The sequence below is a fragment of the Aedes albopictus genome, chromosome 3, assembly GCF_035046485.1.
Source record: "Aedes albopictus strain Foshan chromosome 3, AalbF5, whole genome shotgun sequence".
Classification (NCBI taxonomy): Eukaryota; Metazoa; Arthropoda; class Insecta; order Diptera; family Culicidae; genus Aedes; species Aedes albopictus.
Window position 1 is genome coordinate 93,610,097 of NC_085138.1, and position 144,179 is coordinate 93,754,275.

The 144,179-nt window shown below is 39.9% G+C and overlaps 2 protein-coding genes across 2 annotated transcripts; one reads left to right on the forward strand and one right to left on the reverse strand.

Moving 5' to 3' along the window:
• Positions 1–1,350: 1,350 nt before the first annotated feature.
• Positions 1,351–6,964, reverse strand: LOC134290282 (uncharacterized). Its single transcript, XM_062857382.1, has 3 exons — positions 1,628–6,964; positions 1,491–1,583; positions 1,351–1,431 (listed from the first exon to the last, which is right to left on the reverse strand). The coding sequence occupies exons 1-3, from the start codon at positions 6,962–6,964 to the stop codon at positions 1,351–1,353; spliced, it is 5,511 nt and encodes a 1,836-aa protein (XP_062713366.1).
• Positions 6,965–17,004: 10,040 nt separating this feature from the next.
• Positions 17,005–91,350, forward strand: LOC115266726 (neuroligin-2). Its single transcript, XM_029873266.2, has 7 exons — positions 17,005–17,342; positions 17,410–17,559; positions 17,625–18,687; positions 18,748–18,866; positions 18,936–19,196; positions 62,177–62,956; positions 81,674–91,350. Exons 1-7 carry the CDS (start codon positions 17,243–17,245, stop codon positions 82,015–82,017), a joined length of 2,817 nt encoding a protein of 938 aa, XP_029729126.2. The 5' UTR covers positions 17,005–17,242; the 3' UTR covers positions 82,018–91,350.
• The last annotated feature ends 52,829 nt before the right edge of the window (positions 91,351–144,179 follow it).

The window sequence follows — 144,179 nt, forward strand, 5'->3', positions numbered from 1 at the left end:
ATACTTCAAGAAATTATTGTAAAATTTCCAGAAAAAAATTGGAAACGGAATTTTGGAATATGACGTAAAGATTCCCTGAAGATTTTTGTAAGGAATTCCGATAATTCCAGATTTTGTTTTATTTCACGTATCCATTCAGCAGTTTTGGAAGCAATCCATTGAAAATTTCCTATAGAAGTTTTTGAAGATATTTGTGGTGAAATCACTTGAGGAATGTCTGAGAGAATCATTGAAGAAATTTCTAAATGTATCTGTAGAATATTGCATGAAAGATTCTGTTGACGCACATAGAACGTTCGGATGATGTACGCGGTGATATTGGTCACTAAAAAACACTACGTTTCGCGGTCGAAACTAAAACACTTTATTTTGCGGGCAAAGTACAAAACTCGTACCGATCGCGGCGGAGGGATATTTATTACTAAAATCTCTATTTACATTCTGCTGTCTCTGTCCCGCAGAGATGAACAGGGAGCAAGCCGATCGTGAAGCGATCGGTACCTACAAGCCTATTGTATGTCGTGCAAACGCACAGCAGTGTGCGGCGGTCAGCTGTTGCTGTACTGCTAGTTGACGGAGAGTGAGTGACCACGCGCTAGGGTGGCACTCGCAACATAATTTCAATATAAACTATTGGCGCAGACATAGCCGGCCGCCTTGAAAACTACGGATTTCAAAATTTGTTCCTAATTCGTTATTCTAATTCACTTTACGGTTCCGGGGGTTTCACAGGTGTCGCCGGACCGCTTCGTCGGTCGCCGTGCGCTACACGGCATCTGGGTGTCCTCCTGACTTCGGTCTCCTGCTTCGGACGCTACGTACGGAGGACTACAAGGGATCCTGTTGACTTGACGACAGGGGCTGGATGGTACGGTGCGGGACGGGTTGATTTTCCTGGTACATCGATTGACGACGCACTTCTTCAGGGATGTCCTGCGGTTGTCCTCGACCGCGAGGGAGGGGATTTTCACGCGTTGTTGCCTGGAACGGAGGCCCTTGTGGCCTCCGCAGCCGCTACCAGCGGCGGTGACGATGAAACGGATGCTTAACGACCAAATCGACTGCCGAGGGTCTCCTGACGGTTGCGGGGAACTCCTACCGCTTCGAGGGTGCTACGATCCGGTGATCACAGTGCCGTTCGTGGAGTTGGCCAAACTCCACCTGACGCTAGGGATTGCTGGATCCTAGGGGGTTGTCAGGTTGTACCTCGACGAGACGAAATGGAAAACTTCGGTTGAGTCGTTGGACCCAGAAACAAACGGAATGCTCCACTGCTTGGGGAGCCTTTATGGAACGGACGGACTTCACAGGACTTCAACACAGCTACCATCACCAACGCATGCGGATACCTCAAACTTGGAGAAAGATCTTGGACTGGTCGACTTCGATGGGTGGAATGTCCCGGGGACCCGGGACCGGGTAGAACAGCGGCTATGGGGTATGAGAACTTCGGTTACTTTTTTGAATTAATTTTACATACAAAAACTTACTGGAGTGCGGAGGCCACAGAGACCTCCGCGGGTGCCGAAGCACCACCGGTGGAGGCGAGTTATGCCTCTTCGTTGGAAGACTCCACGTTGTCCCTGATTGGGAGCACGCAAATCTTCAAGATTGCTCTCCGAAATACCCCAGTGCTGGTACGCACGTCTACCACTCGGATGTTTCCTTCCGAGCCTCGGAACACCTCAGCAACACGGCCGAGGTTCCACTTCAACGGCGGAAGCCGTTCGTCCATCAACAATACCATTGTCCCAACAGCGATGTTGTCACGTTGTCTAGTCCACTTCGTCCGGTTGTGCAAGTCGGAGAGGTACAGTGTTGTCCACTTTTTCCACAATTGCTGGATGTAACCTTGCACTTTCTGCCAGACGGAGAGACGATTGGCTGGGATGGCTTCCAAATCGGGTTCGGCGATGGCCGTCAGTGGTCGTTGAACTAGAAAGTGCCCAGGTGTGAGCGCTTCAAAGTCTACGGGGTCGTTACTGACCGGAGTGAGGGGTCTAGAGTTCAACACCGCTTCGACCTGCGTGAGGACCGTCTGCATTTCGTCGTACAGCAGTGTTCGTGTTCCGATGACCTTCTTGAACGTTGTCTTGAAGCTCTTCACGGCTGCTTCCCACAGACCACCGAAGTTGGGTGATCTAGCCGGGATGAATTTGAACTCAATGTTCTCGGCTGCGGCGTTGCAGGCTACTGCGTTCTGGAACTGCTGCTGCTCAAACAGGTTCAACAGTTGTCGAAGTTCCCGCTTGGCTCCGACGAAATTCTTGGCGTTATCGCACATGATCAGTGCCGGACGTCCTCGCCGGGCGGTGAAACGCTTCAGTGCGGCTAGAAACGCCTCCGTGGTGAGATCAGCGACAAGCTCCACATGAACCGCCTTAACCACGAGGCAGACAAAGATCGCTACAAAGCATTTTACGGGAGGACTACGGCGCTGCGGATAGGAAACCAGGAACGGACCGCAGTAATCCACTCCAACCTTGAGGAATGGCGGTGCCGGATTCACTCTCTCCGGCGGCAACTCCGCCATCAATTGTTCCTGGCATCGTGGTCTCATTCGGAAGCATGTGACACACTCGTGGAGGACCTTCCGTGCGAGCTTCCGAATGTTCAGTATCCAGAACCTCTCTCTGGTGCTGGCGATGACTACCTGCTGCCCGGAATGGAGCATCTTCTGATGGTAGTGCTGGATAATCACCGAGGCGAGCGGATGGCGGTGGTCGATAATCATCGGGTGCTTCCGGTCTTCCGAAACTGGTGCGTTCCGTAGCCGGCCGCCAACACGGAGTACTCCTTCTCGCAATTTGAGATTCAGAGCCGATATTTTTGAAGAATCTTTCACCTGATCCTCCCGGGACAAACTTGCTATCTCCTGCGGGAAGCATTCCGCTTGAGACAGCCGCACCAACTGGAGCAGCGCATCCTCGTACTCCTGCGAGCTGATGTACCCGGTCTTCTTTGAATTGCGGTTCACTCTCTGCGAGTTGTGCCTAAACCGACGTATCCAAGCTATCAGGCGAACTAGGGACGACAGCGACGAGCGCAGTGAAAAGATTTCGCTGGGAGGGACGGTTTGCACTGGTAACGCAACGACCTTTCGTTCTTCCAATGATGCAGGATCTAGTTGATCGACAGTGACTCCAGAATCCTCTGGCCAGAAATTCCGACTTTGGTGCAGCCAAACTGGCCCGTTGAACCAGAGGGACTGGTATTCGAGCTGAGCAGCTGATATACCTCGCGAAAGCACGTCGGTAGGATTCTCGACACCCGCTACATGGTTCCAGATGCCACCCTTTGTCAGGTGCTGGATCTCGGATACTCTGTTCGCGACGAAAGTCTGCCATCGTGACGGTGTTGACGCAATCCAATACTTAACGATGTTGGAATTGGTCCAGAAAAATGACGGGATGGCCAGCTGAGTGGCCTGACAGACCTTCTCATACAGGTGACTGAGTAGTAGAGCGGAAGATAGTTCGAGACGGGGTGTAGACTGCTTGCGTTTCCTTTTCTTCAGGTCCTCCAGTGGCGCAACTCTGGATTTTGACATCATCAACTGGATACGGACGACGCCGTCCGGGAAGGTACTTCGGAGATACAAGCATGCTCCATACGCGTTATCTGATGCGTCACAAAAACCGTGCCATTCGGTGGATACCGAGGCCTTGGAGAAACCGACCCATCGCGGGATGCTGATGGACTCGAGCGAACTCAAATTTCTGCGGTACTCCAACCAGAACGTTTGAAGATTTGGCGGGAGTGGATCGTCCCAATTCGATTCCAGTTTCCACAAGGTCTGGATGAATATCTTGGCTTCGACGACGACAGGACCTACTAGTCCCAAAGGATCGAACAGCTTTGACGCATCGGAGATGACAACACGCTTCGTGATTACCGCCGTGGTACTCCACCTGGGAACGGTGAACTGGAAATTGTCGGTCGACGGACACCAGACGAGACCCAAAGTCTTCACAGTGGCAGTTGGCGGCGGAGAATCCATCTCGTGTACCGCCCGTTTGTCTCGCAGATACGGTTGTAGACCACTGAACACCTCCTCACAGTTCGAATTCCACTTGCGCAACGTGAGTCCAGCTGAATCGGTCAGATCGACTATCTCTTCAACGAGTTGCTTGCCTTCCTCGGGAGTGTCGACACCAGACGTCATGTCGTCGACGTAGAAGTCTTTCTGTAGGACCTTCGCTGCAGTCGGATGGCTGGATTCTCCGTCCTGCGCTAGCTGTACCAAGCAGCGCGTTGCAAGAAACGGAGCCGATGCGGTACCGTACGTAACGGTCGTTAACTGGTAGATTTCGATCGGTTCTTTCGGGGACTTCCTCCACAGAATCAGCTGCAGCTTCTGGTCTCGAGGGCACATGCTGATCATTCGGTACATCTTCGCTACATCGGCTACAATGCCGATACGGTGCAGACGGAATCGAGCGTGAATCGATATGAGGTCATCTTGGACTACAGGACCGACCATCATCCCATCGTTGAGGGAAAAGCCAGACGTGGTTTTGCACGAAGCGTCGAAAACTACGCGCAGCTTCGTTGTTGTGCTGTCCGGTTTTAACACGGCGTGATGCGGCAGAAAATAGTACACCACTCCAAACAAATCCTCCTCGCGTACCTTCCTCATGTGACCCATCGATTCGTATTCCTCCATGAACTCGACGTACTGCTCCTTCAGCTGCGGATTTGCAGCAAATCTTCTCTCCAAGCTCATGAATCTCCTTTCTGCGCTCTTCCTGGAATCTCCTAACTGCTCAATGATGCCCTGCTTCCGCGGCAACGTCACCACGAAGCGGCCGTCCTGATCGCGAACGGTGGTTTGCCTGAAGATTTCTTCGCACGCGGATTCCTCCACAGAGTACGTGCTGATATGGCGACAGCTCTCAAGCTCCCAGAAACGTGTGAGTTGGTCTTGGAGCTCCACCGTAGAACACAGCGTGGTGGCAGTTATTGGCACGGACACAGTAGCTTCGGAGATACGGCCAGACACGATCCAACCAAATACCGTGTTTTGGAACGTTGGTCCATCTTCACTCGGTCGGAATCTTCCCTCTTGCAACAGATCGAGGTAATACTCGGCACCGATGATCATGTCGATGTCCGACGTTTGGTAGAACTCGGGATCTGCTAACACGATGCGATCTGGTAGATTCCACCTGCTGACGTCGAACCCTTCACATGGTAGCGGAATCGTCAGCTTCGGCAACACGTTGAAACGCATTGCTTCCTCGAAATTGGAGATGCTTGTGAAGCGTGGACTGACCGTGCCACTCACAGCCTTTTGGGAGACGCTAGTTGAACCTCCGATCCCCTTCACCGTCAGATAGTTCGGGAATTCTTTAAGGTTCATTCGCCGACAGAACTCGGATGTGACGAAACAATACTGCGAGCACGAATCCAGCAATGCTCTGGCCAGCATCGTGCTTCCGTCGTCATCACGAATCCGAACAATGGCCGTGGATAGCAGGACTTGCCTTGAGGATGGTCTTATTTGGAACGGAAGGGAGACAGTGTTTTGCAATGTGGGTTGATGGTCTGTGGCGAGTTGTGGGTTTTGCGAATGTGTGTGGATGATGGACAATGAAGTGGATGGTTCATTTTGGTGGTGTGTGGTGGATGCTGTCTGGTGTGTTGGTGTTCCCGGCTGTGCTTGCGCTTGAGGTTGACTTGGGGGTTTTGTTGACGTCTGCGGAACGGAGGATTTCTTAGCACTGTTTGCTTCGGAGTGAAGCAGAGTATGGTGTTTCCTTCCGCATTGTCGGCACAATCCCTTGCTGCAGCTCCTGGCCAAATGTCCCGATGACAAGCAGTTCATGCACAGGCCGTTCTTCCTGACAGCATCGTATCGCTCCGGGACCTTCATCTTCTGGAACCTCCCACACAGAAACGCTGGATGGAATGACTCCGAACAGAAGCAGCATCGCCCGGTGCTGCTGGTCGAAGGATGGCTCACGCTTATCTTCGGCTTCTTCATCTCGACGACGGGGGTTTTACTCGGACCGACGGATTGGAGAACAGCGCAGTGATTCTTCAGGAAGGTTATAAGGTTTCGGTATGTAGGTACTTCCTTGGAATTGTGCGCCGCTTCCCAGAATCGCAAGGTAGTGCTGTCGAGTCTCGAGCAGACCATGTGCACCAGAATCGTGCTCCAGCTGTTGGTGTCCTGGTTCATCTTTTTCAACATCTGCAGGTTTTTCTCGAAGTCGCTGATGAGCTGGCTCAGCGCTTCGTAGCTCTCTCGTCGCATCGACTCGATTCCGAAGATGGCATCGAGGTACGCCTTCACGATCAGCTTTCGGTTATGATAGCGATCCTCCAACGCATCCCACGCTACCGAGTAGTTGGCAGCGGAAAGTTCGATGGAGCTGACTTCCAGGAGTACATCACCGGACAAAGATGATCGGAGGTAGGTAAACTTGTCCATGTCCGTGAGCTCCCGGTTCCGATGGATAAGGCTTTGAAATGCATCACGGTACGAAACCCACTCTCGCAGTATGCCGCTGAATGATGGGAGCTTTATCTCCGGAAGCTTCACCCTCGAGAGAACCGGCTGTGCAGCTGGGGCCGCAGAACTAGGAATGGCCGGTCTCATCTGATTCCGCCACTTCAGCAACGCAGCCTTGGCCTTGCAGTAACATTTCTCCACGTTCCTCGAAACAACTGTACTGTCGGCTTCCCGCTTCTTCGCCGTATACTTCAGCCTCGCTTGACGCTCCTGTTCCGACTCCTCTTGATCTACCACTTCATCTTCGTCGGCTTCATCCAGAATCACGTCAATCTTCTCACGCACTTCGTGAAAGTCATGGAATGCACTTTCTAACAGCTGCAAACGAACTTCCACCTCATCTTTGTCTTCTTCTTCTTTGAAGTCACGCACAAACGAAGCCACGGAGTCCAAACTATCTCGTATGCGCTTCTCGCGCTTCAGCAAACCACGCAAATCGTCCGTCATGATTCACTACTGTCCACTGAAGTCACTAGTCAAAAAATGTTCACCACTGAGGAGTTCATTTGCACTGTGCACTAACACCGCACTATACGCTGCCGCACTATTCACTGCCGCACTGTAACACTGCACTTGCTGCTACTGTTGACTGCGAATCGACTAGTTATCGCTCAGCTTCTGAGACGCGCGGACGTGTTTCTATCGATAGCGCTCATCACAAGTCAAGCGTCTAGTTTCGGTGTTTCTCTTTTTTTTATTTCGCCGTGCCGCGTCGCGTGCTGGAGTGTTTCGCGATGAGGCGAGAAAACACCTTTCGAATAGACTATTCGAGTTTCCCTGTGAAACCTTCATTCGAAAAGGTGCACGGTTTTTGCCGTACAGTGCTTGGGCTGAAGAAAGAAGATGTTGCAAGACTACAGTGCCACAAGGGTGAACAATGTGCGTTCGTCAAGGTCAATGATCTGACGCTCGCACAAAAAGTTGTGGACGAACATGACAATCGTCACGAAGTGGAACTGAACGGGAAGAAGCACAGGCTTCGTATAACCATGGAAGATGGTAGTGTGGAAGTGAAGATTCACGACCTGCCCGAAAACGTGTCCGAGGAGAAAATAATCGAGTTTCTGTGTCGTTTCGGCGAAGTGATTTCGATTCGCGAATTAACGTGGGGAGAGGGCTACGAGTTCGCCGGTATACCACTCGGCATATGGTCGGCCCGTATGCTGGTGCAGCGGAACATCGACTCGTGGGTCAACATCGACGGGCAGCAGGCTTTCATCTTCTACAAGGGGCAGCTGCAGTCCTGCAAACACTGCAAAGAGCAGGCACACACTGGCATATCTTGTGTGCAAAACAAAAAGTTGCTGGTGCAGAAGAGCTACGCTAACGTAGCGAAGCAAGCTGGACCACGACCCCCACCGAAAAAATCAGCTGGTGCGAAGCCACCGATCTCCAAACCGATCGGCTCGAAACCCTCCGCTCCGCCACCACCATCATCGGACGCGTTTCCTGCGCTACCGAATCCCTCGGGTCTGCCCGAACCGTCTGCCTCGGCAGCACGATCCGAAAGTCAACCAGCAAGTGTTGATCTAACGACATCTTCCCGCCCGTCACCTCAGCGTGCGCATTCCTCTTCATCATTGCGATCAACACGATCCGAAGAGTCCCCAAAAGCCATTGTGTCGCTGGTTGACTGCTTCAAAAAGCCGACTCATGCGATGCGATCGCAGAGCAAGAGCGACAATGGCAACGGTAATGAAACAGATGATTCCTCCACATCAACGAGCAGCAGACGAAGCACACGAGGTCGTCCTCCCGGCAAAAAGCCCCGCCGAGAAGATGCTGACGACGAACAGGGTGAGGATAAACTGTTATAAATGGATCTCTCGTCGTACAACATCGCATCTATCAACATCGGCACGATCACGAACCCCACGAAACTAAACGCCCTACGAAGTTTCATTAGCAGCCAAAGCCTCGATATTGTGTGTCTACAAGAAGTGGAAAACGACCAGCTCTCCTTGCCTGGCTTCGTCGTATACACTAATGTAGACCACACGAGAAGAGGAACAGCAGTTGCGGTGAAAGAATACATCCAAGTATCTCACATCGAAAAGAGCCTCGATAGCCGACTGCTTGCGCTCAGAGTGCAAGACACGACCATCTGTAACGTCTACGCTCCCTCCGGCTCAGCGCAGCGAGCAGCACGAGAGGATTTCTTCAACGGAACTCTCGCGTACTACCTACGTCATCGCACCGCACACGTCATCCTCGCTGGCGATTTCAATTGCGTACTGCGCGCATGCGACTCGTCCAGCCCAAACACAAGCCCTGCTCTCAAAACAGCTGTTCAACAGCTACAGTTGCATGATGTGTGGGAGAAGTTGTGTCCGCGGGACGCTGGTTATACGTATATCTGCCGCAACGCACAGTCACGCCTTGATCGAATCTACGTCAGCGGTGGCTTGCGACAAAACCTCCGAACCGCCCACACGCACGTCTGCTGTTTCACAGACCATAAAGCGTTGACAGTACGACTCTGTCTCCCCCAGCTCGGCCATGAGCCTGGGCGCGGTTTCTGGTCATTGAGGCCACACCTGTTGACTGAAGAAAATGTGGCGGAGTTCCAATACAAATGGCAATATTGGACCCGCCAGCGCAGAAATTTCACATCGTGGATGGAGTGGTGGCTCGTGTACGTCAAGCCAAAAATAAAAAGTTTCTTCAAGTGGAAATCTCGAGCCGTCTTCGAGGAATTCCACGACCAGCATCAGCGCCTTTATGCTGAGCTCCGGCTAGCGTACGATCAATACTATCTGCATCCCGAAATGCTGCCCACGATCAACCGACTGAAAGGCGAAATGTTGGCTTTGCAAAGGGACTTTTCTCACATGTTCATGCGCATTAATGAAACCTATGTGGCGGGAGAACCAATTTCGATTTTCCAGTTGGGGGAAAGGCGAAGGAAGAGGACCAACATCACGCAGATACAAACGGCAGAAAACCAAATCGTCGACCAGCCACAAGCAATCGAGGCAAATCTGTTGGATTTTTTCTCGAGGCTCTACATGGAGGAAGCAGTAGACAACAACAACGACGATTTTGCGTGCGAGCGAGTAATCCCCCCCGACGACCCAGCTAATGCAGCCTGTACGAACGAGATCACCACGGAAGAGATATTGGCTGCAATCAGAGCGAGTGCCCCTAGAAAATCCCCGGGCAGCGATGGTATCCCACGAGAGTTTTACCTCCGAATGTTCGATGTCATCCATCGCGAGTTAAATCTCCTTCTAAATGAGGCACTTGGCGGCAATCTTCCCCCCGCTTTTATGGAGGGCATCATCGTGCTGGTGAAGAAGAAGGGAGGCGACAATACGGCCCGGTCGTATCGACCCATATCGCTGCTCAACAGCGACTACAAGCTGCTCTCGCGCATTCTTAAAACTCGTTTGGAGAGTGTGATGAGAGCCCACCACGTGCTTAGCGACGGGCAGAAATGCTCCAACTCAGAACGAAATATTTTTCAGGCGACTCTTGCGCTGAAGGATCGATTAGCAAGCCTCCGTCACCAACGTCGCGCCGGGAAGCTCATTAGCTTCGACTTGGAGAACGCTTTCGATCGGGTTCGGCACTCATTTCTCTTCCGAACCATGCGATCGCTCGGGTTCAATCCAGAACTCGTCTCTCTGCTTTCTCGTATCGCAAGCCGGTCCACATCGCGGCTGCTGGTCAACGGACGGCTCTCACGCTCGTTCGAGATTCAACGCTCGGTCCGGCAAGGGGACCCGTTGTCCATGCACCTTTTCGTGCTGTACCTCCACCCTCTGGTTCAACGATTAGAGCAAGCATGCGGTAATGATTTGCTGGTAGCGTATGCGGACGACATCAGCGTGATCGTCACATCAGCTAGGCAGATCGAAGCGATGAATGAAATATTCACTCGCTTTGGCAGAGCTGCCGGTGCGCGATTGAATGTACGAAAAACAATTGCCGTCAACGTTGGATTCTGCGAAGGTAATGGGATCGTTACCCAGTGGTTGCAGACAGCCAACACTGTTAAAATTTTGGGTATTACGTTCGCAAATTCGATACGGTTGATGACAACCCTCAACTGGGACGCAATGGTGAGGAAATTTGCACAGCAAATGTGGCTGCAATCTCTGCGCACGCTGACATTAGAGCAGAAGGTCGTCATGCTGAACGTGTACGGAACATCCAAGCTGTGGTATTTGTCGTCGGTATTACCTCCGTTTGCAGTCCACACCGCGAAAATCACGTCAACCATGGGCACATTCCTGTGGAGAGGAATAGTCGCTCGTGTCCCGATAACTCAACTAGCTCGTGCCAAGGAGCAAGGTGGTTTGAACCTGCATATCCCCGCTTTCAAATGCAGAGCGCTAGTCATCAATAGGTTTCTGAAAGAGATCGATTCCCTTCCCCACTATAAATCCCTTATCTTCCACGATCTTCCCCGTCCAGCAATCTCTATAGACAATCCTGATATCAAACTAATCCTCTCAAATTTATCCCACATTCCACTCCAAATCCAACAAAACCCCTCCGCCGATCAAATCTACCGACACTTTGTACAACAAACTGAACAGCCAAAAGTGGAGCGCAACAGCCCGGCAGTCAACTGGCCAGCCGCCTGGCGAAACATTGCAGACAAACGGCTATCTCCTGCGCAGCGCACTCAACTTTTCCTACTGGTTAACGGCAAAACCGAACACCGCAAGCTACTGTTCGTGATGCAGAGAGTGGAGGATGAAACCTGCACACATTGTGGGATCCAAGCGACAGAAACTCTCCAACACAAATTTTGTACCTGCGCTCGTGTCGGCCCGGCTTGGACGGTCCTACAGCAGAGAATAGCGGGCATCATGAATGGATGGAGACGATTCACTTTTGAAGAGCTGGTTAGACCTGTCCTAGTTGGGATAAGGAGAACTCAACGAGTGAAAATTTTGAAGTTGTTTATTAACTACATCTGCTTCGTTAATCAATGTAACGGTAGAATTGATGTGAATGCACTAAATTTTCACCTAGATATAGATTTTTAAATTGAAATAATTGTATAATAGTTAACAAATGAACTGACAAATAAAACTAAACTTTTAATTAAAAAAAAAAAAAAAAAAAAAATCGACTCAACGTTCCGCGCCGCGAGACGAATCACCCAAATTGACAGCACAGCGGAGGGGAAACCGACCAACGAACAACCAAAGCCAACTAGAACCAGCGAAATCCAAGATCGATTGATTACGAACACCACAGGGACCAGATCCACTAAATCCAAAACACAATTTCGCATGCAAAAATAGCTTTATTGCCTATCAATCGCCACCGTAATGGCTAACCCACAGTGGCTTTCCTCATGCAATTTAATTTGCCACAGACCCAACATGCAATACTGTACTTCCCTGCGTTTTCTAAATCCGTCCAAAATCGTCCAGCTCGTTTCGTCGCCCAGATTCTGGTTTTGTCCACCGGTGGTTGTTCCGTCTCAGCTGCAGTCGTCGATCACAGCTGATAAACACAGCAATGGCACCGGCACGCACAATCCACCATCAAAATGTTTCGCCACCGCGCCGCAGTGCAATGGTGATCAATTATTCGCACTCCACAAAGCACTTTTGTTCGCCAGACTTGGCACCTTTCCACCCGCGAAACGGAGCAACTTAATCAAACCGCGTATGATCCGGTTCGAAGGACCATTTATGTTGACGCACATAGAACGTTCGGATGATGTACGCGGTGATATTGGTCACTAAAAAACACTACGTTTCGCGGTCGAAACTAAAACACTTTATTTTGCGGGCAAAGTACAAAACTCGTACCGATCGCGGCGGAGGGATATTTATTACTAAAATCTCTATTTACATTCTGCTGTCTCTGTCCCGCAGAGATGAACAGGGAGCAAGCCGATCGTGAAGCGATCGGTACCTACAAGCCTATTGTATGTCGTGCAAACGCACAGCAGTGTGCGGCGGTCAGCTGTTGCTGTACTGCTAGTTGACGGAGAGTGAGTGACCACGCGCTAGGGTGGCACTCGCAACATAATTTCAATATAAACTATTGGTGCAGACAGATTCCTTGGAAGAATTTTCGAAGAAACATCTAGAGGATTTTTCAAACTATTATTTCATAAAGAATTGAAATCTGGAAATCTTTTTAAAGATCTGGAGTGATTTTTGAGTGAATCTTAGAGGAATTACTGGGGGAAATGTAAGCAAGAACTTATCAAGGAATCCTTGCAGAAACTTTTGAAGAATTATATACAGGAATTACTGAAGAAAAATCTGAGCAAGCTTCTGAATAAAATTGAAAATAAATTCTTAATAGAATTTTTGATGCGATCCATGGAAAATTTTCCACAGGCATTTCTCGAGAAATTTCAAAAGTAATTAATTAATCTCCGGTTTTTCTTTTTGTTTTTAAGTATACCTGAAGGAATCCCTAAAGCAAGCTCTGAAAGGTTTTGTACAAGTATCCCTCAAGAAACTCTTAGAGAATCCATGCAAATTATTGTGATTATCCGTAGAATTTTTTAAAGAATTCTCTAAACAACTCCATAAAAGCCTTTATGAATGAATTATCAAAAAAATCTTCTTTGGAATTTCCAAAAAAAAATCAAAGGAGTACTTTCTAAAAAAATCTATAGACGATTTTCTACAGGCATCCTTCTATACAGTATGCGGCAGGAAAAAATGCGAAAGTGTTTTTCAACTTCAAACCTCATTTTCGTCCATTTAACATTAACCAATTTATGTTTCAACGTTCCATGATCTATAAGAGGCTAGTTTTCTGAAAAGTTAATTATAAAATTTCCCATGGTCACTAACCTTTACAGGGCGGCGCCTGAAGATGAAGACAACCAGAATTTTCAAACCGCAAAAAAATCGCACAGGTCGCTAAATTTCGCATCTGATAAAACAAGATTTTTGATTTTCTCTACAATATCATCAAATATATGTACTTATTTCATCTGGTATGTGAAACTACATGGCTCTGGATCAGTGTGGTCTGGTTGTTCATCAAATTTGAGCTAATTTTGTTACTGTTATAGTCATTTTGTTTAATGACCATTGGGCGCGCAGTTTATTGATATCCGCTTATTAGGCCTACATTATCACATGTTAAACATCAAATATGTTCATTTTTATTTTTCAGTGCTAGAATATAGACATTGACTGATACACTGTCATGAAAAAATACACATATATATCCTATATTTAGCGTGTAATAGTGCCTTGAACTTTTCGCATTTTTTCCTGCCGCACCCTGTAAATCTCTGCATTCTATGCGGAATTTTTAAGATATGTCAGGAAGTATACCTAGTAAAATTTTTGAAAGAATTTCTTAAAAAAGAATTTAACGAACCCTGATAAAATTTTCAAATGTTTTCTGGGAGAATTATTTGGAAAAATTCGTGAAGAGATTCTGTGACAAACAAAATTCCTATGTTTTTTTTTGAAAAATTCTTAAGATGAAACTTTTGAGAAATTTCTGGAGGAATTGCTGAAAGAATTTTCGTTGAAAAAAACCAGAAGAGTTTTGAACGAAAACTTCGAAATATTCTCTTGAGTAATCCCAGTAAAAATATTTGAATAAATAGATTACCCACTCTGAAGAAATCCTTGCACAAATTTCTGAAAAATTAATTAATAAGAGATTTCATTGAAGATTTTTTCTGGAAAATTCCAGGATGAATACCTATAGAAATTTTTGAATGAATCACTAGAGAATTGTTTTGAATGTATCCTAGATTGTTCGAAAGAACCAATGAAAGAATTCTAAGGGATTTTCTGAAGCAATTCTCATATAAATATACTAAGGATTTTCTGTTTGTCTGAGTATTTGGAAGATTTTCTGAGAAAGAAAAAATTGGAAAATAAATACTTTAAGAAATTTCTGCATGAGTATTTGGAAAATTTTCTGAAAAAGCCCTGGAAAATTTTCTAAAAGAATCTCTGATAAGTTGTCTTAACCTAAAGGCTTTTCGGGAGATATTTCAAAATAAAAATCTAGAGGAATGTTTCAAATTATTGCTGAACGATTTTTTGAAAAATATCTGAAGTAAATTCCGATTTTTTTAGGGATTTTTTTTTTAAATAATCTATAAACACATAAAAAAAACTTTGTGAAATTTTTAGATGTGACTTATATACCTGGTGGAATTTTTGATTCAATCCCTGTAGGAATCGTCTCTAAAACGATCCCTAATACAATTATGTCCGAATGAGTCCCTGGAAGTTATTTTTTTTTTGTAACAATTTCTGTGGCATTTTCTGAAGGAACTATCTAGAAATTCTCCAAAAATGCTCCTCAGAAATTCATGAAAGAACCACTGGTGGAATTCTTGAAGAAACCCCGCTCAAACAGATTTGTTGTGCGTTTGCGCTAGAAATGGAAACAGTCCAAAACACAATAAAATTGTCATTTTTGACTTGGTATTTTTCTATTTGAATGAGATTCTGATCATGCGCTGGTTTAACCAATTTTCCTCGCCTAACATTTGAATGGGGCGTATGAAATTTTCCAAATTTTCTTCATCAATAAATTATAATTCGAAAACAGTTTATAGGATTGAAGTGATGATTTTGTTTGAGGATGTTGGAAGGACTTTAGAAAAAGCTATGAGAGTAATATTAATCGCAGATTTATTATAGATGTCATACAATTTCAATGTAAAAAAACCATGCCCATTGATTTTTTTTTCGTTATTTTTCTGTAAAAAGCTGACTTGCAGTGTCACAATTTGCAAAGTAGCCCAGGATGGTCAGATGCTTCTAACTATTTTATCTCGAATTTTTATTATTCATTATTTTCGAAACAAGCAAAATCAAACCATTTTAGGGATTTTTTTATATCAAAATTAAATTCTACGTTTATTTTTCAATGAAAAAACTATGTATGATTTATTTCTTACATCCATACTTCAGTTACAACGGATTAAAAAGATCAAAAACATAAGGTAAAATATATTGGTCCTTGTGGAATGTTATTCGAGATTCTATATTATTGGTTTACAGTTTTTATCAAAAAGAGGAATAATTTTTTTTCTCAGATATTTGAGTTTTTAGACCGTCTCATATAACATTTATTGAAGTCCATTTTTTGTCATATTTATTTATTTATTTTTTATTTTACTTTCTTTTTTGAATTTTCTAAGTCACAGTATTTGCTGTAGCTCAATTAGCATTGGTTTTTTATTGGAAGTAGAATTATTCTTCTTATTTTTCTTAATGGCTCTACGTCCCCACTGGGACTTGCCCTGCCTTGCTTCAACTTAGTGTTCTTTGAGCACTTCCACAGTTATTAATTGAAGGGCTTCCTTTGCCTGTCATTGTATGAATTTGTACAAATGATCCCGACCGGAACGGGAATCGAACCCACCGTCTCCGGATTGGCGACCCATAGCATTAACCACTAGGCTCACTGGAGACCCACAATCGACCTGGTGGCTTGGAAGGTAAACGTTACCCAAATGACATTTCATAGTCAAATAAACTAGAAGGGTTTCTTAAAACCAACATACAACCAAAATAAAAAGGATAAGGTTTTATGACAATTGTTAAAAACTCCACAAGACCAATTGGCCATGAAAATGATACTTGGGTGTACTCATGCGTTAAAATCTCATAGGTCACTATCTCGTTTGCCTGCTTTCGATCACCTAACGAAACCCGAAGCATACCTGTACCAACATAACAGATGAAAATCGCTTGACCAGATATTTGTAGATCTGAAGGTTGTACAAACGTTTGCTGTTGGGTTCAGAAGAAAACAACATACAAGACTTGAAACGCGGAGAAGTCGATTTACTTTTGGTGTCCATTGGAGAAGCACCAGGATAAAAGGTGTCAAAGGCATTATCTGCCACCACAGAGCACTTAAAAACCTTAAACTAATACTTATCACGGGGACGAGAAATAGTCAAAAACAAGGGACAAACACGATAGGAAAAGTGAAAAAAAAAAGAAAAAAAAACTTCAACTTTCAGGAAAGATCGGCAAGAAATGAATATGAATAATTTCAGCTTGGTTTGTTTGAAAGTTAGGGAAATTCTCATTGAAATTTTAATTGATTTGCGGTAGTATGACAGTTCTGAGAAAAGCGTGTATCTGCATCAGCAGTGACTGCTGAGAATTATTTGACAATTCAAGTAGGTAGAAAGTTTAAACACATAAAGTTTAAAAGAATCGAGTATGATGTATATGACGCATGATGCAGCATGATAAATAGTATTTCATTTTTCATAACAAAAAAAGCAAATTATCATTAAACCAATTCTCTAATTTGATTCAGCCGTATGACCCAAAGCGCCAATCTAATTATGACAAAAAGCGAACTCTTAATTCATCATTTCCAATGATAGATTTTTGAAATAATCTGATCAATTTTCAGTGCATTTAACTGACAGAGCTACTGGGCAAAAAAAATCCCAGAGTCAAACGGGCGCATAATTATTACCATTTAGTAACGCGATTATGCGATTACGCCAGCCGAGTGCATTCTGAATGAAAATATCAATCATATTCCCGTGACCAATTAAACAAATAAATCATTACGCGTGGCGTGAAGCCTTCGCCGTCATCATCGTTTGCGTGATATGCATAATTAATTTTTGCTTCCGGTTTTTTTTGCTGCTTCCATCTCATTTACAGATTTAGTCCAACTCGGACGCCCTCGCCGTGGGACGGCGTCCGGATAGCCGATAAGTTTAGCCCGGTCTGCCCGCAGCGGCTGCCCAATGTAAATAACGAAACCGCAGCTTTAGATAAGATGCCAAAAGGACGACTAGAGTACTTGAAACGTTTGCTACCTTTTTTACTCGACCAGTCGGAGGATTGTTTATACTTGAACGTGTTCTCACCGGCACACGGTAAGTTCAGGGTTTCGTTCGAACTCCGTTGGTGGGAATAGTAATGATCTGATTTTTACCCCAACAGCCGCTCAAAGCGACAAGAAATTACCTGTTATAGTATTTTTACACGGAGAATCATTTGAGTGGAACAGTGGGAACCCCTACGATGGGACCGTGCTGGCCAGTTACGGAGAATTAGTTGTAGTTACGCTGAATTATCGGTTAGGAATCTTAGGTAAGTTACGGGAGATTCAGAAGTTTGATCAAGAAACCTTCATTGACTTCAAATTTGTTCGTTAGGTTTTTTAAATGCCAATCCAAGTCCGGAGATCCGGGCACGGGTAGCAAACTACGGTCTGATGGACCAGATGGCGGCCCTTCACTGGGTCCAGCAGAACATTGCCAAATTCGGCGGTGATCCGTCGATCGTGACGCTGGCCGGCCACGGTAGCGGCGCAGCGTGTATCAACTTCCTGATGACTTCGCCGACCATGGTGCCCGGGTTGTTCCACCGGGCCATCCTTCTGTCCGGGTCGGCCTACTCGTCCTGGGCTCTGGTGGAGGATCCCGTGATATACGCGCTTCGCCTAGCGAAGGAAGTCAATTGCTCAATACCGGAAGATCTCATCAAGAACCACGAGCAGATCGTGGACTGCTTGCGGGATGTCCCACTGGAGGAACTTTTCGCGGCGGACATTCAGCCACCGAGCTTCCTGAGTGCGTTTGGGCCATCGGTAGACGGCGTTGTGATCCGGCCTGGTCGGACGAACCAAGACATCGACGAAACGCCCATTAGGGGCACATCGAAACGGTCACAAGGGGCAGCAGGTCGGTATGATCTACTGTTCGGAGTGGTCACGGGAGAGGCCCTATGGCGGTTTAGCGCTGCAGATATTCAGAGCGGATTCGAAGGGGAACGAAGAGACCGAATCCTGCGAACGTACGTTCGTAATGCTTACACGTACCATCTAAGCGAAATCTTCTACACCGTAGTCAACGAATACACCGACTGGGAACGCACAAGTACGCATCCAATCAACACCAGGGACGCAGCGGTAGCCGCCCTGTCCGATGCGCAATTCGTAGCCCCACTGGTGCACACTGGGGATATGTTGGCACCACCTCCACCCCTGCCGGGACAGGAACCGTCCGGCCCGAAGTGCTTCTTCTACGTGTTCGACTATCAAACCAAAGACGGTGACTACCCGCAACGGATGGGAACCGTCCACGGGGAAGATCTGCCGTACGTTTTCGGGGCCCCACTGGTCGACGGGTTCAACCACTTTCCGAAAAACTACACCAAATCGGAGGTGGCATTGTCGGAGGCTATTATGATCTACTGGGCGAACTTTGCCCGGACGGGGTGAGTATTCTGGTTGTTTTGGTGTGACTTAGCCTTCACAATCGAACTTCTTTTCTACAGGAACCCCAACGAGCACCATCGGCAGGACTCGATTCTGATGGCCTCCAAAGAGCGGAACCGCTTCCGCAGCATCAACTGGGACGAGTACGACCCAGTTCATCAAAAGTACCTTGAAATCGGTAAGTTTCTCTGGCTAATTCAAACGATGTTACTAATCCTTACGGCTTCATTTCCTCATTCCCGCACAGGCATGAAACCCCGGGTCAAGAACCACTTCCGGGCGCACCAGCTCTCGATCTGGCTCCGGCTGATACCGGAGCTGCACAAGGCCGGCATGGAGGACGTGGTGGCGAGGCACAATCTCTTTAAGAATCACGACGATCTGGACATCTACGAGGGCATCGTCAAGCCTAATCCGTTGACGCGGTTGTCCTTCCTGGAGCAGGATCTCAAGCGGAGGGGCATGCCATCGGGGGGACCCCAGTATGGGCATTCGCTGCACAGTAACGGTAAGTACTTTGTATTTAGGTAAATTATATTTGGGTATCTCCTTTAAGGTATCATTACCTAAATGGAACTGTATTGTATTCAGAGCAGTGGGAGGACTTAAGGTATGGTTTACGGTGGGTTTACGGTAAAGACGCAGAGGAGGTAGTTGCATGGCGTTTGGGGCAAGTTTACGTTGGAGGCTATCAGAGAACTCCCTTGAGTACAGGTCAATGGATACTAGCTCAACTATTGATCATTTGAAGGTTCATACTTACACTGCCTTATGCAGCTCTATTTGGTTCAATTACTGAATGGGGTCTTCAAGCACTCCCTTGAGTATGGGTCATTAGGTCATTCAATCTACAAGCGTCATTAGTGACCTCTCGCTGTATTACAAGTGAAGTTTGTACTCGCATAGGATCATGCATATATGTTTTAGCAATTTCTCACTAAAACTTGTAAAAAATCTCCTAAAGCAGGCTTAAATCTCATGAAACATATCTCAAATCGCCTTCAGTTTCCAAAAACGTTTCTTAAAACCCTATAAAACCTCCAGAAACATTCTGAAACGCCTTGAAACACCTGTGAAACTCATCTGCTCCCTGAAGTCCCGAAAAATCTCCAGTATTTCTCTGAAACCTGGACACCTAAAACCTCCTTGAAACTCCTAGAAAACCCCCCTGAATTACTTGTAGTCTTCCTCTAAGTTACAACCCAAAAACCCCTGAAATCCACTGAAACGCCTTTTAAAACCACTTTGCCTCTCTGAAGCTCTCATAAGAGCCTCTGAAGCCCTCGAAAAGTTCTCTGAAAGCCTTGAAATTCATCTGGAACATTTCTCTAGCTCCCCTGAAGGCTCTGGGATCCACAGAAATCTCCTAAAACGCATGGAATTCTCTGTGAAAACTTCTGGAGCTGTGATACCCTTGGAAATCCCTCTAAAGAACCCGGAAACGCATTGAAATGCCCCTGTAACCCTCTGGAACATCCTTCAAGGCCTGCAAAATTACTCTAGAACCCCACATAATATCACTTTGAACATTCGCAGCAAGGATGCCATATATACAGATTTAACTGTATTATACAGATTTTTGAGCATCTGTACAGATTGCGTTTATATGAAATACAGATTTTTCATTTGTATGGAATACAGATTTTTTACCCAAATTTTGTATGGGATACAGATTTTTGAACGAGTGATACAGAAAACCATCTGGCATCGCTGATTCGCAGCAACTTTCTCTCTCTTTCTCGTCTTTAGTTAGCCTTGTGGATAAGGCTTTAGATCGCCAATCCGGTGGGCTCGATTCCCGTTCCGGTCGGGAACTTTTCTCGACTTCCCTGGGCATATTGTGTTATTGAACTTGCCTCACAATATACAAATGCTTGCAATGGCAGGCAAAAAAAGCCCTTCAATTAATAACTGTAGAAGTGCTCAAAGAACACTAAATTGAAATGAGACAGGCCAAGTTCCAGTGAGAGCGTAGAGCCCGAAAATTTTATTTTTATTTTTTAAATATTAAAAGCTAGAAGGGAGACGAAGAAGAAGAAAAATCAATTTTCTTAAACTGCCCTACAACAACCTTGAAATCCCTTTAGATAATAAACTGATTCTTTTTAGGTAGTAAATCCATTCAGGTGAAAACTCCATTTATGAACCCTGAACCATTACTTAAATTGAGGTTCTGGTGCAGGGAAAACAACTGTGGTGGCTTTCTCACTCTGTAAGAATTGAAACTAAAGAACTAAAAAAAAGAACTAAAAAAAAAGCTCAACCGTCTCTCGTTTGTGAGAATACAAAAATTTCTCGATGAACTTTTATTCAAAAAATCTATTACAGACTTATTCGAAAAATTTCTCCAGAGGTTTCTTTAACAGAAATTAATTAAGAAATTCTACTAGCCTTTCTTCAAAAATTTCTCAAAAGTTTATTTTGGAAAACCTTTCATGGATCGCTATAAAATTCCTTCATGATTTTTTTTAGAAATCCTTCAGTGATTCCTTCAGAAGCTCATTGAGAGATTCGTCCAAGAATTTACCAAAAGATTTATTTAGAAAATCATTCATTTCTCCAGAAATTTCTCCAAGGATTTCTGAAAAAATAAATCTTCAAAGTGTTTCAGGAAAAAGCCATGAAATTTTAAAGATATTCTACCAGAAACGCCTTCGAAGATTTCTTCAAGAATTGAGAGTTCAGAATTCCTTCCGAAAATTGTTCAGAGATTTCTTAAGAGAATGATCCACAGGCATGTTAACGAGTTACTTCAAAGTTTTCTTCATTTTTTTGGATTATTATTATTATTATTATTATTATTATTATTATTATTATTATTATTATTATTATTATTATTATTATTATTATTATTATTATTATTATTATTATTATTATTATTATTATTATTATTATTATTATTATTATTATTATTATTATTATTATTATTATTATTATTATTATTATAGAGTTTTGGCACTTCTCAGCAAAAATTGCTGGAAACTTTCACCTACCCCGGGCAATCGGAATGCCAAAGGGGATTAGGCTCTGTGGATCTCATTAGTTGGTTTTTTAGCTTATCCTAATGAGTCTGCTTTTGGATGTACTTTCAGTTGTGATGATTCAGGAACCGCCTAACTATACTACAGGTTCCAAGAATCACCGCTTTCAGGATGCTGTTCAGGTCCTTCTTCAATTCCAGCTCGTCTAGGGACCTCAGGAGAGATTTAGGGACAACTCCGGTTGCCGAGAGGACAACCGGAACTATACGGACGTCCTCCAGGTGCCACATCTGCTTCAACTCCTCCGCTAGGTTGTGGTACTTGGTTATCTTGCCGGAGAACGTTGATTGGACATTATGGTCTAACGGTACAGCGATGTCGATGAGAGTTACTCGCTTCATCCTTTTGTCGAAAACCACAATGTCAGGCCGGTTGGCACGAATGAGGACGTCCGTAATGATCTCGCGATCCCAGTACAGCTTTATGCAACTATTTTCCAGAACCGGGTCCGGCTGGTACTTGTAGTAGGGTACAAATCTGTCGACCAAGTTGTGCTTTAAAGCAAGCTGTTGGTGCACAATCTTGGCAACTTCGTTGTGACGATCGAGGTAAGCTGATCCAGCTAACACTGAACAGCCTGCAATGACATGCTCGATCGTTTCTCCTACTGATTTACACTTCCTACAACGGTCCTCCACGTCCTCGTGCAATATGTACCGCCGATAGTTCTTCGTCGCAATGACCCGGTCCTGGATGGCTACCATGAAACCTTCTGTTTCTGAGAACAGGTCACCCCGCACCAGCCACGCGTTTGACGCCGCCTTATCGATGTGCTCGAGTTCCAGTTGATGGGGGTGCGTCCCATGCAACTCCTTTTGCTTCCACGTTACGATCATCTCGTCGACGGTCTTGATGTCGCAGTTCAGCTGATAATCCTCCTGCGCCAGATGCAGGGCGCTGTAACCGTGGTCAGCTTCACATACAGTGCGGTACATTTCGTGACGGTTCTGGCTTTCTACGAAATATGCCCGCAGCTGCTGGATCTGGGAGACACATAGTGCCTGGATATCGGTGACGCCTCTTCCTCCTACTGCGCGTGGCAGGGTGACTCTCTCAATGGACGACTTTGGATGGCGCATGCGGTGCTTGGTGAACGCCACTCGTACTGCTCGTTCTAACGCCTCGAGGTCAGTCTTGGTCCACATTACCACCCCAAAGCTGTAGGTCAACAGGGGCACAGCAAACGTGTTGATCGCCCTCACCTTGTTGCCGGCTGACAGAAAGCTCCTCAGAACACAGTTGACACGATGCAAGAACTTGTCCTGCAGTTCCTTCTTGATCGCTGTGTGGCGAATACCTCTAAGTTGCAGGAAGCCGAGGTACTTGTACACTTCGCCATCAACCATATTCCGAATCTCCTCCTGTTCGTTGACGCGGAAACAGCTGGCGTCCACTACTTGACTCCGGCGAAGATGGACTGACCGACATTTGTCAATTCCAAACTCCATCCGGATGTCGTTGCTGAACACCGTCACAAGCTGCAACAGTTGATGCAGCCTCTGTACTGATTCCGCAAACAGCTTCAGGTCGTCCATAAAGAAGGTGTGGGTTGTTCTTGTACTCCTTCCCCCACTTTTCAGTTGGTAGCCATAGTTGCATTGGTTGAGTGCTCTGCTGAGGGGGTTCATTGCAAGGTAGAACCATAGCGGACTGAAGGTATCGCCTTGAAATATACCCCTCCTGATGCTGAGAGTTCTGGACCGCAACACAGCTGTTCCGTCGGTGATTTGTAGGGACGTGCTCCACATCCCCATCGCGTGTTGCATCAGCCTGATGACGTTCCCGTCTACCTTGTACAACTGCAGCACCTTAAGAAGGTACGAGTGCGGCACTGAGTCGTACGCCTTCTTGTAGTCGATGTACGCCATGCTCAGGTTCCTCTGCTTATCGGTGGCTTGACCCACAATGACTGCATCTATAATGACCTGATCTTTGCAGCCTTGCGTGTTTTTGCGACACCCTTTTTGTTCTTCGGTCATCACGTTGTTGGCATTGCAGTGGATTTGTATCCTCCTCGCTATCACCGACGACAGCACTTTGTACAGACTCGAAAGACACGTTATTGGTCTGTACTTTGCTGGGTCAGCTGTGTTTTGGTCCTTCGGCAGAAGATAAGTGATACCTCTGGTAATGAACTCTGGTAGCTGCGTGGGGTCTTCTAGCACCATGTTGAAGCATTCCGCCATCCGCCCGTGGATCGTCGTGAGCTTTTTATACCAAAAATTGTGCACGAAATCGGGTCCTGGTGCAGCCCACTTTCTGGTATACCGGGTAGCCTCGCGTACATCCTGAGCGGTTACTACGACCGCGGTCATGTCTCCAACTCCATTACACTGTCGCTCTTCTTCTGCCAACCACATCCCATCGTCGCTGTGCTGGACAGGGTTCTCCCATAGATTGGCCCAGAACTGTGTGACTTCGCCAATCTCCGGAAGGCCTTCTCCATAGTCAGGCTTGTCGTTTCGGATGCAGTTGTAGAACTCTCTTTCGTTGATGTTGAACATCCGGTTTTGTTCCTTCCGCTTCGAACATTCTCCATAACGCCGCAATCGTTTCGCAAGAGCACTCAACCGCTGTACATGGGTGTCGAGGATCTCCGTAATGTTGACTTCTGTGAGATCTCGGAGTTCTGCGGGCTTGACAATTTCAGCAACATAACGAACTAGCCTCGTTGATCGGTTCCCCTGCTTGTACTGTGTTAATCGACCAATCTTGGTCCGCAATGTGGCGATCCGGTTCTCCAAACGTCGCATCCACGCGGGTTTCTGTGTGCTGGGGCGTGTGCGACCTTCACCGTCGCCTTGCGGGCGCGTCCGCAGTCCCAGCGTCTTGACAACAGCCACCGCAGCTGAATACACCGTAAACTGCAGATCCTCAAGGTGCTGTACGGCCTCCAAGTACTGTGGCAAAATATCCTGGTTTAGGATGCTTACTGCACTTGTTAACCGATAGGAATTCCGCAGCTTTGGTATTCGGTGCCGGGACATGGGGTCTGTCCCACGGAACTGCGTGACTGCTGTGGCCATGTGGAGCGCTAGTTCGTCTCGTAGTTGCTGTCGTTGCATATCCGCTGTTGGTCCTGGAGCAGTGGGTGCAGTCGTATCACGACTCTCACTCGCGTTCGATGCATCCAGCCCATCAGAACTTCTTCTCGACGTATCGCTCGATCTTGTCCTCTCCTCTCCCAATTCCCTCTGCGCTTCCAGCTTGATGCACTCCACTTCTGCAGCTGTGAGCATATTATGAGACATAATTGCTCGCTGTCGTGTGTACAGCTTGTTCAAGTCAAGCTGGTTCGCAAAGCGAGGGAATCTCTCGTTGAACATTTCCAGCATCCCTGATCTGCCGGACATGTCCGTCTCCATCCTCGTGCAGACGAAATAGCAGCGAATCACGTACATATTCATCTCCCTCGTCCACATGATCCGCTGCCGTCGGCCGCCTGCTAACGTGAGTGACTGACGTCGATCAGCCACAGCAACATTGACAGGTGCAGCATGGCCTTGGTGATTGCTATTGCTGCCGTTTCTGCTCTGCGTTCGTGGTACGGGCTGTGCCCGTTGACTGGAAGGCCGCTCTTGCACCACTTCCTCTTCCAGCCGCTGGCCGCTCGCTCTGTCCCCCGTTCCAGGACCAGCTCCAGTAGAGGCTCCCTCCTCGGGCGATCGCATTCTTCTATTTCGTCTAGCTCGTGTCTCCATATGGGTGTGCTTTCATTCCCGGAAGCTACGGGTTCTGCATTGGCATTTACTCCAAGTACAGTGCTAAATAGCTTGGCTCAAGCGCCGCTGCTCGCCGAGGGTGGTTTTTCATGGTCGCCCAGGAGATATTTTACCTTGAGCTCCCACTCCTCAAATGGTGGTTTTTCATGGACGCCCAGGAGTTATTTTACCTGAGCTCCCACCTATTTATTATTATTATTATTATTATTATTATTATTATTATTATTATTATTATTATTATTATTATTATTATTATTATTATTATTATTATTATTATTATTATTATTATTATTATTATTATTATTATTATTATTATTATTATTATTATTATTATTATTATTATTATTATTATTATTATTATTATTATTATTATTATTATTATTATTATTATTATTATTATTATTATTATTATTATTATTATTATTATTATTATTATTATTATTATTATTATTATTATTATTATTATTATTATTATTATTATTATTATTATTATTATTATTATTATTATTATTATTATTATTATTATTATTATTATTATTATTATTATTATTATTATTATTATTATTATTATTATTATTATTATTATTATTATTATTATTATTATTATTATTATTATTATTATTATTATTATTATTATTATTATTATTATTATTATTATTATTATTATTATTATTATTATTATTATTATTATTATTATTATTATTATTATTATTATTATTATTATTATTATTATTATTATTATTATTATTATTATTATTATTATTATTATTATTATTATTATTATTATTATTATTATTATTATTATTATTATTATTATTATTATTATTATTATTATTATTATTATTATTATTATTATTATTATTATTATTATTATTATTATTATTATTATTATTATTATTATTATTATTATTATTATTATTATTATTATTATTATTATTATTATTATTATTATTATTATTATTATTATTATTATTATTATTATTATTATTATTATTATTATTATTATTATTATTATTATTATTATTATTATTATTATTATTATTATTATTATTATTATTATTATTATTATTATTATTATTATTATTATTATTATTATTATTATTATTATTATTATTATTATTATTATTATTATTATTATTATTATTATTATTATTATTATTATTATTATTATTATTATTATTATTATTATTATTATTATTATTATTATTATTATTATTATTATTATTATTATTATTATTATTATTATTATTATTATTATTATTATTATTATTATTATTATTATTATTATTATTATTATTATTATTATTATTATTATTATTATTATTATTATTATTATTATTATTATTATTATTATTATTATTATTATTATTATTATTATTATTATTATTATTATTATTATTATTATTATTATTATTATTATTATTATTATTATTATTATTATTATTATTATTATTATTATTATTATTATTATTATTATTATTATTATTATTATTATTATTATTATTATTATTATTATTATTATTATTATTATTATTATTATTATTATTATTATTATTATTATTATTATTATTATTATTATTATTATTATTATTATTATTATTATTATTATTATTATTATTATTATTATTATTATTATTATTATTATTATTATTATTATTATTATTATTATTATTATTATTATTATTATTATTATTATTATTATTATTATTATTATTATTATTATTATTATTATTATTATTATTATTATTATTATTATTATTATTATTATTATTATTATTATTATTATTATTATTATTATTATTATTATTATTATTATTATTATTATTATTATTATTATTATTATTATTATTATTATTATTATTATTATTATTATTATTATTATTATTATTATTATTATTATTATTATTATTATTATTATTATTATTATTATTATGGGTTCCTTCCGAAATTGCTCCATTGATTCCATCAGAAATTACTCCTGAAATTATGTTTTAAAATCGAGGAATATTTCTGCCAGAAACTTTTCTAGAGGATTATCTGGATTTTTACCAGGGAATCTTCAAAAAAAATCCCCAAGGCTTTCTTCAGATATGGCTTCAAGAATTTTTGGAGACATTTGACAAGGGTAGATTTCCTTTGGAGTCCCTTCTGAAACTCCACAATAGATTATATTAGATATTCTTCAAGGGATTCGTTTAGAGAATACTTCGGAAATATCTCAGAAGAGATCCTTTCCGAATTTTCAGCAGAAATTACTTTATATATTCTTTCAAATGCTCTTTCATGAACTGTTCCAATGGTTTCTTCAGAAAATCTTCCAGAGTTCTGAAGAAATCTGCAAAATACTAAAAAAAATCCGAAAAAGGGAACTCTGTAGGAATTTGTACAGGTGTTTTTTAATAAAGTTCACAGAGATATGTTAAAGAATTGCTCCAAGGGTTCCATTAAAAATTCCCACATAATTTTATCAGGGATTATTTAAGAAGCCTGTACAGGATTCCCATTAGAGACTCCTGCATTCTTACATTCATTGATTCAGACAGGCATTCCTCCAGAGATTCCTGCAGGAGTTCAAACAAAGATTCCTTTATTGGAGGAAACCCTCCATGTTTTTCGCCAAACATTTCTGAGGCATTTCTTCTAAGGTTAACTCGGAGAATTTTTCCACGGATTCCTTAAAGAATTTATTCCATGATTTATTCAAAAGTTTACAGGAATTCTTTTGGAAATATCTCAAGAGTTTTTCTTTGGGATTTTTAAAGATACTTATCTGGGTGTTTCTCCATGTATTTATTTGAACAGAAAATAATTCAGTCCTTAGATTACTCCTCTAATACTTCCAGAAAATTTATCAAGTATTTTATCGTAGGCTTTCCCCTGTTGTTTTCCTTAAAATTCTTCAATGAACTTTTCTAGAAATTCCACCTAGGGTTTCCCGAGGGGTTTCTTCAAGTATTTGTCCAGGAAACTCTTAAAAATCGCTGCCATGATTCCTTCATGAATGTTGTCCCACAATTCCACTGAAATTCTCTTGAAATAACATAATGAGATTTAAACAAGAATTTTATTGCGGATTGCTTCAGAAATTTCATCAAAGATTCCTTGTGAAATTTCTTTCAAATTCCTTCTTAATTATTTTAGGGATTCCTTGAAAAATATATACATAGACGAATTTCGCGCCAACTCGACCAGTGGTTGGCAACACCCTCTCAGAATCGAATGAAACTTGGTGGGCATAAAGACTAGGTTTTTATAAGCAACTTTGCATACTTAAATTTTCGAAAATTTTCAAGAGTAACATTTGAAGAGGGCCTAACTTTTTTTCAAAGATTTTTTTAAAATCGATGTAACTCAAAAATGACAAGACCTATAGAAAAGTGTTGTATGGGAGACTTTTAGAGAATTGTCCAAGCTTTCATGAACAAATATTTTAAAAATTCTAAATACATTTTTACACGCTAAAAAATATATTTTTAAAATTAAAAGTCAATTTACAGAAAATGCCCACTTTTTTATGTTTTGAAATTTTTTTCCAAGAAAGTCAATATTGTTGCCTAACTTTCCTCCATACATCACAAGATGGGCACTTTTAAGGAAAAAAAGTTTTTCTAACAAAAACTTTTTCATGTTAGTTTTTTTAGCGTGTTGCGCATTAGCCGTTTTTTTCACAAAAAATATAACTCGAATATGATAAGTTGTACAAAAAAGTGATGTATGGGGGACTTTTATGGAATTGTCCAAGCTTTCAAGAAAACATATTTAAAAAATAATAAAAAATGTTTTACACGCTAAAAAATATCTTTTCAAAATTAAAAGGCAATTTACAGAAAAAGCCCACTTTTTTATGTTTTGATTTTTTTTTTCCCAAGAAAGACAATATAGTTGCCTAACTTTCCTCCATACATCACAAGATGGGCACTTTTAAGGATAAAAAATTTTTCTAAAAAAAACTTTTTCATTTTATTTTTTTTTGCGTGTTGTGCATTAACTCGTACAGTAATGTATCCAGAATCCTAATGACAATCCATTAAAACTTAATGGGCTCAACTACTTTTTTAATATCTTAACGTGCTTGATATTGGAAAAGGCTCAAGACAAATTTGCTTTTAGGGTTTTATATCAATGAAAACGCTTGTGTATCAATACACAAGCGTTTTCATTGATATAAAACCCTAAAAGCAAATTTGTCTTGAGCCCTTTCCAATATCAAGCACGTTTTCAATGTCAAGCACGTTAAGATATTAAAAAAGTAGTTGAGCCGATTAAGTTTTAATGGATTGTCATTAGGATTCTGGATACATTACTGTACGAGTTAATGCACAACACGCAAAAAAAAATAAAATGAAAAAAGTTTTTTTTAGAAATTTTTTTTTTCCTTAAAAATGCCCATCTTGTGATGTATGGAGGAAAGTTAGGCAACTATATTGTCTTTCTTGGGAAAAAAAAATTCAAAACATAAATAAGTGGGCTTTTTCTGTAAATTGACTTTTAATTGTGAAAAGATATTTTTTAGCGTGTAAAACATTTTTTTATATTTTTTAAATATGTTTTCTTGAAAGCTTGAACAATTCCCTAAAAGTCCCCCATACATCACTTTTTTGTACAACTTGTCATATTTGAGTTATATTTTTTGTGAAAAAACGACTAATGCGCAACACGCTAAAAAAACTAACATGAAAAAGTTTTTGTTAGAAAAACTTTTTTTCCTTAAAAGTGCCCATCTTGTGATGTATAGAGGAAAGTTAGGCAACAATATTGACTTTCTTGGAAAAAAATTTCAAAACATAAAAAAGTGGGCATTTTCTGTAAATTGACTTTTAATTTTAAAAATATATTTTTTAGCGTGTAAAAATGTATTTAGAATTTTTTAAATATTTTTTCATGAAAGCTTGGACAATTCTCTAAATGTCACCCATACATCACTTTTTTGTACATCTCATCATATTCGAGTTAGTTTTTGTGAAAAAAAAACGGTTAAAGAACTTTGACTCTTTTTAAATGTTAGTCTAGGTTAATTTTGAAAAAACAAAATACGCAAAGTTGCTTGAAAAGGTAAAGTCTTGAAACCTACAAAATTTCATAACATTCTGAGGGGGTGCTGCCAACCCCGAAGACGAGTTGGTGCGAAATTCGTCATAGACTTTTCAGAAATTCTGCATTTTTTTTGGGAATTTCGGACAGGGACTTCTTTTATAAAGCTTTTCGGAAACTTCATAGAGAAACTTGTAGAAGAATTTCTTGAGGAATCTTTTGAAAATCGTAAGCGACTAGTAGACAAAATTCCCCGAAGAACTACCAGAAAAATTGTTTAAAGGAAATCCTGCACAATCAGGATTATCATCGTGGAGAAATTGTTTGATAGGCCTCAGAAATATCTAAATAAATAGTTTTCAATAGAATGCCTGGCAGAATCGGAGTATCCTTCGCAGGTATTCATAGAAGAATGTCTTCAAAAACTCCTAGGGAATGCCAAAGAATTGTGTTTAATGCAGAATTTTTAGAGAGAATCTTTCGAGAAATTCCTTAAGCATCACCTGAGAAGTATCTCCAGCAATACCTGGAGAAATATCCGAAGGAGCTGTTTGAGAAATTGCTGAAAAAGCTGCTGAAAAAATTTCGTAATGGAAATTCAAAATAAATATTTGAGAGAATCACTGAATATGTATAAAAAAACAGGATTCCTCAAAGGTACTAGGAGAATTCCCGAATCTCTGTGAAAAGTTTTCTACTTCAATTGCATTACATAAGTGACCCGATTTTGTCAGCCCCTTTCAGGAACACATTTTTTGCTCTCCACAAAAATCTAAACGGATATTCACACTTTTTATCCCTCTATGTTCTGCCTTTCAGCAGTAGTTTGATAATGATCTTAAATGAATTGGTTAAAGTTTGACAGTTGGATAATGACAGCAAAAAGTTTGTCGCGAAAAGGGGCTGACAAAATCGGGTCCGTACTGTATTTGAAGCAATCTTTGCTGGAATTCCTTATGATACCCCTGTGGAAATTCCTAGATTTTTTTTTTCAGAAGAATTCCTGTAGAAACCTCAAGTGAAGAAATACATGTATGAACTTCTGCAGCATTCCCGTGGACTGGTTTGGAAGAATCCCTGTTCAAACATAATCATGAACAGGAAAACACAGTGAAGAAACACCTTGAGGAATTTTTATTGAGGAATTCTGGCTGAAAACCATTCTAGTAAACCCTTCAAGAACTTTCTTTCCATATAAATTCCGGAAAAATTCTGATCAAAAGAACGAATCTCTAAAGAATTTCAGTTGTGGAGAAAATTCCACATGGGTAGAAAGGTATTTTAAAATAGTTTTTAGAGTAATCTTTAGAAAATTCATGCTCAACTCATACTTCCTTCAAGAATACCATGGCATAAGGCGCAATATTAAAGTCATTGAAGCGGGTGCTGTAATTGGGAAACCTTGAGTAACCAGCTCTTATTTTACCATGACAGCACTGATCTCCTTCAATCAACAGTAGATCTATCGGGTAAAACACAGAATCGGCTAGTATCACTTTTTGGACGACGGAATCTTGTCTGTTACCTACAGCGTTATCTGGATGGGAAGCTGGAAAGTTGTAACTTGATTTTCAGAATTACCTTGTCGCGGGCTGGGTGTTCATGAAAGTTTCCCAGAGCAGGATTTTTTGTGAAATTCGCTGGATGGACGGCTGACTCGCAGTTGTTATCAAGGATTTTACATCTCCACTACAGGAAGTCGATGAGCTCTAATTACTTTCTATTCTTCAGTGTGTGTTCCCAGGCCTTTGGAGTCGATTCGTCCAGTTTGGAGACAATAAAATACTCCAGTCGGACAGAAGACTATGTGTTCCGATACTCCACACCACCTGTAGTTTCTAGTGCTTTTTCACATGTTAACTACGCTTCCTGAAGCCCCTCTGATACCATCCGGAAATTATTAAGAACACCAGGAAGCTTTGAACTTCCACGTAGACCCCTGACACTCCCCTGGAACACCCTGAAGCGCTCATGCAACAGCCTCTCCCGAGTCTTCACCAGTAACTTCACTTAAACTCTCCTGAAGCCCTCTAAAGTTCATCGAAACCCACTGAGACCCGCGGAAATGCCTGGAATCTTCTAAAACCCTCTGAAACACTCGGGTACTTAGGCTCTCGTGAGGCCCCTTGAATTTCCATGAAATCCCAAAAATCCTGCAAAATCGCCTTGAAACGCGTTGGGAACCTCTAAAACCCCGCTGAAAATTCCAGGAGCTTTCCTGCAACCCCCGGGAGCCCCCATAAAGACTACGAAACCCCTTTAAACTCACCTGAAACTCTTAGATACTCTCGCCCGGGATCCTTTCTGAAACAATCTAGATCCCCCTGAAGCTCAACGAATCTTTCTGAAACCTACTGATACGCCTTACAATGCTTGTCATGAAGCTCTCTTGAAGGTCCTGAAGTCCTGAAACCACCGGCAACCGCCAGCAACCTCCTGAAGCCCTCCGAAACTACCTGTAAACTACTCTAACGCCTGGAAACGCCTTGTAATCCCTCCAAAACACCCCAAAAGCTCTCATGAAACCTCCTCAGCAGTGCTTGAATCTGAGTGAATTTAACAAATGCGATCAGTTATCAGCACCAATCACCACAACGAACTTGTACAGGGAACAAAGAAAACCCACACCAGGTGCGACCTCATCGATTGGTGGTTCGGTGAACACAATGCCGTTGAATTATCCATAATTTCAAATGATTCGAATTTCACAGTTCGATGCGCCCACTTTCGCTTATATATGATGCCACGATGCTCTGAACCAGGGGTTTTCAGCCCTTTTGTCTCGCGGTGCTCTTTTGGAAAATGAATTGCTTCGCGGTGCACTTGTTCATTATAGTCAAAGAATCCGGTTTAAGGGTTTCTTATTTCCAAAGTGTCTTCCCGGTGCAACGATATATGATGAAATACTTTTTCCATTAATATAATCGTCAACCCTCGTTGTGTGAACGACTATTCATGCAAACCAACCAGTTTTTAATTTGAACTTCTAGTAACCTTAAGGGCGTTTTGCTGTTTTGTTTTAATCCTGCGTTCTGTTTCACTCCATTTCATATTCTGCTCATGACGTTTGAATCATTTTCAGTTTGAACGATGTGCAGTTTAGCGGGGGTCAAATTAAAAAGTGTTCAGATTAGATGCGGTTAAACTAACGGGGGTACACGGTATAACATTCGTTAGCGTTTTTGTAACTTGTCGGAGCTTACTACGAGTTAAACTGTTGATAAACCTAAGACATTTTTTTTTCTGTTGTTGACAGTATTCTTGAAAATTTTCGGGCAACAATAATCTCCGATGGATTCTTAACAAGTTAACAAGAACCTCGACGAATTCTTGCGTTTACCCTTGAATCATTTTAAGGATTTTTCAACTATAACTAGATTCTCGGAGGATTCCTGTCAAATTTGCCATAATTGACAAGATTTTCGGTAAATTTCATTCTTGTTTTCTGGCCGATTCATAAGGAAATCGAAGGGTAGTACAAAAAAAGTCTAAATTCAAAAATATCAAATACGAAAAGCAATGGAAAATTGAGAGAAATTCTTGAAAGCTGCTTGCGAGACTTTTTTCCAGGTTACATTAGAATTCGTAGCAATACAGGTTGAATTTCATATGAGATTTTGAGCGAAGTTATTGAAGATGCACTACAGATTCCTTGTAAAATAATTGATGGCCGGATTTTTTTTTTTCAAATCATTCTTACATTTCTCACGAGATTTTTGGTAAATCAAGGGTAATCAAAACTCTCCCTCAGCAAGAACCTTGGAAATGTATATAGCGATCATTCGGAGCTTCGTTTTGCAGTGGACCACAAGGTACTTTCGAAAATTGTTCGTTAAAGTGATGGCAGGACTTTTAATATGTCTTGCGGTGCACTTGTCGAGACTTTGCGGTGCACCAAGTGCACCGCGGTGCAGGATCTGAAAACCGCTGCTCTGAACAAACTTTCAGATGAATTCATTAACATTTGGGTGGCCGGGGTCCGTGACGAAAGTGTCGGATTTCAATCCTTCCTTTCGTAGAGAACATCTCTGCTGATATGCGATCGAACCCGGAAGCCTTGTTGGACTTCATGCCTCGGATGGCTGTTCAAACTCCCTCAGTGATGATGACGGCTGATGCGCCGTAACCTAGGCGGTTCTTGCCGAGATGTTGGTTATTGGTCGGACATCGAAAGTTGTTCAAAGTATTCAAACCACCGCACAGTGGGCAAAATCGAGCCAAAAAACGGAACTTATTTTTGCCGCTGGTTTGAAGCAATGAAAAGTATGTATCCCAAAGGAAAAAACCATTCTAAATCGATTGGTGGTGGTCTCGTGACCGGCAGGTTACGGGAAGTGGCCTCTTTAGCCACTTTTAGGTCCCGAACCCGGTTTTCCGGGTTCCGCACCAGGCTATTTTCAATCAAGTCAGCTAAATATAGAGTGCGGCACATCATTTCATGTCTATTTTTAGTAAGGATGTTAGTGGTGAATATTTAAGACCTCACCAAGGTCATATGGCCACTTCCGGATCCTGGTCCAGTTCCTCCGATTCCGGATTCCGGCCATTTCAAGTGAAGTCAGCTAAATATACGGTGCGACATATCAATTCATATCTATTTTCAATATGCATGTCAGTGGTGACTATTTTGGACCCCGCCGAGGTCATATGGCCACTTCCGGATCCTAGTCCAGTTCCTCCGGATACGGATTCCGGCCATTTCAAGTGAAGTCTACTAAATATACGGTGCGACATATCAATTCATATCTATTTTCAATAAGCATGTGAGTGGTGACTATTTTAGACCTTACTGAGGTCATATGGCCACTTCCGGATCCTGGTCCAGTTCCTCCGGATCCGGATTCCGGCCGTTTCAAGTGAAGTCAACTAAATATACGGTGCGACATATTAATTCATATCTATTTTGAATATGCAAGTGAGTGGTGACTATTTTGGACCCCACCGAGGTCATATGGCCACTTCCGGATCCTGGTCCAGTTCCTCCCGGATCCGGCCATTTCAAGTAAAGTCAGCATAATATACGGTGCGACACATCAATTCATATCTATTTTCAATAAGAATTCCGGTGACTATTTGAGACCTTACCGCGGTCATATGGCCACTACTGGATCTGGTCTAGTTCCTCTGGATCCGGATTCCGTCCATTTCAAATGAAGTCAGCTGAATATACAGTGAGAAGAACGAAACACATTTTCAGAGTAAATGTTACACCATATTTGCTTTCTAATGTTTTTGTAGTCAAATAAACAGTTTTAATTTCCGTGGATAGAATAACAGTTCAAGTTTAACTGTCATGAAATAGTCCAGATATCACTAATAAGACCGATTCCTGCAGAAATCGCTTCAAAAAATCTTTCGAGATTTATTACGGCATTTCCTTCAACATTTTTTTTGTAAATACTTCCTTGAGTTTTTATAGAAATCCCTTGGCTAGATGATTAAAAAATTCCCTAGCCATTTTACTAGACTTTGCTCTGTAACTCTTTTTGGCTTTTTGGAAATCCGTCGGCAATTTGTTTGAAAGTAACTTCGGTAATTTCTTTAAGGGCTTCTCCTGCAATTTTTTTCAGAAATCCATTCTTAATTTCATTGCGAATTTCTTCCGCAATACAATTGGAAATACTTTCGGCATATCTTTGGCAATTGTTTAGATAAATATTTTCGGTATCACATAGGCATTTTTTTTAAATGAATTCATGAGAAAATTCGTTCTTCATTATTTCTAAAGATTCTTATGCATATTATCATGGATTTTTTTGTCATTTCTTTTCTTCATTGTCTTCGAAAATTCCATATTTACTTCTTATGAATAGTTTTTGATATGTCCTGCGGAAGTTTATTCGGAGAATCCCTTAGAAATTTCACGCGAAATTTCTTAGACGCTGCTTTTAGCAATTCAGTTGTCAATTCCTTGTTATTTTTTGGAGAATTTTCTCACGAATTATCTATAATTTTTTATGTAACTTTTTTACTCATAATCTAGGAAAAAATCTTCCGGGATTTCTTTCAAATTTGTTTTTAATATTTTTTTTTTGGAATTTAGTGGTTGTTGAATTTTATGGCTATTTTAAGCCATAAAATTCAACAACCACTTTCTATGAAACTTGTTCTATTAGTTTCTGGAGAACTTTTGCTTGGTAATCGTGAATTTTATCTGAATAATGACTGAAGAAATCTCCAGAAAATTCAACTGAACAGTTTTCATTCATTAATTCCGTCAGGAGTTCTTCGAAGAAATTCGTCTCCAGAGGAATAATAACAAAATTATATCTGAAATATTACCTACGATTTCTTGTCGAATTCCCTTGGAGAAAAAATCCTAGCAGAATAACAGACGAATTTCTTTGGCATTTTATAAGAACTAATTGAGAAATTTCATCAACAATTTATTTTATTATTCTTTCGGCTGAAAGGAAAATTTCTTTCAGAAGTTTCTTCGGCAAATGGTGTTTTAGAAAACAAAATATTTATATTTTTCGTAGCCTAAACAAAGTAAGATATTTTTTAGAGTATAACATCATTTATTTGCTTTTCAATATTTTCGTTTAGGTAGGTAGTCAAATAAACAAAGCAGATTTAATTCACTTTGATAAATGACAATCGATAAAGTGATAGCTCGCCCTGGAGAAAAAAAAATCAAATTATTTTTTTAAATGCGTTTTAAAAGTAGTTCTGAGGTAAAAAATATGAAGCTCTGTATTTTGATCCCTTTTCCCATGGAGGTTATTTATATGAAATAGTCTGGATACCATTAAAGAGCCAGATAAGTTAGAAAGTTACCTCGAAAAATCCTTTGAAAATTATTACAGTATTTCCATTAAAATAAACCCGTGGAAATTCTTTCGGGAGTTTATATGAAAAATCCTCTGCTGGTTGATTTACTTTCTGAAATATATTTTGTTAATTCTTTCACGCATTTTTTCGGAAACTATTTGACAATACAGTGCAAATGCACTGAGAAAACCCTTCCAGCTTTTCCCCTGCAATTTCTTATGAAAACCATTTTGCTATTGGTTTGGGAATACCTTCTATAACTCTGTCGGGAATTTCCCCTTCCTTGGGAAATCCATAGTCAATTTTATAGTGAATTCCCTTTGCAATGCCTTTGAATATGTTTAGGCAATGATTTCCGGAATTTCATCCGTACTGTTTCAACTTATTCAGAAATTCTTACGGCTGTAATTCATCTAGGATTTTTTCTCTAAAGTAATTCGACAAGATATTGTAGGTAATATTATAGATAAAATTTTGTTAGTAATCCTCTGGGAACCAATTTCTAAGTAGAACTCGTGATGGAATTACTGCATGAAAACCCTACAGTAATATTTTATGGACATTCCTTCAGATAAAATACACGAAGCAATTTCCACAGAAGTTGGGTTCTTTGCCCTACTAACAAAATTAGCCACATAAGAGCTTATGATACAAATGCAATCGGAAGAAAGCTCTTTTAAGGTCTTATTCAGCAAAAATGTAAGTTGGGTAGTAAAATCGAGACTTTCATTTGCTTTACTGTAATTTTATGCACGGAAATAAAAAAAAACAGTTTTGATAATTTGACCGCAAATCAAATAGAAGATGTTATATTGTATTTTTTACGAATAATCAGACTTAAGCGACGAAATTGAACTCGCCCTAATATGGTACTAACCTAACATTTATGACACATTTTCACCTTCTTTCCCTGATTCAGGCGAAACCAGCTGATTTTGCTATGAAAACATAAACAGCTGGTAGCTGAGAACAATAAGGATGGACGTAAACATCGGCGAACCAGCTGGTTTTGTTGTGTAAACATTACCAGCTGGTGGACCGAGAACAAAAGACCTTAGTGGTAAACATTGAGACTGCTGGCGAAAACTGTCACATTATCGGGCGAGTTGCAAAAACCCTGCGACTGAGATTGACAGTGAAATCGAAAGCGAAATATGAGTACAACAAAATTTAGTGCATCAAAGTCTAAGTCGAAAAAAAACACAATATTTACACTGAATAAATATTTTGTTCTTCGCACCGCATATTCAGCTGAAATCACTGGAAGTGGCCGGAACCCGGAATTGGAGTAATTGAAGTAGGAACCCGGCGTGGCCCTGTGAGGTCTAAAACAGTCACCACTCACATTCTTACCAAAAATAGATATGAAATGATAGTTGCACTTTATGCGTAGTAAACTTAACCTGACATGGCTGGAATCCGGATCCAGAAGAACTGGACCAAGATCCGGAAGTGGCTATATGACCTCGGTGAGCTCTCAAACAGTTACTACTCACATGCCTGTTGAAAATAGATATGAATTGATATGTCCCACCGTATATTTAGTTTACTTCACTTGAAATGGCCGGAATCCAGATCCGGAGGAACTGGACTAGGATCCGGAAGTGGCCATATGACCTCAGCGGGGTCCAAAATAGTCACCACTCACATGCTTATTGAAAATAGATATGAATTAATATGTTGCACCATATATTTAGCTGATTTCACATGAAATGGCCGGAATACGGATCCGGAGGAACTGGACCTGGATCTGGAAGTGGCCATATGACCTCGATGAGGTCTCAAATAGTCACCCCTCACATGCATATTGAAAATAGATAAGAATTGATATGTCGCACCGTATATTTAGCTGACTTCACTTGAAATGGCCGGAATCCGGAACCGGAGGAACTGGACCTGGATCCGGAAGTGGCCATATGACCTTGGTGAGGTCTTAAATAGTCACCACTAACATCCTTACTAAAAATAGACATGAAATGATGTGCCGCACTCTATATTATGCTGACTTGATTGAAAATAGCCTGGTGCGGAACCCGGAAAACCGGGTTCGGGACCTAAAAGTGGCCAAAGAGGCCACTTCCCGTCACCTGCCGGTCACGAGACCATCACGAATCGATTTAGAATGGTTTTTTCCTTTGGGATACATACTTTTCATTGCTTCAAACCAGCGGCAAAAATAAGTTCCGTTTTTTGGCTCGATTTTGCCCACTGTGCCGTTTTAGCTGGTAAGTTGAGTCGGTGAATTTATCATTGTTCTACTCAGGCGTTGGTGTAGATATCGTAGAGGAGGTGATTATTGCCGGTTTTGACGGCTTCCTTCCCTCCATGAGCAACCCACGCTGGCTTGTCCCGTCTGCAGCAGCGTTTCACTTCCTATTCTAAAGTCGAATACCGCCGACGGTACTCGTCTTTAGCTACTCTGGTTCTTGTTCGCTCTATCGCGGCATTTACTCTCTACGCTCCTCAGTCTTCTTCCAGGTTGCTCTTTTTGCTGAGTGCGCAGCTCAACCAGGTTATGCTCGCTGGTTTCAATAAGGCGCCGTCCACACATTACGTAACGCTCTAGGGGAGGGGGGAGTACGCCCGAGCGTTACGGCCCATATAACAATTTTAAGGTTTTCATACAATAAATCGTTACTGAGGGGGTGAGCTAGAGCTCCAGGTAGAGTTTACCCTAGAAGTTGATTTGAGAACCCCTTTATAAAACCCTGCTTGGATTACTTCCGAAATCGCTCCATGGATTCTTTAGAAAATCGTCCAGAAATTTTACTCAGAAAGCATTCCAAGGTTTCCTTGTGAAATTCTTTCGGAACATTCTACATGGATGGTTTCAAAATTTCCTGTATCATTTCGTTCTGAAATCCTTCAGAATTAAAAAAAAATACTCTAAAACAACTCCCATGGATTACACCAGATTTTCTTCACCACAATTTCTTCATGAAATCAAAAGTTTAGAACTCCTCCAGAAATTTCTCTATCCTCCACAATTCTTCCAAGGTTTCCTTCATAAATCTTTGTGGAGATTTCTTCAGAAATGCTAAATGGAATTCCTCCAAGATTTTGCCCAAGTATTTCTTTAATAAATCGTCTATGGATTCGGTCTTAAAATCTAACAAATTTTTTTTCAGAAATTCCTCCATCGGTTTCTTTAGAAATTCTTCCCAGGATAATTTGGGAAGTTTCTCAATGTTCCGTCAAATATTCCCTCAAAAATTTCCCCAAGAATTCTTTTGAGTAAATTTCCATGGGCACCATGTGAAACCCCGCCAGGGATTATTATAAAAACTTCTTAGGGGATTCAATGAACTTATCTAGAAATTCCACTGAGGGTTTCTCGAAGAGTTTCTCAATTTTTTTCTTCAGGAAATTTTTAAGAAATTCCTCCTGGGATTTCTTCAAGAAAATCCCTCTAGAGATTTATTCAAGAAAATTTTGAGATTTTTACATGGATTCTGCTTGATTTTTTCTTAGAACTTCCTTCAGGGGTTCTTTCCAAAATTTTTGCTCGGATTTCTTCACAAATATCTCAAGAGACTATTTTTTATAATTGTAGAGATTTTTTAGGAATTTCATCAACAGTGCTTCGCATGGATTTTTCACAAATTCATCGGAAATGTCTTTGAAAATTCTAAAGAATTTTTTTTCGGAAATTCTTTCGAGAATTCCTTGCAAAATTCATTCAGGAATTTCTATAGATAGTATTATTTTTGGAAATTGCTCCTGCAGTTCTGTCAGAAATATCTCCCGAAATTCCGGCATGGATTTCTGCAGGAATTGATTCAGATATACTTCCAGGATTATTTTCAGAAGTTTTCGCAGAAATTGTAGGAAAAATATGTGAAGAATTTTTGAAAGAGTTTCTTAAAGGTTTTTAAGGAATTTCCGGGTTATATTTGAAGATTTCCAGAAGAAATTTTTGAACATTTTCTGACGGGATTCCCGGACAAAAACCCCAGATAAATATCTGACGGTATCTTTGGTGGAATCCCTGGATAAATATCTGGGAAATTCTTTGAGATACCTTCTAATTCCTGATTAAAAACATGAGAAGCTTCTGGAAAAACTCTGGAAATAATGCTAAGGAAGCATTGCATGAGAAATTTCTTAAAGGGTTGCTGGACAAATCCGTGGAGAATAGGAACCTCCACAAAAATAACTGCAGAAATCGCTGCAGAAACTACAGACAAAGGTACTAGTGAAATTCTTGAAAAAATGCCTCAATAAATTTCTGTGGGAGCTCTGGAGAATTTTAATAAGAAATCCTTGGAAAGCCTCCTGGAGATAAATTGAAAAGAATTCTTCAAAGATTTTTTTAAACACTTTCAAAAGTAATATGTACATAAACATTTATGAAGAACTGGAGAAATTTCTTAAAGAAATCCTGCAGAAATTAAAAAAAAACCTAAAGGAATCACTAACCAACTTTTGTAAGAAAACATGTTTTCTTGAAGGAATGTTTGGATAAATACCTGGTAGAACTTGAAAAATCTTTGCAGGTGTTAAAATAACAATTTCAAGAAAAAATCCAGCAAAAACTATTCCTGAATCTATGTTTTGCCATTTTTCAATAAAATCTATTACTTATTTAAGAATAGTTACTGCATGTATTGCTGAGATAATCTTTAAACCAATATCGGAATAATTTCTGGAAGAATCCCAGAAGAATGGTCTTAATGCATTCTTAGTTAACCCTGGAGGAACACCTGGAAGAACTTCTGTAGAAACCCCTGGAGAAATTTCCAGAAGAATCTCTTGAGAATTTTAGACTTTCGAAAAAATGCCTGAGAAAATCCCTGATTATGTAGAATTATGTATGAAAGAATCTCTGGAATTTCTGATAGAGTTAGTGGAAAATTCCTGAATTTCTGGCAGAATTTCTAGAGAAATCACAAAGGAATACTTCGGGAGAATACCTAATGATATCCCTGGAAGATTTTTTTTCTGTCGATTTCCCTGGAGGATTCCAAGGAGAAAATTGTAAGGAAGTGAATGGCAAAGAAGTCATTCTAAAATAATTCTCAGAGGAACCCGACTAGGTGGGAAAAACAAAATTATAATAGGTTGTGTTAATTTGTTACAATGATTTCTGTAACAACCAACGGTTGTTAAAAAACATGTACCGTTAGTAGTTAAAATAACAAAAATATAACAAGTTGAAATATAACCGTAACAAGATCATATCAAATTTTGTTAGACTAAACTTGCGAAATCATATCATATCATATCATATTTCAGAACAAATTTGTTACAAGATTTGAAATAATTTTGTTACAAATAATATAACAAAGATTGCAATACACGTATAATGAAATTATGTTAGAGGAAAATATATTATAATGCATAATATAACACGTGTTGTTATACATCTGTTTGAACAAATGAAACAAGTTTTGTTATAATTTAGTTACTAAAATTATATCAAATGTTAGTATAATTTTGCTGTGGATATTGACGTGCATAAATCCTTATCATCTATTGTTATTTCTAACAACAGTTGTCATAATTTTGTTATGATGTTATGTGCTTCTGATAGGAAAGTCCAGGCTCTTCCTCGGTAATAACAGATATTTGTTGTGAAAAAATAATTCACGTAGGGGTTTTCTTGGAAAATTTCCTAATTAGGCGCAATTTTGAAGTGGATGAAGGTATGCCAGTATAGAGGTCGCAGCAATTTGGAAACCTTGAGTAATCAGCTCTGATTTTACCATGACAATGTTGTTAATAAAATACGTTAAGGTGAATCGGTAACATGAGTTAAATAACATTTCATTGCAGTTTGTTCGTATACAGGCAACAAACAATGTGAAAGTTTTTCACACTTCACTAAACCACAATCTACTCTGCATTCCACCATGACAAGTATGTACACTTACGCGCGTGCTGAAACAACTTTACCACACCCCAAACCGTTCTTCCACCATTCAAACGGAAACTTGAAAAAGAAAATCCCTTCATCAAGCATTCTTCGAGTGGAATTCCCACTAATTCTAAAATAGTTTCTCCCTCTGTCAACAACAGCCAGAACGATGGCATCTCTCAGCCAACTACACAGCACATACATAGCTTTCGGAGGAACAACACAATTTTTCAACTTTGAGAAAAAATCAACAAAATTGCAACCTTGCACACACAGAACGAACCTCCTCCCCGCTCTGGCACTAACTGTTTCCGAGAAGCTTACTGGAACAGTAACAAGTGCAGTACAACAGCAAGTGTGTGTGTGTGATGCTTCTTCCCCGATACGCTGCACTTACTTGGCAGTACTTTGTCCCAGTTAAAAGCATCTAATTTTGTGTTGCACTTTTGCCACACAGTACATAAAGCATTTCTCCAACGTGCCGTGACATACCTAGTCGTTGTGTTCCGGCTGGAATCCCCTACCTTCCTGCAAACGCACAAAATTGTAACATCGGTCGTGTTGATTTTCTGACAACTTTTTTCCTGTTTTTTTCCCTAATCGACCTCAACCTGCTGGAATGAAAACGTTGTCCGGCTCTAGCCGGACAGTTCACTCGGACATAGATGGTTCACTAATTCTTTCTGGTACATCGAGGTCCATTGTACGGCAGGCATCACAGTTGCCGTGCCGTACAATGGACCCGGTTATAAAACAATCACAAGGGCAATCGAATCAAAGTTGGATGGAGTTCCTTCTTGTGTCCGATGAGGCGCTGTGTAAGATCTGGCTGGACGATGGAAACTCGGTGCACGAGAACAATCATGTCAGAACATACGAGTGTGTTACAACGAAACGTTGATGCTATTCGTTGTGGTCGGTGCACTGATGATACACAGTAAGTGCAGTATGTACACCTAATAGTCAATGACAACGATGTAGTTCAGTAATTTGTTCTGCTACAATGGAGTTCTATTTTTGTGCAGTGATTGGAAAAAAAACCTGACACTGCCCATTTGTATAACTGTAGGTCAGATCATTCTTCAGTGTCTTCAAAACCTTACTATCGAAAGAGAACTTCTATCTAGGTAACCTTGTGAACCCGGTCTTTGCCACTTTAGGTAACAATAAAATGGCAAAGTCAGGTGTTATGCCTCGAGCATGTATGCTTGTCAACAACGCAATTGTCGCTACATTCTTAACTTACTGCCAGAGATGTACATGTTTGATGTACCTGTTGAAAACATTTTCAGAAAGAACTATCCATGTGATACGGCCTCTAGTGGTCAAAGGGTTCATATAGTCACAGCTGTGAATGCGTGGGTATTCAGCATTGACCATGTTGAGGGTGACGGGTTTGATTCCTAATCGCTCCAGAATTTTTTTCGTAAATGAAATTTCCTTGACTTACATTGAGTATCTTCGTGCCTGCCACACAAGCAAAATGGTAATTGGCAGAAGAAGCTTTCATTTAATGTCTGTGAAAGTGCTCGCTCATAGAAAGAACCCTAATCTGAGAAGTAGGCTTTGTCCCAGTAGGTACGATACGCAGAAAAGAAGAAATAGGCTTTTAAGCTTTTATGAGGCATACAAATTTACAATCTTCCCACTCGTACTTATGTCTATTCCATATCAATAAAGTCATGAATCGGGAAAATTGCATTCACCACACGCAACTGAACTATTCCGAACGATAAGGCTCAAACGTTAACATTTTCAAACTTAAAAAAAAACTGGAAAGAAATGAACTTCTCTATTTTGAGTCACCGTACAGCGAAAATCTGCATACATTTGGTCCCTTCGGCCCAACCCGGTGCGGTTATACCATTGAGGTCCTGAAATGCTTAATGGAAAATTTCCTATCACATCCCTTTGCATCGGTCGATAGATTCGAACGATGGATTAATCTTTTAATTTGAGGTCGTCCTCCATGCGTTGCGTTAGCTGATCTGTTGGGCATTTGTGCCCTATCTTTCCTACTTCTTCTACTGAGCAAGCATATCCCACTGGGCAAAGATTGTTCGTTGCCGATAAAAATCCAATCGCCAAACGTTTTGTGCTCATACGATTCAATGCTTTCTAATAGCCTTAGTTCGCTGTTTGCTAACCTCTAAGAGTCGACATTTTCCATGGGTGTAAGTAGGAAGAGCTCTTCGAGGATTCTGTTGCACAACTATCAGAAATTGAATAAACAGTTTTAGTTACTGAAAAACGATATCCTGTTGGCCACCCAACAGCTTAGCACAATCTTGGTTGATCTTGGGCATGAAATTCGATATGGTATTTTTGCTGGACTTTTTTCTGAAGGAGCATCAGTTTTTTCAGTGATTTTTCAGGAATTTCACGTGGGATTCCTTATGGTCCTCCAGAGGTTCTTTCTAAGAATTTCAAAATAATTCCTTCATCACACAAAAAATCGTCGTTAAAAAGTTTTTAAAAATTTGGTTTGTTAAAAAAAACACAAAGCCAACACCCATTTGAAAAAAGGGGAGTCCAAAAAAGCACATTTCCCATATTTTTTATTTTCAAACCGTCATGGCTTTTGAACCAATAGACCGATTTGCAATCTTTTTTCACGAATTAATCTGATTTTCACAATGTTGGACTACAACGATCACATTTTTTTAATATTTTTCTTTTTAAGGGAAGCTCAACTATTTTTACGTAACATTTCAAAAAATAGGAATGTTCTTCAAATCGTTTTTAAGCCGCTTTTTTTTTGAAAATTTCAAATCTTGTTTGCGTATATGTATGAAATGACCATTAGGCTGCGGCTTATTTTTCAAAAGTTGTTGAAACCTCTTTTGGATTCAAATGACACAAAAAGAGAAACCTCTGAGTTTAAGCAAAAAATATTGAGATTTAGAGGTCGCGCAATCGCTTCAAAGTTGAATTTTCGAGTAATAAAAAGGTGTTTTCACTTCAAGTGTCATAACTTTCTCAATTTTCAACCGATTTTCAATCTTTTTTTTATAAATTTCTCACAAATTAAATTTCGAATAAACTCGTAGAACCTAACTTTTTTCCAAAGTCACGCAAAATATGAGTTTTTGAAAATTTAGTTTATTTTTTTCTTCTTTTTACATAAATTTTTAACTTTAGAGTCCTATAACATTTTAACCGTTTGACCAATTTTAAATTTTTTAGCTTGATTTTGTAGATTTTTTGTTGCCTAAGAATGCTGTGAATAAAATGTACCTTTAAAAAATCGTTTAAAAATAGATAAATACCAAATTGAACGGTTTTTGGTATTTATCTATTTTGAAACGATTGAAACACGTATTTTATTGGAAAAAAATATTTTTGGCAAAATTTCATCATGCTTAGTTTCGGGCTCAAAGTTAAAAATTTGTTCTCAATAATCATATGGAAGCCTTAAACTTCAGTTTTTGGAGTGTTCTGAATCAAAAAATATTTCCATGTTCGAAATACGAGGAAAAAAAATGAAAAAAAAAATCCTCCGATATGTTTCATATCCCTAAATATGATGCTAAGTATCTGGTTTGGAGTAATAAATTGCCAATAATCGTCAAAATCTCCAATTTTGCATGAAAAAATCAAGTTTTAAGGCATGTTTTGGCAGTTTTTGGTAAAAACTATCATAAAAATGACTACTTTGATGAAAAGTTTGTTTGAGACAAAGATAGGCAACAAAAATATCTACAAAAGCAAGCTAAAAAATTTAAAATTGGTCAAACGGTTAAAAAGTTATAGGACTCTGAAGTTCAATTTTTTTGTAAAATGAAGAAAAAAATAAATTAAATCTTCAAAAACTCATATTTTGCGTGACTTTGGAAAAAAATATGTTCTACGAGTTTATTCGAAATTTAATTTGCGAGAAATTCATAAAAAAAAAAGATTGAGAATCGGTAGCAAATTGAGAAAGTTAAAGCACTTGAAGTGAAAACACCTTTTTATTACTCGCAAATTCAACTTTGAAGCGATTGCGCGACCTCTAAATCTCAATATTTTTGGCCTAAACTCAGAGGTTTCTCTTTTTGTGTCATTTGAATCCAAAAGAGCTTACGAATTCCAGGTTTCAACAACTTTTGAAAAATAAGCCGCAGCCTAATGTATAGATATGTATGTAGTTCATTCAATGGTTTTCCAGGAATTTCATCCGGGATTCCTTATGTTATCACATTTGAAAGTTCTCCAGAAGTTCCGCCTCAGAACTTTTAAATAATTCCTAATTGTATGAATCGCATCGCTAATCAAAGTTAATCCTTGATCTATGCAACTATCAATCCTTCCCAATTCAAAAAACTCCTTCCCGTGACAACTGTGGAGGGACCAGTAGTACATACAATCTCTAGTAGCAAACAGTTGTCGAACTAATATTCCTTCCCTTCTCCGGTTGACCGTACAGATGTAGCCAGCGCCGTTATTGCCCCAATGAAGTTTGAGCTCTAGAAACGTCTACATTAGCGTGGGACACATTTTACTCCTGTACACCTTTTGAGTTTCATTTCGGCCCCATATCTACTGTGCAAAATGTCAGCTCGGTCGGAGAAAATATATTTCAGCGCCAGCCGTTTTAAGTTTTCATAAGATTTACTATGGGGAAAATCACTTTTTCAAAGAAAAATCACCGCAGGTTGCCCCTTAACCCCTAAAAATAAATCGATCAATGATTTCTGTTGGAAATTTCACGAGGAACCAACCCTCTAAAGACTGCAAAGCAATATAAGGCAAGAGGAAAAAGTTATTGGCTGAAAACCAAATAACATGGCAACGCCGTTTAACACGTAAGGAATAACAATAAATAATAAAATCTCGTAATTTTATCGAAGCTTAATAACTTTTTTCACGAACGTCGCATCGCTTCGCGGTTTTCAAAGGTCTGATTGCTCGTGATATTTTCTACAAAAATCATTCATTGACTTATTTTTGAGTATCGAGGGATTTTTCTTTGAAGAAAGCAATTTTCCCCATAGTAAATCGTATGAAAAACTAAGAATGGCGGGCATTAAAATATAGTTTTTCCGATCGATCAGAAGTTTTGCGCAGTTGATATGGGACCAAAGTGGAACTCAAAAAATATACAGGAGTTTTTCCATTTTAATATTTTCCCATATAAAGCATGGCCCAGGCTAGTGTACATTGGGGATGCGATTTCGCTAACTCAGATCAATCACGTAGTAGCAACTACGCAGTGTACGGTCACCAATGCTCATGTTCATGCTTATGCGGTTTTTTTTTTATGGGAACTTATTTGGCACCTCCGTTGGAATATATTTTGGCAATTTATTTAACCCGGGAACGGTCGCGTCGTGTACTGAGTACACGCACCATGAAAAATGCTCGCTTGTGGTACAAAGCGTGAGCGCGGCGTCGCTGCAGGTAGTCAAAGACGTGATTGCTCGAGGGTTAAAGATTTGAGTTGACCTTTTTTTTTTTGAAAAGCTTCCATAAGTTCTTCAAGAATTCCTTTGGCAAATCTTATAGGCATTTCAGCAACTCCTTTGGAAGCTTTTTTAAGTAATTTTGATGGAAATTCATCCGGAAATTCCTTCGGAAATTTCTCTGAAAATTTTTCTGGAATTTGTTCGGGTTTTCCTTGAGAATTTCTTTTAAGAACTCCATTATATATAGAATCGGTTATTCCATTTTACCATGCTTCGACCATTCTTTTTAAAATCGCCATTCCTTCGTATTTTTTTATTTTTTATTTTATTTTTTTTTTTTTTTAGAAAACTCAATTGAGAATTTGAAATATTCAAAGAAACCGAAAGAATTACCAAGGATATACCTACCGAAGGAGTTGTGAAATGAATTTTCTAAATAATTGTCTGGAAATTCCCCATATTAATTGACATTGCTCAGGTAGTGTTAGAAAGAAAAGGAAAGCTTTTTTGCTCATCGCTTTTGCAGCGCTGAGGAGCTCCCACATCCGCTCTGACCCTGGGTCCCCACAACCTGGGTTTTGCCTAATGAATTCTTCAAGAAATTGCTGGACACTGATGTATTTAAATTTCTCAAAAGTATGCTGATCAAATTGAAATGGAACAACCGCAAAAATTCTAAAAAAAAACATAAAAAATTGCCAAACCAATAGAAACCAAAGAAACTCCCAAAGAAAATAATGACTATCGAGAAAAAAATCTAAAGGGTGCCAATTTATTCTAGGCTTCACACAAATGGCTCAATTTTTGCTCTACAAAACTCTTAGATTTCCCAACAAAACAACAACTATTTTTCCTCATTTGAAAGATCTACTCTTTATCTTTCGAATTTCTAGCTTTGACTACCTAGATAAATCGGTAATAAAAAATATGCGACAGGCAATTTTCATGTCATTTTTTGTCCACTTTTTGTTTACCTTGTTGTGGTAAACCTCACAGGCAACGTAAACAAAAGTTTGTTTACATGCAAACAAGTATAAGTAATGACTGAATGATTGAAACAGTATACATCACATAAAACAAAATATGCAAAACTGCTAGGGTGCCTGTACCAATTATAGCAACACCTAAGGAAAACTATTTGTACAAATATAATCAGGAGACCAACGAATGTCATTACATCGTTAAAGGGTGAAAATCAACTATGGCAAATAGTTGGTACTATAGCCATAATTGGAACACTAACCCTAGTGCTCAACAGCACAATTGTGCTGGTTCGTCACGAAGGGGATATTGGTAAACAACAATTCAGGCCAAACATGTCTAAAGGTCCGATCTGCAGAAGAAAGGCTCTCTTTGGTTTCCCTCTTTTTTGTTAATATCTCAGCTGTTTATTTGTATTATGATTGTCTCCTTGCATTGAACGATGGTCAAAACAATCGTTTTTTGATTTGTACTGCAAAAATAGTTGAAAAGTGTACCATTACATTGCAATAGTTGAAAGAGAAAGTGAACAAAGAGAGCCTCTCAAATGCAGATAGGACCTATTGAAATTTTTGGCCTGAATTATTTGACACTTCTACTACCGCTACTCACGCTGCACACTGGAGTATCAGGGTCCATTTCATGGCCAAAAAGTTTTAACACGTTTTCATGGTGTATTATGTATGTACTAGCGATAAAATTGTGAACTTAGATATTGAGGAAGAATTTTGGATTATAAATAACCATATTAATCCACTTAAAGGCTAGAAATGATTTCTTATAACCTCTCCAAGGACAACGTTTATTTTCACCCCCAAAAATCGCTTGAAGCGTCGAACATTTTTATTTGACAACAGAGAACTGAAAAATAATTATATTTCCATGAAAAATATTGTTTGGAAACAAGGGCCACCTCGTTTCATAGAAATTCTCCTAGAAGTGTGAGAGAAATTCAATTCTTTTATAAGTGTAGATAACGTGTTTATGTCTTCAGCAAAGTTGTAAGGAGTGTCATAATTGGGAAACTTGCTGAACAATTGTTCTATCTTCTTAATTTTTGGGAATATGGGCCGTTATTTTTGAACGGTCCCTTAAACTCAGTTTAAATGTTGTACCGTAAAACGGGGTATCTTTGATAATGCGGGTAACTTTGATAGTGCAACAGGCATTGTACAGTTTATCTTTTAACCATGATTCCTTTAATCAGTTAAGAAAAAGGCAAACGTAGATCAATTCTATACATATGATAGTTCATCTTAGACGTATTTTCAATAAAACCTAGTTTACATACAACTTTTTGGGCAAAAAATAAAAATTGTTGATATTTTTGTCATTTGTCAACCCCTCCAAACAATCTGCTATACGACTTCATTTGACCTATTTTTTCAATGAATGGACGCTTATTCCCGATAGATCTTTTTAGATAGATAGATTCCAAATCTGGCCTTGAATCTCTTAACAAAGTGTATTTTTACGAACTGGAAGGATTTTTGTAAATTTGATCATAAATCTTCATACACCGATAAACGCCTAAAAGTATGCAATGCCCTTGTAATTTCATGTAGTTAAATCTGTGTTGTTCAAAATTTGTTAATAAAACATTCAAAAACTACTCAAAAAAGAGCACTCACCATGAATAGCATGTAATAATATGTTGATGTACCGTTAAACATATATTTTTACAAAGGCAATGATTTTTTATAGCTAAATTCATTGTGTTTTACATCCAGTATTTCATAAACTCATTTTTATATGTAGAATTTAGTAAAAAATCAATGTTTTGATATTAAAGTTCTATCTGATATATTCCACAACGCATCTCTTATCATGTTCATACTCCTAAGTTTTCAATCTGTAATTGTTTTCTAAGATTTGATATGTTTTCAGAGCACCAGGCTTGTCCGCACTGAGCGCATGAAAATTCTGCTCTTTGGATTTACACCATCAAGCACATCATACATTAGAAATCTTTTCAGCTTATCAGATAGAAGGATGTTGAAATATTGTAAATGTCATTTCGAACTGTCAAAAAACCGCACCGCAGCGCCGCACGGGCCGTTCAAAGTGAAATTCACTAGAGTGTTTTCACCCGGGTGAAAATATCTTTTTGTAATTACGTTGTGAAAAGTTGAACATTTCAGTTGGCTGAAGTATGCTGAAATGGCCTACTTTTCACCCCTAATGCAAGTGTGCCGAAAAGTACTACTTTTCGGCACTCTTAAGAGTGCTGAAAAGTAGCACTTTTCGGCACTTTTGCTCGTACGCACTTTTTACTTACCACCATGCCTTCCGTAGATTAAGTCACTGCCTCTACATCTACTGAGCAGCTCGAATCCGAATCAGGACGATTTCAATTCGGATTCGAACTACAAATCAAGTGTAGAGGCAGCTGCTGAATCTGCTTTTGCTTTTGCCCGCGCACAACTGTTTGACAACGGAAGCTTGATCATTGGTGACGCCTACTACATCAGAGCCTACCTGATCAAACGAAAAACTACGCCGATAAGCATGAGCACGCACACGTGGTTCCCCTCTGGTACATGTTTGTGTAGCTAGAAAAGATCGCACTAAATGGATGTTTTTCGTAATTACAAAAAACTTTGTATGCAACTCGTTGCAAAACTCGATTTTTTCAGCACTCGTCATATTTATCCAACTCGGCAAGCCTCGTTGGATAAATGTACGACTCGTGCTGAAAAAATCATCATTTTGCAACTTGTTGCATAAATAACTATTGCGCGCTCCGTTTGGCTCTGCGGTGCGGTTTTTTGACAGTTCGAAATGACATTTACTATATTTCAGCATCCTTCTATCTGATAAGATTAAATGATTTCTAATTCATGATGTGCTTGAAGGTGTAAATCCAAAGAGCAGAATTTTCATGCGCTCAGTGCGGACAAGCCTGCAGAGCACTATCAAAGTAACCCCAAAATGAAAATCTGATTCTCACTCATATGAAAAACTAAAACTTACCCAAACTATTTGAGATTATCGGATCTTTAAATTGCAATTGATAACTGATACCCCAGTACTTGTTTTAAAAATATAAAACTAGGGAAAATACTGTTACATGGAAAAATATTTAAAAAAAATCGCTGAAAAACTATCAAAGTTACCCCGTTTTACGGTACCTTTTTCTAGATATTTTGAGAATCACATTTTCATTTTGGGGTAACTTTTATAGTGCAATGGAAAACACATCAAAACTCAAAAATTAATCATGGATTGAAATTTTAGGAGTTTGAACATGATGATAGAAGCCGTGTGGAATATATCAGTTTGAATTTTTCTATTAAAAAATGGCATTTAAACACAACTTTATACATAAAAGTAAGTTCGTGGAGTACTGAGTGAAAAACTGAATGAGTTTAGCTATAAAAAACAATATTTATCTGAAAATATTTTCTTAACGGTGCATCAACCTATGATTACATGCTACAAATAGTGAGCTCTTTATTTGAGTTGTTTTTGATTTATTTTTTATAAGAAATTTTGAACACAACAGTTCTAGCTACATTAGATTACTATTGCATTGCATACATTTAGGCGTTTATCGGTGTATGGAGATTTCTGTCCAAATTTATTAAATTATTTCCATTTGACACATTTTGTTAAGAGATAGATGACCAGATCTGTATTCTGCTATGATTTATCTACCGAGAATAAGTGACCATTCATTGAAAAAGTAGTCGAAACGAAGTTGCTTTTCGAAATTAAACCTAAATTGTTACTAAAAACTAGTAAAAAAGGTGTAAATTTCAAAATGTTTTATTTTTTCGTCTGGTACTTTCTGGTACCCATTCTCTTGCGATTCATAAAGGATATGCCTTATCTTTTATTGTAATTTTATCCAGATCGCGGAATGCTGCAGAATCTGAAAACTTTTTGAATGCTGAAAATGGTTCAAAATTGACAAAAAAACATGATTTTGAAAACTCTTCTGTAAGAGAGCACAATAAATGAAACCAGGTGAAGTTTTTTGTTTAAATGATACACCCTTATCAGGAGAACAGTGTTACATACCGTCGTGCGGGGCTACTTTTGAAATGCGGGGCTACTTTGGACACTTTTGAATATGGATTTTTTGAATTCAAAATATGGTTCAAATCTGTTTGATGTCTTAGGAACTATTATAAAGCAATAGTTTTCCCTTCATTTGGTTGAAATTATTTTTCAAACAGACCGTTTATTGCTTGTCATGACGCGAAAAAACATCGAATAAACCAATATAATATGCATAACGTATCAGAACATTTGGTCTGTAGGCATTGTTTCTACAGTTCATAAATTTCAAAGGGTTGATCAATTCATTCAAAATGTATCAACGTAGCATATACAATCGAATATTTGTATCGTTATACGTAATAAATGACCGTTTCGCCCAAATAAAGGATTGATGGTCCTTTTTTTCAGGCTATCTATATAGCAATATCACGCTGCTCATAATACCAAAGGTAGCACAGAACCATCTTAAAACGCATATTTTTATTGAAATTATGTATGATACAGTATACTACAGTATTGGTACAATGTAGTTTTCCAAATAACCCTGTTATTTGAAATGCAGTTTTGTTATAGATAAAAATGTCCAAAGTAGCCCCCATCCGGTTCTATATGAGATGTGTCCGATTGGTGTATGAACAACTTTTTTGTTTATTGATGGATTTAGCTCAAATTTTGCATACATCCTACATACATACTCACAATTATTGTGTATAAAAATTACGGAAATTCATTCACTAGTCTGGGAGTTATAATGTCATAAAGTTGAAAAACCATGAAGAAGTGTATAAAGAAGCCCCGCACGACGGTACTCATTTATTTTTTTCAAACTGTCAATATTTCGATAATTGAAGTTCTTCCGATGAGTTATGATGGAAATGAAAAAAAAAAAAACCAGTACAGAAAATCGTCAAATTTCGGCATTTATTCTTAAAAAAATATGCATTCCAAATTATTTTATTGATTGCCACATGATGAAGCATTACTTCATTTATCTTTAAAAAAAGTTAGACTTTGGAAAACCCTGAAAAAAAATTTTCGACTTATGGCCAGGAATTTGGCCCATTTACGCCTGTGTGCGCTGTAAGGGAGTGGAAAACCAGATGATAGTCACACGAATAGTCGTGACAGTGGACTTCTGTGGCTAAGTATAGTTATTCTAATATTTAATACGTCATGCTAAATTTGGTAATTTTATCCTCCACTTCCCCTCGTTCAAGAATTTCCTATATTTAAGGCATTATTGTTTGCCATACTCTATGGATGATTTTGCCGTCCTTTATGGATGGTCCCAAGGTATTGTTCCTTCTAATATTAATGCAGAAGGTCCTTCTGAAAATCCTCAAGTAGTCGCATAAACTTTCTTCTAATATTTCTACTGGAGTTTGTTTTTTCCAAGAACTCTTTCCGGAAAAGATATTTTATTTCGATAAAAGATATTTCTTCGGAATTGTTTTGGCAGTACTTCTGGAATTCAACCAATATTTTTTCTCGTATTGCACTGAACTTTCTTCAGACTTTTTTTCAGTTTTTTTTTCTCTAGTGTTACTCCAGAATTTTTTCTTATTTTTTTCCAAATGTCCTTTCTCAGATTCTAAACGAGTTGCTTCTGTAGCCTTTGAAGATTTTTTCGAAAACTCCTTAACCATTCCTCCAGATATTTCTTCTTGAATTCTTCCTGGAGTTTTTTCTCAGATACCTCAAGAGGTTGTTATTCTAAGAGTTTTCTTGGAGATTCTCTCAAAAATACACCTATGACCTTCATGATTTTATCTAAGATTCTATCAGAAAGCCTGGTTGAAACCAGGCTCCTTCTAGAATTGCTCCAGATGTTAATTCTTGTATTCCTCCAGATTCTCCGTACGAGTTTCTCCAGTACGTCATGCCAAATTTTACAATACTTGAACCATCCAAAAATATTATGTAGTTTTCCTTTTGAGCATCTTCTGGGATTTGTTCTTGATTTTTTAGAAGGTATCTCCACAAGCTCTTTTTCAGATTCCTCAAGGAATGCTTCTGTGATCCTTCAAGCAGATCCTTTAACGATGTTATCTGATATATTACTCTGGAGTTCTTCCAGAAGTTCCTTCTGAGGTCACTAAAGGTTTTTTTCCTAAGATTTATTTTGGAAATACTACAAGAATCTTCAGAATTTATTCAAAAATTCTCCCAGAAAGCCCTCCAGAAAGTCGTTCTTTCTGGGTTTGCTCTTCTTGTTCTTTTTGTGATTTTTTTCAGCAACATCTTCTGGGATTCGTCCAGAAATTCAGTCTGGGAGTCCTCGAAGTTTTTCAACTTTTTTCTCTTGCATTTCAACTAGACTTTTAGTAGGATTTTCTTAAAAATTGCTTCTCTCATTCCTCAACGATTTAATTTTCAGATTTCCTCTGACGATCATTTTGAGATAATTTTTCAGAATTCCTTCGCGAATCCGTTTCATTTTTTTCTTCGATTCCTCCAGAAGATCCTTCTGAGGTATCAAGAGGATTTGCTTCTGGGATTTATGCTGAGTTTTTTTTTCGGATTTGTTTTTCTGTGATTCCTTCAGAGTTCCTTCTGGGATCCCCAATGGAGTTTCTTCAGTGATTACTCTTGGAGATCTATTTAATATTCTTCCAGTGGTTCCTATTTGGCGTTGACTCTAATCTTGATTGTAAGTTTTTGTTCCAAGGAAACATTTCTGTAATGCCTCCTAGTAAATCTACTGGAGTTTTTATGTTGTTTCTTCTGGATTTTTAGGCATTCCTTCTGAAATTCCCCCAGAAATTTCATGTGAAATTTCTCAAGAAAATCTCTCTGAGGTTCCCTAAGGATTTATTCCGAATTTCTAATGGATTTTTTTCTCAAGTTTTGTTTTAGGAATTGCTCCAGATTTTTCTTCTGGAAGTTTTTCAAATGGTTCTCGCATTATTTTTCCATAGAGTTCTTTAGGATTTCTCCTGAATTTTCTTGCATGAATCATCGAGTAGATGTTCTTTCTGTTGATCATTCTAATATTCCAAAAGGAAACTATTAAATAATTAAATAAATACTAGACACCAAAACTGAAAGAATTTCAGAAGATTTACCAGAAGAAATTTCAAATCAAACTTGATTGATCCCAGAAGGAGTTCCTTGAAGAATCTGAGAAGGAACTTCTTGAGGAAACCCTAAATAAATGTTTGAATTGATCTCATAATATCAGAAATATTATCCTAAAATATTCTAGAAAGAAGTCCCAAAAAAAAAGTTTTGGGAAAACCGCAGAAAGAACTCTTTGGGGAGCATCTGTAGGACCTTCGTGAACAATCCAAAAAGCAAATCTTGCAGAAATAACAGAAGCCATTCCGAAAAAAAAAATCCAAAAAGTACAATTGAAATCTTCTATGATGTGCCTCCAAAACTGCTTCTAGGATCCATCAAGAAGTTACTTCCGAGACTCCAGGAAAAAATCTCAGAAGAAGGGAGGACCCTTTGAGCAATACGAGAATAAACACTCGGAAAAATCTCCGATCGACGTTTGTTTTTGGTTAATTTGCTATTTGTTATTTAATAGCTGTCAACTATTTTTGAAGTCAAAGGACAATTGTTTAAAGATTGGTTTTGAAGTTAAGAAATGTTTATTTGAATAACTAGGGTAGTGGAGGTATTTTGGACCGGGCAGGTATTTTGGCCCACCTAGAAAGTTTTATGATATTTATCACATAATCTCTACTAAATCTTGGTAAATTTTTATTGGAACACAAAAAGTATTCAACTATGTGATGACCTATGTGAAACGCACGGAAAAGCACCAAAAACAAAGAAGATGACAAATTTGTAGTCGGCTTCGAAGAGGTATTAAATTTTACAAATAAATATTTATTTCATGTAAATGTAGTTAGGGCCTTGTAAGAACTCAAAATAAACTGTTCTTAACCTCGGTGGAGCGATAATATTTACTAAAATGGTGATTTGAGGTATGGCCAAAATATGTTCAACATAATCAGATGTGGACATATTTTGGACCACCTGTCAGATCCATCTCTCCAGTTCCCTCTAAAGGGAGAAAATATTCATGCCAATGTAATGTACTCTAAAAACAGATAAATAGAATAAGTTGGGAGTCCCCAACTTGGGACCTCCCATGATCTGGGCTGTTATATGTTTATTTTACAATGAGATTGTTGTGGGTTCGATTTGTTCTAACAACTTTTCGCCAAGTTAAAAATTTCGATTCGATTTGTGTCCTGACAGCTTTTCGACAAGATGAAATTTTCAGGTGTTTAGTCATCCAGTTGTCCTTCTCGGCAATCAGTAGATGACTGAGACAATGTGTTATCTAATGTATGTTTGACAATTTACGTATCATTCAAATTACTTTATTTTTGATGGCCTTTCCACTCATTACAATATGTGTAGAACGCCTTTATATTTAGCAAAATCACTAGACTTTATCACTTCCATGAAGCGTTACGAAATTTATGCATGGTGACTGACGTCATGTAAAAAAATACACGTTTTGCGTAACATTTTTTATGAAACATCATACAACAATGCGTAAAAACTGGCAATTGCAGCAAAATTTTATCTTTGTTTACCGTTACGTAATTTTTAAGCGTTCCCTGCCTCAAAAAATGAATAGAAAAGATGTAAACTTCACGTAGTTTTAACTATGTTGAAATTTTTGCTGAGGTAACTTTCATTTCATCAATCAATTGAAGTTTAATTTGGTGGGCCAAAATATGTGCACTTGGTGGTCCAAAATAAAATCAGGTGGTCCAAAATAGAAGCCCGCGATCCTTCAGGAGTTTTGATATTTCTTGTATTTACTACAACAATTTTGAGTTCTGTTTTGCCTTTTCCGACAGAAAACATGTTGATCTACGTAATGCCTACTAAAGTTATCCATATTTTGAAGTGAGAACTTTCTTTTTTCGCTGAATTGTTCATCCACTTCCTAAAGGGGTCCAAAATACCTCCCTTACCCTAGTACAGTACACTTCACCCATACCTCAATGTAAGTAGTGAGTCGGGACTGTAGGTTGTTTTCCTAAAATGAATTCAGTTCATTGCCTAAATGGATTTTATGGTTGCAAAGAAGTTTGACAAGGGCGAGTAGCTGTGCATTGCACAGGAGAGGGGGTCAAGGCTTTCATTTGTAAACGAGGAGGGGCCACAGGAAAACCAAGGGAGTTTAAAGGGGTGGTCGTCAGCGACGTTTCCTGTCATTTTAGGAGGTTCAGAGGGTTTTTAAAGGGGTTTTCAGTGGCGTTTCAAGAAGTTTCAAGGTATTTCAGGAGGTTACGGCGGCGCGACGTTTTGAGAGGATTTAAAAGCTCTCAGGTGAACTTTACGATACTTTCATTTAGGTTTCATCGACGTTTTGAAGCGATTCAATGCGTTTCAGGGCATTTAAGGGACTGTCCATAAACCACGTGGTCATGTGGGGGGGGGGGGAGGGATTCGGCCAATGACCATTTTGTATGGACAAATAAAAAAATTTGTATGGACTAATGACCACGCGGGGGGGGAGGGTGGTTTGAAAAGTCCCAAAAAAATGACCACGTGGTTTATGGACAGCCCCTTAAGGGGTATTTAGGGGGCTTCGAAAGTACCGTGTCAAATTGATCAGCGGGGTGAAATTGATCATTCGGGTATTACATTGTAATTCCATTCTAGGAACTCCTAAGCGTCGTAATGATCTTAAACTTTTTACGTCATTTGGTTCGTAGATGTCTAGAGATTAGTGTAGACTTTTAATATTTTAGAAAAAAGCTAGTTTTGCCTTATTTTTATTTAAATTTGCAATGTATTTCTCATTTAGCTGAAATCATTGCTGTTAAACAATCGATTGCCAATAGGACTTCCCATAAATTCTCTGTTTTAACATTTTTGTGGAGCCTTGGTTGGAAAGTTATGTAGCTAATCAGAAAATAAAATAGTAAAAAAAAGTTCATTTTATGATGAAATAGTCATTTATTGAGATAGAAATCACGTATTTCAAATGAAATTGCCTAAATTTAGGCGTTTAAAGGGAAATTTAAAAATTTAAATTTGCATTTGAAGTATTAAATTCACTAGTTGTAAGATTTTAAACGAGTTATTCGGCTTTAGAAGAGCAAAATTAAGCGGTGAAGCTAATTTTCCTTTCCAACCGATGCTTAATTGGAACTGATCAATTTCGCCCCAAAGTGGCATTTCCAATTGTTGGATCTCGCTCCAACGTCGTCGGCCGGCGTCATCACAGGCAGCTTCGAACCGACCCAAGCTGCGAAGCGTGTGAGGAACATCCCATTCATCCAGTCAACCACGCTGTCTATTGTATGATAGCGTCGTCAGCCTAATCGCACGTTGGGCTCCCTGCAGCATGCAGCGCAGCGCGAGGCTACATTCATTCTATTATTTTGTATCTGTTTTGTGTGATATTCCGTACTAGCAGTCGCCTATAAAAGGCGACTGCACAACCCTGTATGTATAGTGTGTTTCGTCATATCACCACTGAGTAGGAGCACTGCCTCTCAGTGGTGGGAATAAATCGTTATCAGTAGTCTAGTAGTACTTCTTCTCCGCCGCCCGGGGCAATTAAATCAATCACAACGTGGGGCAAGACATCCTGGCCGAAACATTGTTTTTTTTTTTTTACTTTCTCCACGTTTTATTTGCACCACAGAGAGGCAGTGCTCCTGCTCTGTGGTGTTATATTGCTTACAACTAACCTGACATGAAATCAGCTGCCGCTTTTATAGGCGGCAGTGATAGTACGGACAATATAAATACAATTGAAATGAATGTGAATAGCAGCGGTGCGCTGCTCTGCTGCGTATAGGGAGCCCGACGCACGATCAGGCTGCTGCGGAGTCAATGCGGTGGCTCTTCAATGGGCTGCTTCTGCACACGCTCTGCATGCTAGAAACAGCAAACGACGACGCCGGCGACAGTGCGAGATCAAACATACTCCCGCCCGAAAACGACTGTTTTCCAATTTGCTTCTGCGCCGAGCGGGCTGCGGCGGTCGTCGATCGATCGGGCACTGTAGGTAGAAACACACATGCTAAACTAATTTGAAAACGTGCGTTTTCGGGCGGGAGTATGTTGGTGCCACACATGAAAGGCGTCATTCAGGCACCCTCAGCCGTAGCAGCGGCGCTGTGGCACATTCAATTAAGGTAGTTTTGCGTTCCCTTTATTTCACTGCTAGCAGCAAGCAGCCCAGCGACTATTGTCACAGTCTCACTGGGCTGCGTGGTGCTAGCCCGTCAGCGCATCGCACATTGTCGCGATATGCATTCTATTGATTCCGTACTATAGCTGCCGCCTATAAAAGCGGCAGCTGAATTCATGTATCGTTAGTTGTAAGTCAAAGTACCACCACAGAGCAGGAGCACTGCCTCTCTGTGGTGCAAATAAATCGTAGTTGAAGTAGAACGTCTTCGTCTTGCCTCCGGGGGAATCAAGACACAACGTAGGGGCCTAGTCAACCACTGGACGAAACACCAATATTATAATTTTTGGAGTTATTTAACTTAAAGTTTGAATTTGTTGAACAAAATTTTGTTACATGGTTCCATGGAAATCCACTAGGTACTGGTTTTACAGAAATTCTTTTTGCAATATTTGAATTGTCACTGATGTTATCCGCAAAAGTTGTTTTAAAGTGATCAATTTGACCCCGGATTACGGTACTCATGGTTTCAGAGGCGTTCCAATGCGTTTCAATACGTGTCAAGGTATTTCAAGAAGTTTCAAGAGGTTTCAGAGGGATTTTACGGGGCTTAAGAGGCTCTCAGGTTTCACATAGATTTCGTAGGGGTTTCAGAGGTGTTTTACAAGGTTTCAAAGAGGTTGTAGGAGGCTTTAGAAGCTCTCAGGTCAGTTTCAAGAACATTTCATGAGAGATTTCAGAGGTGTTTCAAAGCTTTTCAAGAAATTTCGGTACGTTTCAGGGCGTTACGGGTTTTGAGGGACTTTTGATTCTCTCTAGTGAATTTCACGGAGGTTTCTGGGGATTTTCAGAGGCGTTTCTTAGTGTTTCAATGCGTTGCAGGGCATTTGAGAAGGTTTCAGAAACGTTTCAAAGCATTTGAAGGCGTTTCAAGGCGTTTTAAGAGTTCCAATGCGTTTCAATGGGAAGATATGAGCCTTAGTTTCTCTCCTAGTGAAAATTTCCTCAATACGTCAACGGGCAGCACTTCTATCCTACTTAAGGTGGAACTGGATGCATTTCCTATTTTTTTTTTGGGTCTCTGACGTTTAATTCAATAACGGAGAAATGTTTACAAAATCGGTTCGATATATATTCAGAGGAAGGTGGAAAATGTTTTTCATTTTTCCAGAAACTATTTTTTTTTTCTTCAAATTTTGTTTACTATTGATAAAGAGTCATGGGTTCAAAACCATCCAAATCCAACTAGTATTTTTTGAGTTTATCTCTCAATTTGTCAATTACACATACACTCCCTTCGATATCTGATTTTTTAGCCTTAGTTCCTCCCAAGTTAAAATTTCCTCAATACGCCAACGTACAGCATCTATATCGTACTTAATACGAACTTCCGTATCAAAATCACTAGCGATCAAACCGTTTCAAGCGGCAATATCGTGCAGAGAAATTGCTCGCACAACAATAAACCCAATGGAGAGTAGAAAATGAGCTCAACCTGAAACAAAAGCCTACATATATCGCACTGCTTTATGCTCGGTTTAATTTGTGTTCTGCTCTTCTCCTTCCACAGTGGCAGTCGGTATGACAACGATGGAACCAGCACTGCTAACGACTTGCATGCCAGTTGGAAATTACACCGGGTACGCGGCACCCACGTCAACGGTGCTGAACGCAACCACGGACACCTTGGCCGGTCTGGAAGCGGCCGGATATGCGGCGTACTCGACCGCGCTCAGCGTAACCATCGCCATCGGGTGCAGCTTGCTGATACTGAATGTGCTGATCTTTGCCGGGGTCTATTACCAGCGGGACAAAACCCGGCTGGAGGTGAAGAGCTTGCAGAAGCAGTACCAACAGCGCGGCGGTATGCACCAGCAGGGTCCGTTCGATCCGATTAAGCACGCCCACTATCACCTGGGTCACTCGCAGTCAGCCAACGTGATAGTGGACGTGGAAAACCACGACACCGGTGCTCTGATACTGGCCAGCGACGTCAAATCGCCCCATATCTGCTCCAACTCGATGCAGATCAACGTGATGAAGAGTGGATCGCCGGGCAACGACGGCCGAGGAGGCGGCGGGGGAGGTGGGGACGGCGGCAGTTGTAACGTTCCGACCGGCCAAACCGCCAATAATGCAAAAATCCCTCTGGCCAATAACACCTCGTACAAACCTCGGACCGAGCACATTACGATACCAATCAAAAATTCAACCTTCACCGGAGGCGCCGGGATGATGACGCTGCCCAAACCGGGCACGGTGCACATCCCGATGAGCTACAATCGAAACGAGTGCATGACACTGCCACGGAATGCCAGTGGTGGCATTAGCACGTCCAGCACCAACACAGGTGAGTTTCGAATTTGGACGCGGTCGAGGGACCTTTAAATCGAATTATCCCATGCCCCCCACCCCGATTACTTTCGATATCCTTCCTACCTGAACCAATTTAATCCTATTGTTGTAGCGGTGTCCATTGCTATTGAATGCTCCCGTTTATACCCTTGAGATAAGTCTTGTTGTCAGTGAATGATTGTTTTGTGCTTTGTATAATATGAGAGAGTATAGCCAATAATTTAAAATGTAGGAGATGATCCAAATTTCCAAAACTACCGAAACTTCAATTTACTTAATGGATCGGAAGAACTTTTTTTATGAAACACAACTCTTCGCTTGCAATCTTGGCATAACTGCTGCGTGGTTGCCACACATAATTCGGCAGCACTGATATTTGCATCTGTCAGACTGCGTTAACGCACTCCACGAATCCCTACGGAGATTCCTACGGAGATTCATCCATGAATCTCTCCCAGGGATTCCTCCAGGAATCTCTCCCAGGGATTCTCTCCCAGGAATCTCTCCCAGGGATTCCTCCTGGAATCTCTCCCAGGGATTCCTCCTGGAATCTCTCCCAGGGATTCCTCCTGGAATCTCTCCCAGGGATTCCTCCTGGAATCTCTCCCAGGGATTCCTCCTGGAATCTCTCCCAGGGATTCCTCCTGGAATCTCTCCCAGGGATTCCTCCTGGAATCTCTCCCAGGGATTCCTCCTGGAATCTCTCCCAGGGATTCCTCCTGGAATCTCTCCCAGGGATTCCTCCTGGAATCTCTCCCAGGGATTCCTCCTGGAATCTCTCCCAGGGATTCCTCCTGGAATCTCTCCCAGGGATTCCTCCTGGAATCTCTCCCAGGGATTCCTCCTGGAATCTCTCCCAGGGATTCCTCCAGGAATCTCTCCCAGGGATTCCTCCTGGAATCTCTCCCAGGGATTCCTCCAGGAATCTCTCCCAAGGATTCCTCCAGGAATCTCTCCCAGGGATTCGTCCGGGAATCTCTCCCAGGGATTCCTCCAGGAATCTCTCCCAGGTATTCCTCCAGGAATCTCTCCCAGGGATTCCTCCAGGAATCTCTCCCAGGGATTCCTCCAGGAATCTCTCCCAGGGATTCCTCCAGGAATCTCTCCCAGGGATTCCTCCAGGAATCTCTCCCAGGGATTCCTCCAGGAATCTCTCCCAGGGATTCCTCCAGGAATCTCTCCCAGGGATTCCTCCAGGAATCTCTCCCAGGGATTCCTCCAGGAATCTCTCCCAGGGATTCCTCCAGGAATCTCTCCCAGGGATTCCTCCAGGAATCTCTCCCAGGGATTCCTCCAGGAATCTCTCCCAGGGATTCCTCCAGGAATCTCTCCCAGGGATTCCTCCAGGAATCTCTCCCAGGGATTCCTCCAGGAATCTCTCCCAGGGATTCCTCCAGGAATCTCTCCCAGGGATTCCTCCAGGAATCTCTCCCAAGGATTCCTCCAGGAATCTCTCCCAGGGATTCGTCCGGGAATCTCTCCCAGGGATTCCTCCAGGAATCTCTCCCAGGTATTCCTCCAGGAATCTCTCCCAGGGATTCCTCCAGGAATCTCTCCCAGGGATTCCTCCAGGAATCTCTCCCAGGGATTCCTCCAGGAATCTCTCCCAGGGATTCCTCCAGGAATCTCTCCCAGGGATTCCTCCAGGAATCTCTCCCAGGGATTCCTCCAGGAATCTCTCCCAGGGATTCCTCCAGGAATCTCTCCCAGGGATTCCTCCAGGAATCTCTCCCAGGGATTCCTCCAGGAATCTCTCCCAGGGATTCCTCCAGGAATCTCTCCCAGGGATTCCTCCAGGAATCTCTCCCAGGGATTCCTCCAGGAATCTCTCCCAGGGATTCCTCCAGGAATCTCTCCCAGGGATTCCTCCAGGAATCTCTCCCAGGGATTCCTCCAGGAATCTCTCCCAGGGATTCCTCCAGGAATCTCTCCCAGGGATTCCTCCAGGAATCTTTCCCAGGGATTCCTCCAGGAATCTCTCCCAGGGATTCCTCCAGGAATCTCTCCCAGGGATTCCTCCAGGAATCTCTCCCAGGGATTCCTCCAGGAATCTCTCCCAGGGATTCCTCCAGGAATCTCTCCCAGGGATTCCTCCAGGAATCTCTCCCAGGGATTCCTCCAGGAATCTCTCCCAGGGATTCCTCCAGGAATCTCTCCCAGGGATTCCTCCAGGAATCTCTCCCAGGGATTCCTCCAGGAATCTCTCCCAGGGATTCCTCCAGGAATCTCTCCCAGGGATTCCTCCAGGAATCTCTCCCAGGGATTCCTCCAGGAATCTCTCCCAGGGATTCCTCCAGGAATCTCTCCCAGGGATTCCTCCAGGAATCTCTCCCAGGGATTCCTCCAGGAATCTCTCCCAAGGATTCCTCCAGGAATCTCTCCCAGGGATTCGTCCGGGAATCTCTCCCAGGGATTCCTCCAGGAATCTCTCCCAGGTATTCCTCCAGGAATCTCTCCCAGGGATTCCTCCAGGAATCTCTCCCAGGGATTCCTCCAGGAATCTCTCCCAGGGATTCCTCCAGGAATCTCTCCCAGGGATTCCTCCAGGAATCTCTCCCAGGGATTCCTCCAGGAATCTCTCCCAGGGATTCCTCCAGGAATCTCTCCCAGGGATTCCTCCAGGAATCTCTCCCAGGGATTCCTCCAGGAATCTCTCCCAGGGATTCCTCCAGGAATCTCTCCCAGGGATTCCTCCAGGAATCTCTCCCAGGGATTCCTCCAGGAATCTCTCCCAGGGATTCCTCCAGGAATCTCTCCCAGGGATTCCTCCAGGAATCTCTCCCAGGGATTCCTCCAGGAATCTCTCCCAGGGATTCCTCCAGGAATCTTTCCCAGGGATTCCTCCAGGAATCTCTCCCAGGGATTCCTCCAGGAATCTCTCCCAGGGATTCCTCCAGGAATCTCTCCCAGGGATTCCTCCAGGAATCTCTCCCAGGGATTCCTCCAGGAATCTCTCCCAGGGATTCCTCCAGGAATCTCTCCCAGGGATTCCTCCAGGAATCTCTCCCAGGGATTCCTCCAGGAATCTCTCCCAGGGATTCCTCCAGGAATCTCTCCCAGGGATTCCTCCAGGAATCTCTCCCAGGGATTCCTCCAGGAATCTCTCCCAGGGATTCCTCCAGGAATCTCTCCCAGGGATTCCTCCAGGAATCTCTCCCAGGGATTCCTCCAGGAATCTCTCCCAGGGATTCCTCCAGGAATCTCTCCCAGGGATTCCTCCAGGAATCTCTCCCAAGGATTCCTCCAGGAATCTCTCCCAGGGATTCGTCCGGGAATCTCTCCCAGGGATTCCTCCAGGAATCTCTCCCAGGTATTCCTCCAGGAATCTCTCCCAGGGATTCCTCCAGGAATCTCTCCCAGGGATTCCTCCAGGAATCTCTCCCAGGGATTCCTCCAGGAATCTCTCCCAGGGATTCCTCCAGGAATCTCTCCCAGGGATTCCTCCAGGAATCTCTCCCAGGGATTCCTCCAGGAATCTCTCCCAGGGATTCCTCCAGGAATCTCTCCCAGGGATTCCTCCAGGAATCTCTCCCAGGGATTCCTCCAGGAATCTCTCCCAGGGATTCCTCCAGGAATCTCTCCCAGGGATTCCTCCAGGAATCTCTCCCAGGGATTCCTCCAGGAATCTCTCCCAGGGATTCCTCCAGGAATCTCTCCCAGGGATTCCTCCAGGAATCTCTCCCAGGGATTCCTCCAGGAATCTCTCCCAGGGGTTCCTCCAGGAATCTCTCCCAGGGATTCCTCCAGGAATCTCTCCGAGGGATTCCTCCAGGAGTGCTTCCAGAAATTCCTCCAGGAATGATTCCGGGGGTTTCTCTAGGAAATATTCGTTGGATTCCTCCAAGGCTACCCAAATCTTTATCAATCTTCTGGCTCTTGTTTTCAAGTTGCTCTTGGAAGCCCGAAACTAGTGCTGGTTGTTACCTTCCTCGAAACAGTACCCATAAAATTGCCATAAACATTGTTGTTTGCTTTCTTTTACCAAACTCACAGCGAGGTACTTCCAGGGAAAACAGCAAACAATTAATGGAACCAAGTAGAGAACTTCCGGTAATTGATCTACTAACCATTCTCAGTTGTTGCTATTGCTAGTACACAAGCCGAACCGCTCTGCAGCCAGCCCGAAGCCGGATAACAACCGGGTAAGCAAGCGAAAGCAAACCAGCAAACAAGTCAGCAATAAAAATAAATAAATCGTTTTGACCCCATATCCTACGGTCACCGGCCGCGGTCAGCCTGGTCGGTCCCTTGGAATAAATCAAATTTATTCCAGTCAATAGGTTGGTGATGAGGTTAAGGCTGATGATGATGGCGATGGTGGTGGGTGATGAATCCTTGATGGTCCGCCTTAGTGTGTGTGTGTGTGTGTGTGTGTGTGTGTGTGTGTGTGTGTGTGTGTGTGTGTGTGTGTGTGTGTGTGTGTGTGTGTGTATGTGGGCACTTCATGACCTCGAAAATTCCACTGACTGACCAGTACTTTGAGTGCAATAAGTTGAATTGAGAATTTCTGGGATCTCGCCATTTGTCTGGGGTAGAAATGGGATGAAACGATCTACACTAATTTTTAACTGTGATTGAACATCAGAAAACTCTACCGTCAACCCCCGTTGGTTTGAACGACACCTCAAGCAACCCAACGTGGTTTATTTTTTAATTTAAACTTTTGGTTAACTTACGGGCGTTGGAAAATACACTACAGGTAACCTTATTTGCTGTTATGTTTTGGTTCTGCGTTCCATTTCAATCCGTTCCATGAACAGAATGACGTTTGAACCATTTTTAGTTTGAACGATGTGCAGATTAGCAGGGGTCAAATTAAAAAGTGTTCAGATTAGACGCGGTCAAACCAACGGGGGTAGACGGTACTACTACTTGCATCCCAGCAATTATTATTGCTGTACAAGAGATGGATAATCCGCTCTTAAGCTTGATTTTGAATTTTTTTGCTGAATAAGCTCTTATTCAGCTATCATTGTTAGCTGGAATGCTTCAGAATGCACCCTAAGCAGCTTTCATGCTGCTTAATATGCTGATAATGAGCCTAGCGGGAACTTCTGTGCAAAGTTCCAATAAAGTTCAGTGTGACCCTCTTAAGCAGCCTGGTAGTTCCGCTCGGATCTTTATAAGAACTTTGTGAGACTTTAAAGTGTATTTTGTACTGGGAAACGGATGTTTCGGTGATTGGAGTAGCCAATGTGCATTTCTCCCCGCTCTTCCTTACTAGTGCACACACACCGACAGCGGGACCTTCCATGAACCTGGCATGAGGTAAATTTGGAGTTCAGAAATTGCTGAACTGATTCGGTTTGCTATTTTTGCTCTCCACTGGCTGCTGCCTGGGTGGAAATCACCAACCGGAGTGTTTCCAACGAAGAAGCATTATGTTGGTTTCCATTGGACCATTTATTCTACCTCCCTACCTACCTACCTATCAACAGTAGCAAGTAAGAATGAAAGCAAATGTTTCCGCTTGCCCGTTGAAGCTGTAAATATGTTTTTGTTTCCAGAAACGACTCTGAGCGGAAGCACACAGCTTTCGGTTCGAGCGGGGGCGGCGGTGGCAAATGAATGGCATTATTAATGAATTGAACGAGCGTTTCTCTCGCCTGTTGCAGGTTTCTTTGCTCGGAAAATTCGGGGTTTTGTGCCATTTGTTTCGTTCGGGTGATACACCCACACCCACTTGAAGGGTTTTTTTTTTTTTTGATTTTTTTTTTTTTTATTCTTAATCGCTTAACCTAATTTACAGCTCTATTGTCCACTGGGGCACTACGTGAGCAATTTCAATTGACAGCTGCACTTACACTTTGTACAGCGCCTAGATCCTTATTCTACTTTATCGAACTGGTTGCCTTTCTGCTGCTTTCACTTTTTCTACTTTATACCTAGTAGAATGATGAGCACAAGGATGATGATGGATGGCCGTTGTTCCTTTCCAGTCCGATTGGGGGTCCATTATGAGTAGCAGTTCGCCGATGTCCAGGTATCCGGGTCCGTTTGAGCCATTTGGCTCAGAAGAGGGTCAGTGTCAATTGCTCTCGGGGGAAAAGCAACTGACGAAAAATTGCAAGTGCCGGGGCTGGGAATCAAACCCATGACCATCCGCATATGAAGCGAACGTGTGACCAACTACGCCACGGGCCCCGACACTTGAAGGGTTTGAATGCAACAAAGATTGGCGATTCGTTTGTTAAAATTGCCATTCTGGTAGATTGCTGTTAAATGGGAGTATAACTATAATTACCATTTTGTAGGAAACATGGATATTTGGTACGTACATTCTATGTTGAATTTAATCTTCAAGATAAGTAGGTAATTCTGTAAGTGACCTATAGTTGAATGGAATTCACTGCATTGGAATAAAGCATCTGTCAAACGGTATCCATAATTATAAAGCATATGAGTGTTGAATGTTTCCATGTATCGCATGGGGGTGGGCATTTTGCGAAATAAATGAAAATGATTCGAGGAAGCAACAATAATCTGAACATTTAATTAAGTGGATGTTGGATAAGAGCAACCAACATCGCCGGTATTATAGTAAGTTGGCTCAGGAAAAACAATCATATCCAAACACCACCCGAGCAGAGGAGAATATCAAATTCATAACAACAGAATCACATAGCCTGTTTTTATATCATAATTTGTTATTTTTAACTTATCGAAGTCTTACTTTTTTTATAACATGTTTTGTTGGGTAATCTTATTTTGTTATGATCAAGTTATTGAGATTTATCCACTAATTAATATTTTTATAACATACTTTGTTGAAGGCCAAGTTTTATTATTTTTATACTATTGAAAATGTAGATATATGTGATGAACTATAACACAACAATAACAAGTTTTGAAATTCATTGTTATTAAGTTGTTATTGAATCTAACAAAACATGTTATTAAATTGGTCTTCCAGGAACATTTTTTTGCTATGATTTTTGTTATTTTGCCGCTTATGACAGACAAGTTTATAACACAATAAGATATGTTAATAACATAAAAATTACTGATTCCATTATACAGTTATTGGCATAAAATAACATATTTTATTATGGCGTTGATATTTTCTTCTCCTCGGGCAGACATGCTGAAAGTTATTTGTCCTGCAATTCTAGATCGAAATATATTTTTTGCTTATGGAAATTTCCTCAACGAATTTTGTCATTTTGACAGCAAACGCAATCCTCAATCAGGTGTTGCAACCTGTTGTCTAGTAGTAGGTAGTAGTGAATCTCCAGAGAGATTCCTGCTGGAATCTCCGAACAGATTCTTTGAGAAATTCCCAGAAAAATACTATGAGGGATCTCCGTAGAGATTCCTGGAGAAATCTACGGAGAGATATATGAAGAAATCTTCGGAGAGGTTCCTGGAGGAATCTCCAGAGAGATTTCTGAAGGGAGCCCCAGCAGTATTCAGAAGAAATTTTCAGAGTGATTCCTGAAGGAATTCCCGGAGAAATTATTGGTTAAATCTTCGAAGGAATTCGTGGAGCAATGCTGGCGAGATTCCTGGAGCATTCTCCGGAAATATTTGTGTAGGAATCTCCGTAGGGATTCCTGGAGAAATCTTCAGGAAGGAATCTCCGTAGGAATTCCTGGAGGAATCTCCGGAGAGATTCCTGGAGGAATCCTCGAGGAGTCCTCGGAGAGATCCTCGGAGCAATTCTCGAGGAATAAGCGAAGAGATCCTCCGAGCAATCCTTGGAAAGATTCCTGGAGGAATCTCCGGAGGGATTCCTGGAGGAATCTCCGGAGGGATTCCTGGAGGAATCTCCGGAGGGATTCCTGGAGGAATCTCCGGAGGGATTCCTGGAGGAATCTCCGGAGGGATTCCTGGAGGAATCTCCGGAGGGATTCCTGGAGGAATCTCCGGAGGGATTCCTGGAGGAATCTCCGGAGGGATTCCTGGAGGAATCTCCGGAGGGATTCCTGGAGGAATCTCCGGAGGGATTCCTGGAGGAATCTCCGGAGGGATTCCTGGAGGAATCTTCGGAGGGATTCTTAATACAAGTGGTAGTCGAAATACGCGTATCTGTCAAAGGATAAGCAATTAGGGCGGAATTGAAAGGTACGAAACTGATTAAACTCATTCGAAGATTTTTTGATATTAAAAGGCAACCGACCTGACCTGAATTAGAACCCAATCTTCTTCAGTACGTCATGATGAAATTCTGGGAGATGATCACATGAACTTTAAAGGTTCCAGAAAATTTAGTAAAGCATGTTTTCAATACTGATTGCGTTTTGCCTTTCTCGTACACAAAGTGTACTGGAAAGGCTATATGTTCACTCCAAAAATGACTTTTTGATAGATGGCTCGGAGGGTCGAGTCACATATACCAATCGACTCAGCTCGACGAATTGAGGTGATGTCTGTGTGTGTGTATGTATGTATGTGTGTGTGTATGTGTGTGTACAAATAAACTCACATCAGTTTTTGGCAGTAAACCTCAACCGATTTTAATGACCGATGGTTCATTCGACGCGGCATCTGGTCCCATTGTTTCCTATTGAAAATGGTTCGGATCGGTCCAGCCGTTCCGGAGTTATGGCCATTTAGGTGTTCCGGATCGGTACCCCTGGAAGGGGCCAGACATGAAAATGCACCAAACCCATGCATGCGACACATCAAACCACGGCATTTACGATTGTCTGATGAACGGTATGCAGGAAAATAATCTCAGACCATATCTGAACCGATAGTGTTCCGGAACCGGTTCCGGATGTTCTGCCGGAACCAGCCAAGTATAAACGAGTACCAAACCGATGCATGTGAAACATCAAACAGTGGCATTTTCGATAATCTTATGAACGGTAAGCAGGAAAACAATATCAGATCTGAACTGGTAGTGTTGGAACCGGTTCCGGATGTCCCACCGGAAGTGGTCAAATATAAAAATGAAATAAACCAATGCATGCGACACGTCAAATCACGGTTTTTTCAATAACCTGATGGCCGGTTATTAGGGAAGTAAGCTTAGACTACATACGGGACAGCCGGTTGTATTCCGGAACCAGTTCCGGGTGTCTCGCCGGATATGGCCAAATATAAAAGAGTACCAAACCGATGCATGCGACACATCAAACAGCGGAATTTTCGATAACCTGATGAACGGTTAGCAGGAAAACAGTATCAGACCATATCTGAACCGGTAGTTGTCCGGAACCGATTCCGGGGGTCCCGACGGATGTGGCCAAATATAAAAGAGTACCAAACCCATGCATGCGATACAACAAATAACGGCTTTTCTGATTACCTGATGACTGGTTTTCAAGGAAATAGGTTAGGGCCACATTAGGGACAGCCGGTAGTACCGTAACCAGTTCCATGTGTCCCTCCAAAAGCGACCAAATATGAAATTGAACTGAACCTATGTATGCGACACAGAAAAGCTTGTATTTTTTGATAACCTTATGATCGTTAGCAAGCGGACAGGTTCAGACTGGTAAAAAAATGTTTTACGCATATGGTCAAATCTCAACCGTTACGTAGTAATTGAACTTTACATGTTTTTATTATGCGGTTTTATTGGCAATTATCGGTGATCAACCCCGGTCAGTTTACATGTTTTTGACTTTGCTTGCCTGAAACTGGCTATAACTTGAAAATGGTCAAACTTATACGAATTTGAAAGATTATTAAATTATTAAATTTAGGGTATCGCGCCACTTGGGCGGTGGCTTCTATATTCGTCTGTTTTCCACTATAACTCAGTCAAATTTGAACCAATTGACTTGAAATGTTGTACACGGGTAGATACTATACCTATCTCACCACATTCCAAAAGTTGTGTCAATTGGTTCAAATTTGACTGAGGTATAGTGGAAAACAGACGAATATAGAAGCCACCGCCCAAGTGGCGCGATTCCCTATGACATAATTGCAAACATAAATTACTGTGAATTTGTTAATAAATGATTTATAATCATAAACATATTTATGTTTACTCCCGGCGTGCACAAAGTGCCTCAATTTTGAGGAAACGCACTTTTTTGTGCAACCAATCCGCACGTTTTTCGGAGTCACAAGCTACAAGCAGCAAGGAGGAATAAAACGAGAGAAAACGCTCTAGCTTTGGATGCGGGAGCGCGGTGCAGATTTTTTGTTCTCCCGTTTTGCTCTGAGGAGGATTCCATGCCTGGTTTAGTTAGATGACTAAAGCAAAAAGCTCGAAAGTAGTGTTTTGCCTTTCTCGTACACTTAGTGTACTAAAAAACTATATGTTCACTCAAAAAACGATTTTTCGAAAAAAAGGCTCGTAGGATCAAGTCGCATATACCAATCAACTCAGTTCAACGATTTGAGATTATTTGTTGGGTTTAATCACTGTTAACAAAAAAGATATAGAATTGAGATTATGTCTGTATGTGTATGTATGTATGTATGTGCGCAAAATAAGTTCACTCACTTTTAAGACTCTTCCCATTGGCCGACTTTTCGGATTATAGCTTGAATCGAACCGGAATTGTTTGCTATCAAAAATGGTCCAGATCGGCCAAGGCGTTCCGGAGTTATGGCCATTTCAGTGATCCGGACCAGCACCGGTTGAACTAGCCTTATATAAAACTGAACTAGCCCCATAATGCGATACATCAAACTGTGGCGATTTTTGTAACCTTTAGCATGGTTGACGAGTTTGGTGCGGAAATCAACATTGGAGACCAGAAACTCCACGATGTCGACCCAAAATTCAAGATGGCAGCCAAATGTTCAAGGAGGCGGCTCAAAATTCAAGATAGCGGCTGTTTAATAGAGATTTAGGCTCTTGAAGCATGCTAAATGGAAATATTTGATATGGGGAAGATGTCTGGACTCCTAAAATGGTGACTAGAATATCCAAGATGGCGGTCTAAAATCCAAATCGGTGGCTTCAAAATCTTGAATTTGAAGCCACCGATTTGGATTTTAGACCGCCATCTTGGATATTCTGGGCGTCTGTTTAATGAAGCTTTAGGCTCTAAAACCATGCAATATGAGTATATGTATTTGGTATGAGGAAGATGTCTGGAGTCCAAAAAGGCCGACCAGAATATCCAAGATGGCGATCAAAATTTTAAGATGGCGGCTTTTTAATGAAGTTTTAGGCTTAAGAACCATGCAATATTGGTATATTTGGTATGGAGTTTTAGGACCTGAAACAATGCATTATTGGTATATTTGGTATGAGGATGATTTTTTTTTTAATCTTTATTAACGTGTTTTTTAACATTTGCTAGTTCTACACGGAACAATGAGGATGATGTCTGGATTCCAAAAATGGCGACTAGAATATCCAAGATGGTGGTCCAAAATCCAAGATGGCGGCTCCAAATTCAAGATGGCAGCTGTTTAATGAAGTACATTCTTCGTAGGGAAGATGCCTGGACGCCAAAAATGGCGACCAGAACATCCAAGATGGCAATTTTAAATCCTAAATGGCGGCTTCAAATTCAAGATAGCGTCTTTTTCTTAAGAGTTTGAGGCTCAAACATTAAAAGTCAGATAAACGATATGATTTCTGGTATCATGAAATGGATTTCTGTTAATTGTTTGAAAGTGCGATGTACATCAACATTTCGCTTGAGTTTTATTGAAATTAGGTTTGGAAGGCACGAGAAAGGCGCCATCACCGCTAGGTGGATTAATTAGGGTTTTTTTTTTCGAACAGTAACGCCAAAATAGTTAGGCTTTGAAAATAGATCCATGCTCTAGCAGATATTTTTGAAATTAATATAATTCTGCTAACGAGCGCAAAACTCACCCACCCAGAGCGATAGTGTTTCATTCCGTAGACCTGAAAAAACTTCATACCGAAACCCCCTTTCCCGTCCACAAAAAACGGAAGTGTGCTGACAACCATTTGTGAAGCACACGTGCCTACCCGGAACCGACCGACCCAAGTGCCGTCCCGCATGTCCGACGCTCGCACGGCCGCTCTGCTGGAGGAAGAGCGCAAATTGAAACTGACAAATTTCGTTGGGTCGTAAATTTCACTACAGGTTCCGACAGTGATAAAATTGTTACCATCAATGTCCGTAACTTCCCATCGGTTGCTCCCCGCCCCGTCCCTGATAAGGCTCGTTTACTACGGAACCAACAGCTGTGTGGCACTAGGATTGGGATGTATTATGTTTCATTGGATGAGATGCGGTGCGGTTGGGGACAAATAAAATATGAAACTACATATCTCTTCCACCACCACCGCCGTCCAGCCGCAGCCGATCTGGGTTCGACGGAGCTCCAGCTGAAGCAGCAGCAGCAGCAGGCTAGGTCAGGACCGTATGCTTCGGTGACCCAACTACAACACATAGACAACCCGAGCGGTCTGGTTTCGGGTTGTGAGGGACTCTACGCAATCTAATGAGATTTGAGGTTTGAGAAATGAAGTCTGACGTTGGTTTCGGTTGGCAGTGATGGGTTATATTTTTCGGTAGAAGGGCCATTTGGACCCCGCTGCTGCTGCTGCTCTACTACTGCTGCCGCCGGTGCGGTGGTCGGTTGGGCTGTCAGAGTAACTGAGTGTATGCCATCATCCAGCTATGACGACGGCCATTATTCATCGTAATGGAGATGTGGGAGTTTGGGATTTTGGCAAATTTGCTTGGCTGCGATTGTGAAATGGAATATGACTTAATTATAGCGGGAAGGCTTTCTTTATTCGTATGCGTGTATTTATTAATTTAGTTTCTGGAAGTCGGTTGGAATCAACTGATTTTACTCGAGAAACCTACTAGAGCGATATGAACAGCGTCAATTAAGGTCTATCACTTCGTTGAAATACCCAATGACATGCGTTTTCCTAGATTATTGGTCCTCCTCATGCTATAGTATTTTATTTATGCGTCTAAGCCAGTCACTTAGAGGATTCCTTCAAAAACTTTCCGAGGATCCTTCCAGGAATCTCTCTGCAGATTCCTCCAGGAGTTTCTCCGGAAGTTTCCCCAAGAATCAGTCCGGTGATTCTACCAGGAACCCTTCTGGAGATTCCTACAGAAGTATGCGAATTCTTCCTGGAATGTTTCGGGGATTTCTCAAGGAATCTTCCAGGGGCTCCACAATGAAATCCTTCAGGGATTTCACTAGAATTACTCCAAGGATTCCTCAAATATTGTTTGAGCAAATACTCCAGATTCACACATTCCTAAAAGAATCCTTACGGGGACTTCTCCGAGAACCCCTCCAGGAATTCCCTGATGAATCTTTTGGGGATTCTTCCAGAAATCTCTTCGAGAATCTCTCAGAGTTTCTGGAGATTTATCCAAAATACTTTCGGAAATTCCTCCAGGAATCTCTCCGGATCTGTTCAATTTCAAAATATCTACGGATAAACCAGTCTTTTGAATAGTTACGATTGTCTAGTTTCTGCCCCGGGAATTCTTGCTATAGAATCGATTTTTTGAGCACTTTGCTGCGCATGGGCTTGATTCCGTCTGGAGTGACTCCATGACTCCAGAAATCAACAGATTCCTGGCCTCTCTGGCATTTTGCAGCGCTGATGACGAGGCCATTTAGACCGTTCTAAAACGATGCTGAGGTCCTCTTTGTGCTGTTCTACATTGTCTGCCTAAAGCTACCTTTGGTGGCGACGACAAGACGGAAAGGCGAACAAAGAACAGAGAGCATACCAGTCGGCTTTTCCTTGCTGGTGATAATCCATTTTCGGCGCTGCGGGACGAGCGAGAATACATTCTTGGGAGAAAACCGGGTCTGAATTTATCACACGTCTTTTTTTGCCGATAATGCGTGTGAGAGAGTTTTCTATGATCGCGATCGTGATCGATAGTTTCATTCTCTGGTGGGCATAGACGAAATCAAGGTTGCCTAGTATGGCATGCAGATGTAGTGTTTACATGCATTCCACAGCCTTAAGGATTGAGCTCGAAGAGTCTGAAAGAGGTTGTAAGGGCCGTCTTCGGGACATTTTCTGGACCCACTGGTATTTGGTGGAACGGTGAGAGATAAGGAGAGCGTCCAACATAGCTCTGGTCCTCACAAGTTCCTACCTCATGGGTCAAGCGATGACAAAAACTGCCAGCTAAGAGTTTTGTGCTTAGCTGGTAGTGCAACCTGGGCACTGTTGTCTATCTGACTTCAGCTAGATGGAGGAGGTACGTCTCGATCGTCTGTTCACCAAGGAAGTGCGGCTAAAACAGCGTCTGTTCTGGTATCCAGCGGCTGAGTATGAAATGCTGCTCCACCAACTTTTTTTTCCCGATCAGCCTAGATAGCTGTGTAGTGTCGGTAGCGGTTAGTTCAACTGGCTAAGAATAGCACTACGGACCGCCTGCTCCAGTGGTAGGAGACCACTAATCAGGTGACCCCTAATTCAAGGTGTTATGCGCCTTTATGCTTACCGTGCCTAGGAATGAATGGTTAGGGGGGTCTTATAAAAACCTAATCGCAAACGGAGCCTGTGGAGTACCAGGGCACGTTTATTGTTCGGTTTATTTACCGCATGATGAACCATCCCCTACGGATGCTTTCAAGCAAGTCATTGCATACTGCACTTCAAAAGGCCTTCCGCTAATTGTTGGTAGTGATGCTAATGCTAACCATATAATCTGGGGCAGCTCAGACATTAATTTGAGAGGCTCCAGTTTGATGGAATACTTAAGTAGTACAGATCTTGGGTTTCTTAACATAGGTAACCGACCAACGTTCATGGTATCTGCTAGAGGGGAAGTGTTAGACATAACGATTTGCTCTAGTAGAATTAGTCACGAGCTGACCAATTGGCATGTGTCAGATTAAGAATCTTTATCTGACCATCGCTACATCTTGTTTGAACATGTGAATGTTACTTCGCAAACTTTGCGTTTCAGGAACCCCCGGTCAACCAACTGGGATCTCTATATCGATTTGGTTGCACCCAAATTTCATGGATACTCACCATCCCTTGACAATCCAAGTGATTTAGATGATGCCGTTGCTACTACAACGGCCTTCATCATGGAAGCTTTTGAAGAAGCTTGCCCTCTGCGGTCTGTGAAGACCACAAGAGGAACCCCTTGGTGGAACTCTGATCTGGCGAAGCTCAGGAAACAATGTAGAAAGAGTTGGAACAGACGACGTTCTGCTGGGTCGGAGGCTTTCAGGTCGGCTCGCAAGGCCTACAGGAAAGCTCTCCGATCTGCTGAACGATCCGGCTGGAAAAACCTTTGTACAAATGTTTCCAGTTTTAGTGAAGCCAGTCGGTTAAATAAAATCCTTGCGAAATCTAAGGATTTCCGAGTGAACGAACTTCGTTTGCCAAATGGCGATCTGACTTCCTCTGATGAGGTCTGGAATGCCTATTCAGCACAAACTTCCCTGGAAGTGTGGAACTACATCTTCGGATGAACCTGATGTCTTTTCTTGTAGTTACGATTCCTTGACTTCGGCTCGGAGTATTGTAACTATAGCATCGATTGTGTGGGCACTTAATAGCTTTGCTCCTTTCAAATCCCCTGGGGCAGATGGAATTTATCCTATTTGAAGGGATTTGATCATTTCAAACATGTTTTGAAAAAAATACTTGTTTGCAGTTTTGCTACAGGGTATATTCCCAAATCCTGGCGGGATATTACTGTGAAGTTCATTCCGAAAGTGGGTCGTGCGTCTTATGAAGAAGCAAAGAGTTTCAGACCTATCTGTTTGACCTCTTTTCTTCTGAAATGCTTAGAACGCATTGTGGATCATCACATCCGTAATGTTTATCTGGCCAACGTGCCTCTTCATGTGAACCAACATGCCTACCAATCTGGTAAGTCCACTGTGACTCTTTTACACAACGTTGTTTACGATATCGAGAAAGCATTTGCTCTTTCTTAGATATCGAGGGTGCCTTTGACAATGTGCCTTTCGATGCCATATTGGAAGCCGCACGGAGTCATGGTATTTCTCCAATGATTTCCAAATGGATTCATCAAATGCTCAAAAACCGATATCTCTTCTCGACATTGCATCTAGCAGGGATTAGGAAATTGAGTGTTTGTGGATGTCCCCAAGGGGGAGTCTTGTCACCGCTTTTGTGGAATCTCGTAGCAGATACGCTATTGAGGCTACTCAATAATAGCGGTTTTCCTACTTATGGTTTTGCCGACGACTACCTAGCATTGTTATTTGGTATGTGTATCACCATCCTTTTTGACCTGATGCAATGCGCCCTTCAGGTAGTTGAGGGTTGGTGTCGCCAATATGTCCTTTTGGTTAATCCGAGTAAAAAATCTATTGTTCATTTTACGGAAAGGCGAAACCGTAATGGCGTTTGGCCTTTGCGTCTCTTTGATTCTGAAATCGATGTGACTGAACAGGTAAAGTACGTTGGAGTCATTCTTGATTCTAAGCTTTCCTGGACACCTCATATTGAGTTCAGAATCAAGAAAGCTTGTATGGCCTTCGGGCAATGCCGGTGAACCTTTGGTACAACTTGGGGCCTTAAGTATATCAAATAGATTTACACAACTGTTGTTCGTCCAATATTGGCTTATGGATGTCTGGTGTGATGGCAAAAGGGCGAAGTGAGAACAGTCCAATCAAAATTAAGCCATCTTCAAAGGATGTGCTTAATGGCGATGTCTGGAGCGTTCTCTTCAACTCCTACGGCAGCGCTCGAAGTTCTCTTTGACGTTGCCCCACTACACATTCATCTCAATCAAGAAGCACTTTCTTGCACTTACCGTCTATGGGTACTCGGTTTACTAGAGGAAACTCCTGTGAACCGCAGTTCAACACACACTTCGTTGTTTCCACTTTTGGTGAATTGGGACAAAGTTGTCCTTGCTCCAAGTGATTTTACAATTGCTTGTAATTTTCCATATAGGACATTTTCCACGAAATTCCCTTCCCGGGAAGAGTGGACATCTGGTTATCTGGAGAGAAGTATTTCAGATGGCATCGTATGTTACACTGATGGCTCCCTTCTCGAAGGTCGAGCAGGTGCTGGAGTTTATTCTCGTGAGCTAAGGCTGCATCAGTCTTATTCACCGTTTATCAGGCCGAGATCTTTGCTCTTATGTGCGGAGTGCAATCAGCACTTCAGCAGCACCTAATGAGCAAAGTAATATACTTCTGTTCAGATAGCCAGGCTGCTATTAAAGCACTCGCTTCGGCCAACTCCAGGTCGAAGATAGTTATCGCTTGTCGAACTCAAATCGAGGAGCTGAATTCAGCAAACGCCGTTCACCTTGTATGGGTACCTGGCCATTCTTCCATCGCTGGAAATGAATTGGCTGATCAGTTAGCTCGCACTGGAACATCACATGAGTTCATTGGCCCTGAGCCAGCTATTCCGGTATCGAAGTGTTGGGTAAAGCTTCAGATTGACACCTGGGATGCCACTCAGCACAAACAATACTAGAATAGTTTGGAGTCATGTCGTCAAACAAAACTGTATTGAACTCAGCCATCTCTAGGGGTGGCAAAGTATCTAACAAATCTGTCAAAGCAGAATTGCAGCATGCTGGTCAAAGCATTGACTGGCCACTGCCGACTCAGTTATCACATGGCGAATATTCAGCAAGCGGATTCATTTGCCTGGGGTAGCTGTGAATCCGATTATGGAACTTCGTATCATTTAATATGTAATTGTCCAGTTTTTGCGCAATTACGTTTCCGAGTTCTCGGTAAACACTAAGTCAAACTGACTTCAGAAACCTGAATCTTCAGGACGTTCTGTTGTTGCTGACCCGCTGTGGTAAAGAGCTATAGGCTCTCTTTACGCTTTATGCATTATCACAGTGCTCTTTTCAGAGCGCTGTTTGAACTCATTGTGGTACGCTTATGCATGTATGACGATCCTATTCCCTTACCTGTCCTATCCTTTTTTCCTTCCCTTCTCCGTCAGGTAAATGATGAATAGACTCGTGTTCATGGCGATGGCACAAATTTCCCAAATGGAGGCGAACGTGCCTCTGGAGCCGACCTACTGATACCTGATACCTGAGGTCTAGGCTTTACATATACAATAGGTAGTGTGGATGGACATCTAATTCATCCGAAAGAAGTGCGGTCCGTGGAAAAGGTAATCAATACCTCGAGATTTGGAATACACTCAATAAAAATAAGTATTCAAATCGGTCAACTAGTTTTTAAGATATCTTGATCACCGTAACGGCATGCTTTAAAAACATCATTTCGAAATAATTGCATTTAAAGTTTCGCGCTTTGCCGTGTCCTCATGGAGAGTGCGCGCCACAATGGACTTTATAACTTTGGTTCTAGTGCTCCAATCTTTATGAAATTTGGAAAGTGTATTGTTAAGGTAGTATAATTTCAGATTATTCAATAGAGAAAAGTCAAATTTTTATTCCTGCAAGGTATGTAACCCCATAATATTTGCCAAAAATATAACAGTTTTGATTGTCAAGGGAAGAAAAAATACTAAAATGCTCAAACTATACCCCGCCCTCACGCACAAGGCGTCCATAAACTACATAGACTCATTTTGGTCTTCTCAGAAGCTCAAATTCCTACTGGTATGAAAACTGATTCCAATTTCATGAAACATCAATGTCGATAAAGCAGCACTCTTCGGAAGGATTCATATGACATTTATATATCCGACATTGATAAATAGTCACTGTTGCTGCAAAGTATCCACGTGCGGCGGTTTACAAACGGCTCCAAGCACGCCCCCATGGCGACCACAAAACATTCATTGCACTGACTTTCCCACGGTATTTTTCATCCTGCCCTACAATTTCCCCCTCCAACCTAATGGAAAACCCCAACATTATCATTATCTAATTACTTCTAGAGGCTCAACAAATTAAACTACCGCCAAACGGAACAGCGATCGGAATCCACATGCGTTCGAACGCGGCGGCCACCCTCGGCCGATCCCAGTCCTGTAGTAATAGCTCACCGGAATCGAACCGGTTATCCCATCACCAGCAGTCATCGACGGGGGGCGCCCCTCCGCCACCGAGCATCGCCGCCCACCAGCACTCCCACCAACATCATTCCCATTCGCACTCGCACTCGCAACCGCAACAGCAGCAGCAGCAGGACCCCGGAACGCAACTGCAAAATCTCAAAGGACAACAGCAGCATCAGCAGTCACAACTGCCCCAAGCGGCCATGAGTGAAATGCGCGTTTGATTACATTTCGCCTCCTCCTACCCTGACAGAGACGATGACCGCGGACAACGACGCCCATGCCCCCCGGCAGCAGCAGCATCCACGAGGACGAATCGAGCTGACCATTACAGCGACCTCGATGACAACGACGACGACGACAACTGCTGCTGTAGCTGTGGCGATGACGACGACGACGACGACGGTGAAGTTGTTTAATGTTTTGTACGAGTGGAGACCCTTCGGCCACGCGCGGGTGGGGGGTCCCGTATCGGAGGTAGGCGTTCTTGTTAGGCACGAACCGTGTAGCTTCCTGCTGGTGCTCGCCGTTTTCCTTTGTTCATCAATAAATGATCTATCGCGAACAGAAATGCAACCAATGAGCACTGCTGCAGCACTGATGATACCATACCATATACATAGCTACTAGGTTACTCATTTCCGGTCTCTCTTGTTGATTGATTATTGTTGATGTTTGCTCTGTTGAGGTTTGTTCTGTTAGGTCAAGTTCCATGTTAAATTGTTGGACGAGTGGAACACGCAATGGACAGTGGGGCGGATGATTGTTTCCACACATAGGGAATACTAGATGAAGTTTAGATATCTAATTGTTACCGATCAAAAATCATCAATCTTACTTGTTGAAATCAGCTTACCCTGAATGTAGGTATTGTTTCACATTTGTGAAACAATAATCACTTGGTCCTGGTGTAATTTGAACCCAAGGTTCCGTATCACTAGTCTGAAGCTTTAACCAACATTGATACGAATGAAGAACTCCACACCTTAAATTGTATCAGATATTTTTCCTGACATCCCTGCCGGGGAATCCTCGTACGAAGATTGAGCATGAGCATGAGCATAGATGACCGTACTATTCGTAGTTTCTACTCCGTGATTGACCAGAACAATCGAAGTTGCACAAGGAACCAACAGACGGAGCTTGGGAGTAGCTTACCGTCCTCAATGTGCATCTTCGAGAATTCCAAACTTTATTAGGTCAATAACGGCGCCGGCCACGTCCTTACGGTCATCGAGGAAGGAAAGGAATGTTATTATGACGTGCGTTGCTTACTAAAGACCGAGATCACCTCTGCGTCTCCACGTCTGTCATGGGAAGGACTTTTTGTTAGTGGGGAGGGGAAAGGGCGCATGATATGAGTTCACTTTGGTAAGTGGAGTGATTCATGCAACCCTATTAATATCAAACCACTTATTTTCATTTGGACTAAAACAAAACACATGCCGACATCGAAGATGACGAACCATTCAGATAGTTTTCGAAGTGCGAAAATTAACGAAAGAAAAAATAAAGTGATTTGAACCAACGTGGCTTTGGAACTTGGGCCGACACTTGACGTGACGAACATTTCAATGTCTGCTGACTAAAATCGCAAAAAATGTTGTTTGTTGCATTTATCGTATCATAAATCGCCCCGTACGAAGATGAGCAGTCAAATAGACGACGACGACGACGACGACGACGTGCACGCGGACGATCCGAATGAAAACGCGGCCTGTACACTTTGCCACCAAAAACTCACTAAATCACCCCGTACGAAGATGAGCAGTCAAATAGACGACGACGACGACCGAATGAAAACGCGGCCTGTACACTTTGCCACCAAAAACTCACTAAATCGCCCCGTACGAAGATGAGCAGTCAAATAGACGACGACGACGACCGAATGAAAACGCAGCCTGTACACTTTGCCACCAAAAACTCACTCAGCCGGGGAATCCTCGTAAGAAGATTGCTAAAATAAATCCTTCCAAAATATTCTAAGAGTAAGAGTAAGTCTCTTTTGAGATGTTCCCAGAATTTTATTTTTCTGGATTTCCTTCAGGAAATCTTTAAAATTCCCTTTACAAGTTATTTGAGGGATTCCTACAGGAGTTCCTTCTGGAATTTCACCAGAATTTCCATCTGGAATTCATACAGAAATATCTTCCGGAATTCTTCGGTATCTCCGGAAATTCCATTCATTTCTTCCAGGATTTTTTCCTAGATTACTCCAGAAATTCTTTCCGGGATTCAACCAGAAATAATTTTCGGCATTCCCACAGGAGTACTTCCAATTGCTCCTTCTGGGTCTTCTCCTTTCAGGATTCCTCCAGAAGTTCCCAACAGATATCCTTATAAAGTTCTACAATATCTTTCGGAATTCCTCCTGAAATTCCTTCCCGGATTTCTCCAGGAGATCCTTCTAGAATGCTTTCAGAAATTTATTCTGGGGTTTTTCAAACAGTTCCTTCTGGGATTCCTCCATATAATCTTTCTGGGACTCATTCAGAGTTTTCTTCCGGTATTCCTTCAGAAATGACTCCCGTGTTACCTTCTGAATTTTCTTGCAGGATTCTAACACGAGTTCTTCCCAGAATTCTTCCAGAAAATTATTTTATGATTCCTCCTAGAGTTACTTCCGGGATTCATTTCAATATTCTTTTCTGGATTTCTCCAGAAATTCTTCCAGAATTGCTTCAAGAGCAACTGACGAAAAATTGCAAGTGCCGGGACTGGGATCGAACCCATGACCATCCAATTATGAAGTGAACGTCTAGCCACAACGCCACGGGTCCCGGCTATTCCGTGATTCTCCCAACAGTTTCCAGGAGATAAGATTTCTTCGGCAGAACCATCCAAAATTCTTACAGGAATTTCTTCCTGGATTTTTCCAAAACATCTTACCAAGCAACCCTAACAGAATTTCTCCAGGGGTCACTTCCAGTTTTCCTCCAGACGTTCCTACCAGATATCCTTCAGGAGTTCCTTCGATTTTTCTTCCAACAGATCCTTCAGGTATTTCTCCTGAAATTACTTCCGGATTTCTGTAGGAGATCCTTCCGGAATTTCTTCAGGAATTACTTACGGATGTCATTCAGGAGCTCCTTCCGGTATTCCATCAGAAGTTACTTCCAAAATTTCTCCAGACATTCCTTCCGGGATTTCTCCCGAAGTTATTTGCTGATTCCTTCTAACAGTTCCGTAAGGGGTTCTGCCAAATATTCCTACCGAAATTTCTCCAGAATTTGAGTCCCTTCCACGATTCCTGAAAGAGTTAATTCTGAGATTCTTCCGGGAGTTGCTTGGGGATCTTTGCAACAATTCCTTCCGGGATTCCACCAAGAGCTTCTTCCAGAATACCTTCAGCAATATCTGACAACAATCCTCCAGGAGTCTCTGGTTCTTGAAGTTTCTTCCAGGAGTTTATCAATTTCAAGCTATTGTTTCACGTTTTACAAAAAAATCATGTATGAGGAACTTTTAGGTATGGTAAAAACCCACATTTCTTCCGAAGACAGTTTGACTCTATCTTTAAAATTGTATGAGTAATACACCTCGTCCTCTTTTTACGTCCATGCTTGGCTGAGCGACAAAAAATTCTACCGCTAAGACAATGAGCAAACTCAACAGTTTTATATTTTTTAAAACATCTTCGTGGTTAGGAGAAGTGTACAAAAATATAAAAATGTGTATTTTGATCATTATTTTGTCGGTAGAAATTTTACTTTTTTATTTTACCAACTCCATGAGATATAAGCATTTCAAGACATCGTTGTTTTAAAGTCAAAATTGTCCATAACATTTGAATGACAAGACCTAGCAACATACAATGTTCAGAACAAATATGCGTCATTGCTTGCTCTTCAAATGCTCCGAAGCTCACATCTTAGAAAAAAAATCCAATAAAAAGTTATTGCGAAAAAACCGTTTTTGGGGGGCTCACCCTAAGTCAAAACTTAAAATTGAACTACTTTGTTCAATTTAAGAGCTAGATAAATGGTGTATTCGGCAAAGTTGCTTGAAATAGCATTGCCTACAACTTTACTCAAGAACTCGATCGCGTATGACTTAAAATGAAAAAGTTCTATTCCAGATTTGAGTTAAGACGAGGACCATCCTAATCAAAAAATTTTGGAAAAGATGCAGCAAACAAATGCAAACAACTTCTCTGAAGACACCAAACGCCTAAAATTAACCAAAACAGAGATACGGATTTTTTTTCCTGCTTAAACGTGGATTCGGACCATTGTGCATTCCTAGCAGGATTTCCCAGAAATATCTTCCAGGATTCCTCCAGAAGTCCTTCCCAGATATCCTTTAGGATTCCTTCCGGGATTATTTCAAGAGCTCCTTCTGGGATTCATTTGGAAATTCTCTAAAAGTTTTTTCCTGGATTCCTCCAAGAGTTGTTTTCAGAATTCCTTCAGAAATTACTTCCGGCATTCTTCCAGGAGTTTCTTAAAGAATTTCTTCGGGAATCCCCAAGAGAATCCCTTCCGGGATTCCTCCAACAGTTTTTTCCTGTATTTCCCAGGCATACTTTCTAGATTTTTTCCAGAAGCTTCTTCCGGAATTTCTCAAGAATTTTATCTAAAGATTTTTTCCAGTATTCCTTCAGACATTCCTCCCGGGAATCTACCAGGAGTTCTTTCTTGGAATTTCTCAAAAAGCTTTTCGAGGGGTTTCCTCTTAAATTCCTTCAGAAATTTCTTTCACATTTCTTCCAACTGTTCTTTCCTAGACTTCTCCAGGCATTCTTCCCGAAATTTCTCCAGAAGCTTCTACCGGAATTCATCCAGAAATTTCTCAAGGAGATTGATGCAGGATTACTCCTGACATTCTTTCCGGGATTCCACCAGGAGTTTCTCCCTAAATTTCTCCAGGAGTTCTTTTCAGAATTCCTCCAAGAGTTCCTTCCAGGATTCTTTCTACAGTTCCTTTCTGGATTTTTACGGGCGTTCTTTCTGGAATTTCTCTAGAATTTTCTTCCGGGATTTTCGCAAATTCCTCCAGACATTTCTTCTGGGAATTCACCAGGAGTTCCTTCTTTGAATTTCTTCAGAAACTACTTCAGAAATGCCTCAAGAAATTCGGTTCAGGATTCCTCCAGGAGTTACTTAAGGATTCCTTGGGGAATTCCTTTCAGGATTATTCCTATACATCCAACCTATATTTCTCCAGCATTCTTTCTGGAATTTCTCTAGAAGCTACTTTCGGAATTCCTACAGAATTTACTTTCAGGATTTCTCAAGGAACTCCTTCCGTAATTCCGCCAGGAATTACTTACGGGGTTTCTCCAGAAGTTATTTCTGGGATTCCCTTTAAAGTTTTTTTCAGTATTTCTCTGGATGTGCCTACCGGAATTCCTCCAAGGATTCCTTCCGGGATTCCATCAGAAGTTCCTTCCAGAACGCTTTCAGACATTCCGTTGCGGATTTCTGCAGAAGATCCTTCCGGGATTCCTCCAGACGTTCTTTCTGAGTTTGTTCTAGCAGTTTCTTACGGGATTCAGCTGAACATTCCTGTGATATTTCCTTACAAATTTCTTCCAGGTTGCTTCTTGGATTTCCTCCAGGATTCACAGGAATTCTCTCTAGGATTCTTCCAGGAATCATTTCCAGGATACTTCTAACAATTTATTCCAGGGTACGTCCGAGAACAGTTTCTTCCAGAATCCCTCCAGGAGATTCATTCAGAAATTCACCAGGACTTCCTTGAATAATTATTTCAGGAGTGTCTTCTGGGATTCTTTCAGCAGTTGTATCCGGGACTCCAACATAAATTCTTTGCGGGATTCTTCTAAACGCTTCATCCAAGAATTTCTTTCGGCATTCTTCGAACAGTTCTTCAACAAACTTCTTCCGGGATTCCTTCAGTTTTTTCCGAGATTCTCAAAAAAAAGGTTCCTCTAAGATTTCTTTAGTAGCTTTCTCCATGAAAAACTCAACTGATACATTGAGGTATTCGACCAGGAATTTTGGAAGGAATTCCGAAAAACTCTTGAAGGAATCCCGACAGAAACTGTTAGTGGAATCTCGACGTTGATAGTCACGGAAGGAACATGAAGGAATTTCCGAAAAAAAAATATGGAAAATCGGAATATCGAATGCAATTCGAAGGTTAATTTTAGAAAGATTTTTGAAAAAAATCTCGGTCGGAACTCTTTTAAGTAATCACTGAATAAATTTGAAAACGCCCTCTAGGACAAATAATCCTCTGGAAGAATCCACGAAGACACTCCTGAGAAAATTCCATAAGGAACTCCTGAATGAATCCAGGAAGACACTTCCATAAAAATTCCCAAATGAAGCTCCTGGAGAAATTTTTAAAATAACTCCTGCATGGATGCTGGAAGCATTTTGTAGAGGAATTGCAGAAGGCATTTCTTGAAGAATCTCAAAAGTTTCTTAGGAATATCTAGTGGAATTCTTGGTACAATCCCGAAAGAACTTCCACACAGAATTCTTTGTAAAACCCTGGGAGACTTTCATTGTGGAATCTTGGAAGAAATATTTGACAGACTTCTTTGGGCATATTAATTTTTTTTTTTTTGGAATGTCTGACTGCTCAATTATTATTAAAAATAAGAAAAAAAACGAAACAAACAGCGTTTGAATCCTTTGAGTATGAGCAGAATAAAATTATGATTTGCTGAACGTATGAACGGTTTCACTATTTAAAAAAATACATGTTTGTTTTGCAGTTTTCAAGTTTTCATCCCGATATTGTGACAAGTTCTTGGTAACTTACAAAACACTTTACAACAACCCTTTTTCAAAATTCCCGTAAGTCGTTGTCTTGCGGAACGAACATCGGGTAAAAATTTCCTCTTTAAATGCCACATAGAAAATTGTTAAAAATATCGCTAGAATTTCTCCAATGGATAGACAATACGAAAGAAGCTTACACTCAAGAAAATTTTCCAGAAGCTGCTTGTAAGCATTTATTTTGAAGTTCGCCTTGAGCAGTTTCAGAATTTTTGTCAAATTTTGAGAAATTCCTCCATTGACTCAGGCAGGCATTATTTTAAAAATTTCTAGAAAAAATCCATCAACAAATAGATGACAAAGCATTCTTACTCAATTTTACTTTTTTTGTATGATTTGTTTCCAATTTTTTCAAGAAGTCATGAGTTATAACAATAATCTATCAATAATAGAAAACATCCTCCACAAATTTCCATCGTCCAGGTAAACTTTCAAGGAAAATTTTGATCAGATTTCCAAAAAGATTTTGAAATTGCAGCAGCTATGATGGTAAAAGTTTCCGCAAGGTTTCAGTACGAAGGAAAAGTGGAAAAAATATGTTCTATGTAATGCTGTTGAAGGAATATCTTCCTTTTATTTCAATAATGCATTGGTAAAGTATTACTGAAATTGAGAATGAGTTATGATGCTCAAAACTCGATACTTTTGGCTAGCATTGAATGCATTCCTTGGGGAAAACAAAACTTTCAACAAACCTAAACAGATTCGCTTCATTGAAGAAAGTTTGAGATAAACATGAAATAAAACAAGGAATTTTCAAAAAAAATATACCATAGAAAGAATTCTTCAACAAATTGGTAAAACAATCGTCAATGAAATAAACGTGCAGCTTTCGTTGGAATATTTGATGTACCTCACAAAAGATACCAAAGTGAAATGCATAAAATGTGTGATGAATTAGCCTTAATAAAGTTTCACGAAAAAAATAAACAAAAGAAAAATTACAACCAGCAATTAATTTTGAAACAATTCGTAAAATAATTCCAACGTTTGGCAAAAAATTGATGGAATTCAGAACTTTTCGAAGAAAAGATGTATTTAAAGTTGTTGTTTTCATTTTTTTTTCTTTTTTATTTTCATTAATTTTAACGTAAGCTATTTCTTCACTCAATCTACGGAAATTTTTCAAAGAAATTTCCTTTAAAAACATGTAGAAATTTGTTGAATTTTACCTGACAATCAATATTAAATTAAATGCTAACATTGGTATTTAAAAACACCCTTCAAATGTGTTGCTAACCAATTTTAAGAAAAATCCAACAGAAATGGCAGAAAACTTTCAAAAAGTATGAATTTCAAAACAAAAAATAATTTACAGTCCTATGTTCTTCTGTAAAAAAGACTGCTGACTAACTTTCCAGTGTCTTGGAAACTATTTTAAGAAATCGAAGTTACCGAAAATTTTGGATGAATTCCTATCAGAATTATTGAACTGCTGGCACACATCTTGTTCTCATTTGTCTAGAGACCAAATTCCCAGAACAACGCCCTCAAGAATTCCTAAAGAAATTTTAGGAAAAGTTCATTGAAGGAGTTTTGGAACAATCTTCTGGGTGTTTTCAAACGAGTAAAGCATTTTGGGAAGGAAGTGCTGTGGGAATTAAAAGCTGCCTTCTTTGAGAATTTACTATCAAATATTTCTTTGAATCTTAGATATCTGGATATCTGGAATAAAAAGTGAAATAGATATCCGAAAACTTTCGCAACCCACTGTCCATTCTAGGAGAAAAAAGATAATTAAATCGATAATTTGTTACTCATGTATGACAAAATAGGAAAATGAGGTCACCTTCCGATACTTCGTCAGTTCATATCAATAATTGTTTAACAATGGCATTAAAAAAAATGTGTTCACATTTATTTATAGCAAATTGTTTCCCAACTGCGTCATGCTGCTGAAAACTCTAAATTGTTAATCACTCACACCTAGTTCAAATTAAAAACGAAACCCACAAAAATCATCCATCAGAAGAAGAAAAAAAACCTGCACTTAATCGATTTGAAGCCTACGACGGCGATGCGAAACGATGCACTGACGCACTCCGTTACCGTTTTGAGAATCATCAGATGAAGAAAAACGAAAAGAAATTTAAATAAAAATAGTGAAAACACTTTGTAAATTATTTTTTTCTACAAATCCAACAACCAAACTATAGATAATATTACAATTTAGAAAAAGAAAAAGGAAGTCAAATAAATTTAAAACCAAAAACACAAAATCACAAGCATACAAAAAAAATCTTGGAACGACGAAACGAAAAGATTGAAAAAAAACAAATCCATCTAATAGAACAACAGGTTACGAAACGTCTTCTTCGTAGGTGAATGTGCAAGATGGTATTGCCAATCACATCCACACATTGACACAAGAGGAAGAAAAGAAAAAAACTAGATAAATCTTTACAACCATTCAAAGAATCATAAACCATCGTCCGGTCGATTCCGGTGGAATCCACAGTGGTTGGTGATCGAATCGAAGAAGCAGACACAAATGTAAATCATTCAAAAAAAAAACAGACAGAAGAATAACCTTAAGGAGTCGCCGACTAATGTTAAATGTTGATTACAGCTAATTTAATTGATTACCAATTGATGTAAGTCTCGAGGTAAGCAACAGAAACTGATTTTAACGCAGGGCAGATGAAGAAGAATATGAGAAAAAGGGAGAGAAAAACTGTTTTAAATAAAGAGAGGATAACTGGAATAGCCGAGAAAGGAGTATTAAATCAGACGAGAAGAAGAAATCATTGCAGAGTAATTGAAGAAAATAAAGAAACACTGTAAAAAGTAACAATCTAAAATCAATATCGACTTGTGTTTTATTTGATTTAAGTTGTTACAGAAAATGTGATGACATTTTATTTCCTCCGAGGAAAAACAGGTAAGTTTGGAGCTCGTACCGGTATTTGATGAGTATTTTCTTTAATAATTCCGTCTGCAGAAGAAAGATAAGTCTACGAAACACGGTTGAAACACATCATGCTGTCAATTTGATTCAATACCATTCGATTGTTTGTTAATGTACTTTATTCAACTACGCTTGGATTTGTTTCTTTGAGAATTCCAGAAAAAAAACTTTGGAAAACTTATGTTGAGATTTTAAGACAATTTTTACATATTCGGATTCTCGATAAAAATCTGCCAAATATTTCTAGCAAAGTCATTTTCAAAGTTCATTTACGATTTTTGTTTTTTTTTTTAATACAACTTTACTGTAAATTGCTCTAAGAAGTTCATAAAAGTTTAAGCAGAATTCCGAACAATTCTCTAGGAGCTTCCTCTTTAATATTATTAAATCCTTTATCCAGAATACCACACGGAAAATTTAAGTATCATAATCCACCTTAACTAAGAATTTCAACAATAAAAAATTTGTAGTATTTCACTGGTTGTTGAGAAATAACTTCAAAAAGTTCTCCATTTCCTCAAGTTTTTACTCGAAAAAATCACAAATTTATCAGAAAATTCACCGCGAAAAACTCATATTAGTGCTTCAAAAATTTCTTTGGAAATTCTTGTTCATGTTTGGTCTGGATACCTAACGAAATTCTAAAAGATTATCATATTTTCTCATAAGATTTTTACTTTAGAAGATTCCTTTTAGAATTTTCTTAAGCGATTCATCTGGATCCGTCTGGGATTCATTCAGGAATTTCTTCCTGAATTCTTTCGAGGAGCTCCTTTCAAGATTTAATCGGGATTTTTTTTTAATTCCAACAAAAACTGTTTTTAGGTTTCTACCAGGAATTACTTCCGGCATTGCTCCAAGAATTCCTTCCAACAGCTTCTGCCGGAATTCCTCCAGGCATTCCTTCTGGTAGTTCTCCAGGAATTCTGTCAGAAATTTCTGCCTGAGATTGTTTAAAAACTTCTTTCTTTGATTTTTCTAAACATTCCTAACAGAATTTCTCCAGGAGTTCTTTCCAGGATCCTTCCCAGGAGATCCTATCCGGATTCCATCAGGATATTCGTTCCAGGATTTCTCCAGGATTTTCCTTCGGAATTACTGTACTTTACCGAGTTTTACCGAAATTCCTCCTGGAAGCGGGTATTCTTATGAAACCCTGAGCAAACTTCCCGTAAAAAAAAGCAGTCAGAAACCTTTACCAGCGGTTTTTGACATATCCTTTCTCGAAATTCAAGATTCTTCCTAGTATTCTACAATAAATAGGACTAGATTTCCCTCACGTTTATTTTAAGTTGATTAAATTCTTTCGATGCATCGAAAACATCATTTTAGTTCTCCCCCTTTTTTTGCCTTTCGCGTACACCGACGAATTTTCGATAGAACACAAGTCACATATACCAATAAACTCAGTTCGACGAATTGAGGCGATGTCTGTATGTGTGTTTGTATGTGTGTATGTATGTGTGTATGCATGTATGTCTGTGCGCAAAAAAAGTTCACTCACTTTTAAGGCACTTCCTATTGGCCGATTTTTCAGAAATCGAACCGGAATTTTACCGCATTGTTTGCTATAGAAAATGGTCCTGATCGGTTGAAGCGATCCGGAGCTATGGTCATTTGACTGGTATAACTGGCCGTATGTAAAACTGAGCCAAGTCCCATCACGCGACACATCAAATTGCGGCGATTTGTGTAACTTTTAGCATGGTTGACGAATTCTGTGCGGAAATCAACACTGGAGAGAAGAAATTACACGATGTCGGCCAAAATTCAAGATGGCAGCTTAATATTCAAGATGGCAGCTCCAAATTCAAGATGGCGGCTGTTTAAAAGAGTTTTAGTCTGGCGCTGTCCATAAACTACGTAGACTCATTTTTGGCCATCTCAGAACCCCCCCTCCCCCCTCGTAGACTTTCGTTCATACAAAATTTTCGAAATTTGTATGGAGCGTAGACTTTGGCCAGACCCCCCCGATCCCCTAAGAGTCTACGTAGTTTATGGACAGCCCCTCTCTAAAACCATGCAATATGGATATATTTGGTATGGGGAGGATGTCTGGAGTCCAAAAATGACTATCAGAATATCCAAGATGGTGGTTTGTAATCCAAGATGGCGGCTCCAAATTCAAGATGGCGGCTGTTTTATGGAGTTTTAGGCCCTAAAATCATGCAATTTGGGTATATTTGGTATGAGGAAGATGTCTAGGGTCCAAAAAGGGCGATTAGAATGTCCAAGGTGGCCTAAAATTCAAGATGTCGGCTTGAAATTCAAAATGATGGCTGTTTAATGGAGTTTTAGACCCCAGAATCATGCAATATGGGTATATTTTGTATAGGGAAGATGTCCGGAGTCCAAAAATGGCGACCAGAAAATTCAAGATGGCGGCTGTTTAATGGAGTTTTAAACTCTGAAACCATGCAATATAGGTATATTTGATATGAGGCTGTCCATAAACTACGTAGACTCTTAGGGGGGACGGGGGGGTCTGGCCAAAGTCTACGCTCCATACAAATTTCGAAAATTTTGTATGAACGAAAGTCTACGAGGGGGGAGGGGGGGTTCTGAGATGGCCAAAAATGAGTCTACGTAGTTTATGGACAGCGCCTATGAGAAAGAGGTCCAGAGTCCGAAAATTATGACCAGAATATCAAAGATTTCCACCTAAAATCCAAGATGGCGGCTGTAAAATTCAAGATTGCAGCTGTTTAATGGAGTTTTAGGTACCTTAAACCATGTAATATGGGTATATTTGGTATGCAAAAGATGCCCAGAGTCCAAATATGGCTATTTAAATATCCAAAACGGTGACATAAAATCCAAGATGGCGGCCTAAAATCCAAGAAAGTGGCTCCAAATTCAAGATGGCGGCTATTTGATGGAGTTTTGAGCTCTGAAATCATGCAATATGGGTATATTTGGTATGGGGAAGATGTCTGGAGTCCAAAAATGGCGTCCAGAATAACCATAATGGCGGTTTAAAATCCAATATGGCTTCACAAAATTCAAGATGGCGGTTTTTAATGGTATTTATGGCTTTAAAATCATGTAAAATGCATATATCTGGTATGGGGAAGAAGTCTGGAGTTCAAAAATGGCGACCAGAGTATTCAAGATTGCGGACTTAAATCCGAAGTGGCGGCTCAAATTTCAATATAGCGGCTTCTTCTTAAGGGTTTGAGGAGGCTCAAACATCAAAAGCCAGATAAACGATTAATTGTATAAATAGCCTAGGTTTAAATACACAGAAATAAAAGCTTAAAACAAGATAAACGATATGATTTCTGGTGCCATGAAATGGATTATTATCAAACGTATAGTAGTGAGATATTCGTCAACATGTCACTTAAGATTTGAAATGGGTTTTCTAAGGCACGAGAAAGTTGCCATCACCGCTAGGTGGAGTAATTAAGGTTTTTAAGAAAAATATTAAAAAATTGGCAAAATTATTAGAAATTAATATAGAAACTCCGCCAAAAATTCTTCGAGAAATTTTGACATTATATTACTTATTTCATCTACCAGAATCCGCCTGAAATATCTCTTAGAAATTGTTCGAAAACCTACCATGGATCCGAATCACAGATGATTTAGTGTCCAGATATCAAAAGTATGATATATTAAATTGTCCATCATATTAACTAAAATTAGAAGCAGGAATCCCATTTATAATTGATGAAATAATGTGCAAATAAATTAATAAAGCTTGAGCTTCAATAATACATTATAATAGTAAAAACGTATTAACAAACTTTTCAAAAATTTTGCAGAAATAGTGGGCCGGTCTCAGCGAGAGTTACCCCTCTGCAAGTATTTCAAGTTTAATCAACAGAAAAATAATCTGGAGAAACCCCTGCCATCCAGGAGGTACCTATCTTTGAAAAATAAATCCCGAAGAAATTTCTGTAAAATACCTTAAGGCTTCCTTAGAAAGATACCCAGATGAATCCTTGAAGTGATTTCGGGAGAAACCCCTGGAAGAATTCCAGTTGGAATTTTTCCAGAGAATTCCAAGAATTATTTCACCAGTCGGAACGAAATGTTTAGTCAGTCGTTTGTATTTTACTAATTTTTCTATGAAAATGTATATTTATAAGAATTTTGATGAATCGAAACTAATTGTGTAAATATAGTCCAAAAGTTAGAATAAACTTGTTCAATTCACACAAAATTTTACTTGAATTGAATGTATATCATATTGAACGTTCCAATCATCAACTCGAAAAGCATGACACGTGTCAATTGGCAGGTTAACCTGCATCAATGCATCGCAGCGCAGTTACTCATTATGCGCACATATCGCCTCACCGGATGCATTTTACATACAAACTGAATAAAATAGATAAATCGAACCATATTTCTTCGCCACTTCCCGGAAATGCGGCTCATCCGTGTGGTCTCAAAAAGCACACAACATCGACTGTTGCAGTACTGTAGTTGCGTAGCTGTACTGCAATATCTTTCTGACACACGATTACGAAGCACTACACTGCTACTGCACTACGTCCGAGAGCAAATATTAGAGTTTGATGCATGTTCCCGGGCTGCCGGGCTGCTTGTTTGTACTTATTCGAAATCCGCTAAAATTTATGTTGCTTCCCTCCCCATATATTAGCGTCGTCGACGTCGGATCTCGGTTTCACTACACTCGCTATTGCTGCGTATCGCATAAATATTAATTTCCTCCGAGAGCAAACTGCATGCATGCGCCGATATCAATTTCCCGGGAAAAGTTTTACTTCGGTTTCAATGAAGGTGGTGGTGTGAAATGCAATGCTATAGAGAGGTTCGATAGTAGTTATGAAGCATGTCAAATAATGGAAGTTTGATCCGACATCCGATGGACAAATATAAATTTGATGTACGTAAAAAATACACAGGATTCGATGAGAACCGAACCCACAACATCAAATACGTCTGACGGGTACTTTTACCCTCAAAACCATGACTGGAAAAATCCTTAAAATAGACAATAATCAAATAAGTTTACTGAAAACTCGACTCTTAGTGTAACGTCGCACTCCTTGATAGAACAATAACAATGAAATCGACATGTTTGAAACTTTGATAACTTTTACATTTGGTAAATACATTTTGTAATACTCAAATCAAAAGTCTTCCTCAACTTACTTACTTTCAGTTCTGGGCACCTACGATGGCGTAGAGGGCCGAATTGAAAGATTTCCACCTCCACTTTCGCTCTCGAATTTCTGTTGCTATCGGCTTTTGATGACATCGACGATGGAGCTCCACGTTGGAGATCCAATTTTAAGGCCACCATGCACGAATTACATATATACCTGCAGCCGTTGAGTGTTCTCCACTGATAGGCACCAGGTTTCACTGGCGTACAGCAGCACAGATTTCACGTTCGAGTCGAAAATTCGGATTTTGGTTCCTCAACGATATTAAAAATTTCTTAAGTGTTTTTTATTTTAATTCTGATGTTTCATTTTATTCCGATATCCTCTACAGTGCATTACGTTTCAAAGTGAACACTAAATCATAGCAGTGTTTTCCTATACGAGCATTGACGAATAGCTTGTACTCGATAGACTTTTACGACGATTTCAATTGCATTTGCATTGCATTACAGGTTGGTCTGTTTATATAGGGTAGCCACTCCAATTTCAAGCGCGTTCCCATTTTATCCCTTTTTTCATACGACTCAAAAATAGGTAAATGTTATTGCTATTTCTTACAGATGTTTGAATCGTTTGTTAAAAGTGAGCACGGACTAGAACGGAGACAATCGGTGCAGTTGAAAAACTGAATGTAAACTGAACAACAGAATTAGTGTGGGTACTTTTACCCTAGGAATATTTTACCGGAAGGTGATGTATTTCGAGAACCGTCTACTATACACGTTAGGAAATCTAAGAGAGATTGAGTGCTTTGCAAAAGGAGCCATAAACAGTACAGTACACAACATAAATTTCACAACTGCAATAAATCTGCGATAAAATTATACACAAGAAGTCAACACACGAAAATGCTGCTGCGAAGTTAGTTTTCTTCACCACTTCCTCGTTGCCTGAGGAGTTTCCCGCAGTGCCCGAGTAATAAATACCTGGTTGATGCTTCTCACCGGATGCTTTAGAGGTTACCATTTATTCCGTATACAGTGCTGCTAACTCAAGATCCCCAGTTGTTTCAAACTATGGCATTAGATGGAACTGTTGTGTAAACAATTCGTACAACAAAAATCTCAATCCACGACTTCTCCATTAGATCATCCCTTAAAAAATCGATGTTCGGTAAGCCAAGATGGTCAACCCTAAAATGGAAGATAAACACATTTGAAGCGTTGTTCTTGTTCTTGTTCAAAGCCATATCAAGATTGAAGCGATTTTGTAGAACATTTCTATTTTATAAAAAAATCACCAGGATAACTTTTGAAAAAGTGATAACTTTTCATGAAAATTCGAAAAAGAATTTGTTTTTTTTAAACTATAGTATATGAAAGTACCATTCATATGCATCATTTTTCTTGTCATTTTTCTCGATTTTTGCATAGGCTGGCCAAGCCATGTGAAACAACACGTATACAATGAGCAAATTGAGATTTGAATTGTGAAAAGAAATCCACCTGCTCCGGTGGGAATTGAACCCACGACTCCCAATTTGCTAGACGGGCGCTTCTTTCCATCAAGCTACGGAGCCACTTGACCATCGTCGTCCCCTGTAGGCACAGCACTTATCTCGATTTCACTTATGCTCATGTTTTTTTTTTTCCTTTCCCCAATCAAAATCTCCTTCGGATGGAATAGGACAGATCGGTGAAGTACTAGATTTGTAGTAATGAGCTGAATTTTAGTATGGTGAGAAGGTCGATTTTCCGTTTCTGCAATGAAATGGTCCAAAAAGCGTGGGTATTATGGTTCCTTGCCTAATTTGATGCTGTTTGAGCAAAAGTTTGGACAGCAGTGTTGTTGTTTTCTCCATTTCTTGCAACATAAACAACATAGTTATCGAAAGCTTTGCTCAAACAGGATCAAATTAGGCAAAGAATCATAATACCCACGCTTTATGGACCATTTCATTGCAGAAACGGAGAATCGACCTTCTCAACATACTAAAATTCAGCTCATTACTACAAATCTAGTACTACACCGAACGTGCCCCATTAGATGAACATCTACACGTCTCTGTTGTGTGCAATGTGCATGAATGTCAGAGTGGGAGAGGAATATTTTTTTTATTGTCGGCAGCATAGCACACTCATGTCTTAGTCTGACCAGTAAGTAAGTTCAGAGATGTCTTCAAAGATAAATACCTTCACTGGTTTTTACTGGAATTCGAAAAAATGGAATATTCGTCAGAGAATTGTCGAGAGACTTCTTCGGGTATGTTTCCAATAAGCCTGCCAAGGAGTTCCCCAAGAATTGCTCTAAGGATGTATCTTCCAGAGGCATGTATCTAGGAGCTATCTTAGTGGAACTTTCAGGGATATCTTGATGATTTTACCTGGATTTTCATCCCCAACTATTCTAAGAACTCATCCATATATATTTCTGGGAATTCCTTCAGAAAATCCATCCAAAAATATTCCCGTCTAAGGCACACTTTTTATGTGGGAAATCCTCTGAAATTTGAGTTTGAGTTGTCACACTTTTCAGAACCCCTACCTTCTCAAAGTGTGGCGTAATTTATGGACTTTCTCCCTTCAGAAATAACTTCAAAAAATCTATTCACAAAGTAACCTCTGGGTTGCTTCAGTAGTTCCTGTTGAATCACACCGAAAAAAAAAATTGGCAAAATACTCGCGAGGTGATTGCGATCATCGCGGAGTTACTGCGATCACAAACAATAACAATTCGGATTATTGATGAGATGACGTTATACTGGACAAAAGTAATCCTGGTTATACCTACCCTGAACTTGCATGCAATTCTTGCATCATGGAGGAGGAATGCTACCTATTGCTAACCAACACCAAAGCATATTGGTGGAAGTGATGCTAGGGTTACTGGAATACTCAAATATTATTATGATTAAATACTAAACATCGATAATGCAGTAGACGTTCGATAAGTACAACATGTTTACGTTTCATTCAGCGATAGAAATACGCTAACTGCAATGACTGACGAATGTCAACAACCGTGAACGTGATCCGATTGTTCATGTGAGCTAACATGGTGCACAATTTTGACGTTTGTCAGTGCAATAACTGCTAATTTATTGCACTCACCGGACTTGCAAGTCAAAAGCAACTGTTTGCACCGACCGAACGTCTACTGTATGACGAATTGTAATGACTTGACTAGAAAACCATTAGACATGAACTCCCAAAAACAGTAGCCAATTGTGCTTTGAATTCTGTTAGTGGCTCCATCGTTGCTTCGAAAAGTGATTCAGGGTCTCTTCTATTAATATCTTTATGGAGGAAATTCTCCTGAAGTTCTCTCATGGTTTTGTTGAGTGAGTCCAGTATGTATTCTTTCAATAAAGAGATTCCTCCATTAGTTCCTCCGGGTATTCTTCCATGTATGTCACCAGAAATTCCACCTGAATTTCCTAAAAGAATAACTGTAAAAATTTTTACTCAGTTTCCTTAAAAAAACAGTATTTTCTTCAGAAACAATTGCTAGAAAGTTTTACGTTAATACCTTTGGAATCATAGTAGAAACGAGCTTTTTAAGGATCCTTTTAAGAAGTTCAAGTATATCTCCAGACATTCTTTCAGGGATCCCTTTGAAAATATATTAATAAATTTCTCCGGGAATTCTTTCAGAAAATTATGCATGAATTTTGGTAAGAGATATCTCTAGGATTTTTTTCTAAATATTTATTAATAAATATTTATAGCACAGACAAACAGACGTATCTCTAAAAGTAAATTCATCAAAAACATTTGACCGTTGTCTTTTTCGTGAGCACACTGCCACCTGTTGGTATAAACCCCGCGAGACTCTGTCGGCCATGATGGAATTCGAATTGACGGTTGCAAACACGCACACTACTACACAAATCGCCTGTAATTTTCGTTTGCATCATTCAGCAACGTGTACACTAGCAAACGTCAAAGCGATCGAACATTAGCGCCTCTGGTGTAAGCATCTCGGAAATCAAATGAAATTAAAATTGATCGTTGAATGCATGTGCCAAGCCGTTTGAAGAGTGTTACGTCTGTTTGTCTGTGTTTACAGGAATTCCATCAAGGGTTTCTAAGGAATAGTTTCCAAAAATTTCTTTAGATACTCCTTCTTTCAGAATATTCACTTCATAATCTCCATCTCTCTTCGGAAATCTTTCACATATTCTTCCAGGGGTTCGTTTTAGAATATCTCCAGGAATGAATTAAACGGACAATTTATTCAAAAATAAAGAACTCTTTCGGAAATTCCTCCATAGATTTCACAAATCGCCACCAACATTTCAAAAGGGCGTAACTGCATTTTGAAACAAACCCCTCTTTCACATCTGTGGATCGTATTTCAATGCCGCCATGCAAATCGCCGCCAGTATAGGAAAGAAGAGCAATTTCTCTGTCTAGTAATGTTTGTGAATTTCGTGGGAAACTTAAAATATGACCCACAGATGTGAAAGAGTGGTTTGTTTCAAAATGCAGTTACGCCCTTTTGAAATGTTGGTGCCGAAATAACTTATCAGGAAATTCTTCAGAAATATCACTAAAGAGTCCTCCAGTAGCTTAGAGAATTTTGATGAATATCAGTAAGGAATTAGCTAAAAAAACAATTTTTAAGAGAATTAACAGCGATTTCTTCGGAAGCTCTTCCAAGGGACCTCCAGGAATCCCTTGGAAAATTTCGTCAGGGGTTACCGAAGTATGTAATGTCTAGAAAGTTTCTTTTTGAAATTCCTCTTGCGATTCTTTCAGAAATATCTCCTGGGATTTCTTCAGATATTCCTTCAGATATTCCGTCAGTAATTCTTCGAGATATTCTACCACAGATATTTACAGAAGTATTTTATGAAATTATATTCAAAAAACCAATTTAATCCACATATGGTGAACAGAGCCTTCCTTACACTTATTGTTGTATTATTTGTATCATTGTATCGCTCAGGAAGATCCTTCAGACTCTGGGAGTTTCATCAAAAGTTCCTACAGGAGTTCCTTCTAGCATCCCAACAGGAATTTCTTCAAAAATTCCTTCTGAAATTCTTTCGGGGATTCTTATTGGAATTACTTCGGAATCCCTCTTGAACTCTTTTCAGAGATTCTTTCTGGAGTTCTTTCAAGGATTGCTCCATGAAGTATCTTCGGCGGATTCTCCATCAGGAGATTGTTCAAGGATCTCCCTAATAGCTCCACGAGGATTCATGGATTTTTTTTAATTTTTATCACCGTGTATTTAAACTTATGCTAATTCTACACTAGGATTCAGGGATGTCTTCGGGCCTGAACAAATTGAAAATTTGTTTGAATTTATCTCAAATATTTTTGAATTTACCATATTTTGTCTACGTGTGAAAGTTCCTTCTAAGATTTCTGCAAGATATCCTAAGAAAATTCATCGAAAAGTTTCTTTAGGGATTCTTCCAGAAGTTCTTTCAGAGCAACCCATCCTGGAGTTCTTTAAGATTGCAGATTGAGATCGAGATTTTTCCAGGAGAACTAACGGATGCCTCCAGGAGTTACATAAGAGATTTCATCAGAAGATCATTCAGGAAATCCTATAGAAGCTCCTTCAGGGAATCTTGTAGGAGTTCTTCAATAATTTCCTTTAATCAGGAATACCTCCAGGATGGAGTTTCTACAAGCGGAATTCCTCCAGGAATTCTTTAGGGAATACCTTCTGCAAATTCTTCCCCCTATCAGCAAAGATTCCTTTCGGGAGTTTCCGCTGAAAATCCCTCGGAGATTCCTACCGGAATTCTTTCAGAAATTTCTTCGGGAATTTCTCCTGGAATTCTTCCAGGGATTCCTCTTGGAATTCCTCCGGAGATGCTTCCTGGATTTTCTTTCGGGGTTTCCTCCGATTTCCTCCGAGGATTCCTCCTGAAATTCTTTCGGATTTTTTTTCCTGATAGTGCGTCGTGGATTCCTCCTACAACTCCATCGCGGTTTCCTCCTGGAAATACTTTGGTAATTACTCACAGAATCCGTTCGGGGAATTCCTCCTGGAATTCTTTCAGGGATTCCATCAGGAATTCCTTCGTAATTTTTTCCTAGAATTCATTCTGGATTTTCTTCTGGAATTCCTCCTGTACTTCCTTCATGGACTCCACCTGATATTCTGTTGTGGGTTCTGAAATTTGTGCAGGGTTCCTCCTGGAATTTCTTTGACGATTCCTCTTATAATTCCTTCGGAGATTCCTCCTAGATTTACTTCAGAGATACCTCATGGAATTCCTCCAGGAGTCCTTCTGGTATTCCTTCGGGGTTTCCTTCGGAGATTCCGTCTGGAATTTTGTCGGGGATTTCTCCAGAAATGTCTACCTTCCCATGAGATTTCTCTTGGAATTCCTTCGGGGTTTTCTTTTGAAAATCCTTCGAGTATTCCACATGAAAACCCTTCGGAGATTCCTTCCACAATACCTACAGGGGGTTCTCCTGGGGTTCCTGCAGGGATTTCCCCTGTGTTTTTTGAGGAGTTTTCCTGGATTTTCTTCAAGAATTCTCCCTTGAATTACACCGGGTCTTCCTTCTGGATTTGCTTCATAGATTTTTCCTGGGCTTCCTTCGGGGAAGATTCTTCCTGGAATTTCTTCGAAGATTCCTTCTGATACATCGTCGGGCATTCCTCCTGAAATTTCTATGAGTATTCCTCCTGGAATTTCTTCGGATATTCGTCCTGGATTTACCCCGGAATTCCTTCATGAAATTCCTCCGGGAACTCCTTTTGGAATTTTTTCGGGGATTCCTCTCAAAATAATTTCGTTGATTCCTCCTAGAATTCCCTCAGGAATCTCTCCTGGAACTTCTTTAGAGATTCCTTCCGGATATTTTTCGTTAATTCTTCCTAGAAATTTAGAAGGATTTTTTTTTTCGAGTTCCCTTGGGAATTACCACTGGAATGCGTTCCTCCTAAAATTATTTCAGGTGTTCCTCATGGAATTCCTACGAGGATTCTTTCTGGACCTCCGGGAATTCCTCTTGAAATTCATCCAGGGGTTCCTCATGAAATTCCCTTGGTGGTTTCTCCTGGAGTTGCTTCGAGGATTCCTGCTTGTTATTTTTCAATGGTTATCGTCTTGGAAATATTTTGGGGATTCCTCTTGATATTCCGTTGTGGATTCCGTTGTGGATTCCGTTGTGGAATTCTTTTGGTGATTTCTCTTAGAATTTCTTCGAAGATTCCTCCTGAAATTCCTTCAGAAATTACTCCATGATTCCTCGTGAAATTCATTCGGGATGTCGTCTTGTAAAAAAACCTTTGAGGATTGCGCTTGGAATTCCTTCGGGGATTCCTCCTAGAGTCCCTTCGGGGATTCCTCCTGGAGTTCCTTTGAAGATTCTTCCTAGAATTCCTTCGGCGGGGATTTCTCCTGGAATTACTTTGTGGATTCCTCCTAAAATTCCTTCGGGGCTTCTTTCTAGTACTCCGTTGGGGAGTCCTCCTGGAATTCCTTCGGGATTTCCTCTTAGATGTCCTTTAGTGATTCGAACTTCTTCGAAGATTACTCCTGCAATTCCTTCGGGATCCCTCACGGAATTCCTCCGGGGATGACACGTAGAATTCCTTCTGGTTTTTCTCGTGGAATTCCTTCAGTGTTTCTTCCTAGAATTCCTTCGGGGCTTCTTTCTGATATTCCGCTGGGGAGTCCTCCTGGAATTCCACCGGGATTTCCTTTAGTGATTCCTCTTCGAACTTCTTTGAAGATTTCTCCTGCAACTCCTTTGGGATCCCTCACGGAATTCCTCCGGGGATGACACGTAGAAATCCTTCTGGTTTTTCTCGTGGAATTCCTTCGGTGTTTCTTCCTAGAATTGCTTCCTTGGAATACCTTCAGGGATTTCCTACTGATTTTTTTTCGGAATTTCTCCAGATATTCCATCTGGGATTGCTTCTGTAATTTCTTCGGGATTCTCTCTTAAAATTCCTTTGAGGATTCCTCTTCGAATTTCTTCGGGGATTCCTGCTGGAATTCCTTCTGGGATTCCTTCTGGAATTCCTTCGAAAATTGCTAGCGGCAATTCTTCCTATCATTCTCTCAGGGATTTTGTCTGGAATTCCTACAAAGACTCTTCCTGGATATGTATCGTTGATGTCTTGTAGAAATCCTTTAGGGATTCTTTTCCGAATTCACTTGGAAATTTCCACTGGAATACTTCTTAGGATTCCTACTGGAAATTCTTTGGGAATTCCTGCTTGAATTACTTTGGGATTCCTCATGGATATTTTTCGTTGATGTCAACAATGGTCATGAAAACGCTCAGACTACGAATTCTAGAGGATAGTGACAGCTTCTTTGCTTTGCCAATTTTGACATTATGGTCGAATTTTTGTTACGTCGATTCACGCCGCCGCCGCCGCCGAAAGCTGCTTCCGGCGTGAAGCCGATGATGCTGCCGCCGCCGGACAAAAATGATCCTCACGCCGCCGCTGAACAAAATATAGTCGGCGCACAGGTCTAGATAGATAGCTAATTACTTAAAAAAAAACAAGATCACGCCCATTACATCACCGCTGCATCAAATTACTAGAAACGCCATCTGGCATCTCAGACCCCTTTTTCTCCCTCTGTCATGTGTTAACATATTCTCAATAGGAAACGTCCATAAACTACGTCACGCTTTAAGAGGAGAGGGGGGTTTAAGTAAAGTGTGCCAACCCATACAAAAATTTCAGAGGTCTCATACAAAACGTATGACATAGAGGGGAAGGGGGGTTGATATGAGCAATTTTTGCGTGACGTAATTTATGGACGCTCTCAAACATGAATAGTTACACTTTAACAGATCCTTTCAGGAAGAAATTCTGAAAACTACACTTGACGAAAATATTAGAACGTTTGAATTTCTATTTCATTTCATACGATTTTACATAAAATCATTTTTTTGTATCTTCAATCACTTAACCTAATTTACAGCTCGAAAATGTTGATGTGTGGCTGTTGGTTGTTCCTGTTTCCAGTCCGACTAAGGGTCCATTATAAGTTGCCGTTCGCCGATGTCCAAGTATACGGGTCCATTTAAGCCATGGGCTCAGAAGAGGGTCAGTGTCAGCTGCTCTCAGGGGGGAAAAGCAATAACTGACGAAAGTGCCAGGGCTGGAATCGAACCCATGACCATCTGCTTATGAAGCAAACGTGTGACCAATTGCGCCATGGGCCCCGGCCATAAAATCATTACTTGCACGAAAATTTGTAGGCAGGTTCCATGCTGCAGACAACCTGTAATTTTACAATCCGATAGAGAATTGTGTTGAAAGCGATGGAGGTCATTTTGTTCAGCGAACTCGTTACATCGTTACAATTTTGAACTGTGTGGATAGCGTAGGCATCAACAACCATGCGTCTCCATGCGTCTTGGAAGCAATGTCTGATAATAAAATCGCCAGAAACCAAGAACCAACCAAACCAAAAAGCAACCAAGAAAAACTAGAAATTGTTCTTTTTCAAATGGAAATCAAAAGGTTTCCGTGGGTCTGTCTGGCTTCTAGAAGGATGTTTTTTTTTTATCTGTATTAACGAGATTTTTAGCCCTGGACTAGTTTATCTTGGGACCCACGCTTTACTTCCCCTTCCGAAGGAAGAACTCACATTTTGTGAGTTTGTCGGGAGTGGGATTTGATCCCAGGTCCTCGGCGTGACAGTCACGTGCTTTAACCATCACACTAGGTCTGCTCCACCAGAAGGATGTTTTATACAAACAAACCTTGGCACCATTTAGGGTATGTGTGCCATCAGTAATCTCACGCTCCCATATGCATCCTATTCGAAAACAAGCGATTACGGCACCGATTGATTCTGTTCTTTTTGTTTTCATGGGTGCTCACTTCCAAAAAATATAAAACAGAACAAACAGCGCTTCAATCCCTTGTTTTTCGTACGATGAAAATGGGAGCCACATGCTTAATAAGGGAACCAATACCCTACATATAGTATTGATCAAATCACATTCAGGAATAATTTTATGAGTTGGGCCATGGGTGAGTGCATTTTAGACCGGGTTACCCTACAATGTACAAAATGCGTAAAAGACCGCAGACCGGTAATTCTCTATGCACACGCGACATGGTCCATCCTTGAGGAGAGCCTGCACTTGAGAAATTGCAGTGGATGGCACCGTGTTGTAGGAATTTCGACTGTGATCTCAAACTGTATTTTCAAAATTTCTCGGTAAATGTGTTTACGATAGTGAATTTCTACTCGGGTATTCGCTTCCAGTAAGCAACCTTGGAACGTGCTCAGTTGAGTTTGCCTTTCATCGCGCCACGCCACAAAGGTAAGCACGTGAGGGTCAGCTATTCGGTGAGCTGTTGTTGCTCATTGCATTGAGTCCTCACCATTGCATTGGCGCCGGCGACGACCGGAAAAAGCACCCTATGCAACCGTGCACCTTCTACCTGCATGGTGCAGGACAACAACAACAGCTGACTTTTTGCCCCACGTGTGTGCTCACACGAAACTTGAAAACTTCAATCCTAATCAGGTCTCGGGGCCAGGTGTTGAAAAACTTAATTTATAGGTACCAACGTGATGTTGTTGTTGTTATGGATGTTCGTTTCTTTCCTTTCAAAGCAACGTGGTCTACGTGGAAAAGAGAGAATGAAAAGCTGGAAAAAGGATTACCTTCCAGTACTTTGCAATATAGATGAAAACGCAGCGCCAACTGAAGACCAGGACTTTCCCTAGCTGCGCTGAAAATGAGCACAGCTCGGAATGCCTTTTTACTAGCTTGGCAAAACGGATGTTCATGGTCCATACCGTATCATCTTAAAGGACGATCAAAGCGCAACTAAAAGCCTAATAAAACAGAACTCAGAACCACGAGCAAGCTCATTAGGTACTTTTCCTCAATCGTTTATCCATCCGAGGGGTATCCGTAAACCTGGATCAATTTCAACATTCCCCGGGAAAGAAAAAACATCCATATCAGCAATCCGACCAGCTAAAAGGCTCGTGTTTCCAAACAGCCGTAAAACAGGCCAATAATTGGCTTCGGGCGGGGGGGTGATCAAACGAAAGAAGCACGGCCGGTCATGAACGGTGACTTACTCCAAGTCAAGGAGGATGGAAACATGAAAGTAGGTAAACGGCCAAAAGGTTCACTGCAAACAGAATTACCTACGCTGAGGAAGCATGTTTTCTCTGCGAACGTCATCGGCTGGGTTTCTTTCAGAGTTACGATTTTTGGATATTTATATTGTTGTATAATGTGCCCCTCCAGCAGCATTATGTAATACCAGCTCTTATAGTTCACATCAAGTATACTCACAATCAGACAAATAGTTTTGAGTTATTTTATTAACATAAAATGGAACGCTCTAATTTTTAAATTCACAAATGATCCACATAAGCGTAGCAAGGGGGTTCCAGGGGTGCCCGGGGAGAATAATTTGGAGACCCCCTAGAATTTTTGATGTGAGTTTTTGGAATTGAAAACTTAGGTACACCCGGGCAAGTTAAAAAGGGTGAGGTAAGGTGAAGCAGCGGATTAACATCATTAAATCGTATTTCAACTTGCTGCAATTTTTTTTCTAATGAAAGAAAATTTTCTCAGAAATCCAAATAAAATATGAAGTGAAAAAAGTTTTCCACAAAATTTTTACCGTTGAAAAAATTCATAAAGGAAAGCCGGAAAAACTAAGGCCGAATTCGCGGAAAATTTAAAAAAACATATTTTTGAGAAGGTAATTTGCTGAAATTTTTGGAATTACCTACTCAAAAATATATTTTTTTTTAAATTCGGGCATAGTTTTTCCGGCTTTTCTATATGAATTTTCTCAACGCTGAAAAGTTTAGTGGAAAACTTTTTCCACATCATATTTTTTTTGGATTTGAGAAAATTTGCTTTTATTTTCTAAAAAAACTTTGTTTCTACGGCGCTTCGTTCTTGTGTTATGATTTTTCAAAGAAAAGGCTTATATGGCACATTTGGACATTTTCCAACAAAATTGGCCATAACTCAAAAACGGAAAAAGTGCATTTCAAAAATTTCAGCGATTGAAGCTTTGAAATAATCTTCTTAAACTTGAAAAATTTCCACGAGTTCGGGAATAGTTTTCCGGCTTTTTTTTACGAATTTTCTCAACTGTAGAAAAACTTTGTGGAAAACTTTTTCTGGTTCATTTTTTTTATTTCTGAGAAAATTTGCTTTTATTTTCTGAAAAAACCTGGTATCTACGATGCTTTGTTCTTGAGTATTGATTTTACAAAGTAAGTGGTGTCAGGGGAAAACAAAAAAAATCCACCTAAGTTTTCCGGGAAAATAAACGAGCCTGATTTTTTTTCATTTTTTTGAACCCTGCCTGTGGAAAAAGTTTCATGAAAATCTGAGACCATTTTGGATTAATTTGTTTTATCGTGTACGCCAAATAGGAACATTTTTTGTCAAAAGTGGACCAATGTGATGTCTTTTGTCGTTCCGCCGTTCCACTTTCGTAACGTTAAGGTTGACCTCAAATGTCAAACAGGAACTGTTAACCATTTGGAAATCTCCTTCGTCATATTCTTTGGGAATTTCAGTTCAATTTGCTATAGGTTTCTAATGTTGATTTGGCTACTTCTTTGAGGATTCTTTCGACTCGTTTGTTATGTGTTTTTTTTAAGGATTTCTGCGGCAAAGACTCGCCAATGCAATTTAAAAATAAGGCTCCTAAACTCCTAAAGGAAGCTTCCATGTAATTATCGATATAATTTTTAAGGGATATGTCGAAAGGTTTTTTGTAAGTAATTCCAAACGTGTTACCGAAGAAATTCTCAAAGAAATTTTCGAAAAGAATTCCAAAGGCATCAGTGAGGAATTCCTAAAAAGTATGAAATTGTATAACAAATTGCAAAACAATTTCCAAATAAATTGTCGGGCAAATTCTCTGACGAAATGCCGAAAGATTTTTTAACACATCCATTCGAAGTATTTCTGCAGGAATGTGTCCAGAAAATCTTTCAGAAAATTTTACTATAGGTTATTCAAAAACTAATCCAGGAGTTTCTTAAAAAGCAATACGGAGTCCATCCAAGTATTCCTTCAATAAAACGTTCAAAATTTACTGCAAACATGAATTTCTTCAAATTTTTATCCCGGGATTCCTACATAAATTCTTCCAGGAATTCGCTAAGAAAGTTTTCGTGAGATCCCTAAGTAATTCCGCATGGGATTTGGGGTTTCTTCACAATTTTCTCCAAGATTCCTTCAGGGATTACTCAGGGAATTCCTTCTGTGATTCTTTCGGGAACAACTTCTAGGATTATTTTGACAATGCCAATTCTTCCTGGAACTCTTCCAGAAATTACTTCTAGAATTAATCTAAGACTTCCTCCACGAACTGTTTAGAGATTCCCTTAGGAATTCCTCGTGGGATTGATCTCAAGCTTCTTCCTGGGATTTCTTCAAGAACTCCTCCAGGGATTCCTTCAGGAACTGCTTCAGGGATTGCTCCAAAAGTTCCTCTGCATACTTTTTTTTAGAATTCCTTCAGGATTTCCTCTGGAATTTCAGCAATTTCTTCAGTACTTCCTCCTGGGATTTTTTTCAGAAACTCCTCCTTGAATTCCCTTAGATATTGATCCCTGGATTTTTTCAGGAATTCTTCCTGGGATTCCTCTAGAAATTCCCCCAGGATTTCTCTGGGAATTCCTACAAGGATTCCTCTAATAAAATCTTACAGGGATTCGTCCGGGAATTCCTCTCGCAAATTCTCTAGAGAGCCCTCTAGGAATTTCTCCAGAGATTCTTATAGGTAGTCATCTTGAGATATCTCAATAAATTCTTCTAGAGATTCCTCCAGGATTTTTTCCAGAAAGCGCTCAAGTAGTTCTTTAAGGAAATTCTACATAAATTTCTCCAAGGACTTCTCTAAGGATTCCTCCAGAAATGTTTACAGGGATTCCTCCATGAATTCCTATAGAGATTTCCCAAGTAATTTCTCTAGAGATTCCTCTTGGAATCCCTGCAGGAATGTCACCAGGAATTTCTCCAGCGGTTTATCAAGGCATTTCTTCACGAATTACTATTGGGATTGCCCTACGCCTCTAGGAATTTCTTTAGGAATACCTCCACGATACCTACGGCAATTTTTCCATAAATTTCTCCAAAAAAATCTCTAGGGATTCCTTGAGAAATTGCCTCGGGAACTCCACCCGGAGGTTATCCACGAATTATTCCAAAAGTTTCTCCAGCGATTCCTGCACCAATTCCTTCTGAGATTCTTCTAGGAATTCCTTCAAGGATTTTTTCGGGAATCCTCCAGGGACTCCTTCAGAAATGCCCTTAGGAATTCCCAAGGAATTCATCCAGGAATTTTTCCTGGTAATCCTGGTAATCCCTCAGGATTTCATCCAGGCATTTCTCCAGAGACTCCTCCGGGAATTTCACCAAGAATTTCTCCAGGGATTAGCCCATGTATTTCTTAAGGAATTCCTCCAGGAATTTCTCCAAGAAATTTCTCCAGGAAATCCTGCATGGATACTTTCAGAGATTTATTCAAGAGTTCCTCTGGGAATTTTTCCAGGGATTCCTCAGGGATTTCTTCCTGGATTTCCTCCAAGAATTCCTGTGGGAACTCCTCTAGGAATTTCTTCAGAAATTTCTCCAGGGACTCCTCTTAGGATTTTTCCAAAGATTCCTCCAAAAATTTCTCCGGCGATTTCTCCAGAAATAGTTCTCGGGGAATTCCTCTAGGCATTTCTTCAGAAATTTCTCCAGGAATTCCTCCCTGAAGTCCTCTACAGATTCCTCCAGGGATACATTCTGGGATTTCTTCAAGAAATCCTCTAGGGATTCCTCCAGGAGTTCCACCTGGGATTCCGGCAGGAATCTGTCCAGAAAATCCTCCAAGGAATTCCTCCTGAGGTTCCTCTAGAAATTGCTTCAGGGACTCCTCCAGCGATATTTCAGAAAAGTCCTCCTGGAGTTCTTCCAAGAATTTCTCCCGAAATTTCTCTAAGGATTTCTCCAGAAATTCCTCAAGATGTTTCTTCTCCAAGGATTCCTCCAGGAGTTCATCCAGGGATTCCTTCAAGATTTCTTCCAGAATATGTTCATCCAAGAATTTTGTCCAGGAATTCTTTCAGAGTTTCCTTCAGGTATTCCTGCATGTCTGAGCCAAACTTGCCCAATGTTAGACTGCAGTAACACAGATACGAAAATCAGAACCTTTCAAATGTTCATTATTTGCGTTATTAGCTGCCGCACTAACGTTGAGTAAACGCCGTGATGCATGCAACGCCCAAATCACATTATTTCTTGGCGTGTTACACTTAGCGGCGCATTTTTCCCGTAAAGGCGGCGCGATTTACCCCGAAAACATAAAAAACACATAGTTGATCAACAATTTTTTGACAAAATCATAGTTTAGCTTCTACAACGTTATTTGATTTATTGTTTTCAATAATTGGAAGAAAACATATTGAAATTTAGAATGCCAGCAGCTAGAATGGGTATTATTGTGCATTTCATGGCTAACATTGAGTAAATCCTTAGGGGGCGCGTTATACCCCGATCTCCCCAACATGTCAATGGTTGCTCCTCCGTGATTGATCTGAACTGGTACCAATTGTACTGAGATCCAACTGAATAAGGGGCTGCGACATTCCACTTATTCTCAAATTGCAATTTTAGCAGCTCATGCATTTTTGATCAATAACGGCGCCGGCCAAGTCCTCATAGTCAGCTTGGAAGGGAAAGGAATGTTAGAGTGTGCTGGTTGTTGCTACTAAAGACCGAGAGCACCCCTGCGTCCCCACAACCAGCACGGACTGGGGTATTTGTGAGATGGAAAGGATGGGAGATCTGGGAGTCACCGTTGGGTCAGTGATGCGATCCATGGATAGGGGATATTTATAGTGTTCGTAAGGTGATAGGTTATGTGGTGATTACTATGAAGGTCAAGCGGCACAGTTCGCTTTGGATGCATAACTTGTAGGCGTTATATACACTGTGCTATGGAAATTGGAAGGAAGGGAAACGACTTTTTCAATTCATTTCTGGTTCTAGCGATGGCTATGAACATATGAATATACATGAGTTGTATATGTAGAGAAGAGAGAGAAAGTAGATGGAAAGATACAAATTAGGAGGAAAGATACGGGCCAGGGATTGAACCCATGACCTTCTGCATGCGAACCAGAAATTGTAGCCACTGGACAACCAAGCCCGTCGATCTGTCACTTTTAGTATTGATGTTGTGCACAAACCGAAAAAGCGAATAAGTATTCAAATTTTTATTTCAAGTATTCATAATTCTTACAATTATTCTGGAAAGCTCTTTGTATATACAAACGATAGTTTGCATGCAATACTCAGAGGTTTTCGTGGTGAACGTGAAGTTAAGAACGAAACAAAACAAGTCTCTTGTATTACCCTTAATTTTAAGGAGTTTTAGTATTTAAGATTCAAGATTTACTGAGCATTAAGCCCTCAAAATACTCTCACACTCATCTCACACTCTAATTTTGCAAGTCGAATGTTTCGGCTTTGATAGCTGAAACGCCGCTAAAAGCGGCAGCCCCTGGGCACCTCCTAGGAAAAAATTCTAGATACGCCAATGTTGATCAAATTGAAAGTTTGCGTTATTCTAAATCCTGCCTATAAAGTAATGGGAACGATTAAAATTTGTCATTCATCTCCCTGGCTCGTAATTTAACAACTTTATTAGGGGTAGAGAAACCTCAATCTAATGGTTGCCTACTCAAATCGAACAGTAAAGTTTTCTGGTATCTTCCTTGGCCGCACAAGTTTCCTTAACTTGGAAAGTATCACCGCAATTCATACATTTGACATCCATGCGGCAACGTTTCATTCCATGTCCCACCCTTATTGATAATGTCAGATTCAACGCCATACCAACAGTTATTTGATTTGCATACATGGCTTTGTCGGAATTAAATCAGCATAAAAAATACCAAATAGACTTTCACTGTACAATTGATATCGATCCCATTCGTGGCAAAACCACAAAACAATAAAAATACTACGTTCCAGCAGCCTCTGGCGAAATAAAACAAAGTGAAACCAAAATCCAAAATTTGCCAAATAATAATCGTTTGTTTTTCAATTAAAAATATATGCGATGCGAACTGCTGCGTACGTGATCGGTACTTCTCCGCAGCCATTTTCGCAGCGTTTGCTCTTGTTCTGCGTGTATGCTTGTGTGCCGTTCATCACCCTCTAGGAGAACTTGGACCGCTTGATGATGAATGAGAATATGGACTGGCTGCTGCTGCCGGGCAATAATGCAATGGCAGAAACATTAACATTTCCGATTTTTATTATATCCAGAGTACCACCCTCCGATCCAGTGCGACCATAGCGCGTAGCGGCACGGCACTAGGTACCAGAAACCAGAAGAATGGATGGGGTTGACAAGCTGCTTTTCGGTGGATTCTGACTGAAATGAAAAATAAATAAATTTTCGCTTGCGAATGAATCCCGAAGGCGAGTAAATTCGCAATATTTATTTATGCTGCCGAGCGAGCCCGCCATCATCGCGCAGCGTATAAATCGTTGGATTTTCACTGTCTGATTTTCATCAGAAACCCCATATATTGGGTGGATATTTCTGGGAAAAGAGATTTTAACGCGTACCGATGAATTGGAGCGATCAAAAACTAGTGTTGCACTTTAGTATTATAACCTTTTTTCGGGCCTTATACTCTCGATCGAATACTTTGAATCACCCTTTGAAACATGTGGCACCAAAAAATTAGATAACTTTGACCGTTTTTCAGCAGTTTCCTTAATACAGTGGCGTAGCAAGGGGGGTGCGATGGGTGTGGTCCGCACCGGGCCCCCGAATTCAGGGGGCCTCCAAATCAAGAAAAGTTTTTAACACTAGTTTGAATAAAGTTCTTTAAATAGCGAAAGTTTCCTATAAGTACAGTGATAGACATTCGTTTAGCCGAGACCAAAAAATTTTCAAAAAAGTTCATACAAAAAATTTTATGATAAAACTTTTTTATCGTAGTGATAGTATATCTAGTACTGTTTTATAAAAATGTGATATATCACACTTACATATACACTGAAACAAAAACGAGGGCAAAAACCCTTCAAATGTCATTTTTTGCCTAGACATTCGTTTAGCCGAGGTAAATGAAAAATTGGGTTTCAATAATTTTTTTGCAATTTCGTTAGTATTTTTCGAGAATATACCCCAAGGCATTTAGTTTATGACGTTATGGGGTGGAATTCATGGCACACCCATAAGTAGAAATGTCATGTGCAGAGAGAGAGAAAAGAGTAGTACTTGTTACGCGTTCGATGTAAACAAATGTGTATTTTATTAAGAGACAATAAACGAGAATATTAAACTGTAATCGTGTTCTTCTGGTCTCGTTCTCGTTCCGTCCCACCACAACGTGTTAGCAAGATAATTGACCTTAAAAGTTTATTCATTTGTGAAATTCAGAGAAATATTATAAAAAATGTCCCGATAAGGTGAAACAATGATAATAGTTATTTATGCAACAAGTTGCAAAATGATGATTTTTCCAGCACGAGTCGTACATTTATCCAACGAGGCTTGCCGAGTTGGATAAATACGACGAGTGCTGAAAAAATCGAGTTTTGCAACGAGTTGCATACAAAGTTTTTTGTAATTACGAAAAACACCCATTTAGTGCGATCTTTTCTAGCTACACAAACATGTATAAGAAGGTACCACGTGCGCGCGCTCATGCTTGTCGGCGTAGTTTTTCGTTTGATCAGGTAGGCTCTGGTGTAGTAGGCGTCACCAATGATCGAGATCCCGTTGTCAAACAGTTGTGCACGGGAAAAAGCAAAAGCAGATTCAGCAGCTGCCTCTACACTGGATTCGTAGTTCGAATTCGAATTGAAATCGTCCTGATTTGGATTCGAGCTGCTCAGTAGATGTAGAGGCAGAAGCTGAATCTACGGAAGGCATAGTGGTAAGTAAAAAGTTCGTACGAGCAAAAGTGCCGAAAATTGCTACTTTTCAGCACTCTTAAGAGTGCCGAAAAGTAGTGCTTTTCGGCACACTTGCATTAAGGGTGAAAAGTAGGCCATTTCAGCATACTTCAGACAACTGAAATGTTCAACTTTTCACAACGTAATTACAAAAACAAATTTATTTAAGAAAAATGATTTCTGTGAACACTCAAACGTAAGCTAGATGAGCAGTTTTGAAAATATGACACAGCATTATTGTTAGAAATGTTCAAATTATTGCATAAAATGTCATGAAAAAATTATGTATATTGGTTTTGGTTCGTTAAATCTTAAAATGGGATTGATAAAAGCTGAAATTAATAGTTCTGCGTTGAAATAAAGACGTGCCTTAATGCCCGTGGAGTATACCTGTTTGATACTTGCTTTACTAAATGAGTTAGAAGACTGCTAAGTGAAAGAACTGCAAGAAGTGTCAGAATTGTTGTACCCTGTTTATTTAAAAGCAGATGTTCATACAAACATGCAAGATATGGCAAAACAATTGGCTTATTTAATCTAATCTGAAGAAATATATTATAAATAAGTCTTAGTTTTGAACCACATTCATTTTTAACATATTTTATTTGAAAAGAACGTCTAAATTTTGAAACAAGTAGTTCATGCTAGAAATTTGAATACTTTCGGTGCCATTTCTCGAAATGTGAGCCGTCCAATGTATGTTATTTCCGCCAGAATACAGTCTAGAAGATATTGGGAACTATTAGAAGACATAATAGTAGTAAACGCTGTGATTTGTGCAAGTGAAACCATCATATTTCATCAAAACAATACTTAAATACGTGATTTTTTGATGGTTAGCGTTATTTTTTTCTGTTAAAAACATTGTTTTTCGTAAATTTTCAGCTCGCACTCGTCATGAAACTTTCATTCGATTCTTTTGAAACACTTCCGATAAAAATAACTACATCAAATCTCAATTTGGAAACATTTACAATATTATGACATATTTATATGAGATGCATGCAAAATTAGTATGGCAACACTTCCAAAAACGATGCAATTCATGATTTACAAGTCGATCTATAATGCAGGTCACTATACAAAATAATTTTGTTGGATATTTTTCGAAATTTGTTAGTTTTTCATTATGGAATTCCAAAAATTGTACAATTCGGCTAAACGAATGTCTAGGCAAAAAATGACATTTGAAGGGTTTTTACCTGTACTGCCGCAATTCTGCAAAGTGACGTAAGCGACATTGATAGTTTTGGTCCATTTTTTGGTTATTATGCATAAAACTCTTACTCATCCTCTAAGTTTCTTTCCATAGATGATAGATTACGACTAGATCTTGCATTCTAATACAGCAGGAATACCACAGTGTTATTCTTACCCCAGATATTATATATAATGTACCAGAAAATATCGAAATTTTGAATGGCGCTTACGTCACTTTGCAGAATTACGGCAGTGTAGAGCCGTGGTGGTCACGGCACTGGCTTTCTTTCGTTTCACTTAATGTAACTCTAGGTACACTGAAACAAACTACAAACACTTTATTAACTAAAGATAGATTGTATGTAATAATAAAATCGATGCACCACACCCGCGAACCGAAACTCCAACCAAACTCACGCCGCAAACGATCCCACACGGACGACGATCCCACCGGACAACGACAACACAACAATACAACAACGCCCCGGCGTCAATCGCGGGTCTTTTAACTTGCCGTCGCAAGAACTCATTCTCCCGATCTGAAAAGAAATAAGAGAAAAGAGAAAAGAAAAACCGGGCGTCGTCCGCTCTGGCTTCATTAGTTCGGCCACGTGACTGAGACCTTGTTGGGGTTCAGTCAGCGCTGCCGGGCGGCAAACAAAAATTAAAAGGAAAACATTTCTCCGGCATTGGAGCGAGAACGTTACATCACCAGGTCAACCAGCAACAAGCAGTAAGCATTCTCTCTGCTTGCATCGCTTGTTTCTTGGTTAACCGTCGTTGGTCTATAAACATGACCGTGAAATCCACATGTGATGTAATCCACTAATTGCGTGGAGCACCATGGGGAAATAAAGGGTCTTTCTTAGATCAATGGTGATCATTGATCTTTAGAACTATTCAATACGGGGAGGGAAATGCTTCCTTCGGTCGGCAGGACCGCTACATACCCTCGTTTTTGTTTCAGTGTATATATAAGTGTGATGTATCACATTTTTATAAAACAGTACTAGATATGCTATCACTATGATAAAAAAGTTTTATCATAAAACCTTTTGTATTAGTTTCCTGACACTTTTTTGAAAATTTTTTGGCCTCGGCTAAATGAATGTCTATCACTGTATAAGTTCAACACTTCGCAGAATTGCTGAAAGGTATGTGGGGCACCCTTCGTTATTATCAAAAGTTTTTTAGAATGGGGCACATAGATGGCCCCAAAATTACAATGAAAATGTGTCAGAAATTAAAATTGGATTTTGCAAGTTTCATTACCGATTTGGAAGTAAAATTTATGAGCATTGTAAAAACGTCCCTGATATTCTAATAACAGGACCAAATATAGTTGTTGACTTCACTTAAGGTAGCAACTAAAAGTCAGGGGCCGCATTTATGAAAATTATGATCTAAACACATGTCAAGTCAAAACCGTAATAACAATAGTTTGTCGATTTTTTTTTTTTTGCTTTCGTATAAAAATAAATGCAATCAACGTATTCCAACGATTTCATCAAGTATTCCTTGAAGGGTTTCTGCAAGAATTCCTTCGGGCAAGGTAAATACTTACCTTGCCTTCGGGAATATGTATTACAATTTATCAAGCAGTTACTTCAAAGACTTCTATAAAAAATCCTCTAAGATTTACTTCTGAACTTTTTTTCATTGATTGCTTCAGAAATTCTTCTAAGCATTGATTTTGGAATACTTGAATTGATTCCTTCAGGAACACCTCCAAGAATTTCTTCAAAAAAATATCAAAGAATTCTTCAAATATTCCTGCAAGGATTACTTTTTTTTGCGAATTGCTTCAAGCATTCCTTCAGCAATACCTGTTCGGATCTCTCCATTAAGTCCGTCAAGGATTATGTCATGAAGTCCTTTAACGAAACCTTCAGATGAATCTTAAGGAATTTCTCCAAGGATTCTTTTAGAGACTTCTCCAAAAAGGAATCTTACAGGAGTTTCTCATGAGAAAAATATCTAAGATGAATTTCTGAGATCACGCTTGATCAGGTATGGCTCCTGAATGGATCCTTGTGAGATTTTCTAAAGGAATTTCGGAGGAATTCCCGAAAGAATCTTTGTAGGAATGCTTGCAGAAATTTTTGGATGAATTTTTAAAGGAATCCTCGAAGAATCTTCTAGATGAACTCTAAGATGTATTCGAAAAAAAATCATTGGGTAGGAAGTAGTAGTAGAAGTACTATGAGGAATAACGTAAAGGATTCCTGAAGTAACATTTAAAAGCAAAGGGATTTTTGGAAGAATTAATTATGAAATGGCTATATTATTTTTCAAAGAAATCAACGGCATAAACCCCTAAGAATTCCTCTCAAATTCGTTGATGCAAATCAGAAAGAATTTTAAGGAATTCTTATAAATTTCCGTGGAGAAATTTGTAAGGGAATTCCTGTAACACCCCTTGAGTGAATTTGTGCAGGAATCCTTTTGAGATGAATGTGTTCACCCTTGTAGGATTATCTGAAGGAAAATTTTGAGAAATCCATGAAAAAATCTTTGATACGTAGCTTGGAAAAAACCTTGGAGAAAAAAATTAAGCCTTTACTGGAATTTCTTTAAGAATTCATGAACGAATTGTGAAATTCAAAAAAATACCCAAGGAATCTTTGGACGATTTGATACAGTCATTATTGGAAGAATTTCTGAAGAAATCTTTGAAATGCTTGAACAATGCTTCGTAAGAAATCCTTGAAAGGAATTCTAGAAAAACCATTTGAGGCATTTCAAAAAGAACCCTTGCAGAAATTTCTGAAAACAAATCTTGAAGGAGTTCCTAAAGGATTCCTCTGGGAAATTTGCTCAAGGTATCGTGAAGGAAATCCGGATGAAAATGGTATTATCGCCAAGTAAATCTTTAATGGTATCAATAGATAGAAACCTTTGAAAAATACCTAACAAAAATATTGAAAGAATTCCAATAACATTTCTTGGATGAATTTCTGTGAGAATTCTTGAAAAAAATCTTGTATTTTTTATTGGAATTTTGATTCGGAAATTTCTTTTGGATCTTTTTCAGTAATTACTTTGGAAATCCGTGCAAGAATTCGTTAAGGAATATCTTTGAAAATTTATTTGGAAACTCTTTTATCAGATACTCTGAAAATTTTCTTCGGAAATTGGTTTGGGAATTCCTGAATATTTTTTTTTCTGAATACATTCTTTATTATTTTTAAAGAAATTCTTTGGCAATTCATTTGAAAATTACATCAACTATTGTGTTCGCAATTCGTTTGGTAGCAAGTTACAAGTTTCATTTCTGTTACAAGTTTCATTGAAAATTCCTATGGCAATTCTTTTGAGAAATTGTTAGGCAATTCCTTTGGAAACTTCTTTAATCAGTTCTCGACAATGCTATTTACGGAAATTACTTTGAAAATTCCATTTATCTTTGTTTTATTTGGCACAGCCTTTGAAAATCCTTTTAGCCATATTTGTTGGATTTGATCCTGAATTTGAAGATTATTGTTGGGGTTTTCTTGGACATTTTTTTTTTGAGAACTATTTCGGCTATTCCTTTGAAATTTGGTTCGGTAACTCATTCGAAAATTTCTGTACAATAATATTCGAAATTAATTTAAGTTTTTATTTTTGATAATATCTACGGCATTACTTTCGAAGTTTCACCGGCAGGCCCTTTGCAAATATACCTAACAATTACTTTTTGTAATTCTTTCAATAGTTCCTTTCGAAATTCATTCGACAGGTAGTTTGAAAATTCCTTAGTTAATTCGTTTGTAAATTGAGGCGGCAATTGTAGAAAATTTCTGTAGTAGTTCCTCGGAAAATTCCTATGGTAATTCCTCTGGAAATTTCATTTGATAATTCCTTACAAAATTCCGTCTATTGTTACTTTTGAAATTCTATGAGATACACTCTTGCGAATTAAAAAAAATCCAAAAATCTAAGGAAGTTCACAAACAATTTCCTAAGAATGCCAGTAGAATTTTCTGGGGGAACTTCTGTGAGGATGCTTGAAAAAATTCTTACATTTTTTATTTGAGTCAGTTGAATCTTTGGAGAAATCGCAAAATAATTATTGGATAAACTAATAAAGAAATCTTGGGAAACATTCCTGAAAGAAATTCGGGAGGAATTTCAAAAGGCCTCTTTGAAGGAATTCCTTTAGAATTTTGAATAGAACCTTGGTAGAAATCTTGAAGCCCAAAAGGAATCCTCTGTAGAGCTCTTGGAGAAATTATTGAATAAATTAAGCTAGGAATGCTTCATCCGATTTATGAAACCTTCGCAAAGGTTCCTAACTAGATCTTTGAAGAAACTCTGAAAGATTTTTTTTGAAGAAATATTTAAGAAATCCTTGGAAAAATCCCGTAGGAGTTCTTGAAGCGATTCCTGAAGAATTGGATAGGAAGATGAATATATTCTTTAAGAAGAAAGCGGCAAAACAGTCTTAGGAGGAGTCCTTGGAGAAACTTCTGAAGAAATTATATGATTTTATCTTATCAAATTAGGTATCTGTTCAAGTGTAGAATTAGCATAAAGTTAAAATACACAGAAAAAAAAAATAAAAAAGGTATCTGTTCCTTTACTATATAAGCATATACGCTCCTGTTTTCATCCTACTGAAAACAAAGGAATAAAGCGCTTGTTTGTTAGAAGTGGCACAAATGATAACAAAAAATGCGTAATCAATCGGTGCCGTAATCGCTTTGTTTTCGAATAAGATGAATTTGGGATTGTTAGATTACTAAGGCACGTTGACCCTACCAGAAATCCTCAGAGATTTTTTTAAACAAATTTTCGGAGGGATTTCAGAAGAAATCATTAATAAACCCTGGAGAAATTTATGACTGAGATGACTTGATGGAAACTAAGGATGATTTATCAAAAGGTTTTTCGAAAGAACTTTTAAGGAGTCTTATAAAAAGTCGCAATAGAAATTTTTTAGAAGAACTCATAGAGGTATGCTAGCAAAGAATCCTGGAAGAATCCTTGGGGAAACTCCTAGAGTAGATGGATATTTCAGAATTTGCCGGAAGATATATAGAAGGATTTTTGGAAGAAAATCCTACAGAAGTTCCTCTAAGAATGTTCTTAGAGGAACGCCTGTAGGGAGGGTTTTTTTTAAATTATTATCCAATGGATTGTTTGGAAATTTCTAGAAGGATAAATTCTAGGATAAATCTCTTAATGAAACTCTAGAGAAACTCCTTGAAGTATACTTGCAGATTTTTTTTTTCAAAAAAATGCGTTGCAGTAATTCTTGAAGGAATTTCTAAAGGAATCCTTGTAAGAAATTTTCAAGAAATCTTCAAAGGAACGCCAAGATGAGTAATGAATGCTTGAGGAAATGCCAAGATTAACTCGTGGATATATCTATGGAGAAATGCTTGACTTCCGCAGAAAAATCATTTAAGGGATATTTAGAGGATCTCCTGAAATAAATTATGGAAAAATGTTTGAAGATATTCTAGAAGGACTTCTCTTTCAAATTTCGGAAATCCGATGTAATTTCTTGGAAAAATATCTAATTCCGAAAAAATCATTGCAGAATTTTTTGTAGTGTTTTTTTTTTCTAGAATTCCTTAAGAATTCTTTGATCTTATAGATAAATCCTACGAGATATAATTGTAAGAATCCTTAGTGGACTTCCTGAACAAATGTTTCGAGAAAAACTCGATGTAGCCTTTGCAAGAATCTTTTGAAGTGCTCTGAAGTACTTTTGAAAACATCCTCGGGGACAACACTGTAAGAATTCTTGGAGTGTTTAGAGAAATACTGAATGACACCTTTGCATTAATCACTTGAACGATTCTTGAAGAGAAATTATTATTCAAGTAAGATTTAGAAACAACTGTTAAACAATCTCATTACAATGAGCGTAAGGTTTTTTTCTATGAATTATGTTGATTTTTTTAGGAATTGCATCAAGTAATCCTTTAGGAATTCCTTCAAAGATTGCTTTACCGTTTTCTTCAATGCATTGATGGAATTCCGGAATGGACTTATCCTTGCAGAAATCCTCGAAATCATGAATGAATACAAAAACTATGTTTTACCCTTCCGTCAGTAATTTGGCCACCACTGCCAGCATCACGCTAATGCTGAGTACATAAGTCGAGATTTTTTTCAACGTTTCGTACAAAATTCAATGTTGTGATCATTTGAGAGTTAGAGGGATAGATTTATCATTGTAAAATATGTACATCTGTAATTTTCATGGAGGGCCTACAAATTTGAATCCGTACTGGGCCTCCAAATTCCTAGCTACGCCACTAAAATCATAATGTTATTTCGTCTCTGTGTTATGACAGATAATAGAAAATTGTCTTTTTCTGCTTGTAGTCAATTCCCAGTGGCCACTTCGGATTGACCTGGGCCACTTTCGCCGCAGGAATGTCTCCAGGAAATACTGCAGAAGTTCATTGAAATTTTTTTCAGCGACTTTCAGCGGTATTTCTTCAGAGATTTCTACATAAATTTGTACAGAGATTCCATCAGAAGTTGTTCCAGGTATTTCAAGCATTTCCCCCGAAATTCCACCTAAATCGAGTATACCTTTAGGAATTTTTATTCGGATTCGTTAAGAAATTCTGAGGGGCCCATATAGCCGAGGCGGTAAACGCACGGGTATTCAGCATGACCATGCTGAGGGTGACGGGTTCGATTCCCGGTCGGTCCAGGATCTTTTCGTAAAGGAAATTTCCTTGACTTCCTTGGGCATAGAGTATCTTCGTGCCTGCCACACGATATACACATGCAAAATGGTCATTGGCAGAGGAAGCTCTCAGTTAATAACTGTGGAAGTGCTCATAGAACACTAAGCTGAGAAGCAGGCTTTGTCCCAGGAGGACGTTACGCCAAGAAGAGAGAGAGAGAAGAAATTCTGAAATTTCTTCAGAAACAATTGTAGGATACTTCTACAGGAATTCTTTGGAAAAATCTCATGAGATTTTCTAGAAATCATTGCAGAAGTTTAAGTGTTTCTCCAGACATTATTCCAAGGATTCCTTTGAAAATAGTTCAATTTTTTAGGAAACTGTTTCAGAATATCCCCTATAAATTTTGGAAAGGGATTTCTTCAGGATTTTTCTATGTATTCATTGTAAATTCTTGAAGGAATTTCACCAAGGGTGTTTCCAGGTATTTCTCCAAGAATTTCTTCAGCAATAGACGTAAAAACTTGAAGCATTTTTAGGCACAGTACGTTTGATTGGCAAATTGAGAGATAAATTTGTGAAAAAAATACCATATGTTTTGGTGGGATTCGAACCCACGACTTCATATTGCTTGTCCGGCGCTGTAACCAACTAAGCCACAGAAAAAGCAACGATTCTGCGGAACAGAACGTCAAACTGGATTCCAAGCACCACCCCAACCGGGTCCGTCTTTCACAACTTTATCTCTCTTTCGGCTCTTAGATGCCAATACTCTGCCTAAATATACTTCAAATTTTTACATCTATTTCAGACATACTGGCCAATTGGTATAGCCGGAAAAGGGCAATTTCTTCAGCAACTTCTTCTAGAACTCCTTCAGGAATTTTCCTGGAATTCTTTCAGATATTTCTCCAAGGAGTTTAAATATGTAATATCTTCGAAAAAATTTCCAAGAATTTAATCAGGAATTTTTCCACGTATTCCTTCTACAACTGCTTCAGGTATTTCCTAAGAAAAATCTTCTGAGACTCCTTCAGTAGTTTAAGAATCTTTTCATGAATGTCAGCAAAGGATTTCTTCAGACATTTTCCCATGTATTTTTTTACAGAAATTCTTCTATTGTTTTTGAAATTCCGTTTTTATTCGGTAACTTTTCCAAGGATTCCTCCAGTAATACCATGAAAATTTCGCCAGGGCTAACAGAAGAAATCCCTAGAAGGGTTCTTTCTAAAATTTCACTTGACGTTCCTTCTGAAATATCTGCTAGAATTCCTTTGGCGATACCTCTAGATATTCTAACAGATTTTTACATAAGTATTTTATAAAATTACATTAACAGTACTGGAAAAATTATTCAAGAATTATGTGAAAAAAATAGATTTTTCTGAAAGAATCCTTGGAGAAATTTCTACAGCAATTCGTGCAGAAATTGCATTCAAAGGTACTGCAGATATTCATGAATAAATCTTGCATAAAATTTCTAGAGAGATTACTGGAGGAGCTCTGAAACAAACCCTGACAGAACTCCTGGAGATTCTTATGGAGGAATTCTTGACAGAATTTCTTGCAAAATGGCTGATAGTCATTGGTGGACAAAAATCCCTAAAATAATTTTCGAAGTAACCCTTGGAGCCCAGAGGAATTTTCGGAGGAAAATTTAGTAGCAGGAATTTCAAACAAATTTGGAAGAAGTCTCAAAGGAATTACCAAAATTAATGTCTAAAGAAATTAATTTTTTTGAAGAAAAATCTGGAGGAACTTTCTACTATACTTGGAGGAGGTTTACGACTGGGAGGAAATTTTGAACTGTTGTGGCTTCCTCAGTCAAACAGAATTAAAACGGCTAGTTTGACATAGCCCGATGCTTCGGTCCCGTGTATTGGAACTTTTTCAAGGGATAAGCAGTCAGCCGTCTCTTGTTATGCGGTTCGTGAATGCAGTTTGAGAGGTGGAGCTTCTTCTTATGCCATTTAACATTGAACATTAAACAGAGAAATTTCCTTACAATTTGTTCGATACATGCAAGGTTGTCCCGAAACATCCCACGACCAGCTTACAGACTCGCAACAACAGAACCGTTACCCCCCAAGTAACAATTCCTTTGCTGATTGGTTATGTTTGATTATTATTATGGTTTTATTACAGCATTTATTAAAACTCACAGTTTTATGACTACTTTTATGAAAACCGCTGATGAAATGTCAAATTAACAAAAGCCAGTAAACAAAACTCTTCGATATGTAGCAGAAAATATGACACTGCTAGGTTTATTGCGGTCATCGTAAAAGTAAACTTGCTTTCGTTTTATTTCCGCTAATTATGGTTGTCGCCATAATGAAGAATAAGATAACGTGAATGGAAGACAGTTAACTTTGCTCAAATTAGCAATGAATTTATAGTTTGCCATCATTTTCAAAACATGCTCACTTACATAAAATCTCTTAGCTGAGTTTTCTTGTAATTCCAGATAGTTTTACTAAATTAACAAATTGATTTATTTCATTCCAAGATGATAATATTCACCATTAATGTTATGTTTCTGCAACCCCAATATTCACGGTAAAATTGAACGAGCATATGCCTAGCAGCACAATAAATACTAAAATATTACTTTGAAATGATCGCTTTCTACTTGTGAATGAAGTCTCCTCCTGAACTTTACGTGCTATTGAAGAAGCTTCTCGGTTTTAAAATAGTTTTATTGCTTAATACGATTTGCAAAACCTCTCCGAGAGTGCTTCACTTAGCCGGAAGATGCTTTTAAAGAGGTTATCAAAAGGTTTTGATGTTTAAATCAGTTTTATTGCAAGTTTTATAAAGTTGATCATGAAGATCTCTTATAGAGCCGAACAAAACTTAAAATGGGTGACCCCATTTCTTTCGAAAATGACGTGACGTAGCACATTAGGCTGGAAGTAGTTGATCGATTTGTGACAAAGCCATGTTAATTCATGCACAGCCAGTGAAGAGAATTGTCAGACAAAAGAGGCACAAAACAAGCAACAAAGAAGGTGCGACGATTACTCTTTATCCCTACTGGTAACAGATAATGACATGATCTCGAAATTTTTTGTTGCAGACAAAACGGAAGCTGAATTTGTTGCGTCCTTTTCAACTCGTGAATAAACAATTATTGTTAACCCAAAGTCGAAACTGTTTGATGATAGAGCTTCACCAGAGTTGCAGTGTTTACCGACTCGGAGTTACCGTTCGAAAAACGCAATGCAAGGCTTAAAAATCTCTAAACTCGTGGTGTACGATGTTAATCCCATTATTCTCAAGTTGGGACAAACTTATGTCGCATAGGTTTGTTTGTCGCAACATATACAGGTTGCGACATTGTCATTATTGTTGCGCGATGGTTGAATTTTGATTCACTATATCATTGATGGCACAGCATGATAAATCACTTTATTTTTCTTCGAGAACTTTACTGAGACAGTTAGTACCTATTTAGTTTATTTTGACATTCTGACGCTTCAGAAGCGATCCATTAGCAATGGCCGTATGTGTTTTCAACTTGTCCCAAATATTAGTCCTGTTCAGTGATGTTTGTAAACAAATGGGTAAGCGACTTCAACCCACCTCACTGATAATAGCTTTAAACATCCAATCCACTGCACAGTGGAAAAAATCGACCCAAAAAACGGATCTTTTAACGCCGCTGGTTTCGGTACGTGAAGTTAACCATTTCTGACATAAAAAAATACGAGAAATTGATTGATGCTAAATTCATTCACCGCACGGCACAGGAAATGGTCCATTTTGCCCCATTTCGCCCTTTTTTCATACAAGAAGAGAGTCAAAATGCACTTTCAAACAACAAGCACGACTGTAGGCCGTTGAAAATAGCTGCAGGTATAATTAGATATTCATAGCAATCATAAAAATACATTAAAGGTCCTTTCAAATGCGTATTTTCCCCCCTTTCCCCCACAACTGCTGGAAATTCTAACTTTTACCTAATTATGAATGGATTTTTAATGTTACTGATTTGAAGTTGATTTTTTGGCATAAAAAAGCGATAAATCTATTATCACCAGAATCATCTTCGAGAGTTGTCCAATTTGCCCCATTTTGCCCTACTTTCATAGAAAAAGGAAATTTAAAACGTATTTATAAGAAACAAATACTGCCAAGGAACGTTAAAATAAGTTTTAGGTGCAATTGGCAGCTAACAGTAATCATACTCGTATATGAAAGATCTTTTCCCTATTTTACCCTACATGCCCCATAAACTGCTGGATGATAACATTTTTTTGTATTGTTTTGTAACATCACTCTACATCATGGTTGCAACATGAAGTCATTTTTTATACATACAAATACGGTTTATCGATCAGCTTTAGAATCACGGGAGGGTACAAACAGCTGTCCATTTTACCCCAATTCGCCCTGATTTTGTGTCGTCTCATAAATAAATTGATTTCTCGTGTTTGCTTATGTCCGAATTAATCGACTTCTGGTACTGAAACCAATGTAATCAAAAGGAAATTATAGAAAAAGTCGCATATATGACTGTATTTTCGATTGCATCGGTTTCAGCACCAATGAAAATAAGGGAAATTAATTTATTAATGTAATTAATTTATTTATTAGCTTATAATTCATTACAGCAGGGCGAATTGGGGTAAAATGGACAGCTGTTTGTACCATTCCGAGAATGATTCTAGTATTAATCGATGAATCGCGTTCGTATATATCAAAAATGATCCCATTTATGTTTTGCAATCAGTGACATTGCAAAACCATACACAATATGTTATAAGCCTGGAACACTGGTGGTGTTCGTGCCATGGTACAAGTTGTCAAGAAAATTATTCCAAAGCTATCTTGAATGAAGACAATTATCAGTATGAATTTCATTTCAAGATATTTGTACCATGGTACGAATACCATCAGTCTGTCCAAGGTTTTACCATCCAGCAGGTTTTGGGGCATGTAGGGTATAATAGGGAAAAGATACGCGCATAATTACTGTTAGCTGCCAATTGCACTTAAAACTAATGTTAACGTTCCTTAGCAGTATCTGTTTCTTATAAATACATTTTAAATCTACTTCTATGAAAATAGGGCAAAATGAGGCAAATTGGACAACTCCTGAAGATGATTCTGGTGATAACAGATTTTATCGCTTTTTGTTTATGCCAAAAAAATCAACTTCAAATCAGTAACATTAAAAATCTATTCATAATTAGACAAAAGTGTGAATTTCCGGCAGTTGTTGTGGCAAATGGGGCAAAATAAGCATTTGAAAGGATCTCAATTGTATTTTTATTATTGCTATGAACCTCTAATTACATTGGCAGCTATTTTCAACGATCTACAGTCGTGCTTGTTGTTTGAAAGTACATTTTGATTCTATTTTTTATGAAAAAAGGGCAAAATGGGGCAAAATGGACAACTTCCCGTGCACAACTTCTCGATTTCTCGTATTTTTTTTACGTCAGAAACGATCAACTTCACGTACCGAAACCAGCGGCGTTAAAAGATCCGTTTTTTGGGTCGATTTTTCCCACTGTGCACTGTTGGTGAAGTCACTCGACTGGGCAGTAGCAAAACGACCAATCGGTGAATGTGTGTGCTGCGCGGTTTGATGGAACGTGTGAAATGTTGCAGTATTTCGCGGCGGTTTCGCGGAAAAGGGCGATGCGATATTTTGTCCGAATTTGGGGGCGTTTGGGAGACAGAGTGGGGCTGCCACACCGGTGCACAGTGGCGGGCCTCCATACAAAGGTCGGACAAAACCTCAAATGTTAACCGAAATGGCTAAAACTCACAGGATACGATGATTTTAGTGCCCTAAACCTATTCCTGACATGGAACTTTGAATATATTTTGATTATACTATATTAGGGTAGTTCAAAATTTTGAAATCTGCTGATTATGGGAGACATGTGAAAAGTTATCGATAATAAGCTAACACGATGCGTTTTTGAACGTATCTTTTGATAATCCTTTTGATTTGAGGGATCTTATATCATGTATTGGCATTCAAATTACCTGTAATTGTGTATCTTTTGCGGTTAGGGTGGTCCAAAATCTTTAGAACTACATAAATCATTAGAAATATTCGATTATCTACGTTTTCTTTCAATGGATCCATTCAGATACACACAATGTTGGCTGACAAGACATGATCTATTCTTAGGGACCCTCTATAGACCATGTGACGCTTTACGGTGGATACACGGATGTAAATTAACGATTTAAAATGGAGTCAGATAGTGAACTGCGTAAAATTTGAACTGCCTTTTAAAAATTTCGTTTCAACGACTTCATAAATGCTCGTCCGAGTTAAGGTTGTACATGTTGTAATGTACATTGATCTTTGTTATCACTTGTCGAAGCAATCAAAATTACCCTATATATAAAGAATTGGCAATACATATTCGCAATATTGAAAGGAATTGTTGATAAACGATCATTAGAGATCGGTAATTATATTGATGAAGAGTAAATCTCCAGCAAATATTTTCAAAATCTATATCACTCTGTGTGTCGTTCAGTTGAAATGTGTTCTAAGAAGACGCATGAATAACATACAATATAACTTCAAGTGTTTGAAAACAAAACAAGAAAAAAAATCGAGAAAAATAATCAAAGATTACCTTGGTGATCGCGACGTTTACACTGAACAATATTTCACGTAGCGTTTTGCACCCTTTAGTGAATTCTTTTTATATTGTATAGATGACTAAATACTACTTTAAACTGTAGCGATGTGCGTATAAAAAAGAATCGCGCAGGTGTCGTCGAATTTGTGTCACTATATTGAAACTACGATTGAAGTTCGTGAAGAGATTGCTTCCAATCTTTTTGAGCAATTCCAACGATTAGGGTGAATCGAAAAATCGATTAGTTTAAGAAAACCAATGAGCAATGGTTTGTGATTATTGTTACATTTTTTAGCGTTTATTTTATTTTCAAGGATCAAAGAGTTAGTTGTATTTGGTGGTCTTTAAAAATTCGGGATGTGGGTAGCGTCTAAGTAAATGAAGGCTTAATCACTTTTAGTCATCACTCCCCATTTCTCCAGCTTTCTCTTTTTAACTGGAGCGCCCACCTTATTGTGTTTTTCTGTCAAAAAATTAAGTAATTTAAAAAAAAATAAATGAAATAAATTTTTAAAAAATGTTAGACCACGTTACTTAGTGAAGGTCTTTTACTAGAATGAGGATTACACTAAATTGTTAGTATTCCGAAGTCAATTTGAATTGTGTTAAGATTAAATATAAACTTCAAACAATATCACTTCCTCTACAACCATGCGGCTCCATTGTGACCTGATAGCAAAAAAAAAATATTTTTTCGCGCTTAGCGCAAAAATGCGCAAACAGTGACCTATATAGCCAAAAACTAGACAAAATTGCACGTCAGATCCGGGATACGGCGTTGTTTTCTGATGTTTCCTAAACAAGTACTGGATCTCTTTAATACGAAGTTTTTCTCCAAAATTTTATTAAAGGCATTTTTTTAGCATGTTGTAAAAACATAATAATTTTGTGATTGGATTCCAAACAAACCATGAAATAGAATGGTCATTCATACCCAAAAACACCAATAATATTGTCACAATATCCAAACCTTCCTAAGTTTTACAACGAGCTCACGAAGAAAGCTCATAAAATAAAAACAATAAACACTAGTAAAATATCACACAAAACCTCAACTTTGAAAAAATCTACAAGACTCAACCTTTGACCAAATGACTTGAAAATTTGGGGTTTTCTTAGTTGAAGTATCTATATTGGAAGAAAAATATCACAAAAATAAAAAGTTGAAGTCGATTTTTGAGGTTTTGTCCGGCTTCCGGCCACTGTGCGGTGACACAGGGGGTCGAGATGGTATCCGGAAAGCTCTGACAAATTTTATGATGCGGATGTTATGCATGTGGACGTAATCGACATGGTAACATTGTACTGAACAGGTCGGATGGAGTATGGAATAGGGCGATATGGGTGTATGTTGGTGAGTGGCGTGCAGTTTGTTGCAAATATATAATTTTAGGTGATTTACTCTGTGCAACGGTGCTTCATTTTTAATTGTGGTCATTGTGAAATAACTACGGAAGTTACCGGCGTGATGCTGCATTGCGATAATTTTTATTTTTCTGATAGATTTAATTCTTTTTTAATTCTTGCAATCTCTTTGACCTCGTAATCCTCTTTTCATTAACTCTTTTGAGCCTGAAACTCAGGAGAGGGGGGGATATCATTCGGTAGATTATTTTTGGTCTGACGAACTACTGGATCATTGTTCAACCAGCAAATTTTAAAGAAACTTTACAAAACAAGTACACTAAAACCCCAATTCACCCTCACTTTTTTGCGCCAAACTCGATATTTTCCTTTTTCAATGGAAATGTATTTTAATAATTTCAAAAAATAAAATGACTTATTAGAGTACATTTTGTAAAATTTTTAAAAGATTTAAAAATATGCAAGCATTTGGTTTGAGTATCCTACAGAATTGAAGTAAAAGATTCTTAACAATAAAATAATGTGTAATGTAAAAATTTATTGAAACATGTTATTTAAACTTCCTAAATATTTTGTCAAGCTCCAATATGCTGCAAGAAATCAAAAAACTTTTCAAATTTCATTAGAAACATTAAACTGCAAAAAAGTTCTTTTTTATTACACTAGTTTACAGCATTTTTGAACTCGGTAAGCTGATGATCATTTTTGGTGTAGAATCATGCCCTGAGTTCAAAAACGCGAAAGAAAAAAATTACAGTAGAGCGGAAATTTTTTCGACTTTCCATACAAGGTTGATGATTGGAAATTGAGTTTTGTTCTATTTTTAAGCAAAGTCGCTCACTTCAAACATCTCATTCTCCGTAATCAATGCTCCGATTGAGCTGAAATTTTTACTGTAACTCGCCTTCATATGATATGTCAAATAAACGTCGAGACACAATTTTTAAGTTGTTTTTTTCTTATTGAAAAAAAAACATTTCTTCAAAAAATTTTGGGAATTTTGCTAAAATTTAAGAAGATCGTCCCTAAACCTCGCCAATATCTTGAATTTTATCAATCTGACGCAAAACCTGTATTCAGATGATCGAATGGTATTGTATTCGGCTTTTAATTTATGGAGAAAGATTTAAAATTCTGGAGCAACATTTGAAAAGGGCCCAAGAGGTCTTGTGTCTTTTTTCTAAAACGCTCCGTAGGGCATAACAGCAGCCCGCCCACGCAAATGAACACCGTTATCCGAAAGATCGATGTTTGCTCTATCTGATAACGGTCTTAGATTTTGTGAATAAGCTGAGGGGGGCTCAGGAGCGACGTGTGAAGTCATTGTTTACCAATACTTGTATGCCCTTTTCAAATGTTGCTCCAGAATTGGTTGAACAAAACGCAATATATTTGAATTTTAGTAAATTACATATTTTGAAAAGTTGCAAAACTCGATATTGAGCTAAAACTCAAAAACTGTTCTACTTAAATTTTTTTAAGGTCGGTTTCGAAATCAGCATTAAATTGTGCTTCAAAAATGTTGGTCGTTGACAGAAGTTCACGACTTTCATTTTATTTTGTAAACTTGTGTTATCTAGCCATGCTCTGAAAAGATAAAAAAATAATGTATTATTAACGAATTTTTATTTCTGGCCCGTCGACTGGTATGCAGTTTCGCCAGTGGCCCGCGGCCGAAAAAGGTTGGGCAGGCCTGCTGTAGAGGCTTATTGTAGAGGGTAGAGTAAAGAGTAGGATAGAGTGTTAGGGTAGAGGGTAGGGTTAGGGTTAGGGTAGAGGGTAGGGTAGAGGGTTAGGGTAGGGGGTTTTGTGAGAGGGTAGGGTAGAGAGTTGAGTAGAGGTTTCGGGTCATGGTTCGGGTAGAGAGTAGGCTTGAAGGTAGGGTAGGTAGAAGGCAGGGAAGAGGGTAGAGTAGAGGGTTAGGGTAGAATGTAGGGTAGAGGGTAAGACAGAGGGTAGGGTAGAAGATAGAGTAGTAGAGAATTTCGTGAGAGGGTAGGGTAGAAGGTGGGGTAGACGGCAGGGTAAAAGGTAGGGTAGAAGGTAGAGTAGAGGGTTATGTTACAGGGCAGGGTAGAAGATAGGATAAAAGGTAGGGTAGAGAGTAGGCTTTAGGGTTAGGGTAGAGGGTAGGGTGGAGGGTAGGGTGGAGGGTAGGGTAGAGGGTAGGGTAGAAGGTAGGGTAGAAAGTTTTGTGAGATAGTAGGGTATAAGGTAGGGTAGAGGGTAGGGTAAAAGGTAGGGTAGAGGGTAGGGTAAAAGGTAGGGTAGAAGGTAGGGTAGAGGGTTACATGGTAGGATAGAAGGTAGGGTAGAGGATTATATTATAGGGTAGGGTAGAAGGTAGGCTAGAGGGTAGGGTTGAGGGTTAGGGTAGAAGGGAGGGTAGAGAATAGGATAGAGGGTTAGGGAAGGATGACATGATATGAGAGATGAGATGAGAGATGAGATGAGAGATGAGATGAGAGATGAGATGAGAGATGAGATGAGAGATGAGATGAGAGATGAGATGAGAGATGAGATGAGAGATGAGATGAGAGATGAGATGAGAGATGAGATGAGAGATGAGATGAGAGATGAGATGAGAGATGAGATGAGAGATGAGATGAGAGATGAGATGAGAGATGAGATGAGAGATGAGATGAGAGATGAGATGAGAGATCAACCCCCCTCCCGTCTATGTCACACTTTTTTATTGGATCTCATTAAATATTTTTTGCATGAGTCGTCACGTTCTGCAAAACCCGCCTTCCCCCAAAAAGCGTGACATAATTTGTGTACGGCCACTTGGAGGAAAAATGAATGATGAAATAAAGTGACCATGGCATTGTTTCCCGATTCAGTATATCTCAAAAGAACAGCCTATGATTGAAAGAAGGAAAAAACAATAAAATATCGGTAGTTTCAACGCCAATTTATCAATGAATATCAAAAATAGAAAGAATAGCCTATGATTGAAAGAAGTAAATACTTCTGATGATCATATTGGCAGTTAGAATGTCAAAAACTTCATCTGAATTATTTTGATCATATATTATTATATTATATATATTAGAGATACTGATCTCATGGATCAACCCGTAAAAAATGGCTTTGCTTCCTAGCACTTTCGGTTCTAGAGATATTCACGTGGCCCGTGACCATAGATTAGAAAACCACTGATTTTTCAACATATCTTTGTCAGAGATACTGGTCCTTGAGATGATCAATTCGTAAAGCATTTTCTCTTCTTCCTAGCACTTTCGGTTCTTGGGATATGCACGTGGCCCGTGACCATAGGTTGGAAACCACTGATCTTTGCAATACAACTACATTGTACATTGCACTCTCTGAAGTACATTGCACTCCCTGAAGTGCAGAACACGAAAAACATTTTCACTTTATCCTCACGCCTTTGGTTCTCGAGAAATTCGCTTGGTCCATGACCGTAGGTTGGGAGCCACTGAACTTAGCAAAACTGCTAAATTATTGATTGTAATTAAATAACTTATAAACTTTTCACAGGTTAAGAACTTTGTGATTTCGATCTTCACACACTAATTATAAAACTGAAAAAAACACTCCCCCAATTTACGCACTAATTCCCAAATAGCGCTCTCCGGCTCTCCCCAAGTTACGCTCCCCCAATTTACGTTCCCCCGTTTTGAGCGTAAATTGTGGTTTTAGTGTACTAATAAGTAATAATAAGTACTAATCAATAAACTTCACTAATCACACCCACCTATACTCCCATATGAACTGAACTTGAAAGTATACATCCTTCCTACCTAAAGAAACCATAAGCAAAATCAACACCTTCAAAATACCTCCAAGCAAACTTATTGGCCACGTTTTCATTTTCTTGAAAGGTTTTCCCACCTGCCAAGTTTGCGGGTGGGATTTCGCAAATGGCAGGTCCACAAACTGTTAAGTACTGCCTCGGTGAGACATACGTCAAGTATAAGCAACTCAACTCCAGCCGCCGCGCCGATGCCTCCGTCGTTGCTGTTGTTGTTTCTTTGAAATACCAATCCCGATGGGGTTACGAATTTATACTCCGGTAATGCACAGTGAAATGAGGTCGCATTTCAAATCCCGTGACAAGGTGCCGTTCATAAAGAATGGAACGTTGTTTGTGGGTTGGGAACACGACGGAAGCTTAGAAAAATCTTTCAATGTGAAATGTAATGTGTACGTGGAAAAGCGATAGCAATCGATTCTCTCACTTTTCGTTTTTCATGGATGCCCCAAATGATTTTGTCGTTTTCCTGTGTTATACATTTTGCGAGCAACACCTTCGCTTATCCGACGACTGGATCGCAAACGAGAACCTGGGGGTGGAAATTTGAATGCTCTTGAAGGCTTATTCCTTTTTCTCGTTCCGAGTGTCATAAATTGTCAATTCGGAGAAATCTCTCGTGAAGCTTATATTATTCTACCTCCTGCAGCTATGGGAGGAAATTTGGCATCGGACGAAATTAGGTAGTACCATGACACGCCCAAAGGGATTAGAAATTTTGCTTTTATGTTTCCTGGTACCAGTTTAATTGGACGAAGGAAAAACAATGCCTGTAAATAAACAATGTAGTTGTTACAGGTTCGATTCCTGGCATGATCCATGATTCTTTCGTAAAGGACTTTCTAAGGCATAGAGTATGGAAAGGAAACTCTCAGGCTATTATTGCGCTACCACTCATTAAACCCAAAACTGAGAAACAGGCTCAATATTTCAATTTAAACAAAGACAAACGTGCATTGCATGTACTATTTACACTCTTCGTGGAACTTAAGACGAATTATCCTATGATCAAACGCCCCTGAGCGAAATTGAATGTAATGAAGAGTAGGCTTCGTTAGTTACTAATTGCAAAAAATGCCCCAGAGCCATCTCTTTGCTCATTTTCAAACTAGTAAGCCATCTTTCAATTATGCCCAGCCCCGATAAGGGGTTATGCTTCAAACCTAATAAAAAGCATCTCTCCATCATCATAAACACGTTTTCGTTATGCCGTTTCATCCTTTTCACTTATCCTCCCTAGAGCAGCCCCGCCGTCCAGGGGCCAGGATTGTTGTTTTGATGTTTATGTTATGGTGGCAGTTTCTGCTGGATGAAACACATCCTCCATCTTGCGTCATCCATAATGCTTCCGGAGGGGGTTTCCACTGCACTGCATTTGTGTTTATTATTCCATACCGAGTATTTAGTGCCTACAAGCGACGACGACGTCGTCGTCGCCGCCGACTCACTTTCATCTCCCAGTGTTCAAGAAGATGATGTTCGTGTTTGCTCATCATAAGGCACACAGGGAGGCTAGTGGAAATTGAACCTCCGCCGCGTGTTCCTCATCCTTGATGGCTGTGAAGTTTTATGAACCATCATCATGAGGTCTATTCAGCCGGAGGAGAAAGTCTTCTCTCTGATCCATGCGGCCGTTTTCTGATTTCTCATGCGCTTATTTTATCTGGCTCATGAGCGAGCAAACAAGTGCATGCCACTCGGTAAACAGATCTTTGCGAAGCATATGGTGAACTTCGATATCATCTGAATATCGTCCCCTTAATGCTAGAACTAGGTAACTGGTTTTGCGAAATCACGAGGAATTTGTTTATATCTGAACGTACACCGCAATAAACAAAAGTTTGTCAATTGAAATTCCAAAAACACATATTAATTCACCTTTTAAGACCAACAAGAGGTTTGTTTTATAGCAGGATAGGTTTTACCAACCATTTTTACCCGCACTTTCCAAAACGAGTTACCTAGTTCTAGCATTAAGGGGGCGATATGAAACTACGTACACTTGTGGAAATTCCCATAGTGTACTGAGTGTACTGTAAGGGCTCAGTTCCAAATGTCTTGACGATGTCCATGTCGTCCGCAAGCACACAAATTGACCAGATTTTGTGAAAACGTTTCCCGCCAGTTGAGCCCAGCTCTCGCATCACACCTTCCAGAGCGATATTGAAAAGAAGGCATGAGAGTCCGTCAGCTTGTCGCAGTCCCCGGCGAGATTCGAATGAACTGGCTAGTTCACCCGAAACCCTAACGCAGTTTTGCACACAGTCCATCGTTGCTTTAATCAGTCTAGTCAGCTTCCCAGGAAAGCCGTCTTCGTCCATGTTTCACCATAGCTCTGTGCGGTCGATACTGTCGTATGCCGCTTCAATGGATAAGTGATTTGTTGGGACCTAGTACTCACGGCATTTCTGGAGGATTTGTCGAACCGTGAGGTTCTGGTCCGTTGTCGACCAGCCGCCGCTGAAGCCGGCTCGATAACTTCCTACGAACTCTTTCGTTTTAGGTGACAGACGAAGGAAGATGATCTGAGACAGCACTTTGTAGGCAGCATTCCAAATGTGAATGGGACAGATTACCCCTTCCTTCAACTCCTGCGGTAGCTGTTCGGTTTCCCAGATCCTGACTATCACTCGGTGCAGACAGGTGCCGGCTTTTCGGGCCCGTATGAAGTTGATCACCAACATTAACTTCTTTTCCCGATCAGCCTAGATAGCTGTGTAGTGTCGGTAGCAGTTGGTTCAACTGGCTAAGAATAGCATTACGGACCGCCTGTTCCAGTGGTAGGAGTCCACTCATCAGGTGACCCCTAATTCAAGGTGTTATGCGGCTTTACGCTTTCCGTGCCTAGGAATGAATGGTTAGGGGGGCCATAAAAAAAACCTAATCGCAAACGGAGGCTGTGGTGTACCAAGGCACCCTCCACAGTATTTACCATTACTGTGCTAACCGGAGCAATAGCGCGGTGGACCTTGTGTTTCTCCGAGGCAATCAGCTGCCCTTCTTCAATCTCATACTTGAGGCTGAATAAGGGCGGGATTATGAAGATGTTATTAATTAGTTTAAATTTTCAGTTATATGGTTTCGCATTATGCGTTTTACACAGTGTATTCTGTGCATCTTCGCCTTTGGCGCACTCAAACGGATACCCATCTGGCTTTATTGTTGTTCTTCTTTTTTGTGATTGTTAGGAGTTTAATCTTGCCCAGTTTGGGTAGTGGCTACGGTTAGGATAGCTCAGATCAATCTTCAGCACAAAAGAACAACAACAATCAATCTTTGCAGACTTATGCAAAATGGTACAGCCCAAGTGGCGTTAGTCCAAGAACCTTACTTTCGTAAGGGAAATTTCTATCTAGGAAACCTTGTGAATCCGGTGTTTGCTACTTTCAGTAAAAATGGAATGGCAAACTCACGTGTCATGCCTCGACCATGTGTGCAATTGTTGCTACACTCATCTCTGAACTAACCACCAGAGATGTATGTGCTACCACAATTGATGTATCTGTTGGAAACGTCAACAGGGAATCGTCTATTGATCGGTTTATTTACCGCATGACGAACCATCCCCTACGGATGCTTTCAAACAAGTCATCGCATACTGTACTTCAAAAGGCCTTCCGCTATTTGTTGGCAGTGATGCTAATGCTCATCATATCATCTGGGGCAGCTCAGACATTAACTTGAGAGGCTCCAGTTTGATGGAGTACTTAAGTAATATAGGTCTTGCATTACTTAACATGGGCAACCGCCCAACCTTCATGGTATCTGTTAGAAAGGCAGTGTAACGCTAGCAGAATTAGTGACGAGCTGACAATTGGCATGTGTCAGATGAAGAATCTTTATCTGACCATCGCTACATCTTTATTTAACAAGTGAATGTTACTTCGCGAACTTTGCGTTTCAGGAACCCCCGGTCAACCAACAGGGATCTCTTTTCCGATTTGGTTGGAGCCAAATTTCATGGGTACTCACCATCCAATAACACTCTAAGTGATGTATATGATACCGTTGATACTACAACGGTCTTCATCATGGAAGCTTTTGAAGAAGCTTGCCCTCTGCGGTCCATGAAGACCACAAGATGAACCCCCTGGTGGAACTCTGATCTGGCGGAACTCAAGAACAGACGACGTTCTTGCTGTATTGGTCGGCTCGCAAGGCCTATCAGAAAGCTCTTCGGTCTGCTGAACGATCCGGCTGGAAAACCCTTTGTATAAATGTTTCCAGTCTGAGTGAAGCCAGTCGGTTGAACAAAATCCTTGAAAAATCTAAGGATTTTCAAGTGAACGAACTTCGTTTACCAAACGGTGATTTAACTTCCTCTGATGACGAAGTTTTGGAATGTTTATTCAGTACACACTTCCCCGGATGTGTGGATATTACATCTTCGGATGAACCTGATGTCTTTTCTTGTAGTTATGATTCTTTAGCTTCGGCTCGGAGTATCATAACTTTAGAATCGATTGAATGGGCACTTAATAGCTTTGCTCCTTTCAAATCTCCTGGGACAAATGGGATTTATCCTATTTTGCTTCAGAAGGGATTTGATCATTTCAAACATGTGTTTAAATAACTACTTGTTTTCAGTTTTGCTACAGGGTATATCCCCAAATTCTGGAGGGATATTACTATAAAGTCGTGGGTCGTGCGTCGTATGAAGGAGCAAAGAGTTTCAGTTTGACCTCTTTTCTTCTGAAATGCTTAGAACGCATTGTCGATCAACACATCCGTGATGTTCATCTGGCCAATGTGCCTCTTCATGTGAACCAACATGCCTACCAATCTGGTAAGTTCACTGTGACTCTTTGACACAAAGTTGTTTACGAGATCGAGAAGTCATTAGCTCAAAAGAAATCCTGCTTGAGAGTTTTCTTAAATATCGAGAGTGCCTTTGACAACGTGCCTTTCGATGCCATATTGAAAGCCGCACGGGGTCATGGTATATCTCCAATGATTTCCAATTGGATTCACCAAATGCTCAAAAACCGACATCTCTTCTAGACATTGCGTCAAGCGGCGATAAGGAAATTGAGTGTTTGTGGATGCCCCCAAAGAGGAGTCTTATCACCACTTTTGAGGAATCTCGTAGCAGATACGCTATTGAGGCAACTCGATAACAGCGGTTTTCCTACTTATGGTTTTGCCGACGACTACCTAACATTGTTAGTCGGTATGTGCATCAGCACTCTTTTCGACCTGATGCAAAACGCTCTTCAGGTAGTTGAGCGTTGGTGTCGCCAATATGACCTTCCGGTAAATCCGAGTCAAACAGCTATTGTTCTTTTCACGGAAAAGCATAACCGTAATGGTGTACGACCTTTACGTCTCTTTGATTCTGAAATCAATGTGACTGAACAGGTAAAGTACGTTGGAGTTAAGTATTCTTGATTCCAAGCTTTCCTTTGTGTGGTGGCAAAAGGGCGAAGTGAGAACGGTCCAATCAAAATTAGGCCATCTCCAAATGATGTGCTTAATGGCGTTGTCTGGAGCGTTCTCTTCAACTCCCACGGCAGCGCTCGATGTTCTCTTTGACGTTGCCCCACTACACATTTATCTCAAACAAGAAGCACTTTTTTGTACTTACCGCCTATGGGAACTCGGTTTACTAAAGGAAACTTCTGTGAGTTCAACACACACCTTGTTGTTTCCACTTTTGGTGAATTGGGACAAAGTTGTCCTTGCTTCGAATGATCTTAAAATTGCTTGTAATTTTCCACATAGGACATTTTCCACGAATTTCCCTTCCTGGGAAAAGTAGACATCTGGTTATCTGGAGAGTTAGTCATATGTTACACTCTTTTCACTCCCTTCTCGAAGGTCGAGCAGGTGATGGTGTTTATTCTCGTGAGCTAAGGCTGCATCAGTCTTATTTACTTGGTAGACACTGCCCCGTTTTTTTTTTTCAGGCCGAAATCTTTCCTCTTTTGTGCGGAGTGCAATCAGCACTTCAGCAGCACGTAATGGGTAAAGTAGTATACTTCTGTTCAGATAGCCAGGCTGCTATTAAAGCACTTGCTTCGACCAACTCCAGGTCGAAGATAGTTATCGCTTGTCGAACTCAAATCGAGGAGCTGAATTCAGCAAACGCTGTGCACCTTGTATGGGTACCAGGCCATTCTTCCATCGCTGGAAATGAATTGGCTGATGAGTAACTCGCACTGGAGCGTCACATGACTTCTTTGGCCCTGTGCCAGCTATTCCGGTATCGAAGTGTTGGGTAAAGCTTCAGATTCACACCTGGGCTGCCACTCAGAACAAACAATACTGGAATAGTTTGGAGTCATGTCGTCAAACAAAATTGTATTGTACTGAGCCATCTCTAGGGGTAGCGAAGTATCTAACAAATCTGTCAAAGCAGAATTGCAGCATGCTGGTCAAAGCATTGACTGGCCACTGCTGACTCAGCTATCACATGGTGAATATTCAGCAAGCTGATTCATTTGCATGTGGTAGCTGTGAATCCAATTATGTAACTGTCAAGTTTTTGCACAACTGCTTTTCCAAGTACTCGGAAAACACTTATTAAGTGAAACTGACTTCGGAAACCTGAATCTTCACGACATTCTGTTGTTCTTGACCCGCTGTGGTAAAGATACCAGAAAGCCCCCTTATCTCTGCATATTTCGACTCGCGGCGTGACGCCGTTGCGAGATGCGTTGAGCTTCTGGTATAACTTCCATGTTTCATAGGTATAGGAGCGCATTCCCCTTCTTCCAGGGGCTTTTTCACTCCTTTCCACGGCTCTCGGCTGCGTCGTTGATGGCTGCTTTAACTGTTCTCCAGAGCACGGTTGCAAAAATTCCGAAGCTTCCAACGAACGTGAGTTTTTGTTTTTGTCTTTTCACCACACCGCTTCTGACGTTGAAGCCCCTGTCCTGTCGGATGCCTTTGAAAAGAGAATAAAAATTCTCTCTTCGCTCACACCGGGGAGACGGCGAGGTTCAAAAGCAAAATTTTTCCTGTGACCGGCACTCAAACGACAAAAATTCACCACGTTTGCTTATGGGCGAGTCGCATTCATGCGGCCGTTGTTGACATGAAGCATCCATCAGCGCAGAGCGTGTGTTGATGATGGTGGAGTCATTACGCCCACAAAGTAGTTGAATTTTTCTGCGTTCACTTTCAAGTATCTCACAGCGGAGCTGAAAATGAATGTCAAAAACTAGGGGTGGGTAATGTCTGAGACATAACCGCATTGTTGACGTAGGACAAAGGCTGGAATGAGGTTCCGACTTTTATATATTGAAATGGGCCCTTTAATTTGAAGTCTTAAATCAGCTGATTTTTCGTGTCATTGTTGTCCGACCTTCGTAAATAAATGCATAACGAATTTATCACATAACGTCGGTTTCCTGCAATAGGGGCACAACTCAAAATATGTCATTTTTGAGATTTTGATGGCAAATGATGAAAAACTATGTAAAATTTCATCTCACAAAGACCCGTTCCAAAATTCGATGAGAAACGCGAGATTTGGGCATTTTCACCAATTTTCCGCAGTAAGGGCACAACTCAAAATCAGTCAATTTTTTCAATAGTCGTTGAAAAATAGTTGTCAAAAATTCATGAAACAGATAGTCCTTCAGCCCCTTTCAATGATACAACAATCAAAATTTGTTTACTTTTATCAAATGATGAGAGAAATAAGTGAATTTACAGGAGGTGCTTCATGATTGCCAAATTTCAAACGCTTATTCTGAAAATTCACATTTTTTGAGTTGTGCCCTTATTGCAGGAAACCGACGATAAAAGGCCTACACAATGTATGCTGGCAAAATTCAAATCGGCGGAGTGATGTGTTGATTAAAGTTGTTACCTATGTGATCCATTTCACTGAACGCATTCATAAGATGTTAATTAGTTAAACCTTCCGTAACTCGCGCGGTTGGCCATCACTTGAGGGTTGAGTATTATTTTATTTTGAAGATAAATGTTCAACCGTTGTTTGAAAGAATTTTCGTCGAAAGGAAAGAATGATTATAATATTGAAAAGCGTTAAGCCATAGCTTCCCAAACATCATATTGCGATCGCAACAATCATTAAAATAACTAAAATTGCCGCTATGAAATGAACAGATGGAGCCACCGTAGCCATGTGTATTTGACACAACTCAATTGGGTTCTTTAGGGGTATCCAGATTATTGCATAATCGGAATCTCCGTCCAAAAATTAGTCGAAATCCAAAATTTCATCATTTTTGGTGACCGGGAACTATTTTTAAAATGCATTTAAAGTTTGTATGGAGAAAATTTTTTGGTCGGGGTGAAATGTCACTTTATCGATTGAACTGTCATTCTATCCACGGAAATTAAAACTGTTTTGTTTATTTAACCATCAAAACAAAGAAATTGGAACGCAATAAATTCACCTAATACTCAGAAAAATGAGCTCTTTCGATTAGGCTAAAGAAAATGGTAATATTTAATTCACTAAACAACCCAATTGCTGTTAACGAAATTTTAGATAATTTTGATTGCAGTTTCATGAAATATTCTAGATTCAACAATACGTTGTATAGTTACGCGAACAACAATTAGAGGCCGGCTATACTGTTGCTAAGTTTTCAGTCTGTTGCTTTTAATTATCCGATTCATAACTCTGGAGGAATAATTTTCACTGGTCCTGAAAAGAACCTTTTAAATAACAGGAGATTTCGGCAAGACAATTGAAAATTATCCGCACTGAATGCTGGAAGCCATCGAAAACTGCCATCGCTTACTGCCGTGGATGAGATTCCTGGTTCTTCTTCTTCTTCTTGGCGTAACGTCCTCACTGGGACAAAGCCTGCTTCTATGAGCACTTCCAAAGTAATTAACTGAGAGCTTCCTCTGCCAATGACCATTTTGCATGTGCATATCGTGTGGCAGGCACGAAGATACTCTATGCCCAAGGAAGTCAAGGAAATTTCCTTTACGAAAAGATCCTGGACCGACCGGGAATCGAACCCGTTACCCTCAGCATGGTCATGCTGAATACCCGTGCGTTTACCGCCTCGGCTATATGGGCCCTGTTCCATATAGCCTGAGATGCCTGGTTCCAGATTCTAGAGATTCCTGGTTCTATCAGCTAAATAGCCGAGAGTCATCGCAGGATTGGTGAGATTCCAGTCTGAGTGTTCGCCCCGTGCGG

Excerpts from the sequence above, each read along its gene's own strand:
- LOC134290282 (XM_062857382.1), bottom strand. The coding sequence starts at position 6,964 with ATGACGGACGATTTGCGTGGTTTGCTGAAGCGCGAGAAGCGCATACGA. Across the intron at positions 1,584-1,627 it reads ACGTGCGTACCAGCACTGGG|GGACAACGTGGAGTCTTCCA; the intron begins GTATTTCGGAGA and ends GCTCCCAATCAG. Across the intron at positions 1,432-1,490 it reads TCTGTGGCCTCCGCACTCCA|CCGCTGTTCTACCCGGTCCC; the intron begins GTAAGTTTTTGT and ends CATACCCCATAG.
- LOC115266726 (XM_029873266.2), top strand. The coding sequence starts at position 17,243 with ATGCCAAAAGGACGACTAGAGTACTTGAAACGTTTGCTACCTTTTTTA. Across the intron at positions 17,560-17,624 it reads TTATCGGTTAGGAATCTTAG|GTTTTTTAAATGCCAATCCA; the intron begins GTAAGTTACGGG and ends TTTGTTCGTTAG. Across the intron at positions 62,957-81,673 it reads CACGTCCAGCACCAACACAG|AGGCTCAACAAATTAAACTA; the intron begins GTGAGTTTCGAA and ends AATTACTTCTAG.